Source organism: Salmo trutta, chromosome 32 (genome assembly GCF_901001165.1).
Source record: "Salmo trutta chromosome 32, fSalTru1.1, whole genome shotgun sequence".
Classification (NCBI taxonomy): domain Eukaryota; kingdom Metazoa; phylum Chordata; class Actinopteri; order Salmoniformes; family Salmonidae; genus Salmo; species Salmo trutta.
The window spans coordinates 38,071,237-38,215,415 of record NC_042988.1 but is presented as its reverse complement, the minus strand read 5'-3'; the positions used below and the strand labels follow the sequence as shown (position 1 = coordinate 38,215,415).

The window sequence follows — 144,179 nt, the reverse complement described above, 5'->3', positions numbered from 1 at the left end:
CCACCTCGTTCTCGTAACAGAAGGAGTTGGAGCACTCGACCAGAGACTTCTTCTCGGCCAGGTCCCTGGCACTACACTGGGGCGTGCTGCTCACCTCGTAGGTTTTCTCGAAGCGTGAGTAGTCCACCTTGTAGTAGTTATTTTCCTCGAACAGGACTGGCTCGAAGCGGTGGCCCCAGAGAACCTCGCTGGCCACGTAGGAGCTGCGGCACTGGGTGGTCATGGCCGTGGCTTCCACCATACCTTCCAGGATCACCACCATCTCAAACTGGGACGTTTCCAGCTCCTGTTTGCTCATCTCGTACAAGGGGCTGTCCTCGTCGATCTCATGGACGATGGTGATCGGCGACACCAGGAAGACGCGGTCGACGCCGCTGTCGAAGCCCACGTCGATGTCCATCTGGTCCAGGGGGATATACTCGCCTTCGGCCGTGGTTCGCGACCTGAGGAGGTGGGCGCGCACATGGGCCTCCACCAGGTGGCTCTTGCGCAGGTTCCCCACGCGCCACATCAGGCACAGCTTGCTGTCCCGCATGGCCACCGTGGCGTAGTGGCTGAAGAGCAGCGTCTCGTTCCTCTTCTTGGGCTTGGCCATCTTAGCCATGACGGCGCCAATGATGAAGGCGTCGATGATGCAGCCGAAGATGCTCTGGAAGACCACCATGAAGACGGCCACGGGACACTCCTCGGTCACGTAGCGGTAGCCATAGCCAATGGTGGTCTGCGTCTCCACGGAGAAGAGGAAGGCGGCGGTGAAGCTGTTGACGTTGGACACGCACATCTGCGTCTCATTCTCCAGGTCGCCGTAGGAGAGCGCTACCAGCCAGAAGACGAAGCCGAAGAAGAGCCAGGAGAGGAGAAAGGACAGGCAGAAGATGATCAACATCCAGCGCCAGCGGATGTCCACACAGGTGGTGAACAGGTCGGCAAGGTAACGCTGGCCCTTCTCGCTCATGTTGATGAACTGCACGTTGCAGTGGCCGTCCTTCTGGACGAAGCGGCTCACAGCCTGCTGCTGCGCCGCATGAACCTTGGCCACCGTGCCGTTGGCGTAGCCATTGGGCACGGCGGCGATGGCGGCCAGCTTCATGCCGTCTTCCTCGGAGGAGACAATGCTGTAGCGGTGGCTACGCACGCTCCCCATGGCTTCCCCCTGGGAGGAGGAGCAGCTGGGCCCAACCGCTGCTTCTGCTCTGGAAAACAGTCTGAGTTTTTGGTAGAAGCGTTGGAGAAACAGTTTTGAACGCTCGCGGGGACCCACTAAGACAGGAAATGTGGAGGGCAGGACTACAGGGTCCTAGTGAGTTGGATGGGGAAAAGCTGCTGTTGTACCGAGGCTTCTCCAGAGGAGAGCCGTGCTGGCGAGGGGCCTGCTCAGTCCTCCTCTCTTATGGGTGTCGTGGACCTCATCAGTGAAGTGGGCTGCGGAAAGGACAAGCAAAAAGGAAAGTCTGTGTTATTAAGACTAATTGGTGGAACCACGAGGAAAGATCAGCGGCGTTCAACCTATTGTCTAAATGATGCATTCAACACTCAAAGGTTCCAGCACCACAACTTGACAATTCACACGGAAGTAAATACATTCTACTGTACATTTTAGAATATTTAAGTAAACGTTGGGCTCAGGGATTGTAGACATCACAGACATTTTTTATTCCAGTTCTGTGGCAGCTGACAAGATAACAGATCCTCTCTGCTCTGCTTAGTGCTGGTATTAATTAGGCTAGGTCAGCCAATTGAAAGTCACATTACAGATCAGGTTCATGTTAATCAAACAAGTCATTGGAGCACAAAGGAACCTCTATGTGTGTCCATCACAGGAGGTTGGTGGCACCTGAATTGGGGAGGACGGGCTCATGGTAATGACTGGAGTGGAATAGGTGGAATGGTATCAAATACATCAAACACATTGATTCCAGGTGTTTGATGCCATTCCATTTGCTCCGTTCCGTCCATTATTATAAGCTGTTCTCCTGTGGTGTCCATGTATGTGGGTTTCTGCAAAAAAAGATCAGTGATCATACCTTTTCCCAATATCTTTTTACTTGATATTTTCCCCCCAATTCTTTATTTACATAGTGCTAATGTCAAGTGCTTGTCCCCCACTGTAAGAGTTAAATAGACATATTTTAGTCAATATTTTCTGTGGGATCTTCAATGATCTACTAGCGGAATAGAATAACACCTCTTCAGTTTCTTCTTCTACTCTTAACTCAACAACTTCTATAACGTAATTATGTAATCAGGTTTAAAGGGCCAGTCTGTAAACAAGCTCTATACAGGATGGTCTCTTTTAAAGCAACAATAACCTTGCAGTGCATGCAACAGAGCAACAAGGACAACTGAACTAGAAAAGCAAGTAACTATCGACTGCATTTGTGTGGCCTGAGAGAGCCATTAGAACACACCACAGGGTATGAATTATTATCTGCCGGCATACTTCCACCCTAATGCCAAAACAACTACCAGTGATTTGAACCACTGTCACAGAGAGAAGGTCAAGATGTTATTTGGATGAAGTCCCGTGTGAGAGGCAGTCGGTTGCACTCTGTGGTTATTTTGGTTGGCCCTTGCGGGTTGAAAAGACACATTTGTCTCTCGTTACGAGGTGTGATCTGTCTTGTCCATTGAAATATATTGGATAGTGAATACGTGTCCGCACTCTCAAATTCCCTTGGCATAAACGCTTGGTATTTAGAGTAGGCTATTACCAATTGATTTACACTAAGTAGGCCTTTTGATTGTAAAAGATAAAAGCTCTAAAGTAGAAGAAATCAGTGTGTATAATTTAACTCTTTTAATTATCCCTTGAAAATATTGCACTCTTTACTGAATGTGACTTTGAAAACGCACAGAGGTGCGTTCAAGACAACAGGGAACTCTGGGGGAAAAAAACAAGCATCCAACTTGGAATTCCAAGTCGGGAAACTCAGGCATCTTTCCGACATGAAGATCACTGACATCATGATTTTTTTCCCAGAGTTCCCAGTTGTCTTGAAAGCTCCATCTCATCCAAGTCCCTCATCTCTGTTTTGCTCATCCAGTGATGTCACCGTCTGGTTGACTAGGAATAGAAACTAGTGTTGATCTGCATGATGTACTATTGGGAGTTTGGGGCTTCATTTGTTAGAACTCCTGGGGCGCTATGCATATATACTGTTCCCGCCGGAGACTGGGGTTTAGTCCCCAACTCCACCTTCCAAACTATCCCTCCCACCTTTCTGCATCCCCTTTTATTTTCATATACAATACTCTCCTTCAACAAAAAAAGTAATTAAACAAGAATTTAGTTTACATGGACGAAGTCCTACTTAAAATGTAATTTATCATGATCAATCCATCATGTTTGTGTTGAACACATAAAACAGCTAAACTCTTGAGATACCACTAGATCAGTGAAACACCTGGAATAAAACAACAAAATAAAAATTACTCGTATCTATTTTTTACATCTGCAGTTCATAAGGTTTTCGGTGAATATTTCATGTAGCAACCTATGACCCATAGGCCAGGCCTACTATCCTGAGAGAGATGGAAGCTCATTCACAGTGAACCAGCCTCTTATGGGACGTCCTAATCTTCTCCAGCTAACTAACTACACCACCACACACCACACCCTATTACAATTAACAGGCCAAATCAGACCGCAACCACCTCATAATCACTATGCTTCCTTGCTATCTAACAAGTCATTTGGCCCCACTGACCATCTACCAATACCTGCGCTGTACCACAACCCCAACACAACTAAATGCATTGACTCAAGGCTAAAACAAACGGAATGAGGAAAGGATAAACCAATGGAAAGATATCCTGTATACATACACACTGACATAATACGACAGACCAAGAACATGAACATCAGACACCGGCAAAGACGCTGGTTACAGTATCAAACTGATACTGCCTACTGAGTTCAAAAGGTCAGGGACAACAAATAAGACTGGGGTGGAAATCAACAAACAGCACGCCTCAGTTACACCCAATCACTTTCCTCAAATGAAATGTGTCATTGTGAAGTCCGTTCATTAGATTCCACATCAACCCTTATCTAACCAGGTCATCAGTGTGACTGTATACACTGGGCTTAGCTGCAACACACAGACTGTCATTATGAAGTTCGTTCATTAGATTCCACATCAACCCTTATCTAACCAGGTCATCAGTGTGACTGTATACACTGGGCTTAGCTGCACCACACAGACTGTCATTATGAAGTCCGTTCATTAGATTCCACATCAACCCTTATCTAACCAGGTCATCAGTGTGACTGTATACACTGGGCTTAGCTGCACCACACAGACTGTCATTATGAAGTTCGTTCATTAGATTCCACATCAACCCTTATCTAACCAGGTCATCAGTGTGACTGTATACACTGGGCTTAGCTGCACCACACAGACTGTCATTATGAAGTCCGTTCATTAGATTCCACATCAACCCTTATCTAACCAGGTCATCAGTGTGACTGTATACACTGGGCTTAGCTGCACCACACAGACTGTCATTATGAAGTCCGTTCATTAGATTCCACATCAACCCTTATCTAACCAGGTCATCAGTGTGACTGTATACACTGGGCTTAGCTGCAACACACAGACTGTCATTATGAAGTTCGTTCATTAGATTCCACATCAACCCTTATCTAACCAAGTCATCAGTGTGACTGTATACACTGGGCTTAGCTGCACCACACAGACTGTCATTATGAAGTCCGTTCATTAGATTCCACATCAACCCTTATCTAACCAAGTCATCAGTGTGACTGTATACACTGGGCTTAGCTGCACCACACAGACTGCAACTGTTTATTTAGCCTGCGTGCAATTAGGACAGCACCAGCTGAGACAGATGGAAACTGGTTACATAAACCTGCTCCTTTAAAAAAAGATATTATTGCAAAGAATAGATCAATCATTTCTATCCAATATTCAGCAGCACTGCAGCACCATTCATTATGGAATGACCTGCTACTATGGGATGTCAGGGTTGACAGTTGGCTTTAATTAGTTGTTTTGAATCATGTTGTTCAGAATTAACAATATGATTGAGATAAATATTTTTCCTAGTCTAACTTTAAATTCGGATCATAATCAAATACGTGTAGCCTAATTTATTTAGGTAGGCTAGGCCGACTGTCATAATTTATGCATAGGTCTATAACGGCCAATGGAATAATCAAATACAGAAACACACTATAAGAAACAGCGATTAATAAACACTGATCAATTGATTATATATATATATATATATAATATATTTATTTATTTTCTGAAGCAATGGGCATAGGCTACTGGGCATAATCATATCAACCTGGGCTGGCCTACAGGCTGCTTTTTTCTCTGCGTGACAGGTGCACTAAAGGGAGAAAGTAACGGTTTATGTTTCGTTGTCAAGTCAATACACTTTCCAATTGATAAGGGAGCACTACCTCGGCTATTCATTGGATATGAGTTGCGTAAATTAAACATACTTGAATCTCGCTGACGCATCGATACCCACACAATTAGTAGCCTATAACCCACAGAAGATTAAATTAACTCCCTAACTCTCTGAAGTATATCGAAAAAAGTGCTTGTTGAACACTACAAATATGAGACAGCCTCATCAAAGACAGTAAAACTGAAATAAATAACAATATTTTTGCATGAACACTGTCTGGGCCTCTGGTTATATTTTAGATCATCACTCTTTGTAGAAATAAAGTAGGCTATGCCCGGTTCAATTTGTAGGCTAACATTATACAGAAGACTCGTTATTCACGGTTGCACCGTTAGAACAAAGTAACCGGACATTGTTTACCTGTTGATCTTTCGAGAGTAAATCAGCGGTAATTTATTCTAATACATCCCATGCATTCAGGTAGGTTTTTGCGTTAATATCCATATTTGGGTTCCACCATTCATATTTGATATCCGGATAGACATCGTAATTACTGCCATCAACCTCTTCAGCAATCACTGAAGATACTTTGCTTTGCACGGGCGGACTTTGAAAACACATGTGCCTATCCCCCGCCCTGTCGTTGTAGTCGACCAATAGAAAGCTACAGCGCTTGTTTGGACTCCAGCATCAAATAGTTCATCATGTTCAAAGCCCATGCGCGCACACAATTATAATAATAGACTGATTAAAGGGCAATTAAAAATAATACTACAATTTTGTTATAATAATATACATTATTTAAAAAATATATGCTTTATTTTAATCAACCTTACACTAAGTAATAGTTTATTAAGTCATCTTATATACTTTTTTGGGTATACCAGTCTACAGTACAGCACGCACGCACACACACACACACACGCACACACACACACACACACACACACACACACACACACACACACACACACACACACACACACACACACACACACACACACACACACACACACACACACACACACACACACACTGAACACACACACACACACTGAACACACACACTGAACACACGGTGGTGATATAGAGGTACTGGCGCAGTAGTCAGTGATAACCAACAGCTATGTGATTTAACCCCAGTGTAGAATGTGATGTAGGTTGAATTAAACACATGGTTTAGAATGGAACTGTAAATATATTGCATATGACTATTCACTACAATGCACAATAATCTTCATCTTTTTGACTTTCCACTAAAGAAACATGGAGGTATTTTTGTATTTGAATAAAACTTTATGACCATCACATCAGAAAAAAAGTATATTTATTTTAAATTTGGTGCAGTCTGTCCATCACAACAAAGACGTTCAAATGAGGCCAGACCTCGTACATCAGATGTGACTTCAACAATGAACGCTTTGTTTATTTAACTGATAGAAAATAACATTTAGTTCAATTATTACATTCATAAAGGAAATTACAAAGGAGTATAAAATATGATATAAAATAGTTATTTACAATGAAACTACCCTATTACACTTACTCAAGTCCTTTACTGAAGTCCTGTGCGATAATGTACTACATAACGATAATGTAATAATACCATAATGTAGTTATCTGTCTCTGCTGTTTTGGGATTATCACAGCGTCATCAGAGCCACGCCTCCTGAACCACCTCTTTACTGACATCAGCCAAGGACCTCCGGAATTTCCTGCTCGATCTTACAAACGGCTGCTGCGATTGGACGACAGACTCCGTGGTCGGCGGTCTCCCCCTGTCACTCTCCTGGGCACTGACCACGGGTGTCTGCACACAGGTGGTCTGATGAAACAGGGCATAGTCTACTTTGTAGTGCCTCCTCCCCACCTGCACCATGTCCTGGAAGCGCTGGCCCCAGCGGATGTCCGCCGGGGTGTAAGACGTGCGTGTCTGGTGCAGGATGCCTGTGGAGTCACCGGTGTAGGTGAAGGAGACTATCAGGTCAAAGTCCTCCTCCGTCAAGCTGTCTGGTCCCAGGCTGTAGAGGGGGCTCCCAGGCTCCAGCTTGTGAACGATGCTGGCCGGGGTGGCCAGGATGAGGTGTCTACTCTGGATGTCTAGGTCCTGGTAAGTCACAGAGATCATCCCAGAGGGGTGCTTCATGGGGCGGACCAGCTGCGCCCGGGCGGTGCCTTCCAGGATGTGGTTCCTGCGGAAGTCGGCGATGCGCCACACAAGGCACAGGGCGCCGTCGCGCGCGTTGACCACGGCGCAGCTGCTGAAGCCCACTGTCTGCGCCCTCTTGCTCGCGCACGCCATTTTGGCCACGGTGATGCCGATGACGACTGTGTCGATGAAGCAACTCATCAGGGCCTGGATAGTCACCACCACGATGGCCACCATGCAGTTCTCCGTCATCACCCGGAAACCGTAGCCGATAGTCGCCTGGGTCGACATGGAGTACAGGAAGGCGGAGGTGAAACTGCGGACGTTCGCCACACATGGAGCCGTGTCATGGTCCTCCAGGTCTTTGTGGACGTAGGCGATCAGGAAGTAGAGGAGGCTGAAGAAGAGCCAGGAGAGGATGTAGGAGAGGCAGAAGATGAGGAGCATGACCCTCCAGCGGAGCTCCACAAGCGTGGTGAAGATGTCGGCCAGGAAGAAGCTCCACTGGCCCGGGGACTGGTGGAACACCACGGGGCAGCTACCGTCCTTTAGCATGTAGCGGAGTCTCTTCTCCCCCTCCCCCCGGCCAAGATGTCCTCTGCCCATGGTGTGTGTCGTGATGTGGTGGGTATCGATGATACACTGCTGCTGGTCCATGCCTGGACTTATTTTGACAAGGGCTCTTGTGCCGTGCCTCCCCCTGCAAAATATATATATTTGTGAGGTTAGTGGGATTAGTAAAACAAAAAATGATATATACTGTACACAGTCCTATAGGTAGAAGTACACGTAAAGTTAACTGTTTTTATTAGGTCTAGTTTAGTCTCTTTTTACAAGGGTTTAGGTTAGGAAAGGATGTTATTGGTGAGAGACCATCTCTATTACAAGCCAGCTTAATGTCATCAGGTTCCTCTGTGTTTGTTGAAGAGAACCCTCCATGTTTGAGTAAACAGGCTAGGTCACACCTTGCCTGAGGCTATCAGCACCTGAATGACCGTGACAATGTCATGCCCATGCTGTGAAAACACATTATTATCTTGTTGGCTGATTATTGACGAGAACTGTGATTTGCTAGGGGGAACACAGTAAAAAGCTGTGCGATTACATTCAATGATAGTCCAAATTATATCCACATTCATTCATTTCAATAAATATTTTCCATAATTTTACGGTAATGAAGACAGGATGAGTCAAAATGAAAGGCAAAATCAGATGTTGACAAATGAACATGCCTTTGTGAAACCTCATGTGCAGTGTGATTACTGTAACCAAGACAGCCAAAAGGAGAGAAACTTCTGGGTTTTCCCTTCCTTTGTGTTGGCTTCACTAGTCATCCAGAAAGTTCCATTCATTTGTCCTAACATGCTATACAACCACAGCACATGCATTGCCTATTCCCATTGGCAACAAAAGTTTAACGTCATTTGAAAGGTTGTACTTTCCTTCATTGCAGGTTTTTCTAGACGGGATACTTTGAAAAACTGGAGCCTTCTTCATTGTGCCCTCAAACTTGATCTAGCGACTCTCAATGTAAACATTGAAGAGTTTTCTGGTAAAAACCAGTCTTTCCTGGTATAGTTTCACCATGCCATCTTACTGAGCTACGGATTGTATTATACCTCACAGATCAACAGTAACCATGGGAATAGACCTTAAATCCCTCACCTAGTCCAAGTATTGATCCTTTCACCCTTTGATCTGGGCATTATCAGAACACGTCTAGAAAGATTCAACTAGGATTTAGGCTGGGGGGGGAAAGAGATCATCCTTGTTTCTTACCAGGAAAGGACCTCATTTTAATCAGACAGACTTGGCCTGTCTGATTAAAATGTTTTACCCTGCTCTGCCCCAGAACAACGGAAAACAGAGGACAATGTGCATGTCTATTTAAAACACTGCTACAATTAAGATTACTTGAGGTGGATGACACACTGAACTGAGAAGTTCACAAAACCTGTGTTTCTGTGTCAAGCATCATTATAATATTTACAATGTAGCTTTTTTTGTTTTTACTTGCTACTTTTTTTTACTTACAAGCTGCAACTTTAAAACAGCTAACTATGCCTTTCGTTAAATACTCAGCACGTATTACTTTCTTCACACCTACAGTGTGTTCATCATACTTTAAATGACTGAGCTAACCTGGTGACTATATTAATGATGAGTCAGCTAACAGGTGCCATTATATCGCAATAAAGGTGCCAATTCATAAGCAACTGAATTCTTAAACACTGTCAGTCTAGAGTCCGTTCCAACTTCTCTTTCCCTGTATTGAGAATAATTGTATTGGGTCATTAACTATAACCCTGAGCTCTGTGTAGTTACTAAGCTCTTTTGACTTTGAGGATAAATTATTATCCTGCATTTACCACGAATAGCGTTCTCCTCTAAATGTTTCCATAAAAGTCCATCTTTACAGGGATACAGCTAGATTCTGGCAAGTAGGCTGTTTTTCTACGTACCCAGGGTCAGATGAACTCGTGGATACCATATTAAAGTCTCTGCGTGCAGTATGATGTCTCTAGCGCTAGTGTAGGCTACCGTGCCTGCAGACTTCTAGCCATTGCGCTAACGCTAGTTAGCATTGGCTCACAAAAATACCTCTAACTTTCTTAATACTGCACGCAGAGACAGAAAAATGGTATCCACCAGTTCATCTGACACTGGGTACGTAGAAATATGGCTTACTCGAAGGCCAAACGTTCTCCAATAACAGTATACCCGTTTATTGCAGCATTTTTGTTTTTCTTTACAGCACAAACAATCTCACCAAACAAACTCCCACGAATGCGTACAATGACATGATAAAAGGGATATTTACCCAAATTACTAATTTACATACTGTTTTCCTTACCCAGTAAAAAATGCTAATATCAAGACTATTGACTTGCATTGGATTTGTGTCACAAAAGCTAAGAAGTTAGCATTTGTAAATAGTGGCCAGGTAAACAAAACCAACACATTGATTGCTGTCATACCTTGTCCATAGACTGCTTACAGCAAGTGAAAAGCCCAATCCACGATTGTCTGTGGGTTTTCCCCTGTACTTGATTGATGAAGTAAGGTCACTGATGAGTAAGGATCTCCCCTCACCAGGTTGCTTAGGTCTTAATTGAAAGAAAAAACAAAAAATAGCAGACACTAGGCCCTCCATGGAATGAGTTTAACACCCCTGGTTTACAGGGTAAGGAAACCAATATGTAATTTTGTAATTTGGCTAAACTATATCTTTTTAATTGGTTTCATTTATCCAGGTTGGCTAGTTGAGAACAAGTTCTCATTTACAACTGCGACCTGGCCAAGATAAAGCAAAGCAGTGCGACACAAACAACAACACAGAGTTCCACATGGAATAAACAAACATACAGTCAATAACACAATAGACAAAAAAGTCTAAATACAGTGTGTGCAAATGAGGTAAGATAAGGGAGGTAAGACAATAAATAGGCCATAGTGGTGAAATAATTTCAATTTAGCAATTAAACACTGGAGTGATAGATGTGCAGAAGATGAGTGTGCAAGTAGAGATACTGGGGTGCAAAGGAGCAAAACAATAAATAACAGTATGGGGATGAGGTAGTTGGATGGGCTATGTACATGTGCAGTGATCTGTGAGCTGCTCTGACAGCTGGTGCTTAAAGTTAGTGAAGGAGGTATGGGTCTCCAGCTTCAGTGATTTTTTCAGTTCATTCCAGTCATTGGCAGCAGAGAAACGGAAGTAAAGGCGGCCAAAGGAGGAATTGGCTTTGGGGGTGACCAGTGAAATATACCTGCTGGAGCGCGTGCTACGGGTGGGTGCTGCGATGGTGACCAGTGAGCTGAGATAAGACATTAAGTTCTGATTATTGCATATGTACAGCACGCAAAATTATGACTTCTAAATATTTCAGATAATTGTTGATAATCTAATTGTAGATGAATGACCATGCTTCCATGTCCTTTAAGGACAGCATTATAGTTACAATGCTGTCCTTTATAGGTAGACTCATCGATTTGACGGAGATGCAGAAAGTAAACAGCTTATTGGGTACATTTCCACAACAACTAACAGCGTGACGCGTGAGGCTCAACTTCTCTGCTGTTTTGGTCCCGTGGCTACCACCCAGTGAACAGCATGAAGAAAAGCCCTGCACATACTGCACATACTGATACTGTATTTGACTGTGTGAGAGCAAAGTCTACCTTTAAACATATGTAATAAAATATATTTTAAAAAGTGTTTCATCTAGTGGATTTATGACTTTATTGAGTCTGAATACTTATGCTTATCTCTGGTTTATAATCATTAATGGCAGTGATGTAAAATACTTACGGTGCCTTCGGAAATTATTCAGACCTCTTGTATTTTTCCACATTTTGTCACTTTACGTAAAATTGTCCCCCCCCCCCATCTACACACAATACCCCATAATGACAAAGCAAAAACAGTTTTTAGATTTTTTTTGCACATTTTTTACAGATAAAAAATGAAATATCACATTTACATAAGTATTCAGACCCTTTACTCAGTACTTTCTGAAGCCCCTTTGGCAGAAAATACAGCCTTGAGTATTCTTGGTTATGACGTTACAAGCTTGGCACACCTGTATTTGGGGAGTTTCTCTCATTCTTCTCTGCAGATTCTCTCAAGCTCTGTCAGGTTGGATGGGGAGCGTCGCTGCACAGCTATTTTCAGGTCTCTACAGAGATGTTCGATCGGGTTCAAGTCTGGGCTCTGGCTGGGCCACTCGAGGACATTCAGAGACTTGTCCCGAAGCCACTCCTGCGTTGTCTTGGCTGTGTGCTTAGGGTCATTGTCCTCTTGGAAGGTAAACCTTCACCCCAGTCTGAGGTCCTGAGCGCTCTGGAGCAGGTTTTCATTAAGGATCTCTCCGTACTTTGCTCCATTCATCTTTGCCTCGATCCTGACTAGTCTCCCAGTCCCTGGTGCTGAAAAACATCCCCACAGCATGAAGCTGCCACCACCATGCCTCACTGTAGGGATGGTGCCAGGTTTCCTCCAGACGTGACGCTTGGCATTCAGGCCAAAGAGTTCAATCTTGGTTTCATCAGACCAGAGAATTTTGTTTCTCATGGTCTGAGAGTCCTTAAGGTGCCTTTTGGCACCTAAGTGGGCTATAATTTGCCTTTTACTGAGGAGTGGCTTCCGTCTGGCCACTACCATAAAAGCCTGATTGGTGGAGTGCTGCAGAGATGGTTGTCCTTCTGGAAGGTTGTCCCGTCTCCACAGAGGAACTCTGGAGCTCTGTCAGTGACTATCAGGATCTTGGTCACCTCCCCGACCAAGGCCCTTCTCCCCCGATTGCTCAGTTTGGCCAGGCGTCCAGCTCTAGGAAGAGTCTTGGTGGTTCCAAACTTCTTCCATTTAAGAATGATGGAGGCCACTGTGTTCTTGGGGACCTTCAATGCTGCAGACATTTTTTGGTACACTTCCTCAGATCTGTGCCTCGACCCAATCCTGTCTCAGAGCTCTACGAACAATTCCTTCAACCTCATGTCTTGGTTTTTGCTATGACATGCACTGTCAACTGTGGGACTTTATATAGACAGGTGTGTGTCTTTCCAACTCATGTCCAATCAATTGAATTTACCACAGGTGGACTCCAATCAAGTTATAGAAACATCTCAAGGATGATCAATGGAAACAGGATGCACCTGAGCTCAATTTCAAGTCTCATAACAAAGGGTCTGAATACTTACTGTATGTAAATAAGGTATTTCTGTTTTTCATTTGTATTTCTAAAAACCTGTTTTTGCTTTGTTATTATGGGGTATTGTTTGTCGATTGATGAGAAAAAAATAGATTTAATACATTTTAGAATAAGGCTGTAACGTAACAAAATGTGGAAAAAGTCAAGGGGTCTGAATACTTTCTGAATGCACTGTAAGTAAAAATAGTTTAAGGTACTACTCTGTACTTTACTATTTATATTCTTGACAACTTTTAATTTTACGTCATTACATTCCTAAATAAAATGTATGTATTTTTTACTCCATACATTTTCCCTGACACCCAAAAGTACTTGTTACATTTTAATGCTTAGCTGGTCATGAAAATGGTCCAATTCACGCACTTATCAAGAGAACATCCCTGGTCATCCCTACTGCCTCTGTTCTGGTGGACTCACTAAATACACATGCTTCGTTTGTAAATGATGTCTGAGTGTTGGAGTGTACCCCTGGCTCTCCATAAATACAAATAAATAAAAAACAGTGCCGTCTAGTTTGCTGCTAGGGGGCAGTATTGAGAATTTTGAAAAAAATATGTGCCCATTTTTAACTGCCACCTACACCAACTCAGAAGCTAGGATATGCATATTATTACCAGATTTGGATAGAAAACACTCTGAATTTTCTAAAACTGTTTGAATGGTGTCTGTAAGTATAACAAAACTCATATGGCAGGCAAAAACCTGAGAAAACCTGAGAGAAAAAAATAATTTTGTGGCTGTACTATTTTTTGAGTCATTGTTTAATAGATACCACAGTGAGAACGGATTCATTTCGCAACTCCTACGGCTTCCACTTGATGTCAGCGATCTTTATAAAGTTGTTTGAAGCGTCTATGATGAACAGAGATCGAATTAGAATGCAGGGAAGTTGACGTCCCTGGGATGTCGTCACTTCCATTATTGCCTGCACCTGCGCAATCATGTGACGCGAGACATTTTTCAAAAACGTTTTTCTAGACACAGGAGAGGTCGGGTTCAAACATTACTGATGTTTCAGGTTAAAAATGGCTCTAAAGATTGATGCTAAACAACGTTTGACATGTTTGAACGAACGTAAATAGATTATTTTTTTTACTTTTTTTACTTTTCGCCGTGACTTCCCACCCCCCCCGCGCTACTTTTTAGTAGCCACCGAAGCGCTAACAACATGGAACAACTTGGAGTTATTTGGACATCAATTATGAACTTTGTCAAAAGAAACCACATTTGTTGTGGTCCTGGGATTCCTGGAAGTGCCAATGGATGAAGATAATCAAAGGTAAGGGATTATTGACAATAGCATTATTGATATTACATGGTTACAAGATGATGCTAACCTATATAGCCTAGCCTATTGTTCTTAGCACAGCACCCGGTTTATTGCAACTTGTGATTTCCCAGTAAAGTTATTTTGAAATCTGGCAATACAGTAGCATTTACGAAATGTTAAACTATAATTATTTGAATGACAATATTATAATTTACCAATGTTTTCGAATAGTAATTTTGTAAATTGTAACGTTGTTCACCGGAAGCATTTCAGAGAAGAAAAAAATCTGAATTTCACCGCTACTGTAAAATGCTGTTTTTGGATATAAATATGAACTTGATGGAACAAAAAATGCATGTATTGTATAACATAATGTCCTAGGAGTGTCATCTGATGAAGATCATCAAAGGTTAGTGCTGCATTTAGCTGTGGTTTTGGTTTTTGTGACATTATATGCTAGCTTGAAAAATGGGTGTGTGATTATTTCTGGCTGGCTACTCTCCTGACATAATCTAATGTTTTGCTTTCGTTGTAAAGCCTTTTTTTTGTAACAGTATTTTTTATTGGAGTTTCACAATTTTCACCCATATCAAGAGATACAACAACAAAGACAAGGCAAAAAAAAACAGCACTCGCTTACACATATCCGTATGTATGCACGCACGTACACACACACCCACCGTTTCCCTCTCCCCGCTTCTCTCACCCCATCCCCCCCATTGCATCCCTCAATACATACATTTTAAACAAACATAAACAGAAAAAAATAACAATAAAGACATAATAAATAAATAAAATAAAATGCTCAGTTTAAACCAAGAAGTTGAGTTCCTCACACGGACCGTACAGTGTAATTCTGGAATACATAGATCACCATTCTAAGAGAATCCTTGCAGCATAATAGCTGATACTTCAGGTTCTAGGTAATTTAGGTAAGGTTCCCATACTTTGTAGAACTGATCTGTCTTAGAGTGCAATGTACATGTCAGATATTCCAGCGGGACCCATTCAAATAGTATCTTATGCCAATCTTTAATAGAGGGAACCTTATCACTAATCCACTGTAAAAGTATGTTTTTTCTCGCTGCGAAGGTGAGGATGTTGTAAAGCCTCCTCTTACCCACAGAAGTTACATGCCTACTAGGGAGACCTAACAGTAGAGAAACTGGGTCCAATTCTAGATCGACCCCTAGGATCTTTTCAATCTCTTGCAGAACACCAGACCAATATCTTTGTATTTTGGGACATGACCATAAACAATGTGTTAGGGTGCCTGTATCAGTTTTACATTTGAGACACTGAGGAGAGGAGGAAGCGGGGCTAAATGCATGTCTGCGATTTGGGGATATATGCAATCTGTGTATTATTCTTAATTGAATTGCTCTAGTACGATTACATATAGATATTGTTTTTGCATATTTCCAAATGTCCTCCCACATCTCTTCGTCAATGGTAACAGACAGTTCTTTCTCCCACACTTGTTTCACTCTCTGTGTGTCGACAGCGGAAAAGGACCTTAAAGCATCATAAAACAGACTTACAGACATTTTCCTTTGTGGGGAAAAAAGCATTCTTTCAATGACAGACATATCAGGGTTACCAATTAAGGTGGTGCTCTTCAGAATATAGTGTCTTACTTGTAGGAAACGGAAAAAGTCCTGCTTTGGGAGTTGATATTTCTCGACCATCTGCTCAAATGACAATAAAATCTTATCCGCAAATAAGTCATTTAGTCTGCGTATGCCCTTATTAAGCCAAACGTTAAAGCCAGCATCCAGCAATCCTGGGACAAAATCTGGGTTGTTAAGAATTGGGGTAAGAGCAGAGGTTAGTTTGGACCTTCCCAGGAAACGTTGAACTGACCTCCATACTTTGAGTGTGTTAAGTGTAATGGGGTTGTTACAGCGATCTTTTACAGACTTGAAACTTGTGAGAAACAAAAGGTCCTGTAAAGGGTAGTTTGAAAGAGAAGTCTCAATGTCTAACCAAATAGAGGAGTCATCGTTTGTGATCCAGTCTGAGATATAACATAGGTGGGCACACCACTGATAGAGCCTGATATTGGGTAGATCCAAGCCACCCATAGAATTTGGCAGCTGCAATATTGCCATCTTAAGTCTTGGCTTGCGTTTACTCCATATAAAGGAACTTAGCCATCCATTTACATCCTTTATTACCTTATTGGAGAGTAATACTGGGATCATTTGGATTGGGTAAAGTAGCCTAGGTAAAATGTTCATTTTCAAGAGGGATATTCTACCCAACCATGAAATCGGAAGAGAGTTCCAGCGCTCCAGATCCTGTCTTATTGTGTCAAACAAGGGAACAAAATTGGCTTTGTACATTTGTTGGAATTTAGGAGTTACAAATATACCCAGATACGTAAAACCTGAGGGAGACCATTTAAAAGGGAAGGGGGGAGAAGTGTTAGGTACAGAGTGAAGGTTACCAAGTGGCATAGCCTCTGATTTAGTTAGGTTAATCTTGTAGCCTGAGAATTCGCTGAATAACTCAATAGTGTTAATCAGAGATGTGATTGAAGTCTCGGGATTAGAAATGAATATCAGGACATCATCAGCATACAAGCTTATTTTATGGTGAACATCACCAATGAGCAGCCCCTGTATAGCAGGCGTTACCCTGATGGCCTCGGCCAGTGGTTCCATAACAAGTGCAAATAGGAGGGGGGACAGAGGACAGCCCTGTCTGGTACCTCTGTGTATAGAGAAGCTATTTGACCGTAGTCCATTAGTAAGGACAGCAGCCTGAGGATCATCATATAAAACTTTCACCCATTTTATAAAGTTGTCCCCCAGACCAAATTTATTTAGAGCAAAGAATAGGTAAGACCACTCCACACGATCAAATGCTTTCTCAGCATCTAGGGAGAGCACAAGACCATCCATAGCACTTTGTTGGTAGACTTCAATTACATTAAGGAGCCGTCTGACATTGTTACATGACCTACGTCCCTTAATGAAGCCAGTTTGGTCTCCTTTCACAATTAGTGGCAGTGAGTCCTCTAATCTTGTGGCTAGGATTTTAGAAAGCAATTTTCTATCCACATTCAGAAGGGAAATTGGTCTGTACGAGGAACAAGACTCCGGACATTTTCCCTTTTTGAGAATAAGTGATATGTTGGCTTCTCGCAGCGTTTGGGGGAGCTGGTCATTTGAAAATGAGTGGTTAAACATATCACGCAATGGCTCAAGGATCAGGCCATGGAACTCTTTATAGAACTCACTACAAAACCCGTCCGGTCCTGGGGCCTTACCATTTTGCAGATTCTTAATTGCGGACATTATCTCTTCCTCAGTAATAGGGGCATTAAGGAGAGACTTCTGTTCTTCGGAGATAGTAGGGAGCTCAATCTTAGAAAAGAAGTTCTCCATTAACTTGGGTGCGTCATTTGGCAGTTCTGAGGCGTAAAGATTTGCATAAAATGTCTTAAATGAGTCATTTATCAATTTATTTTCATATAAATGATTGCCATCAGAATCAGTAATAGCCGCAATTGACTGTGAGTCAGCTCTCTTATTAGCTAGGTACGCCAAGTACTTTCCTGGCTTATCGCCATGTTCATATAGCTTTTGCTTGACAAATCTCATTTTCTTTTCAGCGTCCTGTGTTAGGAGGGAGTCCAGCGTTGATCTAATGACTGCTATTTCCTTTAATAGGGCAGGAGTGGGAGTTTTAATGTAGTCCTTCTCTTTAGTTCCCAATTCACCCTCTAGTGTTTTTTGCTTTTCACGCTTTTTCCGCCTCTTAGTGGCTGTGTATGACATAATCAGACCCCTGGCGTACGCCTTACAGGTTTCCCAAAGGAGTGAGGGGTTATCTGTTGATTGAGAGTTAATAGAGAAAAATGCTTTAAACTCTGTAATAAAATATGATGTGAATGTATGGTCTTTAAGAATGGTTGTATTCAACCTCCAATGTCTTGACTGATTGAATGCCCCGTTGAGTTTTATGTCCAGGATCACCTCCGCATGATCAGATATGACTATGCTTCCTATCCTAGCGGATAAAACAGACTGCAGCGACGTCCTGGGCATAAAAAAGTAATCTATTCTAGTCTGACATCCATGAGGTGCAGAGAAAAAAGTGAACTCTCTGTTGGAGGGATGAAAAGCTCTCCAAACATCAGCATACCCCAGATCATCACAAATGGCTGTAAGTGACTTAGCTTGAGGAGAGAGCGAGGCTATACCACTGGGAAGCTTATCAATAAGGGGGTTCAACAAACAATTAAAATCCCCTCCGACCACTGCAGTGTCTGAGTTTAATTCTGAAAAGTCTAGAAATACCTTAGTGAGGAAGTCAGGGGGGTGGGCAGGGGGGAAGTAAATATTCATTATGGAAATGCTCTGCCCTTGTAAAGTACCATTAATTATAACAAAGCGACCCAATTTATCTTTCACACACTTCAAGACCTTAAGTGGCAGGTTCTTTTTCACAAGAATTGCTACACCTCTACTTCTGGATGTAAATGATGAAAAATACACTTGACCAAACCCCCCTTGTTGTAATTTCAGATGCTCCTTATCATTCAAATGGGTTTCTTGTAACAGGGCAATATCAATATTTTCTTTTTTCAAAAAGGATAGTATCTTCTTCCTTTTAATGGGGTTATGGCTCCCTCTAATGTTCCATGTACATACACGTAGTCTGTTACCTGCCATTGCGCTTTGACCATTCAATATCCAGACTGAATCTTACTGTAAAAATGGGGTGGTACCTTTTTCCATGTGTTGAACTCTCCTCTATCTCACTGAGCGTAAACAAACGATATGAACCCTGAAATTGAACTATACAAAACCCAAAAAATAAACATGTAAAAATCCAAAAGGGGGTTTTCCCACTAGCTAACATGCAGGGGATTTCAACTTTCCAATGTAGACTCTTAAGTCCGTATTGCCACTCAATAGCCTCATCCTTTATATATGTGGAAATTAAAATCAATAGAAGAAGATTGAGGCTCTTCCACCTAAAACCAAGCCTGGGCACCAATATAGGTTCACACATATCTCAGTCTGAGCTACGGCGGCAGTTACTTTAGCAAGAAAAATAATACCGATACGAATATTACTGAACAGGAGCACATGAGAACTTACACCACTGTTTCATGATCAGATTCAAAATAAAATAAGACGTTATCCTATGCTGCGGAGGTGCAGCTTAAGGTTATTTACCCGAGAGAGTCAATAAACGCAGCAGCCTCTTCAGATGTGTAGAGTTTTTTAGGCGATCCGTTGACCATAATCTTCAATGTGGCCGGGTACAGCAGTGCGTAGTCGATCTTCATTCTCTTGAGTCGAGCCTTCACCTCATCAAACGCTTTGCGCCTTCGTACAACCGCTGTGGAATAATCATTGAAGAATGAGACCTTTGGACCTTTACGTTGACTACCGTCAGAACCGATGTTTCTAGCCGCATCCATGACGCGCTGCTTGTCGGTAAAGTTGTGGAACTTTATAACCACTGGTCGTGGGCGCTGATTGGGACCGGGTATCGGTGCTTGAGAGCGATGTGCTCTGTCTAGCTTCACACAACCAGCCTTAGTGTCCATTTGTAGGTAGCCAGGGATCCATTCCTCAAAAAATATTACTGAACGTGTCCCTTCAGAATTTTCCGGGAGTCCCACAACACGGATATTGCATCTGCGTCCTCGATTATCCAAGTCGTCAATGTGCTCCGCCATTTCGCGCACCTGCTTCTCAAGTGCTTTTATCTTAGTGTCCATGGATGTAGTTGAAGTTTCCACAGTAGCAATTCTTCCTTCCGCCTCATCAACACGTTTGACAACCCTCTGTAGTTCAGCTGAATGGCCTGCTATTGCTTCCAGGACCGTTCTTATCTTAATATCGATCACTTTAGTAATGTTATCTGTCATCCTTTGAATCACCAGGTCCATTGTGCCTGGATCCGCAATGTTGTTAGATTCGCTAACGTTAGCTAGCTCCTCCTGCACCTCTACAGGGATGACGGTTTTGGTCGACTTCTTAGTAGCTCTGTTGGGCATGTTGTCGGAGATTTTTTGAGAAATAGTCGCCAAGACTCATTGTAGGGTAACTTATTAAGCCAATTCTACCACTTTTTCAAGCTAGGAGATTAATGTAAGGATATAAATTTACGAATACCGCGTGAGCTCGCTGAAACACCGTGTTCTCTCTACGGCGCCATTTTGTTCCCCCGTAAAGCCTTTTTGAAATCAGACAATGTGGTTAGATAAAGGAGAGTCTTGTCTTTAAAATGGTGTAAAATAGTCATATGTTTGAAAAATTGAAGTTTTTGGATTTTTGAGGTGTTGGTAATTCGCGCCACGCTCTATCATTGGATATTGGTGAGGCGTTCCGCTAGCGGAACATCTGTCCTTAACAGGTTTTAAGGTATCTTTCCTTTTACTCAGGTATGTCAATGGGATACTTTTCCACCACTGGTTAATGACATCACAAAAAACTATTTTACACCTCCTGTTTTGCAACTGTGTATTAATTTACAAGAACTAACACATTTGGAAAGGTCTTCAGGTTCCAGTAGCCTATTTCAAAACAAAACTTACAGTCACACTATTTGGAATGTCTGGATTATCCATCTGTAGATGCTCGACAGATGGTCACACTATCAACAAACTCTGTTGTTTAGCAATTGCTTGCAAAGGTTACGGTTAGGGTTAGAATAAGGGTTAAGGTAAAGGTTAAGTTTAGGGTTAGAATAAGGGTTAAGGTTAGGGTTAGAATAAGGGTTAAGGTAAAGGTTAAGTTTAGGGTTAGAATAAGGGTTAGGGTTAGGGTTAGGGTTAAGGTAGGGTAAAGGGTAAAGGTTAAGTTTAGGGTTAGAATAAGGGTTAAGGTTAGGGTTAGAATAAGGGTTAGGGTAAAGGTTAAGTTTAGGGTTAGAATAAGGGTTAAGGTTAGGGTTAGAATAAGGGTTAAGGTTAGGGTTAGAATAAGGGTTAAGGTTAGGGTTAGAATAAGGGTTAAGGTAAAGGTTAAGTTTAGGGTTAGAATAAGGGTTAAGGTTAGGGTTAGAATAAGGGTTAAGGTTAGGGTTAGAATAAGGGTTAAGGTTAGGGTTAGAATAAGGGTTAAGGTTAGGGTTAGAGCTAGGGTTAAAGTAAAGGTTAAGTTTAGGGTTAGAATAAGGGTTAAGGTTAGGGTTAGAGCTAGGGTTATGGTTGTAGATAGTTAGTTGAAATATTACTGATAGTCTACAGATCATCTACAGATGGAGTATCCAAATAAAGTGTAACCACATTTATTTGCTCAGTTTGGGTCCCCCTATCAAAAGTACTGATTCAGAAATGTTAACTTAAATTGAAACATTAGACTTTTGTTGTATAATTAGCTGAGTATAAAGATGGTATGTTTAGATTAACCTGTAACAAACGCTCCACTGACACATTTTTACAGAAACTGAATGTGTGGGTGAAAGACAAGAAAATATCCTCTTTACACAAACACAACCGTGCCTGCCACACACACACCATTCCAAAATGTTTCCACATAAAAACTCACCACAATTAGCCCAGAAAGAAGAAACCAAAAATCACTTGGATACAACACTGCCTGTATAAAAAAGTCAAACCTTATCTAATTTCTGTTACTTAATGATAAGACACTTACTTCAGTCGTAGGTGTGTGTTTGAGACGTGAGGTTGTTTTCACAGACGCAACACAGACAAACAGGTAAATCCGGGCTGCTAAGAGTTGTTACGGTCAGTCTCTCATTTATAACCTATTTACAGGTGAGTGTGACCCTCTGAGGGCAGGACTGGCCCAGAGGCAAAGTCCTATGTCATTGAGTCTGATGATATGGGACCAATCACACCACCCCAGAGAAAAACCCTATTGTGTCGATCCATAAGATTTTATGACCGGTGTAATATATTTACAGACAAATTAAAGTTTCCTTGCTAGATGTCTATGCTATTTCGATTTTCAATATGGAAGAAGGCTTTGTTGAAACACGTTTTATTGCAGTTGGCATAGGGCCAGGAAGTTTTCCTCACCATGAGTGACCTGAGCAGGAAAAGGTCATTTGGTGAATGAAAACTCCTGCGTGGGGACATCCCATGCTTCTGTTTTTACTTCTTGGGATGTTTTAGAGAATTTATCCTGTTATGATGTGGGGGTTAGTTTAGTGTTAGCACACCGTTAGGCAACACACTACCAGGATACACTTCCACACCCCATCCCCATGGCAGCACCAACCTGGTCAAAGGCTCTGCCAGGAAGCCTTGATAAGCACAACAGGTGGTAGCGATCAAGATTGATTGGCAATCTGTGACCAGCTGTCTCTCGGCCTGCCAGTATTTGGAGTTATTTTGTGTTAGTTAACCTCTTTAGTTCAGGCATGCCTCTGTATATTTTATTTTTGGGGCGGTATATATTTATTTTTGGGTTATCACTTTGAATGAATACTAATCTGCTTGGACGACCATGGGAGTCATGACTGAGCTGGGCCTGGACCTAAGGTAGTAAAGCGGATTCAACACACAGTCACATTATCAGGTTTCAGGTATGACCCAGATGCAGTGTCAAAGAAACAAAAGTTGATTTCTCGTACAGGGGCAGGCAAACGACAGGTCAAGGGAGGCAGAGGTCAGTAATCCAGAGAGGGTGCAAAGGTCCAGAACGGCAGACAGTCTCAGGGTAGGGGTAAGCAGGGGTCAATAATCCACAGAGGTGGGGCAAGGTATAGAACGACAGTCAGGGTCAGGGCAGGCAGAACGGTCAAAACCGGGAAGGACTAGAATACAGGAGCAAGAACAGACAGAAGCAGGGGAACAAATGCTGGTAGGTTTCACGAAACAAAACGAACTGGCAACAAACAAACAGAACGCAGGTATAAATACACAGGGATAGGGGATAATGGGGAAGATGGGCGACACCTGGAGGGGGGTGGAGACAAGCACACAGACAGGCGAAACATTTTTTATTTAAAATGTATTTGGGTACATCTTCCCATATTAAATCAACTCATATGATGACTTTTTATAATTATTTTACCATTATGATAACTTTGTGCCAACAGTAGGAGTATGTTATTTCCCTTCATTTAAACGGACTAACATCATGTGAAACTTTGTGTTTAGACCCAACACATTTATGACCAACTAAAATGGTATGATTAACTAATAATGATATTTAATATAGAGCCCTCCCCACTGGTGAGAATGATCAAGGTCCTTGTACACTGTATCTTTGTAATCAGTGATTTTCAAGGCAGTAGCACCAATGACATAAAACTGAGGGATACACATTATACTAGTAAAAATAATGTTTTTTAATAGCCTTCTTTGATTTTTATTGATCTATACAATATATGAAATACTTTAGTTCACTGTCTAGCATAAAAAAAAATAGATATCTCTAAATCCCCAGAACATCACTACAATCCACATCAATCCATTTACAATATTTGTTTATAAAATTGGTCAGAGAGGATATACCAAGTTAGTTGAGTTTCTCTGCCCAAACCCTGACACATCTACTACTGTAAGTGTAACAGTTGTATTTCAGTAGCAATAGCTTCAGAGGAACTGGGCTGGAGAGGGGATGGTTCAGGCCCAATCAATTTGTACAATATTTGGCAGTGTGCTGGACACCTCTGACTGATTCAGGTCAGGTCAGGGTTACGACTCATTTGTGGCACAAAAACGAGAAGCTAGTTTTGAAGTGGGACCTGTTTGTCGAGTTGAAGCGAGCATATTGGAGTAAGGGAACTGTGCTCACATCTACTGTATGCGTTGCTCATTTCACCCCGGAGGACTTCGATGGCTTAATATAACCAGTGGAAGGCAGCACACAGAATGATACTGTCACATCTGCTCCTGCTACACCCCCTAGTGGACATCCGGTGTCTCCTTGACCTGCAGCCATTCCCCCAGTTCTCTCCCTCTCCTTCTCTCCCTCTGTGTGTGATTGTGTGGTTGGAGACAGGTGTGCTGGAGTCAGAGCAGTTTTCCACCAGCTGCAACCCGTTCCATAATCAAGACCTCTACAAATACTCTGTCCTGCCACTTCTACTACTCTGCCAGATCGTAGTCTCTGTTCAGTCAGTCATGCTTCTAGCTATTTGTTGTTATTTAAGATCCTGTATCCTGCTGTGCCTATTTCCTTGCCTGACACTGTTTCACCTCTCACTGCAGTTTTGCCGCTCTGACTCTGGTTCCTGTCTCCTGTTCCACATCTCACCACCCTGCTACCCTGTTATGGATTCAACTCATCACTTCCTTGGATTCCCCTCCAGACCTGTTTACCCTGTCCCAACCCAGCTCACTCCAACCTCAAGCCTCCACATCTGGTTTTCTACAACTCATCCAAGCTTCCCTGGATCTGCACTTCATCTCTCCCTGTGTTACAATAAATATCTTGGTTCATTCATCCCTGTTTCCTGCTCTGAGTCTGCTCTTGGGTTCCCCTGTGCTGCTCCGCTTAACAGATACTCTGACTGAAACCAGGTGCTGTGCATGAATGTGAAACCGGCAACCTCTATTTCATACCGACCTACCGGTACATCGCAAGTGATACACCTACTCATTCAAGGGTTTTTATTTTTACTATTTTCTACATTGTAGAAAAATGACATTAAAACTATGAAATAACACATGGAATCATGTAGTAACCAAAAAAGTGTTAAACAAATCAAAATATATTTTAGATTCTTATAAGAAGCCACCCTTTGCCTTGGCATTCTCTCAACCAGCTTAATGAGGAATGCTATTCCAACAGTCTTGAAGGAGTTTCCACATATGCTGAGCACCCTTTGGCTGCTTTTCCTTCCCTCTGCGGTCAAACTCATTACAAACTATTTTAATAGGGTTGAGGTCGGCTGATTGTGGAGGCCAGGTCATCTGATGCAGCACTCCATCACTCTCCTTTGTCAAATAGCGCTTACACAGCCTGGAGGTGTGTTTAGGGTTATTGTCCTGTTGAAAAACAAATGATAGTCCCACTAAGAGCAAACCAGATGGGATGGTGTATCGCTGCAGAATGCTGTGGTAGCCATGCTGGTTAAGTGTGCCTTGAATTCTAAATAAATCAGTGTCACCAGCAAAGCACCATCACAACATCACACCTCCTCCATGCTTCATGGAGGGAACAACACATCTGTTCACCGACTCTGAGTCTCACAAAGGTCGCAATTGTAAATGAGAACTTGTTCTCAACTTGCCTACCTGGTTAAATAAAGGTGAAATAAATCAAAATAAATAAAAAAGACAAGGTGGTTGGAAATAAAAATCTAATTTGGACTTCAGATAATAGGACAGATTTCCACCGGTCTAATGTCCATTGCTCATGTGTCTTGGCCCAAGCAAGTTTCTTCTTATTACTGGTGTCCTTTAGTAGTGGTTTATTTGCAGCAATTCGACCATGAATGACTGATTCACACAGTCTCTGAACAGTTGATGTTGAGATGTGTCTTTTACTTGAACTCTGTGAAGCATTTCATGTCTTTGGGGCGGCAGCGTAGCCTAGTGGTTAGAGCATTTGACTATTACTACTATGTAACTGAAAAGTTGCAAGTTCTAAATCCCTGAGCTGACAAGGTACACATCTGTTGTTCTGCCCCTGAACAAGGTAGTTAACCCACTGTTCTTAGGCTGTCATTGAAAATAAGAATTTGTTCTTAACTGACTTGATTAGTTAAAGAACAAAAAATATTTATTTTTATTTGGCCAACAATCTGAGGTCCAGTTAACTCTAATGAACTTATCCTCTGCAGCAGAGGTAACTCTGGGTCTTCCTTTCCTGTGGCGGTCCTCATGAGAGCCAGTTTCATCATAGCGCTTGATGGTTTTTGCGACTGCACTTGGAAGAAACTTTAGAAGTTCTTAATTTTCCGGATTGACTGACCTTCATGTCTTAAAGTAATGATGAACTGTGGTTTCTCTTTGCTTATTTGAGCTGTTCTTGCCATAATATGGACTTGGTATTTTACCAAATAGGGCTATCTTCTGTATACCACCCCTACCTTGTCACAACACAACTGATTGGCTCAAACGCATTAAGAAGGAAAGAAATTCCACAGATTAACTTTTAACAAGGCACACCTGTTAATTGAAATTCCAGGTGCTACCTCATGAAGCTGGTTGGGAGAATGCCAAGAGCGTGCAAAGCTGTCATCAAGGCAAAGGGTGGCTACTTTGAAGAATTGCAAATATAAAACATATTTTGATTTGTTTAAATAGTTTGTTTACTACATGATTCCATATGTTGTATTTCATAGTTTTGATGTCTTCACTGTTATTCTACAAATCAAATCAAAGTTTATTTGTCACGTGCACCAAATACTTACAGTGAAATGTTTACTTACAGGCTCTAACCAATAGTGCGAAAAAAAGGTATGGGTGTATGTGTGTGTGTAGGTAAGTAAAGAAATAAAACAACAGTAAAAAAGACATTTGAAAATAACAGTAGCAAGGCTATATACAGACACTGGTTAGTCGGGCTGATTGAGGTAGTATGTGCATGGTTAAAGTGACTATGCATATATGATAAACAGAGAGCAGCAGCAGCGTAAAAGAGGGGTTGGCGGGTGGTGGGACACAATGCAGATAGCCTGGTTAGCCAATGTGTGGGAGCACTGGTTGGTCGGGCCAATTGAGGTAGTATGTACATGAATGTATAGTTAAAGTGACTATGCATATATGATAAACAGAGAGTAGCAGCAGCGTAAAAGAGGGGTTGGGGGGGCACACAATGCAAATAGTCCGGGTAGACATTTGATTACCTGTTCAGGAGTCTTATGGCTTGGGGGTAAAAACTGTTGAGAAGCCTTTTTGTCCTAGACTTGGCACTCCAGTACCACTTGCCATGTGGTAGTAGAGAGAACAGTCTATGACTGGGGTGGCTGGGGTCTTTGACAATTTTTAGGGCCTTCCTCTGACAATGTAGAAAATAGTCAAAATTAAGAAAAACCCTTGAATGAATGTGTCCAAACTTTTAACTGGTACTGTATAGAGGTCGCCCGATTATGATTTTTCAGCGCCGATACCGATTATTGGAGGGCCAAAAAAGCCGATACCAATTAATCGGCAATTTTTTACATTTTTTTAAACATTTTTTGTAATAATGACAATTACAACAATACTGAATGAACACTTATTTTAACTTATTATAATACATCAATAAAATCAATTTAGCCTCAAATAAATAATGAAACACGTTCAATTTTGTTTAAATAATGCAAAAGCAAAGTGTTGGAGAAGAAAGTAAAAGTGCAATATGTGCCATGTAAGAAAGCTAATGTTTAAGTGCCTTGCTCAGAACATGAGAACATATGAAAGCTGGTGGTTCCTTTTAACTTGAGTTTTCAATATTCGCAGGTAAGAAGTTTTAGGTTGTAGTTATTATAGGAATTATAGGACTATTTCTCTCTATACGATTTGTATTTCATATACCTTTGACTATTGGATGTTCTTGTATGCACTATAGTATTGCCAGTGTAACAGTATAGCTTCCTTCCCCCTCCTCGCCCCTACCTGGGCTCGAACCAGGAACACATCGACAACAGCCACCCTCGAAGCAGCGTTACCCATGCAGAGCAAGGGGAACAACTACTCCAAGTCTCAGAGCAAGTGACGTTTGAAACACTATTAGCACGCACCCAATAACGAGCTAGCCATTTCACATCGGTTACACCAGCCTAATCTCGGGGCTTGAAGTTATAAACAGCGCAATGCTTGAAGAATTGCGAAGAGCTGCTGGCAAAACGCACGAAGGTGCTGTTTGAATGAATGCTTACGAGCCTGCTGCTGCCTACCATCACTCAGTCAGACTGCTCTAACAAATATCAAATCATAGACTTAATTATAACATAATAACACACATTTTATCTAACGGGTGGCATCCCTAAGTCTAAATATTCCTGTAACATTGCACAACCTTCAATGTTATGTCATAATTATGTACAATTCTGGCAAATTAATTACGGCCTTTGTTAGGAATAAATGGACTTCACACAGTCCGCAATGAGCCAGGCGGCCCAAACTGCTGTATATACCCTGACTGCTTGCACGGAACGCTAGAGAAGTGACACAAATTCATGTTAGCGGGCAATATTAACTAAATATGCAGGATTAAAAATATATACTTGTGTATTGATTTTAAAGAAAGGCATTGATGTTTATGGTTAGGTACATTGTTGCAACGACAGTGCTATTTTCGCAAATGCGCTTGTTAAATCATCACCCTTTTGTCAAAGTAGGCTGTGATTCGATGAGAAATTAACAGGCACCGCATCGATTATATGCAACGCAGGACACGTTAGATAAACTAGTAATATCATCAACCATGTGTAGTTAACTAGTGATTATGTTAAGATTGATCGTTTTTTATAAGATAAGTTTAATGCTAGCTAGCAACTTACCTTGGCTTCTTGCTGCCCTCGCGTAACAGGTAGTCAGCCTGCCATGCAGGCTCCTCGTGGAGTGCAATGTAAGGCAGGTGGTTAGAGCATTGGACTAGTAACCGGAAGGTTGCAAAAATGAATCACCGAATCCCCCCTGAACAAGGCAGTTAACCCCCGTTCCTAGGCCATCATTGAAAATAAGAATGTGTTCTTAATCTGACTTGCCTAGTTAAATAAAGGTGTAAAAAAAATGTAAATATATAAAAAATAAACAAAATAAAAATCGGCGGCCAAAAATACAGATTACCGATTGTTATGAAAACTTGAAATCGGCCCTAATTAATCGGCCGTTCCAATTAATCGGTTGAACTCTAGTACTGTACATACATATCCACAAGTCCTAATTGTCTCAGACTACGGTTTTGGTCAAAAAATATTTTGCGAAACACTCAACCTTAAATCATTTGCTGATTCTGAATGGATCCTGCAGTAAATGTTCACACTAAACGGTTAAGCTACAGGTTACTGTTAGTCCACAACCAGCTGTCAAAACAAGTTGCTTTATGAACCACTAGTGAGGAGATAGCAACCTTTCTCCATTACCCAGAGAGAAAACAGCACCACTGAAACCTCAATGCTGTCTGGTGCCCATGCATGATGACATTTCAAATAAACCAACTCAATCCCTTTTGTATTATTGTCTGTATGAAGTCTGTATGCTCAACAATATGATAACAGCCTACGGTCCTATTGAGGTCCAGTGAAACATATAGCTAACTATAGGGTTTAGAGGCAGGTGGAGGTGCAGTATATGCGCTTCTGACCAGTCACAGTAATTAGTAATTACCAGTCTGTTGTGGTTGTTGTTTACACAAGATGGTGAAACTAATCCTGGGAGGTTCATTTAAAAACTCATTATTTGGGGATTATAGCCAAGCACATCCTGTACAATATCGAGGATAATATTCACATGCATACAGTTTGTGGGTGTGTGTGTGTGGCTGTGGAAGACTGGGGCGGCCAAATGTTCCAGAGCAGCCTTTATAAGGGTCATCCCAGGTGCGGCATTGGCTAGAGAGGACAGGAGAAGGCAAGTGGTGATCACTAAGCAGCTAAAGGTAGGTTTTCAGTCCTTCTAACAGTTTCATTAGAGGAAACTCGTCTTCATTTCTGCTAAGACTGTGTGTGCTGACTCTACAGTATGTGCTTTGTGACAGGAGGACGTGCAGGGATGAGACCCATGGACCACAGCGTGCTGAAATGTCTCTTCTCCCTATTCTTGCTAACAGGTAAAATTATTAGCATATATGAAGTAAACCGTGTAAAACATTTTTATTATATGCGATTGCAAATTGCAATATTCATTTTTATTTCTTGTCACAAACAGATGATATTATTAAAGTCATGAAAAAAGAAATGTACAATGAAAAATAAAATAAATATAACCCAGCTAGCACATTTGGTTCCTTGGAAGTTGTGGGAATGTATGTTTTTGGTTTTACATTGGTTGTGGGAACGCAGCCATACGTTTCCTGACTGGTAAAACTGAACGTTTTTTAAACGTTCTGAGAGCAGAAGTGAAAATGTTGTCGGTTCTGAGAACATTTATTTTTAGGTTGCAGGAAGGTTCTGATAACGTTTTACTCTGGTTCCTTGATCGTTTTCCTGGGAGTTATTTTTTATTATAATATCGAATATATTTTATTAAATATGCAGACAGATAGATTAAAAGTAAGTTTACATTGTAATGCTTCTGACAGCCAACTTTCTAGCTCCTTCCATAACTTTTGGACTTTATAGCATTCCCAGAAAGCATGGATTATTGAGTCCTTGTTAGTTTTACCCTTAAGACATGACTGAATTTGTCAATTTTTTTCTCTTGTATAATAAATTCTATACTTTAGTTTATACTGTATTAAGCATACATTTTCATTAACTGTAACTGTGTTAGTTATGCTCCAACATTCCCTCCATCTTGTGCCAACATCAGTTCTTTTTAAGCCTTGGTTCCAATAATTGATATATATATTTTAAGAGATTGCCAGTTGGATATGCTCTCTCCAAGGTTTTGTATATCTTATATCATAGGAACATCATTTTCTGACTCATATAGATTCCCTCGGGGTTGCTCTGAGGTCCAAAAGATTTCAAATCTAAATTTCGTGATATGTAAACTTTTAAGTTGCATGTATTTGAAAATATCTACATTGGTCAGTCCAAAACTGCGTTTCAATTCTGTCATGGAAATAAATATATTTCCTGTTACCAAGTCATTTTATCAAATAAAATCATTTTATTGTTTGCATTCCTATAGATTTCCACATGGACCAATTTATCGGTGAATTCTGAAAAGCTATCCAAGGATTGTTCCATAGGGTTGTATTTTTAGGGAGTAATATTGCTTCTTGTAAAATACGTTAAATTTCTTCTATATTGTTATATTGTTCTGAACTATGAAGTCATTAATGTTCTTAGCTTTATCCTTTGAAAATAGACCAAAACAAAAATAAATTATTCTTGGGATGAGGATGCGCATCATTTTTAATCATTTAAGAGACCCCGTTTCAAAGGTAACAAGCACTCATTAAGATCAGGTGTGGCCAATTAGTGGGCGCGACCAACCCACTTTACAAGATAGAGGATCGTTTTGTTGATGCTGAGAACGAAATCTATATGTTTTTTTGATAACAATCTTCAAACATTCTCTGAACGTTACAACAATATTCTTGTGGTTTTTATAGGAAGTTTTCTTAACTTTCTGAGAAAGGATTGTATTTTTTTTAATTTATTACTTTTTCAGAAAAGTTGTGGGAAGGTTGTATGCAAAATAACCATAGGACAATCGCGTACTTACCAAGCTCTAAAAAACATATTGTTCTCAGAATGTAACTGATAATGGACTAGTGATAAGAGTATCAGGTTTAGATACAGTGCACTATATAGAGAGCATGATCACTTTTCACAGTGAGTCCCTACTTTAAAGACATGCAACAACCTTATCCCATTTCATTTTGACTGTGTAAGTAATTTATTGTACTGTGTTGAACTATTGGAAAGCCTATTTGGTTCCTAGAAAAGCGCTATATAAATCCAATATTATATTCTGAAATTAAATACCCATCTCTGGTTCCACAGTATCTGCATCAGGCACTCTATCCAACGCAGCAATTACTACTATCCAAACACTATCTAATACAGCCAGTGCATCCCAACCATTCAACACAGCCACTTCATCCTGTACGACCCGTCGATGTCTGGCCAGCATGCTGATTGCGAAAGAAGCTCTGAGTCAGCCACAGTCTCCACGGTGCATCTCAATTATCCGTGTGCCGTTAATAGTGTATGAAACTCTGTCTGTCGTAAGTCATGTTCTGTTCCTTTTAATTGAGTTTTGTAAAATGTGATGAGTTTCAGAGATAACATATTGACATTTCAATCATTATGTGATGAATTATTCTCTTCCTAATAGGACACAAAAAACCTCCGCTTCGAGAGTAGTCTGGAAGTCCCGCTGGTAAGTACACTTTTAGGAAAAAAAGAAAAAGGTGCTATAACCTAAAATAACCTAAAATGGTTCTCCGGCTGTCTTCATAGGAGAACCTTTTGAAGAACCCTATTTGATTCCAGGTAGAACCCTTTTGGGTTCAATGTAGAACCCTTTCGGGTTCAATGTAGAACCCTTTCCACAGAGGGTTTGACCTGGAACCAAAAAGTATTTTCCTATGGGGACAGCTGAAGAACCCTTTGGAACCCCTTTTTGAAGAGTGTAGGCACAGAACATCCTGGGAGACATTCAAGTAAATGTGACATTTTGTAATAATACTCAGTATGATTGTTTCTAAACTACAGTCTTGGGAAGACCCTGACTTATCATGGGACACATCAGTCTATCATCATGATATGGTGGTCCTGCCTGTCAGCAAAATCTGGACTCCTGAACTCCATGTGACTAATGGGTGAGTCCACTTACAACAGAATACAATAACTTATGTTTTGTTTAATTATGTTTCATTTAGATTTTAACATTAGTCAATTTATGTGTAATCTTCTAAATAGCGAGTGAAACATGGACAGAATTAGAGACAGTACTAATATGTTTTAAGTGGCCAAATGTTTAGTTGTGACATTTTTAGTAGATCAATCCTCAGTTGTCTGTCCTCAACCTCTCATGTCTAAAGAGTGCAAACAAAGATGAAGCACGGCAACAAGGATTTGCTGGTGCACAGCAACGGGACTATAGAGCACATGGTCATCATGAACACTGTGGTGGGCTGTGAGGTCAATCTGTACAATTACCCCTTCGCTTCAGATTTCTGCCCCATCGCCATCAATGTGTGGGCAATTAGTGGTAAGTGCATCATTTCAAACCTCATTCTGTCTGCTAAATGGCTCTTGCACACAATTATTTACCAAAGCCCTTACTAACCAAAAACAACAAACCCAAAAATGTGTTTTGTCTGTATAGCCTAATGCAATTTAGTATATAATGCATTTCACTTTATTTGTCGTCTTTGGAATTTTCTATACATCCTGACTGTCTAGCATTTCTTTTGGTGCTTGTTAGTGGGCTGGACACAGTGGGGCCATACTTAAGAACATTAGATTTAAAAAAAACACTTTTTAAGTTTAAGCATCAGACGATTCAAATTGTTGATGTAGTTGCATGTGATCAAAGGCTGCATGTTAACTGTTCCCATTCCATAACCTGGCAGATTTAGCCATATGCTAACCTCATCAGATGGCCATGGTTATTTCCTGTAACAAATTCCGCATCCGCCTATCAAAGACCTTACACTTTTTTGTTGTCCCCTACTAAAGATTCCATCTTTAACTAAAGTTATCTCCCAAATTAAATAATGTTAATTCATAAGTTAAGAACAAATAAGAATTATATTAACAACATAACAAATGCAAGCTCTAACTCGTTGTATAGTCTAGTTCAAGGCGATAGCGTGAAATAGACAAATGCGTGGGTAAATGGTAAGCTTTCGCCTAGCCTCAAAGCGGAAGTTCAGGATTTTACAACTTCATGTTAGATGGTTCCTTACCCTAAAAGTAGTATGGGCAAGGAGAAACTGTAATCCATGGTTCGGTTTTCTCTGAACAGCCACTACAAACTTCAGCTAACTTTAGCCACCGCTAACAAAACATCTATGCGAGTGAAAGGGGAAATCATGCAAATGTCAATTTTATAAAATCATTTTTTTATTTGTGGTAATTTTTCCATCCCCTCCTGAGAACTAAGCTAAAACCGAACAAAGAGCCTAAAATCAAGGAATGAACGAAAGCAAACATTTTGTGAATTACACCCACAATGCCTATTGATAGAAACAAATATTTTTTTGTTATGATCTTTGAGTGAGTGAACTAGTATCAAATATCTGCTTTTCCAGGATGTGGCATGTTCCTGAACTTTGGGGCTGTGAGCACAACTAGTGCAAACCGTGGGGACTGGCTAACCGAGGCAGTGGAACTCAACACTAAAGGAGGCAGAGGTGATCGCAACTATCTATGGGTTAGTGAGTGCTCCTGGTGATTTCAGTTGTATTTTTTTTATGTGGGACATGTAAAGATGCCTTATTCTTCCTATTTTTATGGGCAAAGCTTAAACATTTACACTCAAAGACAATACACTTACTCCAAAACAAATTATTTCTGCCTGGCTTTTTATTTTATTTTTATTTAACCTTTATTTAACTAGGCAAGTCAGTTTAGAACAAACTCTTATTTACAATGACGGCCTTCCAAAAGGCAAAAGGTCTCCTGCGTGGACGGGGGCTGGGGATAAAATAAATAAATGATATATATATATATATATTAGGTCAAAAACACAACACTACATATAGAGAGACCTAAGACAAAAACATAGTAAGGCAGCAACACATGACAACACAGCATGGTAGCAACACAACATGGTAGCAGCACAAAACATGGTACAAACATTATTGGGCACAGACAACAGCACAAAGGGCAAGAAGGTACAGACAACAATACATCACGCAAAGCAGCCACAACTGTCAGTGTCCATGATTGAGTCTTTGAATGAAGAGATTGAGAACTGTCCAGTTTGCGTGATTGTTGCAGCTCGTTCCAGTCACTAGCTGCAAGGAACTGAAAAGACGAGCGACCCAGGGATGTGTGTGCTTTGGGGACCTTTAACAGAATGTGACTGGCAGAACGGGTGTTGTATGTGGAGGATGAGGGCTGCAGTAGATATCTCAGATAGGGGGTGTGAGGCCTAAGAGTTTTATAAATAAGTATCAACCAGTAGGTGACGGCTATACAGAGATGACCAGCTTACAGAGTAGTATAGAGTGCAGTGATGTGTCCTATAAGGAGCATTGATGGCAAATCTGATGGCCGAATGGTAAAGAACATCTAGCCACTCAAGAGCACCCTTACCTGCCGATCTACGTCTCTGTAATCTAGCATGGGTAGGATGGTCATCTGGATCAGGGTTAGTTTGGCAGCTGGGGTGAAAGAGTGATTACGATAGAAGAGTCTAGATTTAACTTTAGCCTGCAGTTTTGATATGTGCTGAGAGAAGGACAGTGTACTGTCTAGCCATATTCCCAAGTGCTTGTATAAGGTGACTACCTCAAGCTCTAACCCCTCAGAAGTAGTAAACACACCTGTGGGGAGAGGGGCATTATTCTTACCAAACCACATGACCTTTGTTTTGGAGGTGTTCAGAGCAAGGTTAAGGGCAGAGAAAGCTTGCTGGACACTAAGAAAGCTTTGTTGTAGAGCATTTAACACAAACTCCGGGGAGTTGCCAGCTGAGTATAAGACTATCATCCGCATATAAATGGATGAGAGAGCTTCCTACTACCTGAGCTATGTTGTTGATGTAAATTGAGAAGCGCGTGGGGCCTAGGATTGAGACATGGGGTACTCCCTTGGTGACAGGCAGTCACCCCCCAGACCAATACTCCTTAGCCGGCTTACCTGTCTGTCTTCACAGGTGTTGCTGAAAATGCGGTCCGAAAACCCGTTTCTGTCCCTGGTCCTGCCCAGTATACTAATCATCTTGGCTGATGTGGGCAGCTTCGCCCTGCCGCTGGGAGAGAGCAAGCGCATCCCCTTCAAGGTTAAACTGGTTCTCAGCTTCATCATGTTCCTCAACATCCTCAAGGACCTTCTGCCCGGAGGAGGCCAGTGCAGCCCCATCATCCGTGAGTGTCCTGTGTGTAATGCACCAGAATGAAACAGCATTTTGTTATAAACGGTGTGTATGTATCGGAGTTATAGAGCGACTGCGCCAAAAAACAAATAATGCCTTTTGTAAACGGCCAGTCAAACATTTATTCTATTGTAAAAATTGACTACAAAGTGTAAAAAGGAAACATTTTGTCATAAAATCAGCCTCTTCCAAAACCGAGTTTGGTACCTAAGCATGTCAGAGTAAATTAAGGTTGGGTTTGGATTCCAATCATGTCATCAATTCATGCCTCCTTTTGCCCCGGTGGCACCGTGTTTGTGGAAGATTGGGCAAGTTTGTTTAGCATGGCCCGGTGCCCCTGGTGGGTGGAGATTTCTCCAATGTGGTCCTGTGTAGCTCAGTTGGTAGAGCATGGTGCTTGCAATGCCAGGGTTGTGAGTTCGATTCCCATCGGGGACCAATATGGAAGAAAAAAATATGAATGTATGAACTCATAAGTCGCTCTGGATAAGAGCATCTACTAAACATGTAAAATCCAATTGACTAGTAGGAAATGAACCAATGGAATGGTTGAAAATGAGCAAACCCTGGGGAACTAGGCCATGTCAAATTACTCATATTTCCTCATGCACTGAGAAACAGTCTTCTTCAGACAATACGCTGTAGATGGGAGGTCTGCCACATATTATGTTTAGCAGGAGCTTGATGTGCAATGCAAAATACTCTAGTGAAAATGGGCTTCCATAAAGTTGTTCAACAATCTTGGGCAGGATATGGATTATCTGTTACATCTCATGCTAACTACTACTTCTGTGGGCTGTCAACCCTCAAACCCGAGACAGCCTGGTGTTGGTGAGTTGGTTACACTAGCAAGCAAAGTTAGCTAGCTACATTATTTGATAATGCTAATGAGCCAGGCTAGCTATGACACTGATGTAACTAACAGTTAGCTAAATACAAAACTAACATTAGCAAGCTAGCTACCTTGCTAACATCTTTTTTAACTGCAAGATCAAGGGATCTTGATTGGCTATCAGGCCAGATCTTGCTAACTGTAGCCTATTCATTGCCATTTCAGGTTTGCCAGGATGTAGCCAGCTTGCTTTCGATAATCTTTCAATTCCAATTGGCAAGCCAAAAGATCCCTGCTAGTTAACATTAGTGAATGTTAGCTAGCTAGCTAACAAACTAAACCTAATTTCAAGTCAGATTTGCAAATTAAGCAGCTAGCAAGCTAGAAAAACAGGCAAAATTAATGAGATTTTACTCAGTTAGTTTAAATAAGGGAATCAGTCAATTGAAATAAATTCATTAGGCCCTAATCTATGGATTTTACATGACTGGGAATACAGATATGCATCTGTTGGTCAGATACTTTTTTTTTTTTTTTAAAGGTATGGGTGTGGATCAGAAAACCAGTCAGTATCTGGTGTGACCACTATTTGCCTCATGCAGTGCGACACTCCTTCACGTAGAGTTGACCAGGCTGTTGATTGTGGCCTGTGGAATGTTGTCCCACTCCTCTTCAATGGTTGTGCAAAGTTGCTGGATATTGTCAGGAACTGGAACATGCTGTTGGAACACACGTTGATCCAGAGCATCCCAAACATGCTCAATGGGTGACATGTCTGGTGAGTATGCAGGCCATGGAAGAACTGGGAAATGTTCAGCTTCAGGAATTGAGTACAGTACAGATTCTTGCGACATGGGGCAGTGCATTATCATTCTGAAACATGGTGATGGCGGAGGATGAATGGCACGACAATGGGCCTCAGCTTCTCGTGGCGGCAGCGTAGCCTAGTGGTTAGAGCGTTGGACTAGTAACCGAAAGGTTGCAAGATCAAATCCCGAGCTAACAAGGTACAAATCTGTCGTTCTGCCCCTGAACAAGGCAGTTAACGCACTGTTCCTAGGCCGTCATCGAAAATAAGAATTTGTTCTTAAGTGACTTGCCTAGTTAAATAAAGATAAAATAAAACGGTAACTCTGATTTCAAATTACCATCGATAAAATGCAATTGTGTTTGTTGTCCGTAGCTTATGACTGCCCATACCATAACCCCACCTCCATCATGGGGCACTCTGTTCACAACGTTGCAAACCACTCACCCACACAATGGCAAATACGCTGTCTGCCATCTGCCCGGTACAGCTGAAACCAGGATTAATCCATGAAGAGCACACTTCTCCAGCGTGCCAGTGGCCATCGAAGGTATAGGATTTGCCCTATGAAGTCGGTTACGACGCCAGTCAGGTTAAGACCCTGGTAAAGACAACGAGCATGCAGATGCGCTTCCCTGAGACGGTTTCTGACAGCTTGTGCAGAAATTCTTCGGTTGTGCAAACCCAGTTTCATCAGCTGTCCAGGTGGCTCGTCTCAGACATTATGGGATCAGCCATCTTGCTTCAGGGGGAGATGTGGCGATATGCTGATATCTACAGTATCTAATGACGTTATGTCAAGTTCATAAACACACTGCCAGACATGCACAGTACAACCTGTGATGTTCTATAGTGAACAAAAATATAAAACGCAACATGTAAAGTGTTGGTCCCATGTTTCATGAGCTGAAGTAAAAGATCCCAGAAATGTTCCATACGCACAAAAAGTTTATTTCCCTCAAATATTATGCACACATTTGTTTACATCCCTGTTAGTGAGCATTTCTCCTTTGCCATGATAATCCATCCACCTGACAGGTATGGCATATAAAGAAGCTGATTAAACATCATAATTCCACAGGTGCACCTTGTGCTGGGGACAGTAAAAGTCCACTCTAAAATGTGCAGTTTTGTCACAAAACACAATGTGTTGTAGGACCGCTGAGCTGACTGAAGACCACGGGCATTCAACTCGCAGTAGTTGATATCGTTTCCATGGTAACATGTATTTACATCACAGGAATAAACTTTGAAACTAAGTTCCAAGGTACTTTCGCAGCAAGGTTTTGTAGAACGAGTATCACATGAAGCATTCCAGACACTGGTTCTTGCCATCTTGGCATACTTTTGATTTGACAGAGAAATATATGCTAGCCTAAGGTTAGATATGCTAGCCAGCTCCCCCCAGTTTGGCTAAACATATGGTCAATAAGAGTTTCTATTCACCTCTTTTCTACTTTAGCCTACACACAGAACTGAATTAGATGACCATCTTGAGATGGCGAGTCACTCAGGTGGGGTGAAGTCCTCAACTTAAAAACTTCTCTCCATAGCAAAGCTAGCTTGCTGTCACTACACTAACGTTACTTCCCTGTTTTGTTATTGAATGGCAAAGACACACCCAAGAAACACCCACATTAAACAACAACCCAAAGACAACTTTTGTTTGGCTTCAGTCATGACCGCTAGCAAGTTCAGCCGCCCTTTAAGAATGTGCAGAAAGCTCACTCCACAGCTAGCTTGAAGTGTTGCCAAGGGAGCTATCAAATTTGATATTTTTCTGTAGCTCAATTGTTTGGTATGTGGTCAAGGACGATCACATGTGTTTGGGAGCAGTGATCCTGAACAGCAACAGTGATCCTAGTGATCCGTTGCGAGCAGAGGTTCACTATTTCCAGCCCGGTATGTTACAGGGACAGTAAAGGAAGCTATACTGTTAGCAGCACACTGATGGCGGTTTCATGTATACAGTACCTCTCTGCCACCATATAACACTCACACATTTCTCTCTCTCGTTGTTCTCCATAGGGAAGCACTTCTGTTTCTGTTTGGTCATCCTGGTGTTGAGCACGTTGCAGTCTATGGTGCTCACACGTCTGGCTAAGTGTGGCACTCTCCGGCCCTGCAGCCTCTCCAAGTCCAAAGAGTCACTGCTTAAAGACACAGACAATGAAGAGGGTAAACTTTTTCATTCTTCTGTCATCTCAGTTACCCACAGAGCAAAATATATTTTTTTATGGTTGCCAAAGAAGACGTTAACAAACCTCCTTATTAGGGCTGTCAGAGTTAATCAGTTAACTCAAGTTAACGTTTTTATCATTTTAGTGCACTATTTTATTTATTTACTATTAATCGCATTGTCTGAGCGTTGAATACACTGAAAACATCCCAAATACAATATCTATACCGCAAAAATCTACAATACCATGTAAAAACAAGTTGACCTTGAGATGAAATAAAATGTCCTTTCTCAATTGACATAATTTTTACTAACTGTTACATTAGACAGAATCAAGACGTCAATATTCTTGAAATGTTTCTTTGTATGAAAAATCATAAAATTACATCTCACTTTGGAATGTATTTTTCCCCCCCAGTTAATTGTTTGACAGCCCTAGTCTTTATGCAACCATTTATAACCTGACCATGATGTCATAATGACTTTATTGCAATATATGCTTATAGGGGAAATTTAAAACATTTACTTAAACCATTTACTGACAGTGTTACTGTTTGAGTTTTTTGTTGCCATTTCCAATTTGTGGTCAAATGACACCTGTTGGCACTTTTAGGGGGCGAAATAAATTGGCACTTTTAGGGTTAAAAAAATTAAATCGCCATAAACAAGTCTAGGTATTTTGTTAATGCACAACCATTCTTACTCTCTAGCTGCAGTTAAAGCATGCAGTTGACATCTTTCCCAGCATATTTCTTGCATGTCTGCAAAAATAATAATGTTATGTTAATCATGTTATCCCTTTTTTCTCTCATTTACTTTGTCTAGAATCCAAGTCTGGTATTACTGTCATCAAACTGAATGCCTCTGAGGAAGAGAATACACCCTTCCAGAAGGTGGTGAAGTTTCTCAACAAAATGGCTGCACAAGACCAGAAAAAAGTGAGACGCCATCGCTTTGCCAACAAAGTGGACTTGATCTGTTTCTGTATCTATCTCACCGTCCTCATTATTTACTCATTCATCATTTTATTTTTCTCCTTTGGTTCTCGATGTGAGATCGACCATTTACAATTCTGGCATTAAAATCTTTATTTGCTTTTAACAATATTTAAATGAATATAAAGTGTGTATTCTTCAGTAGAGATATAACTATATTTATTTCAATATGTTTGAAACTAGCCAGTCATATGTGGAATAATACATTTAGCAAATAGGACTAAATATACCTGCAAGCAGCAATGAACAGGTTTCAAAGGATGACACAGGAGGTACAGTGCGGCCATAATGAATACAGCAACAATCATTTTTCTCAAACATTCAAAACTGATGTAATGAGCCTAAGTGGGGTGTTCATTGGATAGACTAATGATGCGTTGAACATATGTCTGAAAACAAACTAGTTGTCAGTTATTGTTGCCTGTGGCAACGAGCTCCTGAGTCTAGCTACATTTTAGTCAGTAGCTATCCTTCTAAATGCGGTGGTTACTGGATAAACTACCTAGGAGTTGAACATATTTGGCTGAAAATGAACTAATAGCCAGTTGTTGTTGTTGTCCATGGTGGAACTATCTAACCTGCCAGCTCCTGAAGCCCCAATGAGCTCCTGAGTCTTGAAGCAGTCTGCTAGCGTTGTAAAATTAGCATTTAGCTAGCAAACTGAGCAGTTTTACAAAGGCTGAGATGACTCAAGCACTCTAGCAAACCCTGCTCTGGGATAATGTTAACGGGCTGCGGGAATGTTACATTTGTCTTTTAATTGTACAGGGATGCAAACTGGTGAGGGCCCAAAATGGTGACCATATTTTTTGGGGGGTGGAAACATATGTTTGAAGTACCAGAAAATGTGCTTATTTTCAGAGTAATATTGTCACGACACCAACATTTTATTAACAATGCGATACCTAGTAGTATCGTGATACCACGGGAAATTTAATTTGCATCCTATTCACCCACCCCCATGGAAATTTGTTACCGTTTTCTATACGATTTGCACATGCTACACAAAAACCTATCCCCGATATTCACACATCTACTCTATTTAACTTCACACTGTTTACGGTATAATAGAATAGGCTACTGCAGAAAATGGCTGATTTGCTCATATCCAAAGGCCTTCCTGTGATTGGGCAGGAGTAATGTAGTATGGAATATAAATGTTGTCTTTGTGGCAGTCAAGGGAAAACCCTATGCCTATATGCAACCATCTGAACTCTTCAGATAACTACACACACACCCTCCCATTCACTTACTCCCTCTCTCACACAGAGCACTAGGCCTCTATTACTCCTGTTTGTGCAGAAAAAAATATTTGTCAGCAGAGCGAGGAGAAAATCGTTACACATCTCACAGTACAAGAGCATTGTAGATTTTGTGCTGATCAAAATCAAACATTGGAACGTCTGGGACGGATCAAAAGACTGGATCGATAGCCCTCCGATTGTGTTTCTGACCCGCTCACATTAAACGAACGTCGGTGACGGATGCGTGCCCCTGAGTAGGCAATGACTTGGGGATTTTCTCTATGACCTCAATCTTGTCTGGGACAGCTAAATCGGGGCAAAATTTGTAGTGTACACCTGGCTTTAGGCACCAAACAGAATTTAACAAACCCCATAAAAATATAGATATTTGATTAAGGTAGAGCTTAGAATTAAATTGATTAGGAATATCCATCCTACCTTTGAAACACCTCTGCATATCTATCCCTTTCCCGTTCTTCCTGTGCCATCCACATTTCTGCATAGCCTACTGGTCAACTTACTGTAGTCAAAAATAATGTCAACGATGAAGGCCAGTGATGAAGATGCGTCTAGCAACTTGCTGGTGCTGAGGCCCAGCGTGATGACTCAATCACGATTTATGGTATTGTTTGAATGACAGACCATCTGGGGGCTATTACAGGAGTCAAACACCTTATCAGTGGCAATCTGGATGAAAACACATTCCCATGGAAGTCCTGGGGTCACTGATGCCAGGAGAGGTGTAAAGACTGATGAAACTTGAATCAACTAAATGAAGGTTACTGTATGAAAATTGTCATGTTTGGATTGTTTCAAGAGTTCATAAAGGGCTATGGATTTTGATATGTTTTATAACACTATGCTGTTAAGACTTAGGATATTTTGTATTCTCTTTATCGTGAAGATTACTGGTATGTACCATTTGCTAATTGTATTCTTATTGCGTAATACATTGGATTACTTTCAAATAGATACAAACCGTAGTCCTCACATTTCTGAGTAATATTCCTTGAATTATTATTTGGTGGAATGTCTAATGGTAAATGTTATTCACAATATACATTGCATATATGCTCTGTCTCTAACCTTAGCTCAGAGATGCACAGTTAACTCAATAATTGAATGCTAGGACATTAGCTCCTTGTTCCTTAGCCTCTTAATGATTGTATAATGGTAAACCTACACACGTGCATCTTATAGTATTCAGAGTGGTGACACAAGGCTTGCACCTTGGCAATTCCCACTGGTTATGATTATGGGCCCATAGTGTTCAGATGATAATGGAGTCAGATGGTATATCATAGTAGGGTCATAGACCCCTACACTCATTCTGTCATCCTCAGACAAAGTGAATTTTCACAATTCTACATTATCAGGTTGTTAGCTAGCTAGGTAACATGACTAAACAACCCACTGGGCAAAAACTGGTTGAATCAATGTTGTTTCCATATCATTTGAACCCCCCAAAAAATCTATGTAATGACATTGAATCGACATGGAAAACTGATTGGATTAGCAGAAAGTCAACATTAGGGCATTTCATCTTTTTTTTCACCCAACTCTTAATCCAAATCCAATGACGTGGTGACATTTGTTGTTGAATTCATGTTAGTTGACAACTCAACCAAATTTAAATCAAAACTAAATGTTGAACTGACATCTGTGCCCAGTGGGAATGTTGTTTATTATCAAACCCAAAAAATAGCAACCCACAACATAGTTATATACAATGAGCAAAACAAGAATAACAAGTAACCTCTTAGAGAAAAGGGTTCCAAAAGGGTTCTTCGGCTGTCCCCATAGGTGAACCCTTTTTGGTTCCAGGTAGAACCCCCTGTGGAAAGGGTTCTACATGGAACCCAAAAGGATTGTGCCTGGAGCCAAAAGGGGTTCTTCAAAGGGTTATCCTATGGGGACAGCCGCAGAACTCTTTTTGGTTCTAGATAGCACCTTGTTTTTTAAGAGCGTAATATGGGGCACAACTTTTGAATGAGTGTGCGACAGACACACGGTTTTCAGCAATGGAAAGGTGCAAGTATTATTGTGACAACTGTGCTCCGTTTGTCCTCTATGGCAGTCAGGGGTTGCGTAAACCCCTAATGAATACACGGAAAGGGGACTGTAGCTGTAGTATAGATGCCTGATATTATCTCCTAACTAAGCAGGTTCTCAACCTTCCTGTTTCAAATTTAAGAGTCTTATCTGGTGAGAACACTTTAATTAAATACACCGGTGCTGTTGAGTGGAACAAACTATGACAGCGAGTAAGAGCCATGCCAACCATAACTTAATTTAAAAAGAATGTCAAAAGCTGGAGAACTGCAGCACCCCAAACAATTCCTTCTCATTTGAGTTTTCTGAGCAGAGACTGTGTATGTTTTTGTGTCCATCATAACATTCAATAATACATTAATTGCATTTCATCTTGCACCATGCAATCAATTACCAGTTCTAAACATGTATTTTTCATCTCTACAGTATGCTGTTATTGCTGCCTGCAGCATAATCTATTTTACAGTTGTTGGTTGGAGCAGGTCTCCAGAGCCACTGAGCCGGAGGAGTTTGTATTAAAGGCTCTGCATGGCCAATCAGACAGCTGCAGTGGTCGTACAGCACTTACTGCGATACGGCCTCCGCAGAAGTCAGAGCAGACATACAGTGGCTTGAAAAAGTATTCACCCCCCCTTGGCATTTTTCCCTATTTTGTTGCCTTACAACCTGGAATTAAAATAGATTTTTGGGGGGTTTGTATCAATTGATTTACACAACATGCCTACCACTTTGAAGATGCAAAATAATTTTTATTGTTAAATAAACAAGAAAAAAAACAGAACTTGAATGTGCATAACTATTCACCCCCCTCCAAAGAAAATACTTTGTAGAGCCACCATTTGCAGCAATTACAGCTGCATGTCTCTTGGGGTATGTCTCTATAAGCTTGGCACATCTAGCCACTGGGATTTCTGCCCATTCTTTAAGGCAAAACTGCTCCAGCTCCTCAAGTTGGATGGGTTCCGCTGGTGTACAGCAATCTTTAAGTCATACCACAGATTCTCAATTGAATTGAGGTCTGGGCTTTGACTAGGCAATTCCAAAACATTTAAATGTTTCCCCTTAAATCACTTGTGTTGCTTTAGCAGTATGCTTAGGGTCATTGTTCTGCTGGAAGGTGAACCTCCGTCCCAGTCTCAAATCTCTGGAAGACTGAAACAGGTTTCCCTCAAGAATTTCCCTGTATTTAGCGCCATCCATCATTCCTTAAATTCTGACTTGTTTCCCAGTCCCTGCCGATGAAAAACAGCCCCACAGCATGATGCTGCCACCACCATAACTCACTGTGGGGATGGAGTTCTTTGGGTGATGAAAGGTGTGGGGTTTGCGCCAGACAGCATTTTCCTTGATGGCCAAAAAGCTACATTTTAGTCTCATCTGACCAGAGTACCATCTTCCATATGTTTGGGGTATCTCCCACATGCCTTTTGGCGAACACCAAGCATGTTTGCTTATTTGTTCTTTAAGCAATGGCTTTTTTCTGGCCACTCTTCAGTCATGCCCAGCTCTGTGGGGTGTACGGCTTAAAGTGGTCCTGTGGACAGATACTCCAATCTCCGCTGTGGAGCTTTGTAGCTCCTTCAGGGTTATCTTTGGTCTCTTTGTTGCCTCTCTGATTAATGCCCTCCTTGCCTGGTATGTGAGTTTTGGTTGGCGGCCCTCTCTTGGCAGGTTTGTTGTGGTGCCATATTCTTTCCATTTTTAAATAATTTAATGGTGCTCTATGGGATGTTCAAAGTTTGGATCTTTTTCTATAACCCAAACCTGATCTGTACTTCTCCACAACTTTGTCCCTGACCTGTTTGGAGAGCTCCTTGGTCTTCATGGTGCCACTTGCTTGGTGGTGCCCCCTTGCTTAGTGGTGTTGCAGACTCTGGGGTCTTTCAGAACAGGTGTATATATACTGAGATCATGTGACAGATCATGTGACACTTAAATAAAGTCCACCTGTGTGCAATCTAACTAATTATGTCACTTCTGAAGGTAACTGGTTGCACCAGATCTTATTTAGGGGCTTCATAGCAAAGGGGGTGAATACATATGCATGCACCACTTTTCCATAAAAAAATAAAATAATAATAATGTTATTTTGTTAATTTCACTTCACCAATTTGGACTATTTTGTGTATGTCCATTACATGAAATCCAAATAAAAAGAAATTTAAATTACAGGTTGTAATGCAACAAATTATGAAAAACGCCATTTGCTGATTCTGAATGGCTCATGCTGTATATGTTCACAATAAATAGCCAAGGAGACAAGCATGGGGACTAGTCTTGATAAATCAATCAGACAGATTTTTGTTGACACTGAATCTCCGTTTGGATATTGGTTAGACTACAATTAGGCTGGAGGAAATGTTAACTAAAGTGAGGTGAGTGCTGCTCATGATCATTTTGTGTAGTTGGCTCATTTATTAGAACATGTTGTTATTTAGTTTAACAAGTGGATTATTTTGCTCTTCACTCCCAGTCGTTTAGTATCCCAGGCCTACTCCTGACCAAAAGACTGTGACTTCACTGACTTGTCTGATAATCAATTAATGTGATTTTGTTTCACTGAATCTCCGTCTGTATAGGCTATTTGGTTAAATTATTTCTGGTTGGGCAAATAAGTGGAGGGGGTATAGCTCATCTATTCGTTTGGTCATCTGTCACCGATCAGAAACATTTAGCATGCAATGATGTAGTCTAAATCCAGAGTAGGCCTATTGTTTTGCTCGATCGCGTATACGCAACTCCAAAAACCCGCGGAGGTTGTGAAATATGAACACGAGACTCACACGCTTTTGAAAATAGGATTACAATTATTTTCTATCAGTATCATGATGAAGATAAGACCAGACACCAGCTCCCTAACAAAGTGGATATTGTTTAAAAATGGGCTCGGTTTAAAAATATCACTTTTGTTATATGATGGCGGTTCCACGTACTTTCCCGTGACACAAGTTGTGTGGGAAAAAGACAATTTGTATGTTATTCTGTTATATTCTTACTATAAAATATGTGTATGTTGACTGTGATCGGGTGGTGTGTCTTGTCTGTTTAATGAACAAAATAAACTGTTGATTTTATTTGGATGGCGCAGCCATGGCTGTACAGACCCGTAACATAGGTCTAATTAAACTCGAAATATGCTATTATGTTCTTTTTAAAATACTTTTTATTAGTCATGTTTCTTAGAACCTGCCTAAACAAATTAATAATATACATACAGTTGAAGTCGGAAGTTTACATACACCTTAGCCAAATACATTTAAAATTAGTTGTTCACAATTCCTGATATTTAATCCCAGTAAATATTCCCTGTTTTAGGTCAGTTAGGATCACCAATTTATTTTAAGAATGTGAAATGTCAGAATAATAATACAGAGAATGATTTATTTCAGCTTTTATTTCTTTCATCACATTTCCAGTGGGTCAGAAGTTTACATACACTCAACTAGTATTTGGTAGCATTGCCTTTAAATTGTTTAACTTGGGTCAAACGTTTCAGGTAGCCATCCACACGCTCCTACAATAAGTTGGGTGAATTTTGGCCCATTCCTCCTGACAGTATTGGTGTAACTGAGCCAGGTTTGTAGGCGTCCTTGCTCGCACACGGTTTTTCAGTTCTGCCCACAAATATAGGATTGAGGTCAGGGCTTTGTGATGGCCACTCCTATACCTTAACTTTGTCGTCCTTAAGCCATTTTTCCACAACTTTGGAAGTATGCTTGGGGTCATTGTCCATTTGGAAGACCCATTTGAAACCATGATTTAACTTCCTGACTGATGTCTTGAGATGTTGCTTCAATATATCCACATCATTTTCCTCCTTCATGATGCCATCTATTTTGTGAAGTGCACCAGTCTCTCCTGCAGCAAAGCACCCCCACAACATGATGCTGCCACCCCGTGCTTCACGGTTGGGATGGTGTTCTTCAGCTTGCAAGCCTCCCCCTTTTTCCTCCAAACATAACGATGGTCATTATATATTTTTGTTTCATCAGACCAGAGGACATTTCTCCAAAAAGTACAATCTTTGTCCCCATGTGCAGTTGCAAATTGTAGTCTGACTTTACTATGGCAGATTTGGAGCAGTGGCTTCTTCCATGTGAGGGCCTTTCAGGTTATGTCGATATAGGACTTGTTTTACTGTGGATAAAGATACTTTTGTACCCGTTTCCTCCAGCATCTTCACAAGGTCCTTTGCTGTTGTTCTGGGATTGATTTGCACTTTTCGCACCAAAGTACATTCATCTCTAGGAGACAGAACGCGTCTCCTTCCAGAGCGGTATGACGGCTGCGTGGTCCCATGGTGTTTATACTTGGGTACTATTGTTTGTACAGATGGACATGGTACCTTCAGGCATTTGGAAATTGCTCCCAAGGATGAACCAGACTTGTGGAGGTCTAAAAAAAAATTCGGAGGTCTTGGCTGATTTCTTTTGATTTTCCCATGATGTCAAGCAAAGAGACACTGAGTTTGAAGGTAGGCCTTGAAATACATCCACAGGTACACCTCCAATTGACTCAAATGATGTCAATTAGCCTATCAGAAGCTTCTAAAGCCATGACATAATTTTCTGGAATTTTCCAAGCTGTTTAAAGGCAACCTCTCTGGGCTAGGTGGGACGTGACCGTCCCACACCATTCAACAGCCAGTGATATAGCATGGCGCGAAATACAAAACAGCAAAAATATCATAATTTCAATTTCTCAAACATACGACTATTTTACACCATTTTAAAGATAAACTTCTCGTTAATTGAAATCGGACAATGTGGTTGGATTATGTTAGGAGAGTACATAGACAAAAATAACCACACAGCCATTTTCCATGCAAGGACATGTGTCACAAAAACCCAAAACAAAGCTAAATGAAGCACTAACCTTTGACGATCTTCATCAGATGACACTCCTAGGACATCATGTTACACAATACATGTATGTTTTGTTTGATAAAGTTCATATTTATATCCAAAAACAGCATTTTACATTGGCACGTGATGTTCAGAAAATGTATTGCCACCAAAACCTCTGGTGAATATGCACATCAATATTTACAAAAATGCTCATCATAAACATTGACAAAATACACAAGTATTAAAAAAATTATAGATACAGTACTCCTTTATGCAACCGCTGTGTCATATTTTAAAATAGCTTTACGGAGAAAGCACATTTTTCAATATTCTGAGTACATAGCTCGCCATCACAGCAAGCTATACAGACACCCGCCAAGTCCGGGGTCACCTAAACTCAGAATTAGTATTATAAATATTCTCTTACCTTTGTTGATCTTCATCAGAATGCACTCCCAGGACTGCTTCTTCCACAAGAAATGTTGTTTTTGTTCGAAATAATCCATATTTATGTCCAAATACCTCCGTTTTGTTCGTGCGTACAGGGCACTATCCAAAGGCATAACGCGTGAGCGCGGTACCAGAGACAAAGTCAAAATGTTCCATTACGGTACTTAGAAGCATGTCAAACGCTGTTTAAAATCAATCTTTATGGTATTTTTTACGTAAAATTGCGATAATATTCCAACCGGACAATAGCATATTCATGCAAGAAGAAAAAGAAGGAACGGCGGGCTCGCGGGATCGCGGATATCCAATCCCTTTGTCCCCAGGCAGTCCACTGATTGACTGAGCTCCTATACTCTGCCCAGTGACAGGAGAATGCTGAAAGAACTTTCTGAAGGCTGTGTACAGCCAATGGAAGCCTTAGGAAGTGCAACGCGACCCCACAGACACTGTAGTTTCGATAGCGATTCAAAAGAAGAACTACAATTCTCAAACTTTCCACTTCCTGGTTGGATTTCTCTCAGGTTTTTGCCTGCCATATGAGTTCTGTTATACTCACAGACACCATTCAAACAGTTTTAGAAACTTCAGAGTGTTTTCTATCCAAATCTACTAATAATATGCATATTCTAGTTTCTGGGCCAGAGTAGTAACCAGTTTAATTTGGGTACGTTTTTCATCCGGCCGTGAAAATACTGCCCCCTACACCTTGACAGGTAAAAGGCATAGTCAACTTAGTGTTTATAAACTTCTGACCCACTGGAATTGTGATACATTGAATTATAAGTGAAATAATCTGTCTGTACACAAATGTTGGTAAAATGACTTGTGTCATGCACAAAGTAGTTGTCCTAACCGACTTGCCAAAACTATAGTTTGTTAACGAGACATTTGTGGAGTGGTTGAAAAACGAGTTTTAATGACTCCTACCTAAGTGTATGTAAACTTTCCATTCACCCAGCTCAATGTAACATCAATAGGATTAGGCTACTACATGATACTCACATTTTCCTATACCCATGAGGTTGCTACAACCTAGCCTATAAATGAACGTTTACAAGGTAGGTGCACAGGTCGAGAAAATTTGAGAAATCATGGTGACAGACATTGACACATTCAATACCACCTTGCACAATCTTGCCTGCATATGTTTCATGATTAATGAGTCATGGTGTAATTGTAACAACATACAGGAACTCAAGTCCTTTTGTTCACCTGACCTAGAATTCCTCACTATCAAATGCCGACCGTATTATCTCCCAAGAGAATTTTCTTTGGTTATTGTCACAGCCGTGTATATCCCCCCTCAAGCCGATACCACGACGGCCCTCAAGGAACTTCACTGGACTTTATGCAAACTGGAAACCATATATCCTGAGGCTGCATTTATTCTAGCTGGGGTTTTTAACAAAGCAAATTTGAGGAAAAGGCTACCTAAATTCTATCAGCATATCGACTGTAGCACTCGCGCTGGAAAAACACTGGACCATTGTTACTCTAACTTCCGGGATGCATACAAGGCCCGCCCCCCGCCCTCCTTTCGGGCAAATCTGACCACGACTCCATTTTGCTCCTCCCTTCCTATAAGCAGAAACTCAAACAGGAAGTACACGTGCTAAGGACTATTCAACGCTGGTCTGACCAATTGGAATCCACTCTTCAAGATTGTTTTGATCGCGTGGACTGGGACATGTTCCAGGTAGCCTCAGAGAATAATATTGATGGATACACTGATTCAGTGAGTGAGTTTATAAGGAAGTGTATAGCAGATGTTGCACCCACTGTGACTATTAAAACCTACCCTAACCAGAAACCGTGGATAGATTACAGCATTCGCGCATAACTGAAAGCGCGACCCACCACATTTAACCATGGCAAGGTGACTGGGAATATGGCAGAATGCAAACAGAGTAGTCAATCAAACAAGCAAAATGTCAGTATAGAGACAAAGTGGAGTCGCAATTCAACGGCTCAGACACAAGACGTATGTAGCAGGGTCTACAGACAATCATGGACTACAAAAGGAAAACCAGCCAAGTCGCGGACACCGACGTCTTGCTTCCAGACAAACTAAGCACCTTTCCAGACAAATAAAGCACTTTGCCCGCTTTGAGGATAATACAGTGCCACCGATGCGGCCCGCTACCAAGGACTGTGGGCGCCTCTTCAACCTCAGGAGGCTGAAGAAATTTGGTTTGTCACCTAAAACCCACACACACTTTTACAGATGCACAATTGAGAGTATCCTGTCAGGCTGCATCACCGTCCGGTCCAGCAACTGCACCACCCACAACCGCAGAGCTCTCCAGAGGGTGGTGCGGTCTGCACAACACATTACCAAACTAGGACACCTACAGCGCCCAATGTCTCAGGAAGGCCAAAAAGATCAACCACCCGAGCCACTGCCTGTTCACCACGCTACCATCCAGAAGGCGAGGTCAGTACAGGTGCATCAAATCTGGGACCGAGAGACTGAAAAACAGCTTCTAGCTAAAGGCCATCAGACTGTTAACAGCCATCACTAGCATAGAGAGGCTGCTGCCTTCATACAGACGTGTAATAACTGGCCACTTTAATAAATGGAACACTAATCATTTTAATAATGGCATTTTAATAATGTTTACATATCTTGCATTACTCATCTCATATGTATACTATATTCTATAATATCTATTGCATCTTAGCATCTGCCGCTCTGACATTGCTCATCCATATATTTATATATTCCATTCCTTACTTAGATTTGTGTGCATTAGATATTTGTTGTGGAATTGTTTGATATTACATGTTAGATATTGTTGCACTGTCGGAACTAGAAGAACAAGCATTTTGCTACACTCAAAATAACATCTGCTAACCATGTGAATGTGACCAATAAAATTTGATTTGATCTAGCTGATCTAGGGTGTAATCATTAGTCCAACAGTTGCAAACGAGAGTTTCTGTTGGACAGATTCAGATATGTTTATCCCCATTTCATTCTGTTTGCTTCCATTTAAGAAATATTTTTCAACAGAATCGGCGGAATGGATGCAGTCCTGATCACATGCAAACACAGTTACCTTTCATAGCAGCCAGATCATATAATTCCTTCTCGCATCTACCTGCTCTCCTACTCAACTTTTTCCTTTGCTTGGTAACTAGGTAACATAGCATCCCTCTCTGTTTGAGCCAGGTGTTTGGATAGGCTAAACTAGCTAGCTGCATTCGCTAGCTAAGTGAATGTGAAAAAAAATCTAAATATAACTAGCTTTCTCTCTCTCTCTCTCTCACTTGCTTCTCCATTTTTTAAGAAATGTATTTGTTCAAAACTGTTCTACTGTTTTCTTTCTCTCTCTTTGAGTCGGCTACTCACCGCATTTTATGCACTGCAGTGCTAGCTAGCTGTAGCTTATGCTTTCAGTACTAGATTCATTCTCTGATCCTTTGATTGGGTGGACATGTCAGTTCATGTTGCAAGAGCTCTGATAGGTTGGAGGAAGTCCTCTGAAAGTTGTTACAATTATTGTGTTAGTCTATGGAATGGGGTGAGAACCACGAGCCTCCTAGGTTTTGTACTGAAGTCAATGTAGCCAGAGGAAGACAGAAGCTAGCTGTCCTCCGGCTACACCATGTTTTTTAATTTTATTTCACCTTTATTTAACCAGGTAGACTAATTAAGAACAAGTTCTCATTTGCAACTGCGACCTGGCCAAGATTAAGCAAAGCAGTTCGACACATACAACAACACAGAGTTACACATGGAATAAACAAACATACAATCAATAATAAAGTAGAAAAATCTATATACAGCATGGTGCTACCCTATAGAGTGCTGTTGAGTCTACTGTAGACCTCCATTGCAAAATAATGTATTTTAATGAATTATTTGGTGACGTGAATATATTTTGTATAGTTTTATCTAAAAATGTTAACTTTTTACGTTTCACTATTTACATTTTTATGAAATTCACTGAGGATGGTCCTCCCCTTTCTCCTCTGAGGAGCCTTCACTGATGTATAGCCAACTGCTATGGTAACATTGCATGCCATCTATCATACATTAGGAGTTAGCATGGCAGCTTACACAGATCTGGGCCCAGGCTAGCGCATTTCTACGACATGCACCACCAGCTTGGTATGTACAGCAGCCACCTCCAGCAGCATCATGAACCAGTTCAGCTGTTTCTCTGCCAGTCAATGTTCACCTGTCTGTCCTGTGTGTGTGTCTCATACTCTTCGTCCTCGTCTAAGTAGCTTCTTATCAAAAGCATCTTCCTCCAAGACGTCCATGACCTTTCGGTCCTTCTTATCCTGCAGGTCTTCCTCAGAGATTATCCTTTAGCACATAAGAAAGGGGATTATGAATGGAAGGGAATTGTGTAGCCACAAGTTATCAACCTGTTTGTAAGGTGACAAAGTTACATTTTATAATTCTAATGTTTTCTCTCTAACATTTGAGAAAACAGTTAACATAATTGTATATCTGAAACTCCATAACTGAAATAATATGATCATGTATGCCTGTAGTAAAGACAAACCAGCTTGACCTCCAGCCTGAGCTTTCCTAAGGCTTATCTATCATAAAGGTTATACATTCATTCTTACGTTTAACAGCCAGAAGGTTTACTATTTTGGAATCATATCACAGATAAACATACACCCAATGAGATATCTACCTAGCTAATAATATTAATATACCCTCTCTTTTTTTCTGGATGTCAGGCTAGTATCTACTAATGCAATCACGTGCCAGTTCGTTTTAGCTCTAATACTAATGAATACTCTTCAAATTGTAAATTTTTGCATTTTACTTTGTACAGTCATCAAAGAAAACATTAGCATCAAAACGACAAGACACAAGCTAAATCAAGTAGGCTACCTTGGTCTGTTTTGGGTGACTGACAGAAGTTTGAAGAACAGCCAACAGGCTAGCTAGCTACCGTTAGTTAGCTCACAGACTTTCGTACTGTAGCTAGCAATCTAGCTAACGCTATCTGAGGAGACTCTATAGTGGCCCGGGGAAAAAAATGACAAAGTAGACAAGTAATTAGTAAGAAAACAACTTTGCCATCATTATCATATCATCAAATGTACTTTAGAAAGATGGCAATTGCCATACAACAGGTAGAACCGTTCGTCAAAAATAGCTAGCAATACTAATGGTAGCTATCTAAAACTCATGAATAGCATGTCCTTTACTTATAATCGAAAAATAAGTATCTAAACACTTCATGAATGGTTGCTGCTGCTGCCGATTTCAAAATCCACGTGTGTACCTAGCCTGTTTTGCAATGCAGTCTGATGAGAAGTGTGCTGTGCATATGCAAATGTTCGGAACTTCGGACTGAACTTCTCTGATAATTATTATGAAAACCAAATCAAAGCCAAATCAGACGACGTGATAGCTTGGATGGAAGACAGTGCAAAGACACTGCACTATCTCTTGCTTATGAGCGGGACCAGCACCAGAACTAGGAAGATATGTGCAAATGAACCTTCTTGTTCATTGGTCTATTATCATCAGATCGCCTTGTGACCTTATGCGGTGGGCCCAAAAACTTCCCACCTGAGCCAGCTGAAATTCCAAGCATTTTTTTCAAACAGCTCTTACACAAAAAGGGCGTTATCATATTTTCTCAATTTTAGAGTGTTATTTCGACCTCATAGCACGAAAATAGCATGAAAAAACTGGAAAATAAAGTTAACTGCACTGGGTCTTTAAACCTAATAATCTATAGGGTTTAATGACAGGTATATCCGCTTCTGACCAGTCAAAGGTAGTAATTACCAGTCTGTTGTGGTTGTTGTTTACACAGGATGGTGAAATGAATCCTGGGAGGTTAATTTAAAAACTCATTATTTGGGGATTATGGCCAAGCACATCCTATCGAGGATCATAATAACATGTAGACAGTTTGTGGGGGTGTGCATGTTCTCATGGAAGACTTCTGTGACCAAATGTTCCAGAGCAGCCTTTATAAGGGTCAGCCCAGGTGTGGCATTGGCTTGAGAGGGCAGGAGAAGGCAAGTGGTGATCACTAAGCAGCTAAAAAGTAGGTTTTCAGTCCTTCTTCTAACAGTTTCATTGGAAGAAACTCATCTTAATTTCTAGTAAGACTGTGCACCAATGTCCAACTGACTATGTGCTTTGTGGCAGGAGGACGTGCAGGGATGAGACCCATGGACCACAGCATGCTGAAATGTTGTCGCTTCTCCCTACTCTTGGAAACAGGTAAGATATTGGGCTCCATTTTACTCTTCTTAAAACAACACAAATTGCACCAGAAGAATGTCATCTTTATTGTTCCTATTAGCATTCGGAAAGTTTGTTTTGTTACATTACAGCCTTATTCTAAAATTGATTAAATTGTGTTTTTCCCTCATCAATCTACACACAATACCCCACAATGACAAAGCCAAAACAGGTTTTAAGAAATGTTTTCCCCCCTCCCCAAAAAAACAAGAAATATCACATTTACATAAGTATTCAGACCCTTTACTCAGTACTTTGTTGAAGCACCTTTGTCAATGATTACAGCCTGAAGTCTTCTTGGGTATGAAGCTACAAGCTTGGCACACCTGTATTTGGGGAGTTTTTCACATTCTTCTCTGCAGATCCTCTCAAGCTCTGTCAGGTTGGATGGGGAGCATCGCTGCACAGCTATTTTCAGGTCTCTTCAAATATGTTCGATCGGGTTCAAGTCCGGGCTCTGGCTGGGCCACTCAAGGACATTCCGAGACTTGTCCCGAAGCCACCCCTGCGTTGTCTTGGCTGTGTGCTTAGAGTTGTTGTCCTGTTGGAAGGTGAACCTTCACCCCAGCAGTCTAAGGTCCTGAAAGCTCTGGAGCAAGTTTTCATCAAGGATCTATCTGTACTTTGATTCGTTCATCTTTCCCTCAATCCTGACTAGTTTCCCAGTCCATGCCACTGGAAAACATCCCCACAGCATGATGCTGCCACCACCATGCTTCACTGTAGGAATGGTGCTAGGTTTCCTCCAGACGCGACGCTTGGCATTCAGGCCAAAGAGTTCAATCTTGGTTTCATCAGACAGGGGAATCTTGTTTCTCATGGTCTGAGAGTCCTTTAGGTGCCTTTTGGCAAACTCCAAGCGGGCGTTTTACTGAGGAGTGGCTTCCATCTGCCACTCCACCTGCAGAGATGGTTGTCCTTCTGGAAGGTTCTCTCATCTCCACAGAGGAACTCTGTCAGAGTGACCATCGGGATCTTGGTCAACTCCCCGACCAAGGCCCTTCTCCCCTGATTGCTCAGTTTGGCCGGGCGGCCAGCTCTAGGAAGAGTCTTGATGATTCCAAACTTCTTCCATTTAAGAATGATGGAGGCCACTGTGTTATTGGGGACCTTCCATGCTGCAGAAATTCTTTGTTACCCTTCCCCAGATCTGTGCTTGACACAATCCTGTCTCTGAGCTCTACGGACAGTTCTTTCGACCTCATGGCTTGGTTTTTACTCTGACATGTTTTTGCTCTGACAACTGTGGGACCTTATATAGACAGGTATGTGCCTTTCCAAATCATGTCCAATCAATTGAATTTACCCCAGGTTGACTCCAATCAAGTTGTAGAAACATCTCAAGGATGATCAATGGAAAGAGGATGCACCTGAGCACAATTTCGAGTCTCATAGCGAAGAGCCTGAATACTTATGTAAATAAGGTATGTTTTATAAATTTGCAAACATTTCTAAAGACCTATTTTCACTTTGTCATTATGGTTCATTGTGTGTAGATTTGAGGAACAATTTTTATTTTATCCATTTGAGAACATAACAAAATGTGGAAAGAGGGAAAGGGTCTGAATACTTTCCGAATGCACTGTGTTACGAACCGGCTCAGAGTTCGCAACAAAAGGGAGACAACGTGGAGACAAGGAGTATCAAAAATATATATTTATTAGATACCATAACTAGCACAACCAAAAACAACAAGGTGTCTGCATGGAGAGAGTCTCCCCAATGACTGGGGAAGAGGTCTCTTTATCCTGGGACACACCCGGGCCCAGGTGCTTCCCATTTAGCTGACGACCCTTCCAACTCCACCCACCGGCATCCTAATAAGGAAACAAGAACAAAGAGAGAGAATACGGCAGACAGAGTGGGAGGGTCGTCACAACTGTATGTACAAAAGTATGTGGACACCCCTTCAAATTAGTGTATTCCGGCTATTTCAGCCACACCTGTAACAGGTGTATAAAATCAAGCACACAGCCATGCAATCTCCATAGACAGACATTGGCAGTAGAATGCCCTTACTGATGAGCTCAGTGCCTTTCAATGTGGCTCCAGTCAACTGTAAGTGCTGTTATTGTAAAGTGGAAACAGCTAGGAGCAACAACAGCTCAGCCGCGAAGTGTTAGGCCACACAAGCACACAGAACCAGACCACCTAGTGCTGAAGCGTGTAGCGTCTAAAAATTGTCTGTCCTCGGTTGCAACACCAATCTGCCTCTGGAAGCAACATCAGCACAATAACTGTTTGTCGGGAGCTTCATGAAATGTCCACATACTTTTGGTCATGTAGTGTATTGGGGCGAAAATGGACTAGCGATAGAGTATCAGGTCACTTTTGACAGATAATGAGTCACTACTATTAAGTGATGCAACAACCTTATCCCATTACATTTAGATTAAGTTGGTCATTTCTTGTACTGTGTTGTTGAACTATTGGAAGGCATCATTGGTTCCTAGAAAAGCGCTATATAAATCCAATGTATTATTCTGAAATGATATACCGGTCTCTGGTTCCACAGTGTCTGCAGCAGACCCTCCATCCAATGCAGCCATTTTAGCCAGTGAAATGACTCCAGGCAATGCATCCAATACAGTCAGTACAGACCAACCATTCGACACAGCCACTTCATCCAGTGTAACCACACCATCCTGTACGACCCGTCGATGTCTGGCCAGCATGCTGATTGCGAAAGAAGCTCTGAGTCAGCCACAGTCTCCATCGTGCATCTCAAATATCAGTGTGCCGTTAATAGTGTATGAAACTCTGTCTGTCGTAAGTCACTTTCTGTTCCTTTTAATTGAGTTTGTACAATGTGATGAGTTTCAGAGATCACATATTGACAGTTATATCATTATGTGATGATTAATTATACTACAGCATTGTGGAATACTCATTTCTAATTGGCTGAAAGGGCATTCTAAAATGGACATTAAAACCAGCTAACGGGACAGTTGAAAAATATATTGTGCCAGTTGGAAAATAAATTGGGACACCATGCAATCATGATGCATTATGTACCTACACACACAGACCGTACTTGCTACAAAGTTACAGAAAGCTAAATCAACAACCACACAAACCTGAAATTGGATACATTGTAAACGCAGGTACAACAAGGAAAAACTAACCTAGCCAGCCTTGATTTGTTTTTGCAGACTTATTTTTTTGAGCATCTGATGACCTAATGTGGTGAGTGATGAAAATACATTTTTGCAGTCATGACGGCGGCGCTATGCTGTCAAATCCTCCCACGTTTCTAGTTTGACCAGCTGTTTTCAGCAACTGGTGTTTTTGAATTAGGTTCCCATATCGGCAGATTTGCTCGCAACAAACTATTTAGCTAGCTTCTAGCCTAGTGTTTGATATGCAATGCGATCTCCTCGTAATGAACACTGTCGAGCGTCCTGACGGGAAGGCAAACTTTTTAGCTATGCCAGGCAAAATCAGGTATGATCAGCTCATTGTTATGGATGTACCAAATTAATGTCAATCGAAAAAAGATTGCGCAAATGCAGCTACTTTGCTGTTATTCTGACTGCAGAGATTGTGACGGTATTAGCCATAGCTTGTTGGCTAACTAGCAAGAAAGGGACAAAAACAGTAGTGTAAAGTAATTAAGTAAAAATACTTTAAAGTACTACTTAAGTAGTTTTTTGCGGTATCTGTACTTTACTATTTCTATTTTTGAAAACGTCACCACATTCCTACAGAAAATACAAATAATAATGAAATAAAAACGTTTTACTCCATACATTTTCCCTGACACCCAAAAGTACTCGTTATATGTTGAATGCTTATGTAGCGGGTTTCTTATGCACCACAGGAGAACCAAGAAATGAAGAGCGACACCACGGCTGTCTTTTAGGCTTTTATGTTGATCTGCAATAGTATTGTGAAAAGACAGGACAGGAACACATCAGTCTCCAATGCACCACCTGACAAGTTGTTCTTTCTCTCTCAGTGTTTTCTCTGACTGAGGAGAGCGGGAGCTATGGGTAGTACCAGGGTGTTAGTAGGTGACGTAAACACCCAGATAAAATAAAATACATTTAATGAAACAAAACCCGAAGATGTTAACCTGTTACATCTAGGGGGCAGTAATTTCACGGCTGGATAAAAAACGTACCCGATTTAATCTGATTATTAGTCCTGCCCAGAAACTGGAATATGCATATAATTATTAGCTTTGGAGAGAAAACACTCCAAAGTTTCTGAAACTGTTTGAATGGTGTCTGTGAGTATAACAGAACTCCTATGGCAGGCAAAAACCTGAGATGCTTCTGTTCAGGAAGTACCCTGTCTGAACATTTCTTGCCCTTCTTTATTATCTCTGTCGTTTACAAAGGATCTCTGCTCTTACGTGACACTTCTCACGTCAACAATGGAGTCTCACAGCCCGGGAAAAACAGGAATGATGTCATTCAAAGCCCTGGCTGAAGCACACGAGAGCAAATGCTGAGTGGTCAGTCAATGGACTAAGCCTTAGGCGCGTGACACGCCCCGCCCCCGGCTTTTGGTTTTTTCCTCAGTTTACAGACAGGCAGATTCCCGGTCGGAATATTATCGCTTCTCTACGAGATAAATTGCATAAATATTGGTTTTAAACAGCGGTTGACATGCTTCGAAGTACGGTAATGGAATATTTCGAAATTTTTTGTCATATTTTGCGTCATGCTCGTGGCCGAGATTTAGCGTTGGGATAGTGTCTAGAACGCACGAACAAAACGTCGCTGTTTGGATATAACGATGGATTATTTGGGACCAAACCTACATTTGTTATTGAAGTAGAAGTCCTGGCAGTGTATTCTGATGAAGAACAAGCAAGGTAAGAACATTTTTCTTATAGGAAATGTGATTTTGGTGAAGGCTACACTGGGTGGGTGTCTAAATAGCTAGCCCTGTAACGCCGGGCTATGTACTTACATTATTGCAAAATGTGCTTCATCCGAAAAGCTATTTTAAAATCGGACATATCGAGTGCATAGAGGAGTTCTGTATCTATAATTCTTAAAATAATTGTTATGCTTTTTGTGAACGTTTATCGTGAGTAATTTAGTAAAATCACCGGAAGTGTTCGGTGGGAATGCTAGTTCTGAACGTCACATGCTAATGTAAAAAGCTGGTTTTTGATATAAATATGAACTTGATTGAACAGACATGCATGTATTGTATAACACAATGTCCTAGGTGTGTCATCTGATGAAGATCATCAAAGGTTAGTGCTGCATTTAGATATGGTTTGGGTTTATGTGACATGATATGCTAGCTTGAAAAATGGCTGTGTGATTATTCCTGGCTGGGTACTCTGCTGACATAATCTAATGTTTTGCTTTCGCTGTAAAGCCTTTTTGAAATCGGACAGTTTGGTTAGATAAAGGAGAGTCTTGTCTTTAAATAGCTGTAACATAGTCATATGTTTGAAAAGTGTAAGTTTTCGGATTTAGAGGAGTTTGAATTTCGCGCCCCGCCCATCATTGGATATTGGAGCAGACGTTCCGCTAGCGGAACGTGTAGATGTTTAACATCATTCAGCTACTGTAGCTGCCTACCTAACATCAACAGGCATCACCAGTAGCGCAACAATTAAAATTAGAAACCAAAAGTAAAGTTCCTGGCGATCATAGCGATCTGACTCCCCCCTTCTGTCTGAACTTGGAATATTCCTGTTCGCGGGCTTTGGCCACTGACCCTCAACCTGATTGTTCTGTTCTGCGTTGTGTACTATTCTAATAACTTGAAGTTTGCTGGAATAACCATTTTAACTCTACTACACTCACCCCTTCTTGATTTCAGCAAACTTTAAGACACAAGGTAAGAGTTCTTCCTCCACAGGGGTAACCTCGACCAAGAGTCGTCCAGAAGGACAGCAAAGAGACTTTGCCAGGTAGAAATATGCCCATATACATACAACCTATGACCCCCTAATAAAGTATTTCTCATTTCCTTAATCTATCCTCTGGCTTCTGTGTCACTGGGGTACTGTCACTTCAACAAAAGTTGATAAGGCTTGAATCAGGGCGGCTAGATGCTCTCTTTTGTCTGGCTCAGCAATCACTTGACTCATTGACTCTAAAAATCTTCTGACAGGCTTCACAACTCTTCCAGTTCGAGTTCTCAAAGTGCCTTCACTTGGTCTCAGGACTGTATCAGTGAGCTCAGACGTCTGGCTGTTTCTGCGCTCTACCTCTCTCTGGTTACTCATTCTCTTCTTAGTAGATCTTATGCATACAGAGCCGCTGACTGATGAACTTCTACTGCTGATGCCATCTAGACTGCTCACTGACGTTGCTTTTCTACTTGTGTCATCTTCAGAAGGATCACTTGAATCATCACCAGGCATCATTGAGGAGCTTCCTGTGCTTGATTTAGCTGCTTGTCCTGAGATCATGTCCTTCGCTGGACTTTGAGGAGCAGCTTCTCTCATGTTCACGCCATCTTCCGGTCCCGAAGATTTTTGACCTTCAGCTTCCGTGGGCCCCTCAGGGTTCTGGCCCTCGAGAATCCAGACAGCAGTCCTTCGATCCTCTGAATCCTCATCCACATCGAATACCGGTCTTTCGTCACCGCTGTCTGCGTTTATGTCATCCTCTGAAGCAGTAGAGGCTACTGTGGACATCTCGTCTGTCTGTCCCACCGGCAGGAAGTTCACTGGCAGTATGAAGTTTCGATGAACTACTTTACTCTTCTTGGTAGTAGGATCTTCGACTCTGTAGATGTGCACAGACGGGTCTTTCCATGTGATCACATAGACCGTTGAATCCCACAATTCGGCAAGTTTACCTTTTCCTCTTTCCTTTCGGTTTGCCAAGAGAACTCGGTCCCCAATCTCCAGGGCAGTACCCTTCACTCTCTTGTTATACTGCCTTGCTTGCTTTTTCTGAGCTTCAGTGGTGTTGGCCTGAGCGATCCTGACAGCCTCTCGCAGGTCCTTTTGGAACGAGTCAACATACTCGTCATGAGTCAACACGTCTTCGTTTTTCAAGGTACTTCCAAACATGATGTCCACTGGCAGCCGTGGAATTCAGCCGAACATCAGGAAGAACGGTGCGAATCCTGTCGTTTCGTGTGTGGTACAGTTGTACGAGAAGGTGAGCGTCTGTATCATCTGGGGCCATCTTTCTTTTGCTCTCGCTGGCAACGATCGGACCATGTTTCCGAGCGTGCGGTTGAATCTTTCCGTCTGACCGTTGCCCATAGGATGATATGGAGTGGTATGGGACTTTTTGACTCCTGAGACTTGTAGCAATTCTGCGATTAAGTGACTCTCAAAGTTTGCTCCTTTGTCAGAGTGTATCCGCTGGGGAAACCCATAGACACAGAAGAACTGGTTCCATAACTTCTGGGCAACCACCTTTGCTGTCTGGTTCGGGCAAGGAAACGCATGTGCCAGCTTTGTAAAATGATCTGTGATGACGAGTACATCAACGCTCTCTCCATCCCTTCCTTCTGCTGACCAGAAGTCTATTCACACCAGTTCCAACGCTGTGCTGGTCTGAATAGATTCCAACGGTGCCCTAGCCTCTGGCTCCATTGTCTTGCTAACCACACAGCGCTTACAGTAGGAGACATACTTCTTCACTTCCCCTTCCATTCCAGTCCAGAAGAACCTTTGACGTACCAAATGGAGTGTTCTAGTCTGGCCTTGGTGGCCGGCTTCATCATGGGTTCCCCTCAGAACGATGGCTTTAAGGGAGTCTGGCACCACCAGCTGGTACCTCTTCTTGACAACTCTGTCCTTAGATCTTCGGTAGAGGATCTCATCCTTGATTTCGAGTTTATCCCAATGCTTCAGCATTCTCAACACTTGGGCAGTCTCATGAGCCCTCTCTCTCCGCAAAGGTCTCCTCCTCTCAACAAAGTACGCCACTCGGGCCAGCACCTGATCCGCCTTCTGTTTTCTCTGTATCACATCAGGAGAAAGGACTGGAAGAGTAGCCACTCCCCCTTCATGCTGAAGGATGCTGGCAGAATACTGGGCTAATTGGAATTTGCCAACTGGCACACTCGCCTCCCACTCCAGACAGGATTCCAAAACTGCTTTCACTCTTTCAGAAGAGACTTGAGCCAGGATCTCACCACCTTGGATATTGACTGACCGTTTGAATGCGTCCTGGATGGACTCTGAAGTCACATACTCTGGGAACTCACTTGCCTTCCTAGCTCCAACGAACGGCTGTCGACTAAGCAGGTCTGCTGGGACATTCTGGGGCCCGGGGATGTACTTCAAGTCAAAGTCGAAGGGGGCCAGTTTAGAGACCCACCGCTGCTCACAGGCATCTAGCTTTGGTTTCGTCATTATATATGTCAGGGGGTTGTTATCTGTTAGGACTGTGAATCTATTCCCCTTCAGCCAATGGGTGAACTTATCACACACAGCCCACTTAAGAGCGAAGAACTCTAATCTGTGTGCTGGGTAACGGGACTGGGATCTCGACAGAGTCTTGCTTGCAAAAGCTACTGGTCTGGGCCTACTCTCACCCTCAAATGTCTGGCTAAGTACTGCACCTAAGCCATCCATTGATGCATCTGTTGATAGGAGAAATGGTCTGTTAAAGTCTGAGTGAGCCAGCACGGCTGTTTGGGAGACAGCAGCTTTTAGCTTCTCCAGCGCCTCCCCACATTCAGAAGTCCAGTCTTCAGGTTTCAGACGTTTATAGGCCATGCCATGAGGTTTTCCTTTTCTCCTTTCCGCTTACTTTTCTGTCCTGCAATCAGATGAAACAGTGGTTTGGCTAAACCTGAGAAACTCGCAATGAAGTGGGAATAATAGTTTGCCATACCAAGAAATGATCTGACCTCGGTGGGTGAAGGTGTTTTCCCATCATTTTCCATCAGGCCAGCTGCTGTGATGTCGTTGATTGCAGACACTTTTCCTGGGTTGGTTGCAATGCCCTCTGCCGTGACGATATGGCCTAAAAACTTGACAGATTTTCTGAGAAGGTAACATTTTTTTTGCGCTAGCTTCAGGTTGTGTTCCTTAAGCCCAACTCTTCCAACTTTTGTAGATACTCCTTCTTTGCCCTTTTTCCACTAACTGAACATTCTTCCCCAGCTTGGGTGACATTCTGAAGGGCAGACTGGACCTTACTGGGGTTCTCAGCATGGCTGGCATAGAGCTCTAGGTCTTCTAGGGCTAGGCATGGGTGCACATCAGCCAACTTGGTGTTACAGCGGAGAATAATAGGGTGGTCCAACATGTTGATCACTTTCATGGGGACCCACTTGTCACCCCTCAAAGGACATACAGTGCGTCCTACTAGGACATTTCTTGGTGCAGATCGTGCTGTAGTGGCCTCTATGACTACAGTACTACCGACTGATAGCGGCACCTTTTCTTTCAGTTTTCCCCAGACCAAATGTTCATGTTGAGGCATGAGAGTCACACTCTGCTTGAGCATTACAGTTCCCACTTTGTCTGGTATTTTGTCACCATGCCAACGGTTCACGTTGGCTAGCATGCTGAGTAAAAGTCCATGTGAATCTCCTTTGGCAGGTTTGGAGAGGTTGTCCCAATACCACTTTGTTTTCTTAACCTGTTGCATTATGTGTTTTATGGCATTCGATCCAACTATCATGTCATCTGTCTGTCCAGGTACAACTAAAACAGACACTGCCATCTTGCAATCTAAAAGATCAATGTTCAAGTCATATTCATACTTAGGCTGTGCCTGGTTGCCCCCACAGCCTAAAAGAACTACTTGAGTTGGCTTTCTAGACTCTATCTATCAGAGCTTGACATTCTACAATTTCTTGCACCATTACTGGAACATAGAAAAGACTGTCATTACTCTCTATTTTCGGATAAATCACCTCGGTTTTCATTGTGTTTCCAGTCCTTATATCTGTAGTGTTCTGTGGAGGTGTAACATGTTCGCCCACACCGCCCTCCTCTTGGCGTGAGCATGTTAGTTTAAAGCGGGGCCAGGGGGAGCCTCGGCAGTTGCCTCTCCAACTTGTTTTCTTGCTGGACATTCAAAGCCTCTGTGGCACTTGAAGCATAACCCCTCCTTAAAGCAGTGCGACTGAGTTGAATGGTCTGAGGCCTTACAAATTCTACAGGGACCAGCAGCAGTATTAGTTTGTGGCGTTCTGGCTGAAGTTCTCCTTTGATTTTGTTCCTGGGTTGACAGGAGCTTTTCCAGGAGAGAAATCACTTTCTTCAATGGAGCCTGATCACTGTTAGTGGGTGTGGCTGAATTATTTTGACCGACTGCTTGTTGTTGAGTCATACACCAAGCGTCGGGGGTCATCACAACTTCTACCTTGGCAGTACTTTGCGCCCTGTGTCTGGCTGATTGTTTGTCTCGGTGATGGCTGTCAATCATTGCCTGCAAATCTCCAACGGTCCAATTTTCAATAGGCCTACACCTAAGAGCGGCATATAGTGCCGGATCAGGGCAGTGCTTAATAAACATCATGGTCACCTTGTGACCTGGATCATCCACTCTTTTTCCCTGTCTTTGCAAGCACTCATTGGCAAGGTCAATTGCTTTGTTCAGTCTAACCCAATAAGCCAAGCAGCTCTCTGACTGTCTTGGTAAGGTTTCATAGAAGTATCCTAATGGGATTGTGGATGAGATTGCCTCTCCAAAGTGCTGCCTCAAGATATTGTATATGGCTTCAGGATCTCTGCTTATGTTAACAAGAGGGTTTCCACGGAGCCCAATTCTGACTATGTCTTTAGCCCGCCCCATCAGTCTGTCCTGTATTTCTTGCCCCTGTTCTGATATACTGCATCCCTTCTTTTTCAAGTAAGCTTGCATAAGTTCTTGCCATTCAGTCACTGTGCACCGGTCTGTGCTATCACCCCGGAAGTGGGGTGGTTCTCTGACGTCTGACTTCAGAATTAGGTTGACCTTTGACCAATCAGGTATTTCTACTATTGGTTGGGGAGGGGAAGTGCTTGGACCAGCCCCTGCTAGACTAGCGGCAACTTGATTACCTATTTCACTGCCCAGTTGTTTGACTAACTCTGCTAGGGCTTGCAATTGGGTTCGGTTTTCATTTTCACCCCCTATGGCCTTCTGGGACTTTTCACTGTCATCGTTGCCTGGTTGGCTACTGCTAACATGCTCTGGTTGGCTACTACTAACACTTGGCACTCTAGTGTCGACTGCTGGGTATCTAAGAGGACTGGCTCTAGCACTATGTTCCACCATACTGGCCAACTGAGCCCCCCGCCCCACCCCAGTGGCCATACCTTGTGAACCTCTCACAGTAACACCAACCGGAGTAACATGTACATTGTTATCACCAACACCTGATATGTCTTCTCTCTCCTGTTCTGTAATCTCATACAACTGAGGTGTACGCAACATATTGTCCAAAGTTCACCTTGCCCTCAAATGTTTTAAACGTGTGATGTCGATCCAGTTCTGTGTAGGGGTCCCCCGGCGATCTGCTGCAGCTGATCTGTTGATCCGGGTCACGGCACCAATCTGTAGCGGGTTTCTTATGCACCACAGGAGAACCTAGAAATGAAGAGCGACACCACGGCTGTCTTTTAGGCTTTTATGTTGATCTGCAATAGTATTGTGAAAAGACAGGACAGGAACACATCAGTCTCCAATGTACCACCTGACAAGTTGTTCTTTCTCTCTCAGTGTTTTCTCTGACTGAGGAGAGCGGGAGCTATGGGTAGTACCAGGGTGTTAGTAGGTGACGTAAGCACCCACATAAAATAAAATACATTTAATGAAACAAAACCCGAAGATGTTAACATCATTCAGCTACTGTAGCTGCCTACCTAACATCAACAGGCATCACCAGTAGCGCAACAATTAAAATTAGAAACCAAAAGTAAAGTTCCTGGCGATCATAGCGATCTGACTCCCCCCTTCTGTCTGACCTTGGAATATTCCTGTTCGCGGGCTTTGGCCACTGACCCTCAACCTGATTGTTCTGTTCTGCGTTGTGTACTATTGTAATAATTTGAAGTTTGCTGGAATAACCATTTTAACTCTACTACACTTAGCAGGACAGAAAAATGTTCCAAGTCACTCACTTATCAAGCAAACATCCCTGCTGATCCCTACTGCCTCTGATCTGGCAGACTCACTAAACACAAATGCTTCGTTTGTAAATTATGTCTTAGTGTTGGAGTGTACCGCTGGCTGTCCATACATTTTAAAAACAAAATGGTGCCATCTGCTTTGCTTAATATAAGGAATGTATTTATACTTTCACTTTTGATACATAAGTATATTTGAGCAATTACATTGACTTTTGATACTTAAATATATTTAGAACCAAATACTTTTAGACTTTTACTCAAGTAGTATTTTACTGGGTGACTTACTTGAGTAAAAGAATAGTATAAAAGTAAAGCTTTCCCTGTAGCTCAGTTGGTAGAGCATGGTGTTTGCAACACCAGGGTTGTGGGTTCGATTCCCACGGGGGGCCAGCACAGGAAAAAAAAAAATATGTATGAAATTGTATGAAATGTATGCATTCACTACTGTAAGTCGCTCTGGATAAGAGCGTCTGCTAAATGACTAAAATGTAAATGTAAAGTATACATTAATAGAAAGTTATTCAAGTATGACAATTGAGTACTTTTTCCACCACTGCAAACTTGGTCGCGTCCATAAATATCTAACTAATCGAACAACTGGGTCTCTAGCAATCAAAAGATGAGAATGTATGAATTATCTTATAAAAAGAAAAGCATTAACGAAAAAATAGTATTTCTAGCAGTAAATGCGTGCTTTAGTATTTTCTTTGGCAACTGTGGGATAAACTCCTCAGTTCTGTACATTACCTTGGAAAAATAAACTGCAAAGGGACTTGACTCCGCGTCGTCCATTATTTCCAAGGTAATCATCTTCTTCTCTGATATAATGGCGGTCCGCAAACCAACATTAAAGGTGCATGCCGCCACCTACTGTGCTGGAGTGTGAGGTCAATCACGGTTTACAACATTTCTAAATCATCCTACCTAACTTAGTACTTCTGTGGAAAAAAAGAGCTCTACTAACTAATAATAGACCCTCCCCATCCCCAAAATCCCTTCCAAACCCCCCCAACCCCAATGACCCTACACTTCCATCTTTCCCTCTCTTCAACATACTTACAACAATATAACACATGCTCCCCCGTTTCTTTCCAAGGTAATGTACAGAACGTTGGCATTTATCCCTTATTATCTTCTAAATAGGACACAAAAGATCTCCGCTTCGAGAGTCAGCTGCAAGTTATGCTGGTAAGTACACATACATAAATTCAGCGAGACATTCAAGTAAATGTGACATTTTGTAATAATACTCAGTATGATTGTTTCTAAACTACAGTCTTGGGAAGACCCTGACTTATCATGGGACACATCAGTCTATCATCATGATATGGTGGTCCTGCCTGTCAGCAAAATCTGGACTCCTGAACTCCATGTGACTAATGGGTGAGTCCACTTACAACAGAATACAATAACTTATGTCATATTTAATTTATTATTGATTCCTTTTATAACATGATCTTCTAAATAGTGAGTGAAACATCTACAGAAATTAATTAGAGATACAGTATTTATTTTGTGGCCAAATGTTTAGTTGTGACAGTTTTAGTAGATCAATCCTCAGTTGTCTGTCCTCAACCTCTCATGTCTAAAGAGTGCAAACAAAGATGAAGCACGGCAACAAGGATTTGCTGGTGCACAGCAACGGGACTATAGAGCACATGGTCATCATGAACACTGTGGTGGGCTGTGAGGTCAATCTGTACAATTACCCCTTCGCTTCAGATTTCTGTGCCATCGCCATCAATGTGTGGGCAATTAGTGGTAAGTGCATCATTTCAATCCTCATTCTGTCTGCTAAACAGCTATTGCGCACTATTACTTACCAAAGATCTTATTAAAAACAAGATGTTACCAAAAACAACTAAAATGTAGTTGTTTTAATCTGTATAGCCTACTGCAATTCCGTATATGATGCAATTCAGTTTATTTGTCATCTTTGGAGTTTTATATGCTCCCTGACTGTCCTCCCTACCAATGATGTACAGTGCCTTCAGAAAGTATTCATACACCTTGACTTATTCCACATTTTGTTGTTACAGCCTGAATTCAAAATGAATTAAACATATTGTTTATCTCACCCATCTACACACAATACCCCATAATGACAAAGTGAGAAAGTCTTTAGAAATGTTTGCATATTAATAAAAAATGAAATACAGAAATCGAATTTACATAATTATTCACACCCCTTTCCTATGACACTACAAATTGAGCTCAGGTGCATCCAATTTCCTTTGATCATCCTTGAGATGTCACTATCCACCTGTCTATGTAAGGTCCCATAGTTGACAGTGCATGTCAGAGCAGAAATTATACCATAAAGTCCTAGGAACTGTCCGTAGATCTCCGGGAATTGTGATGAGGCATATATCTGGGGAAGGGTATAAAATAATTTCTAGAGTGTTGAAAGTTTCCAAGAGCACAGTGGTCAACATCATTGGGAAATAAAAAATATATGGAACTACCCAGACTCTGCCTAGAGCTGGCTGTCAAATCAGGGAGGTAACCAAGAACTCAATGACCACTCAGACAGAACTACAGAGTTTCTTGGCTGAGATGGGAGAACCTGCCAGAAGGACAACAGTCTCTACAGCACTTCACCAATCTGGGCTTTATAGGAGTGGCCAGACGGAAGCCACTCCTGAGAAAAATGCGTATGACAGCACGTCTGGAGTTTGCAAAAAGGCACATGAAAGACTCAAGAGAATAAGGCAAAAATATTCTGTGGTCTGATGAGACAAAAATATAACTCTTTGGCCTGAATGCAAACCACTATGTCTGGAGAAAACCAGGCACAGCTCATCACCCTCTATCGCCATCCCTACCCTGTTGAGCAGCAGGGATTGAGAGACTGGTAAGTATAGAGAGAACATTAAATGGAGCCAAATACATCCTTGATGAGCACCTGCTTCAGAGTGCAAACGACCTTAGACTGGGGGTGAATACTTACAGCCAAAACAACGATGGAATGGCTTCAGAACAAGAATATGAAAGTCCTTGAGTGGCCCAGTCAAAGCCCAGACTTGAATCTCATTGAAAAAAACTTAAATTGCTGTTCATCGCCGCTCCCCATCTAACTTGAGAAAATCTGCAGGGAAAAATGGGAGAAAATCCCCAAAATTCAGATGTGTAACACATTTATTTTTTTGAATAAATCAAGGGGTATATCAACCCTGGATTGCTGATGCTATGTATTGGCCATTGAGAGGCTTTAAAGCCACTCCCCAGTAGGAGCAGTGCTCCATAGGAATGAATGTAATTATACAGTATTTCAATTAAATGTTTCAAGTACAAAATTACATGTATTTAAGTATTATTTTGTTGTTATGGTGACAGTAACATTAGTAATCTCAAAAAAGTATACTTTAAAACTCCCCTAAAGTCGATGTCCACGACCCCGTGGAAATCGAATTAGCATAATAATCCCCATAAAAATCAGTACATTTAAAATAGATATGTTTTTCGTATGAAATGCGTTTCAATCCACTGCGCCTGCCGATATCGCCCTTCCGCATCTGCGATGAAAGGTGCCAGAGCTAGGGCGGTGTTTATCAGACCACGAGACATCCCGAAAATCGGTCTTCTCACAAAAATGTCTGTAGCGTCCATACCGTTTGGCCTACATTTAAGATGAGACTCTCAGGAACATGACAGTTCTCTCCGTTTTGCTGTATGACCCCCACAACAGTCACTAGACTGGTCTGAAGTCAGTACAGCCGATATGCCAACTTCTGTCTGTAGCATCCGAACAGTTTGGGCTACACACTTTGACCCCTCTATGGAAAGGTGAGTCTCTCACGAACACGGAACACGAACACCCACATGCCTCACTAGACTGGTTTAAAGGTTTAAAAAAAAATGTATGCAAGAATATATGGAGATAGTATTTAACCCCTTATTTTAGGCACTAAACTATCTGTCTATCCATGTATGAAGCTGTTATTCAATGTTTCTATGGAGTCTGTAAAATAATTAATGTGGCAAAGACGAATGTAGACATTAATAAATGCTTCCAAACAAAAATACAATGGTGGGGGGAGTGCCACGATGGAGGCACGGTGGTTCAACACAGCGCCCCCCCCATCAGTCATCTACTGTACAGTATATATATACACATCATTGTACCTGATAGTCCGTCCCTTCCAGGTTTGTGGTAACAGAGGTGTGTTTGGGCCGGTGCAGCATGCTGCAGACCCAATTGGCCTTTTGGGCTGGACACAGTGAATATTAGGGATGTAATGGTTCACAAACATTTTGATTTGGTTCAGTCCTTGATTTTTGGCTCAGTTTTCAGGAGGGAAAAAACAACCATTATACCATCATTTGTAAATGATAATAACGATGGACAATCTTTAATATAGGCCTAAGTTATCTCCCAAATTAAATAAGGTAAATTAATACGTTAAGCACGAACAAGAATTATATAAACAACATAACAAATGCAAGCTTTTATGTTTTGTATAGTTCAAGTCAGTAGAGCGAAATAGATACTGTGGTAAATGGTTTTAGCAGTATTGCATGACGATAGACATGAGAACTGGGGGTTATAAAAGTGCACCCGGTGGAAGACATGTGTTCTGAGCGGTATGAAACAGCAGGAGAGGAGTCAGTGTTTTATTAGTGTGTATGTTGAAAGCGGGACACTCTAAAAATCTTCCAGATTCTTATTATTTGATTACTCCTGTAAGCTTTTTTTTTTTACAACTTTATGTTAGATGGTTCCTCACCCTGAAAGTAGTCTATGGGCCAGGAGAAAGTGTATTCCATGGTTCAGTGTTCTCTGAACAACAACTACAAACTATAGCCACCACTAACAAACAAAATAAATCTATGGGAGTGATCGGGGCAATCGTGCAATCGTCAGCATTTCATGGCCAAATCAACTCCCTATTTAGTTTGATGTTACTTAATAATGGTGATTTGGACACTTATTATTTTTTATTGCATTTTGCAAATAATGTGGCACTTCTGAGACCCCATGCTAACAAACAAAGGATATGGCTGCCAGAATGAATCAAACAGCTTCTTATGAATCTAAAAGTGAGGTTGTTTCACCAGTGGCTCTGGGATATGTGTTACAGTAGACTACCACCACTGAAGTATTATAGATTTTTTTTAATCATTTCAAAAAAGAAAATTGTTTTTTTTATTTGTGATAATTTTTCCAACCTCTTCTGAGAACCAAGATAAAACAAAAACAAGAGTCAAATATCAAGAAATTAACCAAACAAAAAATTTAAATCTTTACACCCCTGAATCAACTGATTTTTAGGGGTATGAAGCTAAGGTATGATCTTTGAATGACTGAACTAGTATAAAATATCTGCCTTTCCAGGATGTGGCATGTTCCTGAACTTTGGGGCTGTGAGCACAACTAGCGCAAACCGCGGGGACTGGCTAACCGAGGCAGTGGAACTCGATGCTGAAGGAGGCAGAGATGATCGCAACTATCTATGGGTTAGTGGGTGCTCCTGGTGATTTCAGTTGTATTTTTTATGAAACATGTAAAGATACTTTACTCTTTCTATTTTTTAAGGGCAGAGCTTAAACATTTACACAGAAAAAATACAATACACTTAAATAAAAATGTATCTGATGTTTTCATAAGTAGTGTTCCGTTGAGATAAATACACATCCCAGGCTATCTACTGTGTAGATCCAGCTACATGCCACAATTCCAAATTAATGAAAAAGATTTGCAGTCCAAATTTGCAGTGCGTTTCTTTTCCCATTAATTTGGGGTTAAGGCATAGTTGGATCTGCAAACCGATGGTGAAGGATGTGGACTCATTGACACAAGGCTTCTTTTGAGTTCTGAAAACATCTGACAAAGTCTGATTTTGGAATGTAATGCGCTTTCAATTTTAAACAAATGCTATACGTTTAGATGCAAGAACTCGAAAAACAAATGATTTCAGTCTGGCCTACCCATCTGTCTTCACAGGTGTCGCTGAAAATGCGGTCCGAAAACCCATTTATGTCCCTAGTCCTGCCCAGTATACTGATCATTGTGGCAGATGTTGTGAGCTTCTCCCTGCCTCTGGGAGGGGGCGAGCGTATCTCATTCAAGGTTACACTGGTTCTCAGCTTCATCATGTTCCTCATCATCCTCAACGACCTACTGCCTGGAGGAGGCCAGTGCAGCCCCATCATCCGTGAGTGTCCTGTGTGTAATGCACCAGAATGAAACAGCATTTTGTTACAACGGGTGTGTATGTAACAGAGTTAAGAACGCTCCATAAGCTTATTTCACAGCTAGCTTGAAATATCGCCAAGGGAGCTATCAAATTTGCTATTTTTATATAGCTCAATTGTTTGGTACGTTGTCAAGGAGGACGTCTGATGTGTGTTTGCGAGCAGACTTTCACTATTTCCAGCCCAGTATGTTACAAGGACAGTAAAGGAAGCTATACTGTTAGCAGCACACTGATGTCGGTTTCATGTACACAGTACCATATAACATACACACATTTCTCTCTCTCGTTGTTCTCCATAGGAAAGCACTTCTGTTTCTGTTTGGTCATCCTGGTGTTGAGCACGTTGCAGTCTATGGTGCTCACACGTCTGGCTAAGTGTGGCACTCTCCGGCCCTGCAGCCTCTCCAAGTCCAAAGACTTGCTGCTTAAAGACACAGACAATGAAGAGGGTAAACTTTTTCATTCTTCTGTCATCTCAGTTACCCACAGAGCAAAATATATTTTTATGGTTGCCAAAGAAGACATTAACAAAACGTCCTTATACAATCAGTTATAACCTGACCATGATGTCATAATGATGTTATTGCAAGCAGTTTTACTTGGTACCCCATAAATTACTTTCATCACCATAAACTAGTCAAGTTGTATTTTATTGATGCACAACCTTTTCATTCTTACCCTTTAGCTGCAGTTAAAGCATGCAGTTGATGTCTTTCCCAGCATATTTTCTTGTTACGATTTGTCTTGCGTGTACGCTGGTCTGGCCAGCTACTACATTTGATCTTTAATCTGTCACTGAAAACTGTCATTTTACAAAAAGGTCAATAATTTTTCCATTTTTATTTAATCATGTTATATTAATAATAGGTTATCCTTTTTTCTCTCATTTACTGTTGTCTAGAATCCAAGTCTGATATTAAAGCCTCTGAGGAAGAGAATACAGCCTTCCAGAAGGTGGTGAAGTTTCTCAACAAAATGGCTGCACAAGACCAGACAAAAGCTATACACCTTTGCTTTGCCAACAAAGTGGACTTGATCTGTTTCTGTATCTATCTCACTGTCCTCATTGTTTACGCAGTCGTCATTTTATATTTCTCCTTTGGTTCTCGATGTGAGATCAACCAATTAGATTTCTGGTCATAAATTCTTTATTTGCTTTTAACAACCATATTTCAATAAATATTGGTGTATTTGGGTCTTCAGAAATTTTGCAAGCACTAACAAAAAGCTAGTTTTTTTGAGTTTCTGGGTGTAATAAATGTGTTTATTCTTAAGTAGAGCTTTAACAATATTTATTTAAACATGTTTAGAACTAGCCAGTCATGTGGAATAATACATTTAGCAATTAGGGCTCTAATGAATACATGTAATGGGGACTGAAGCGCTATAATCCCCCAGAATAGAACTCTAATGAATACATGTAAAGTGGACTGTAGCGCTATAATCCCCCAGAATAGAACTCTAATGAATACATGTAAAGTGGACTGTAGCGCTATAATCCCCCAGAATAGAACTCTAATGAATACATGTAATGGGGACTGAAGTGCTATAATCCCCCAGAATAGAACCTTAGACCTCTAATGAATACATGTAATGGGGACTGAATCACTATAATCCCCCAGAATAGAGCCCTAGACCTCTAATGAATACATGTAATGGGGACTGAAGCACTATAATCCCCCAGAATAGAGCCCTAGACCTCTAATGAATACATGTAAAGTGGACTGTAGCTGTAGTATTAGTAGTGTGGAAACAAATTAACAGTGTGTTATTTCCTATAGAGGCAGTGTGAAGGCCTTATATTATCTCCTAACTAAGCAGGTTCTCAACCTCAGGCTGAGATATCAAATAGTCTCACGATCATCTCCTCCACCTGCGCTGGGCTGTATTTGTGGTATCTCTCAGGGTGTTTGGAGAAATCAGCATGGTCACATCTGTGTAAAGTACAGGTAAAGGACCATAATAAAGGAATATCAGGGTACCAGTGTTCTGTATGAAATTCTTACTCCATATCACTATTGAACAGTGCTGAATAAAAAAACATGTCTTGTACATAGAGACCAAACATACATGGTACATCCCAGTTTCACCTACACTATTTGAAAAGCATCACTTATTCAACCACCTTATGTGTGCTGAATTCCAAATGGACCCCCTGTTCCCTTGCCACCCTTGCAGATCTAAGAGGATTGGATAGGTAGAAGCAATACGACAACACGTTCACTAGGCCAATCAGAAGGCATTACCATAATGCTTGTATCCATCCAATCCGCTCAGATCTACAGGAGTGGTTGGGGAGTAGGGGCTAGGGAATAGGGGCTGGTGAATAGGGTCTAGTGAATATGGAGTAAGGGCTAGGGAGTAGGGGCTTGAGAATAGGGGCTAGAGAGTAAGAGCTAGGGAATAGTGAGTAAGGGCTAGGGAGTAGGGGCTAGAGAATAGGGGCTAGAGAGTAAGAGCTAGGGAATAGTGAGTAAGGGCTAGGGAGTAGGGGCTAGAGAGTAAGAGCTAGGACATAGTAAGGGCTAGGGAGTAGGGGCTAGAGAGTAAGAGCTAGGGAATAGTGAGTAAGGGCTAGGGAGTAGGGGCTAGAGAGTAAGAGCTAGGGAATAGTGAGTAAGGGCTAGGGAGTAGGGGCTAGAGAGTAAGAGCTAGGACATAGTAAGGGCTAGGGAGTAGGGGCTAGAGAGTAAGAGCTAGGGAATAGTGAGTAAGGGCTAGGGAGTAGGGGCTAGAGAGTAAGAGCTAGGGAATAGTGAGTAAGGGCTAGGGAGTAGGGGCTAGAGAGTAAGAGCTAGGGAATAGTGAGTAAGGGCTAGGGAGTAGGGGCTAGAGAGTAAGAGCTAGGAAATAGTAAGGGCTAGGGGATAGGGAATAAGGGCTAGGGAATAGGGAGTAAGAGCGAGGGAATAGGGGCTATGAAGTAAGAGCTAATTCTGAATTCAGCAGCAGTCTCCAGTAATAAGCTCTGTGATATGCCATGACTCCCCTCAGCAGAAAGGCTGTGTAGGCCTTGGACACCATCTCTCTCTGGGCCTGACAGATGGACTGGCGCTGCTCTCTGTCTGGGATGGCCCACGCCTTCTGAGCCTTATACAGTTCCTCCAGGCCCTCGTTGAAGCTCTGGACGACACGAGGTCAAAGGTCATAGCATTTATTTTTTGGACAGCCATGGACCGTCATGTTATCACATGTGGGGGCACTGTTTTGTAAAAGAAAATGCAAAAATTACAATCTTTGGTGTCCATAAATATAGAATATAGCATGTTACAAACGGTGCCTACAAGCCCTAAGCTGACATTCAGATTCAGAAAACTTTAATGTCCTCAGAGGCAATTCATCTTGCAGCAGTCATAAAATATATAACATCTAAAAATATAAAATAAGCTGATATGTTGGGTTTAGATGTTTGTGATCATTCTGTTTGTGAGTATTTAATTTTTTATTTATTTAACCTTTATTTAACCAGGTAGGCAAGTTGAGAACAACTTCTCATTTACAACTGCGACCTGGCCAAGATAAAGCAAAGCAGTTCAACACATATAGCAACACAGAGTTACACATGGAGTAAAACAAACATACAGTCAATAATACAGTAGAAAAATAAGTCTATATACAATGTGAGCAAATGAGGTGAGATAAAGGAGGTAAAGGCAATGAATAGGCCATGGTGGCAAAGTAAATACAATATAGCAATTAAAATACTGGAATGGTAGATTTGAGTATGAATAAGGGTTGTTGTGTAGAGATGTCACATGGTACTGATTTGGGCTGGGAATTGCCAGGGACCTCACGATACCATATTATCACGATACTTAGGTGCCAATATGTTATGTATTACGATTCTCATGATTCTATATGTATTGTGATTCTCATGATTCTATATGTATTGTGATTCTCATGATTCTATATGTATTGTGATTCTCATGATTCTATATGTATTGTGATTCTCATGATTCTATATGTATTGTGATTCTCATGATTCTATATGTATTGTGATTCTCATGATTCTATATGAATTGTGATTCTCATGATTCTATATGTATTGTGATTCTCATGATTCTATTTGTATTGTGATTCTCATGATTCTATATGCATTGTGATTCTCATGATTCTATATGTATTGCTATTCGATACTGTGATTTTATTGCGATTCGATGTTCCAAACATATTGCTCACCATATGTCTGCTGCAGAGAGACGAGAGAGATACATGAGAAAACTAGTTTTGATCAGTCATGGAAATAAAAAAGTGCTGAAAACAAATTGTTTCCCTAATAAATTGCCGCCTTATTTAAAATGAAGATGGAGAACAAGCTATGAAGGAAAAATACTGGAGTTTTGGTGCAAGTACAGCCAACTAGCACAAATATAATATTGCGATATTGTCACGGTCGTCGTATGATGAAGGAGCGGACCAAAGCGCAGCGTGTGTATCGTTCCACATTTTCTTTATTAAACTGTGAAACTATGCAATACATACAAAATAAACTAAAGAACAAAAACAACAAACGTGACGAAGAGGTTAAACATACACTAACTCAAAAACAATCTCCCACAAACCAAGGTGGGAAAAACACCTTCTTAAGTATGATCTCCAATTAGAGACAACGATGACCAGCTGCCTCTAATTGGAGATCATCCCAAACAAAAACCCAACATAGAAATACAAAACTAGAACATCACAACATAGAAAATCTAAACTAGAAAGAAAAAAACTTGTCACGCCCTGACCTACTCTACCATAGAAAATAACAGCTTTCTATGGTCAGGACGTGACAGATATTGTCAAAACGATACGATATATCGTCAAAGATAATATCTCGATATGTATCTGTATCGACCCCCCCCCCCCCCCCCATCACTAGTACTGAAACAGATCCTTTAGGTACATGGAGGAATCTGGCCTCCTTGTCTTACCTTGAACTTGTCTTTAATCACCTGACAGTCTTTTTCTTTCAACTGAAGCCCGATGGTGATGACATTTGAAGAATAGAAAAGGTGTGATTAGGTTTGAATAAAACAACAAGCAAATCACCTTAAACGTTGATAGTGTAATATGAGAAATATCCTTTTTAATTTAATATACAGTATCAAAACATCTACCCTCACCTTGTCACCTGGCTTAAAGGTGGGCAGATTCTTTTCAGTCAGGCACTCGATCACCTTCAACCAACTGCAACACACAAGCAGCACACATTCACTGCACAGGTCAGTAATGTTCAGTAGCATAATCATTCATTGGACTGCCCACAAGTCTGGAACCAACAAGCCTGAACAGCTTATACCCCCCAAGCCATACGACTGCTAAATAGTTAACCAATAGGTACAAGGACTATCTGCATTGGCCCTTTTTGCATGAACTCTTTTGACTTATCGGATACACTGCTGTTACTGTTTATTCTCTACCTCAATTACATCGTACCCCTGCACATCGACTGGGTACTGGTACCCCGTATATACAGCCAAGTTATCATGGACTTGGTACTGGTACCCCGTATATACAGCCAAGTTATCATGGACTTGGTACTGGTACCCTGTATATACAGCCAAGTTATCATGGACTTGGTACTGGTACCCCGTATATACAGCCAAGTTATCATGGACTTGGTACTGGTACCCCGTATATACAGCCAAGTTATCGTTACTCATTGTGGATTTATTCTGTGTGTTATTATTTTCGTATTATTTCTCTCAGCAGTGTTGGAAAGGGTCCGCAAGTAAACATTTCACTGTTCGTCTACACCTGTTGTTTACGAAACATGTAACAAATAACATTGTATTTGAGTTGTAGCGTAAGATACTTGATTTAATGTAGCATTGTCCCCGTGTGAAGTAATGGTAACACTTCACTTAAAGCCTGCAGGTATCATGTATTATGATGCAGTTATAATGCCGGTATCATGCATTGTGGTGCAGTTATAATGCAGGTATCATCAAATCAAATCCATATCAAATGTTATTTGTCACATACACATGGTTAGCAGATGTTAATGCGAGTGTAGCGAAATGCTTGTGCTTCTAGTTCCGACAATGCAGTAATATCCAACGAGTAATCTAACCTAACAATTTCACAACAATTACCTTATACACACAAGTGTAAAGGAATGAATAAGAATATGCACATAAAAATATATGAATGAGTGATGGTATAGAACGGCATAGGCAAGATGCAGTAGATGGTATAGAGTACAGTGTATACATATGAGATGAGTAATTGTCACGTTCTGACCAGCAAAGGGAGTAGTTGTTTAGGATTTTGGTCAGGACGTGGCAGAGGGATGTTTGTTTTGTATGGTGGGGGTTTTGTGTGTGTTAGAGAGGGGTGTTTGATTTATGTGTTCCTGGGTTTATGTTCTATGTTAGTTGTTCTAGGTTGTATTTCTGCATGTTGTCTAGTTTAGGTTTTCTATGTTTAGGTTTGGGTGCTGGACTCTCAATTGGAAGCAGGTGTTTCTCGTTGCCTCTGATTGAGAGTCCTATATATGGGTAATTGTTTGGTTTAGTGTTTGTGGGAGACTGTTTCTTGTTTTGCGTATGTAAGCATGACAAGACTGTTGTGTTGAGTGTTAGTTCTTCGTTTGTTATTTTGGTGTTCACTTTATTTTAAAATAAATCAAGATGAGCATCCACATTCCTGCTGCGTTTTGGTCCTCCATTCCAGACGACAACCGTGACAGTAATGTAGGGTATGTAAACATTATATGAAGTGGCATTATTTAAAGTGGCTAGTGATACATTTATTACATCAATTTAGTTAGGTAGTTTGGTAGTTTGCCCCCGGTGATGCGTTGTGCAGACCTCACTACCCTCTGGAGAGCCTTACAGTTGTTGGTGGAGCAGTTGCCGTACCATGCGGTGATACAGCCCGACAGGATGCTCTCGATTGTGCATCTGTAAAAGTTAGTGAGTGTTTTTGGTGACAAGCTGAATTTCTTCAGCCTCCTAAAGTTGAAGAGGCGCTGCTGCGCCTTCTTCACCACACTGTCTGTGGTTGGACCATTTCAGTTTGTCCGTGATGTGTACGCCGATGAACTTAACATTCTACCCTCTCCACTACTGTCCCGTCGATGTGGATAGGGGGGTGCTCCCTCTGCTGTTTCCTGAAGTCTGCGATCATCTCCTTTGTTTTGTTGACGTTGAGTGTGAGGTTATTTTCCTGACACCACACTCCGAGGGCCCTCACCTCCTCCCTGTAGGCCGTCTCGTCGTTGTTGGTGATCAAGCCTACCACTGTAGTGTCGTCTGCTAACTTGATGATTGAGTTGGAGGCGTGCATGGCCACGCAGTCGTGGGTGAACAGGGAGTACAGGAGAGGGCTGAGAACGCACCCTTGTGGGGCCCCAGTGTTGAGGATCAGTGGGGTGGAGATGTTACCTACCCTCACCACCTGGGGGCAGCCCGTCAAGAAGTCCAGGACCCAGTTGCACAGGGTGGGGTCGAGACCCAAGGTCTCGAGCTTAATGACGAGTTTGGAGGGTACTATGGTGTTAAATGCTGAGCTGTAGTCGATGAACAGCATTCTCACATAGGTATTCCTCTTGTCCAGATGGGTTAGGGCAGTGTGCAGTGTGATGGCGATTGCGTCGTCTGTGGACCTATTTAGGCGGTAAGCAAATTGGAGTGGGTCTAGGGTGTCAGGTAGGGTGGAGGTGATATGGTCCTTAACTAGTCTCTCAAAGCACTTCATGATGACGGAAGTGAGTGCTACGGGGCGGTATAATGATGCAGTTATAATTCATTATGATGCCGTTATAATGCATTATGATGCAGTTACAATCTATTATAACACTTGTCATGAGCATGTATGACCACCGTATAATCTATATTATAATATTGTAAACGTAGGCAACAAACATGAGCTGGTAGATTAGTCAACCCACACTGGAGGGGGGAATTTGACTCAAAACATTACATTTCGAAGGGAAAGCAAGTGCCAGGATCTCACAGGAAACATGGGTGTTTTTAAAATATTACAGAGTTGACAATATTAGCAGCATATCCAGAGACCGAAAGCTGAACAGATTAATATAATTTTGAGGAGGAAGTTGCATTTGATGATTTACAATGATTTACCGGCTGTAAGGGCAGTATGTTAACCTGGTTACCAATCTGTTCCTGTCATCATTCTACTCCTTGTCATGCAAAACATGTTTTAGCAATGACAGTGAGTACGAAGAGTGGAATGTTAGCAGAAAAGGCTGTGGATTTCAGGCTAGCAGGAGGCAGTCTCTTCTAATAATACATAATGATCAGGACTAATGTTAGATTCCATCACTCCCTTCTTCCACCTCTGGATTCCTGGTCCCTCACCTGTGCTGGTACGCCCGCTTCTGTTGCTCAATCAGTTCCCCGTACTCAACCTCTGGATCCCTGCCGCTGGTTTTAACCACTTCAAACAGAGATGACCTGCAGGTAGATGTCCCTGTCATAACTAGTCTGCCACCCCTGTGAGCTGTGACAAATTCACTTACAACCCTGAACTAAAGTACATGGAAAGTCAAAATGTAGGTCACTTTGAGTGATCATTATGTTGTGTAGGCCTAGTTAATATCTCAACCTTAGGGATCTCTAATGTCTCAAATAAAGATTTATTATAATAAACAAGGACTGTTCTGGAACACGTTCTGGTAAACTTCATGACTGGAGTCGTATTTAAATGTTTTGTAACTGAAAAATAACATTTGCGTTTCTCATTTCTTAAGTCCAGGTGGTCCCTTCCCTCCCTGTTTGACTGTTTTCTTCCATTTATTGCCTAATGAACATGACCCTGTTCATGAATGTGCCAGGCCCTAATGCCAGACTCAAGCTAACACACACTTTGGAAATGTACAAAGAGAGGGCCTATATCTTCATTGACTTGAGGATGTAGTTGTTGAGGAGAAAGATGGCCCCGAGAGCGTGGTCCTCGTCAAGCACTTTACCTGGAGAAGGGAAATCATAAACCTCATGTAAAACCACATGGGGGCAGTCAAGACACTTGAACTAAACACCAAGTGCATTTTTTGCCAATATGGGACCTCTAGTATCGAATTCACTTTCTTTGGAGCCAAAAGCCAGAAGCCAGCATATTGCCTAAGCCTAAAGGCGTCTGCATGCTTCCCAGCCGAAACAGTTCGGAAGAGTTTGTGCATATATTACGACAACATTTTGTGATGTTTTCCTTCATTTTGTACTTCAGTTGTTCGGGCACACATTTTTTTCTTGAGGCAAGCCGAAGTTGGTAGCCGAAGTCTATGCCCCTTCGTCGGTGATTGGTAAACAGTAGCGATTCTTCAGTAAAGTCTTTGTTGGCGTTCAATGAGAGACGACTCGTTTTTATGCACATTTTTTCATTGAGAAACACTGCACCAAACATATTAGTTAGATGTAAAGTTGCCCGACTAAGATCTCTGCAAAAACTTCTAAATTAATGACAGAATTCTTTAGTTATTTTAGATTTAATTCTGACTATTTGAGGAAGTTTAAACTGGCTACAGTGTCTCAAAATGGACAAACAGTACTATTGACGCTTTTTTCTCGTTTTTCAAGCGAAGGTCTTTTAAGGGAGTATGCGAGCACACTCGACTTCGGCTAGCCGCCAGCTGAACTGAAGCATGCGGACGCATTAAGACCCAACGGTTCAGCGTCTTGCCCTTGTCAAAGGTATCATTCTGGATATTAGACACAGCCATGTTGAACACTCACAGACATAAGGACTCAGTGCTCTCTGATTGTCATTCCCCTTGGACTCCTGACTGTCTGATGGCTGTTCTTCTGATTCATCTGCATCTGGTGAACAAAACAGTTCTATATCTACACTGCACATCTCATCTCAATGAGGAAAAACCAACCATCTAATAACCATCTAGTTTTGTAAACGAAAACTCAATCTAATAAACAAAGAGAAAGACTCCGTACCAGTGTCGTGTTGAATGTCCACCTGAACACTACTGGACACCTCCATAGTTACTGTGTCACTGTCTACATCATGAGGATAAAGGATGGACCGAACAGCATCTGCAAAGGACAGCAACTGCTGCAGGAATAGAATTGTCTGGAGACAGTAAGAGAACAATTAACATATTACACATCTTTAGTTAGGTCAGTTAAAATTGGATAAAAAATAAAAATAAAACTTTATTCTACATTTAGTGAGAAACTGACATGTGTCTTCTGTCTAGTATCCCATGATACAACAATATAAGGAAATAAACACCCTCTGGAACAAAACACCCTTGTCCTTACTCAGTAAGCACATCAGCAATTACTGATTCACTTAATTGAATGGAAACTGATGGACATGAAACATCAGAAAAGAGAGTTGTTACATTGCTGTTGAATTCATGAACCGTTCCATCCTTGGACATACTCTCCCTATCAGGGTTGCTCTGTGAGAGAAAGGGGAAATGACAGTTTGGGGTTGAGTTTCTCAAAGCTTCCAGATCACTTTACATCATACATCGTATGCAATCATGGCCCAAAAAATTATGTCAGTGCTATGAAGCTTTTGGGAAACTCACCCGGTTGTCTGTCTGATTAAATAATATTATTACAACGATCCAGTCAGAGGTTCCCTTGCTGGATGATGAAATGTTTTATGTTTCAAAGTCCTTCCAACTAAAACAATCTTTGAATGGTTAGAATGTCGTACCTTGACTTGAGCAGAAATATCCTTCAGTGCTCTGACTGCCAGGGTCTTCATAGATGTAATGAGTTTGGAAAGCTTGGCCAAGGTGCTGCTTGTTGTGCACTGACAGGCAATATGAAACATGACATCACACAGTCAGCCATAATAATACATTTCCCTCAGTATACTGACCCCAATTCCAGACAATTCAGGAACACTGAAATTCCAATTCTCTTCAATGCTTATCAAGGGGTTAACTTTCTGAATTGACTGGAATTGAAATAGAATTTACCCCAACCCTGACCCCCCCCTGACCATTACAACCCCTGACCCCCTGACCATGACCCCCCCCCCCCCCTGACCCCACCTCTGAGCATGACCCCAACCCTGACACCCCCTGACCCCAACCAAGACCCCAACCCTTACACCCCCTGACCCCAACCAAGACACCCCTGACCATTACAACCCCTGACCCCCTGACCATGACCCCACCTCTGACCATGACCCCAACCCTGACCATGACACCCCCTGACCCCAACCAAGACCCCCCCTGACCATGACCCTCTCCAAGACCCCCGCCGACCATGACACCCCCCTGAGCACACAATAGAGAGAAAGCTCAACTTTAAACTGTCCTCTCAGGATTATATGGCACCTTTAGTAATGTGTTAAACTCTTTGTCCTCCTCCAGGAGACGGCCCAGGACAGGTAACATGGCGACGAGGGCTGTGTAATCGTGATGTGAACAGGCTCGTCTGACAGAGGACACAATGTTCTCCCCATTCTGGATCAGCTGGTTCAGAGCCACCTGAAGGAAATAATATTACAATTACAAATTAGAACAGCTTTATTGTCCATGCAATGTGGACATTTGTCTTCGGCTTCACCACATAAAAACAGACATTAAACACCCTCATGAGCACATCATTCTCAAGACCATTAAATAAACTCATCAACAAAGTACAAAAGTGCTGCAGTGCAAGATTATGTACATAACATGTACATAATGACATCATTGGTCTAAAACTATAATCATCATCAAGACGTCAACTAGAATCATCAAGATACCTTACAGCCAGGGAGTCCAAATAGATCCACATCACCCCGGTAGTGTAAGATGTAGAACCATGTGTATATATAACCATGATGGTTATACACCTGTAATGATCTCCATTATGAAGAGCTCCTCATATTAAATGTTTGTCGTAGAGAGGGGACCAAAGCGCAACGTGTTGAGTGCTCATAATGACTTTTTATTTTAACACAGAACACTAAAGAAAATAGCAAAAGTGAAAACGATCAGCTCACAGTTCTGTCAGGTACATAGACTAAACAGAATACAACTACCCACAAACACGTGGAAAAAAACCCTACTTAAGTATGATCTCCAATTAGAAACAATGAGGACCAGCTGCCTTTAATTGGAGATCATCCCAAAAAACAGAAATAGAAAACTAGAACTAAACAGATATAGAAAACATAGAAAAACACAACACCCCCTGACCTACTCTACCATAGAAAATAACAGCTTACTATGGTCAGGACGTGACATCAAGAATTTCCCTGTATTTAGAGCCATCCATCATTCCTTAAATTCTGACCAGTTTCCCAGTCCCTACCGATGAAAAACGGTGGTGTTCTCGGGGTGATGAGAGGTGTTGGGTTTGTGCCAGACATAGCGTTTTCCTTGATGGCCAAAAAGCTACATTTTGGTCTCATCTGACCAGAGTACCTCCTTCCATGTTTGGGGAGTCTCCCACATGCCTTTTGGCGAACACCAAACATGTTTGCTTATTTTTTTTCTTTAAGCAATGAATTTTTTTCTGGCCACTCTTCCGTAAAGCCCAGCTCTGTGATCCTATGGACAGATACTCCAATCTCCGCTGTGGAGCTTTGCAGCTCCTTCAGGGTTATCTTTGGTCTCTTTGTTGCCTCTCTGATTAATGCCCTCCTTGCCTGGTCTGTGAGTTTTGGTGGGTGGCCCTCTCTTGGCAGGTTTGTTGTGGTGCCATATTCTTTCAATTTTTTAATAATGGATTTAATGGTGCTCTGTGGGATGTTCAAAGTTTCGGATATTTTTTTATAACTCAACCCTGATCTGTACTTCTCCACAACTTTGTCACTGACCTGTTTGGAGAGCTCCTTGGTCTTCATGGTGCCGCTTGCTTGGTGGTGCCCCTTGCTTAGTGGTGTTGCAGACTCTGGGGCCTTTCAGAACCGGTGTATATATACACTGAGATCATGTGACACCTAGATTGCACACAGGTGGACTTTATTTAACTAATTATGTGACTTTTGAAGGTAATTGATTGCACCAGATCTTATTTAGGGGCTTTATAGCAAAGGGGGTGAATACATATGCACGCACCACTTTTCAGTTTTAAATTTTTTTGAAACAATACATTTTTTTCATTTCACTTCACCAATTTGGAATATTTTGTGTAGGTCCACTACATTAAATCTAAATAAAAATCAACTTCAATTACAGGTTGTTGTCACGTTCTCAATCCTCAAATTCCCTGTCATAAAGGAGCCAAGGCGCAGAGTGCCGAAAATTCCACATCTTTATTGAGGGAAACCGAAACAATAAAACAGGTACGCAGCAAGAACGTAACGCACTGTGCCGTACACATACAGAAATAACAATAACCCACAAACACAGGTGGGGAACAGGCTGCCTAAGTATGATTCCTAATCAGAGACAACGATAGACAGCTGCCTCTGATTAGGAACCATACTCGGCCCAACAATGAAATACAAAAACAACATAGACATACAACACATAGAATGCCCACCCCATGTCACACCCTGACCTAACCAAACAGAGAAAAACGACTCTCTCAGGTCAGGGCGTGACAGTTGTAATGCAAAAAAAATTGAAAAACACCAAGGGGGATAAATACTTTTGCAAGGCACTGTATAACCATCATGAAGGTGGACTTTCATTACCTGTTTTTTTGTTCTTCTTGACGGCAGAATCCACACGCTTGCTCTGCAGCACCGGGCAGAGGAGGTTCCTACTCTTGTGGTCCTTCAAACCCTTCATGGAGCAGTCCAACTGATTGGAGCGCACCTTGGCGTAGTGGGCCTTGGGGTCTGTGGAACAATAACAGCAAGACTGATCACCATGAGCACTGATCAATGGAGCAAAGGGTGTTTATGTTGTGCTGTTGGGACGCAGGTTCAAATCCTAGGTCCACTGTGGCAGAGATAAACCGTGTTACAGATACACGAGCCCTAGAACATAAAGAAACAGATACATCAAACATATAATACAATGAAGTGAAGGATAATTGTGCAGGGAGAGGTCAGGGAAACACCCCAGAGAGGACATGTGGGAGGGTCTTGGCCCTCACCAAAACGTCAGTTCAGTTACGTATATTTAAGAAAGCTAATTGACGCAGATACGCCTCCACCCTCTCAATAGAAGAGATGCCACCTAGGCTGCGTTTAATTTACCAAAAGCTGAGCTGGGCTTGGGTCTGAAGTATGGCAGGATGTAGGAGGTGGAAGCTGGGGGCTTGGGTTTGCAGGATGGGAAGGTATGGGAGGTGGAGTCTCTAGACAGAAATGGGATGGACTCCAAAGATGGTTGCCTAATATCGGGAATATTCAGTCTGCTGCACGGCTTCAAGGTGGATACCTTGGTGAAAGAGCTACTGGATTCCAGTTTTCCGAGGGAGTCTAGTGATGGATTCTTGTCTAGTGATGGCTTTCTGTCCAGGGACTGCGTTTTTAATTTACCAAATGACTTCAGGCCGAGCATCTTGGTGAACAAGCTGTTTGCTTTCAGTTTTCCAAGAGAGTCCATTGATGGCTTGTTTTCTATTGATGGCTTTCTGCCTAGAGACTGTGTTTTGAGTTTGGAGCAGTAGGACTTCTTGGTGAAAAAGGGCTCCAGTTTTCCCAGAGAGTGGTGGGATGGGTTTCTTTCCAGTGACCGTGTTTTGCTGGCAGAGACTCTCCTCTTAGCTGTCAGAGCTGCATCCTCACCTGGATTAACACTGACATCATTATCATCCTCACCTGGATTAACACTGACATCATTATCATCTTCACCTGGATTAACACTGACATCATTATCATCCTCACCTGGATTAACACTGACATCATTATCATCCTCACCTGGATTAACACTGACATCATTATCATCTTCACCTGGATTAACACTGACATCATTATCATCTTCACCTGGATTAACACTGACATCATCCTCACCTGGATTAACACTGACATCATTATCATCCTCACCTGGATTAACACTGACATCATTATCATCTTCACCTGGATTAACACTGACATCATTATCATCCTCACCTGGATTAACACTGACATCATTATCATCCTCACCTGGATTAACACTGACATCATTATCATCTTCACCTGGATTAACACTGACATCATTATCATCTTCACCTGGATTAACACTGACATCATCCTCACCTGGATTAACACTGACATCATTATCATCCTCACCTGGATTAACACTGACATCATTAGCATCCTCACCTGGATTAAAACTGACATCATTAGCATCCTCACCTGGATTAACACTGACATCATTATCATCTTCACCTGGATTAACACTGACATCATTATCATCTTCACCTGGATTAACACTGACATCATTAGCATCCTCACCTGGATTAACACTGACATCATTAGCATCCTCACCTGGATTAACACTGACATCATTAGCATCCTCACCTGGATTAAAACTGACATCATTAGCATCCTCACCTGGATTAACACTGACATCATTATCATCTTCACCTGGATTAACACTGACATCATTATCATCTTCACCTGGATTAACACTGACATCATTAGCATCCTCACCTGGATTAACACTGACATCATTAGCATCCTCACCTGGATTAACACTGACATCATTAGCATTTGCTGCACTCTGCCTTTAACATCAGGGTTTGGTTCAGTAGGGGCCAGCAATGTAGAACACATATTTGCAACGTCTTATTAGACATGTTTCAAAAATGTTTTTTTCCCTAAAGAAAAAAAATGTTTCCCTAAAGAACACGACCCAAGAATCCACTGAATTATGTGGTTTAACTTTACACCAGGGTTGGGATCAATTCCATTTAGAAAGTAAAAAAACAAATTCCAATGGCAAATTTTCCTCACCGAATAGCATTGAAGTGAATTGGGATTTCAGTGTACTACTGGAATTGACCCCAACCCTGGTTTACAACATGGACAACAATGTTGAGAGTTATAGTGGTTTAAAGTCTAACAGTTATTGGATAGGCACCTCCTCCTGTTAGTGACAGAGACATACTACAGGTGAACAGGCAGTACCACTACCTTACCTACAGTATCAGCCAGGTGGAGATGGGCAGTACCACTACCTTACCTATCAGCCAGGTGGAGATGGAGATGATGTCCTGAAGCCTAGTTTGGGGTATGAGTTGTACCTCCTCCACTCCGTCTGTAGACCCATTCAGTGACTTTTTGGCCAGGACATCCAGGATTTTGACTGTCTGCACTGGCTTGCTGTAGCGCCCCAACAGGACTTGGAACTCGGACTCCAGCTGTGACTTGGCACTCTCTAAACGGCCTCTCTGCAAAAACGTTTAGAGCAGTGTTGGGGTCAAGTCCATTTCAAACCCAGTCAATTTAGAAAGTAAACCAAATGTCAGTTCCTATTCCAAATGTTCCTCATTGAAAAGCATTGAAGAGAATTGGAATTAGAATTTTAGGGGACTTCCTGAAATGACTGGAATTGAAGCCAACCGTGGTTTAGAGATCTTAGTTTACTACCATACCCCGTTCAAAGGCACTTAAATATTTTTTCCTGACGTTTACCCTCTGAATGGCACACATACACAATCCATGTCTTGATTGTCTCAAGGCTTAAAAATCCTTCTTTAACCTGTCACCTCCCCCCTTCATCTACACTGATTGAAGTGGATTTAACAAGTGACATCAATAAGGGATGGTAGCTTTCACTTGGATTCACCTGGTCAGTCTATGTCATGGACAGAGCAGGTGTTCATGTTTTGTACACTCAGTGTGTGCTGTACGTTCAAATCGGAGGATCTAACAGTTATTGGATAGTGACTATATAGTGATTTAAATCTAACAGTTATTGGATAGTGACTATAGTGATTTAAATCTAACAGTTATTGGATAGTGACTATATAGTGATTTAAATCTAACAGTTATTGGATAGTGACTATATAGTGATTTAAATCTAACAGTTATTGGATAGTGACTATATAGTGATTTAAATCTAACAGTTATTGGATAGTGACTATATAGTGATTTAAATCTAACAGTTATTGGATAGTGACTATATAGTGATTTAAATCTAACAGTTATTGGATAGTGACTATATAGTGATTTAAATCTAACAGTTATTGGATAGTGACTATATAGTGATTTAAATCTAACAGTTATTGGATAGTGACTATATAGTGATTTAAATCTAACAGTTATTGGATAGTGACTATAGTGATTTAAATCTAACAGTTATTGGATAGTGACTATATAGTGATTTAAATCTAACAGTTATTGGATAGTGACTATATAGTGATTTAAATCTAACAGTTATTGGATAGTGACTGTAGTGATTAATAGGGACCATCTCTTCTAGTAAAATAAGGCATCTTGTGACTAATGAGCACCCTTTCACTGAAGCGAAGCATACGCTATTCTCTTGTCCAACTGTTTGATAGTATTCAAACTTCTACAAAGAAAACCTGGTTTGATTGAATTAGAGATGGCAACAGAAATACATGAAGACAGTGTTACCAGCATATTCAGCTCAGGCCCATCCGGGTCTTCCTGTTGAAAGTACTCCTCTGCTTTCTTGAGTCGGTGAACACAGGCTAGATAGTCAGAAAGTCTTCCTGTAGGCCTTTGCAAAGAAACACATGTACATACAGAAAAAAAGTATGTATTTAATTCTAAAATTATCAGTTGATCAGTCATGTATTTGACACACATAGTTGACACAAGTATGACTATTCACCCTCTCCTCCATAGACCCATACTGAACCTCTATTAACAGAACATCATACTGAACCTCTATTAACAGAACATCATACTGAACCTCTATTAACAGAACATCATACTGAACCTCTATTAACAGAACATCATACCGAACCTCTATTAAAAACCTCTTAGGGATAGGGGGCAGTATTTTCACGGCCGGATGAAAAACGTACCCAAATTAAACTGCCTGCTACTCGGGCCCAGGAGGTAGGATATGCATATTATTAGTAGATTTGGATAGAAAACACTCTGAAGTTTCTAAACTGCTTGAATGATGTCTGTGAGTATAACATAACTCATATGGCAGGCAAAAACCTGAGAAAAATCCAACCACGAAGTGGGAAATCTGAGGTTGTAGTTTTTCAAGTGATTGCCTTTACAGTATACAGTGACTTAGGGTTCATTTTGCACTTCCTAAAGCTTCCACTAGATGTCAACAGTCTATAGAACCTTGTTTGAGGCTTCTATGGTGAATTTGAAGGGAATAAGAGCCCAAGGAAATAGGTGTCCCATTATAAGGCATGGGTTCAGTCACGCTCAGAGACTTGGGAGCGAGCTGAGTTCATATTCATTCCTAAAGAGAACGGATAGGTCCGGTTGGAATTTTATTGAAGATATATGTTAAAAACAACCTAAAGATTGATTCTATACATCGTTTGACATGTTTCTACAAACTGTAATATAACTTTTTTGACTTTTCGTCTGGACTAAGTAAGCACGCGCGTTGTGGATTTGGATAGTGAACCTAATGCGCGAACAAAATGGATGTATTTGGACATAAAGATAAACTTTATCGAACATTTATTGTGGAGCTGGGATTCCTGGGAGTGCATTCTGATGAAGATAATCAAAGGTAAGTGAATGTTTATAATGTAATTTCTTAGTTTTATTGACTCCAAGATGGCGGGTTTCGGTTTGCTTGTTGTTGGTGTCTTCTGGGCTGTACTCAGATTATTGCAAATTGTGCTTTCGCCGTGAACCTTTTTTGAAATCTGACAAAGCGGTTGCATTTAGGAGAAGTGTATCTATAATTCTGTGCATAACACTTGTATATTGATCAAAGTTTATGATGAGTATTTCTGTAATATGTGTGCTCATTGTGCTCATTCACCGGAAGGTTCGGAGGGAAAACATTTCTGAACATTACCCGCCAATGTAAAATGGGGTTTTTGAATATAAATATGAACTTTACCGAGCAAAACATACATGCATTGTGTAACATGAAGTCCTATGAGTGCCATCTGATGAAGATCATCAAAGGTTAGTGCTTAATTTTAGCTGTATTTCTGGTTTTTGTGACGTCTCTCCTTGCCAGGAAAATGGCTGTGTGGCTTTTCTTGTTTAGGTGGTGTCCTAACATAATCTAATGTTTTGCTTTCGCCGTAAAGCCTTTTTGAAATCGGACAATGTGGTTAGATTAAGGAGAATCTTATCTTTAAAATGGTGTATAATACTTGTATGTGTGAGAAATTTTAATTAGGAGATTTTTGCTGTTTTGAATTTGGCGCTCTGCTAGTTCACTGGCTGTTGTCAAATTGATCCTGGGATCCGCCTGGCGCCTGTTAAGGGGTCACTAAGAGATTAACAGAACATCATACTGAACCTCTATTAACAGAACGTCAATTAACAGAACATCATACTGAACGTCTATTAACAGAACATCATACTGAACGTCTATTAACAGAACATCATACTGAACATCTATTAACAGAACATCATACTGAATGTCTATTAACAGAACATCATACTGAACGTCTATTAACAGAACATCATACTGAACCTCTATTAACAGAACATCATACCGAATCTCTATTAACAGAACATCATACTGAACGTCTATTAACAGAACATCATACTGAACGTCTATTAACAGAACGTCTATTAACAGAACATCATACTGAACGTCTATTAACAGAACATCATACTGAACCTCTATTAACAGACGTCTATTAACAGAACATCATGCTGAACGTCTATTAACAGAACATCATACTGAACCTCTAACAGAATGTCTATTAACAGAACATCATACTGAACCTCTATTAACAGAACATCATACTGAACCTCTAACAGAATGTCTATTAACAGAACATCATACTGAACCTCTATTAACAGAACATCATACTGAACCTCTATTAACAGAACATCATACTGAACCTCTATTAACAGAACGTCTATTAACAGAACATCATACTGAACCTCTTAACAGAACATCATACTGAACCTCTATTAACAGAACATCATACTGAACGTCTATTAACAGAACATCATACTGAACGTCTATTAACAGAACATCATACTGAACCTCTATTAACAGAACATCATACTGAACCTCTTAACAGAACATCATACTGAACCTCTATTAACAGAACGTCTTAACAGAACATCATACTGAACCTCTAACAGAATGTCTATTAACAGAACATCATACTGAACCTCTATTAACAGAACATCATACTGAACCTCTAACAGAATGTCTATTAACAGAACATCATACTGAACCTCTATTAACAGAACATCATACTGAACCTCTATTAACAGAACATCATACTGAACCTCTATTAACAGAACATCATACTGAACCTCTATTAACAGAACATCATACTGAACCTCTATTAACAGAACATCATACTGAACCTCTTAACAGAACATCATACTGAACGTCTATTAACAGAACATCATACTGAACGTCTATTAACAGAACATCATACTGAACCTCTATTAACAGAACATCATACTGAACCTCTATTAACAGAACATCATACTGAACCTCTATTAACAGAACATCATACTGAACCTCTATTAACAGAACATCATACTGAACCTCTATTAATAACAGAACATCATACTGAACCTCTATTAACAGAACATCATACTGAACCTCTATTAACAGAACATCATACTGAACCTCTATTAACAGAACATCAGTAGTACTCTTTTCACTCTCTCGTTTCTTCCCAAAACAAACTGTGCTGGCTTTGATCATTGTCCTTTTCCAGTAAAATTCCAGCAACTAAATGTAACCTAACCAGGCCAGTGCAGGCCAACTCCACACAGTATTGTGAATAGGGTATACAACTTCAAATATGGGGCTTGTGTGAGTGTGTGTCATCGTTCTCCCTACTCTCACCCTTGTATGATGACCTTGTCTGTGTCTCGGACGGCTTGGTAATGGCCGATGACATCGTCCAGGTAGAATAATGTCTTCTGCATTGTCCTCTTCAGCTGCAGTAGGTTCTGTGTGCTGTCGTGCATGGGGATGACCGAGTTCTCCAGGTGCTCCAAACGGCCCTCCAACGGTGAGAGAATGGACACCTAGGACACCAAACCTTGAGCTCCACTGTCTCACGTTAAAGCTTGCATAGAACTGAAGCTATCTTAATAAGACATGGCATTTGAACTCTACTTCGTTTGCAATTCAATACATTAACTCACCAATACGTTTTAGCTAATAATATTCTGTAAGTGCAGGAACTCAAGTAGTAGCACATTTGAGGTGTGGTACTCAGTTCCAGTGAGTTCCTGCCTAAGTCAAACACTGATTTAATTCATATCTGTGACACAGTAACGTTAGTTGGACACAAGTCAGGTAGCTAACAGTTAGCCAGCTAGCTTATGTAGAGGATTCAAGTTTTCTTTGCTTTCAGATGTAGCTTACCATGCCTTTAGTCAGCTGATCACTTCTTTTGAGGCTGTCGCTAACGAATGTCAGCAGATCTTGATCCTTGAGAAGAAAACGGATTGGTAACTAGCTAGTTTAATCGAATTGGGCTAACGTTAGCTCTTCCTACAGCGAATACTATTGTCCCATTTAATGAGACTACAGTGAGTTCTCATACAAATAGTCAAAACGTTAATAGTAAGTCTACTACTCTAGCAAGCAATGTCATATAATATCAGGACAGACATGTGAAGGGTTCGCTAGCCATTGTGTGGTCTGAATGACACCCTAACCCAGGCGTGTTACTAGCAAGCTACAGCTGCTAACGTTAGTCCTAGTTCATGGATAACTTGATTTGATAATGCTAGCTACTGTAACGTTAACTAGCCAGCGAGCCTAACGTTGACCGTTTGAGCTTCTCCTCGATCTTCTCTCTCCACAAAAATGTTTCATCTGTCGCAGTCATTCTGTTAACAATTCCCTTCTTAGGTATAACTTTACTATTTTATTGTCAAGCATTTGTAAAACAGTTCACCCCCTGCCAGGTGAATTAGTTAGCCAACTGAACTACAGATAAAAGGGTTGTTGACGGTTGGTCAAGTGGCTTCTGCTTCTTTGGGCCAAACTTCCAAGGACAAATTCCATTGGCTTGGCTTGGCTTGGCTGCATTTAGTGTGGACATTTTTTTCCATTATACTATTACAACTCACTTGACACACACTTTTTTTATTCATTTACCCAGACATTTTATGTAAATATAATATTTACAAATGTCTTATTTCAATCAGCAGTTATCAATCATTAACAAGGTTGTCTTTGAATATTTAGCAGGAAAACAAATGAAACAAACATACAAAGAAACCTAGTAGTATCTTAGTTTTATACTACACAGTTTGTAGGACTCTGTAGGAAACAACCCTGTGCCCTCAGAATAGAGATGCCTTCCACCTGTTCAACAGGAATTAAGAAAAATAACAGTAGCCTATGCCTCAGTTAAAGCAAGGCAAGACCCTCTTGATAACATAAAATATTACATTAGCAGAAATGCTAATGTTTCTTCTCTCTGCACATCCACCTCTAGGGTCCCTGTTTGGCCATTGCCTATATAAAGAAAACAAACATGAATGTTTAGATGGCAGAAATATCAAATAACTATATCATTACAGACAAAAGTAGTCCATGTTGCAACTGAACCCGATCTCAAATGGGAAATACAATTGTAGTCTAAATGAAAAATGAGTTGGTGTTTATTATCCTCCGAATTGCTACCTATGAGCTGAAATGTCTAATATCTGTTTTTAAATAAGAACTATATACCCGTTTGAAGAACTGGCTGCCAAGGTAGTTGGTTGCCATGCTCCTCAAGTTGGTCTTCCCGCCTACTTTGCATCGCACATATCCATACAGGTTGGCCCACTGCAAGGCCGCACCCATGATCACCACTGCCTGCAAGGGGACGTGACATAAAAATGCAATGCGTTGTGATTATTTATGTTTCTTTGAGAACCCAAAACAATGCATGTATCTGTTTAAGTTCAAATCATATAGCTAGCGTCATACTAGGTTTGACATATTAATTATCCAGTGAGAAAATAGAGATGTCTAAATTCAAATGGAGAAAGGAAAGGTACTGAACCCACCAGCCACTTAAACTTGAAGGAGAAGAGAGTACTGAACACAAAGATGACCCAGAGGACTGGACACACAACCAGACCCAGCCAGAAGATCTGTGATTCAGAGTTGGTTGGAACTTTTCTACTGGTTGCCTACAGAGAGAGTTGGGAAGATTAAGCACATGATGTTCTACAGAAGTCTTAGTTGTTGCAATTCTTTCAGTCGTAGACTCTGTGCTTTGTTTACTTGATTGAACAGTCTGATTTTCTATAAGAGGGCTAATTTTCATATTAGCCCTCTTGGATTTCCAAACTCACCTTGTTGTATATCTGCACTGTTTGTCTTTCACTTGTATTTTGTGGGTGCGAATAAATAAATGAATGTACCGATCTTTCTGTTTTAACTACTAGCACACAGCTCAGACACCCATGCATACCCCACAAGACATGCCACCAGAGGTCTCTTCACAATCCCCAAGTCCAGACTATGGGAGGCGCACAGTACTAGATAGAGCCATGACGACATGGAACTCTATTCCACATCAGGTAACTGATGCAAGCAGTAGAATTAGACTTCTTTTTTTTTTAAATAGATAAAAATACACCTTATGGAACATTGGGGATTGTGAAGAGAGACACACATGTACAGACACACACATACAAGTACTAGCACACACGTATATTGTAATATGGTATTATACATTTTGTATTGTAGATATGTAGTGGTTATATGATGTACTGTTTTATATGTAAGTGCCTTAATGTGTTTGGACCCCAGGAGAGTAGCAGCTGCATTGGCAGCAGCTAATGGGGAGCCGTAATAAATACAAATACAGTCATGGACTATACTGCAACCGTACTGGTCTGGACTCAAACACCCAGTGGCTCTGTCCATCCTCATCCACCTGGTTCCACCACCTGAGGCCCACCATCAACCTGCCAGACACATTCTGAGAAAGAAACACAATGGGATCACTCACCAACTAGACCTATAAAACACAAACTTTTACCCTTTTCACACTACTCTGTCAAGCTGTGCTGTACTAGCCTGGCCTGGTTACACATCCAACATAGTTGCTGGAAACATGTGGGAAAGGGCAATGTGAAAATAAATTATCCAGGCCAACACGAGTGGTGAAAAGGGTATCACCAAATTTAAGTTGTACCACATCAAACTGTGACAACACACCCACCTTGACTGTCCAGAAGTCACATGAAAGGAGGAGGATGATGGTGACCATACAGACGATGAAGCTACTGCTCAGGATTTCACACAGTAGGTAGACTAAGATGGCACTGGTGCGGAAGAAGAGATGGAAGAACGTGGCCAGGGGATGCCTAAAACAAGAGCAGGTTTTGATCACACACGAGAGAGAGTTCACATTTACAGCAAAACAACATCTCTTGATCTGGTAGATCAGAATAGCTGATATGGGTTGAAATGAACATATCAGTTTGTTCTGTTACTCCTCATCAATACTGAATCAACTTCCAAAACGCACTTGATTTCTGATTTCTTCTGTCTGGTGGGGGCATCATCCTCGTCGTCACCAAAGAGTGGAGCATCTGCCTCCTGTGAATCCTTTCAAGAAAGAAATGAGCTGTCAAACAAGGCTCATTTTGAGGTGGCTAACTTTACTTAGATAGCTACTACTGTACAGCTAACTGACATGACAGTGAGTGACACACTAATTAGATGGCTCTGGGGTAATTTGTGCATTCTAGCTAAATAGTTCGGTTTAAAACCTTACAAAGGTTTATCTATTCAAATAATTGCATAAAAACGTAGCTAGCTAGCTAAAAGAACAAGTGAAGTTAAGTGAGCAAGCTAGCTAACAGTTAGCTAGTAAGGCAACACAAAGTTAGCCATCGTTAGCTAAGAAAAACGCCATTAGAGCAACTTGAACATTACAGCGTTACCAGGCATAGTGTCATCAATAATTAAAGATATAAAACAACTTATTTGTTTGAAAATTGTAAGAGGTCTCACCAGTCTCATCATCTTTGACACTCACTTCCGGGTGACGTGTAGGTAAACAACAAACATGCTTGCATGAAGGACTCCACGCATGGGTGCAGAATAAGTTGCCTGATTGCAACTTTGTAAAGATCTAAACCAGAGATTTGAAAATCTTATGTTATGTGAAATGTGATATCACTAATTGTATAAATGTATTGATTTATTTATAAAATTATATTCATGGCGATATCTTTACCTCAACTTGAACATAACTTACTGCTTGTGATTAGACTGATAATTTTCAGGTCTTTCATTTTTAATGGTTTCATTTCATACCCAGCTTGATCATCTGCAAAGCGTCTCACCCCCAAGAAAAGGAATCCACCACCAATATGTATAGCGCCCACATTACCCTATATCGGAGGTGCGTTCAATTGTTGCAGAACGGTTAGTTCTGAACAATACGTTTCCCCAAAACGTTCTTGAACAGACTGAGGTATGTTTGCGCCAATGACCGTAAATATGAAGGTTTGCTTCCATTTGGTGGGTGTGGCTTGAAGCAATGAGTGACGTATTTAAAGGGCAGTGGCCATGCGGACAGCGTTTCCCTACACACAACCCCTTCCTGTTTTTCAACTGGTCGTTCAGTACAGAAATGTTTCAGTTCAACTGAACGTTCGAGAACGTAAAAACATACTGAACGCAGCCCAGGGTTTCCCAAACTCGGTCCTGGGGCCCCTCCTGTGTGCACATTTAGTTTTTTGCACTAGCACTACAAAGCTGATTAAATTAATCAACGTTTGATGATGAGTTGGTTATTTTAATCAGATGTGTAGTGCTAGTGCAAAAACCAAAATGTGCACACAGGAGGGGCCCCAGGACCGAGTTTGGGAAACCCTGCCTTAAATGACTGGTTGCAATCAAGGGAGTATATGGGAACAGAGTTTGACTTTTTTTTTTTTTTTTTTACATAGAATGTTTAGATTTAACATTGAGTTCCCAATAACTTTTCTTTATTTCAATTCCACTGCTGGTCACAAGAAACATCACTATAGCAGCTTTTACTTTTACTAATGATGCAATTTTTTTTTACACTATACAGTTTTCACCATACAGTTTTTAGGCATAAAGGCTATGAAAGGGTGTAGGCCTAAATCAAATCACTTTTCTTTCATAGAGACATCTACACTGTTATTTTGGGGCATTATTGCTGCGGCTGCAGCAGCAGTTAATCTTTGACCAAGCTGGTGACCAGCCGGTAAAGATGAGTGTCTACCAGAGCTCATCAACTTCATAATCTGGGAACCTGTGCACTCACTCCCTCATGTGACAGTCACACTGTCAGAGACAAAGGTCACCCCGTAGTCCATCCACTTCTGTCACAAGCATTCAGGATGCCAAAAACACCAGACGTGTTTCTTCTCCTCGGTCTCTGTCTGTTTGGGGCAGCTGACGCCCTGTACAAGCAGTGGATACCCGACACTAACTATGAAAACAAGACCAACTGGGACAAAGGGTCCGTGCCCTGCGGTAGCGACATAGTGCAGTTCTCGGCTCAGAGGAAAGTGTCTGTGTACGTGGAGACGGTCCACTCCGTCCAGGAGATGCGGCTACCGGTGGACGGAGAGTTCATCCTTCCCTCGGGGGGCGGCTTCACGGTCAGTAATGGAGGGGACCCCGGTTGCGGGGCGGGCGTCACCGCCCAGTTCAAAGACGCAGAGTCTCTGCAGTGGTTCGACCCGGCGCTGTGGCAGGCGGCAGAGTCTTTAGACGACCTGGAGAAAGGTCGCTTCCTGTTCTCGGTACACGAGGAGAGCGTTCCCTGCCAGTATGACAACGTGTTGTTCCGCGCTGGCACCTCGTTCCGCGTGGACACCACCTCCAACCAGCCCAGCGTCCCTGTCCAGAGTGTGTCCATTCTGGGGAAGAAGTTCAGCAGCAGCCCCGAGTTCACCCATTATCTGGGGTCACACTCTGGCCGGCTGCAGTTCCACGGAACCTCATCCCCCAGCGTCGGGGCTTCTGGCTGCAGTGATGCCTCTGGCTGCGACTGTGGGAACTCTGCGAATCACAACAGGATCTGCGGCACTGTGACATGCGCTCCTATGAGCTGTAAGAAGCCACTGTACCCCACGGGACACTGCTGTGACGTGTGCGGCGCCATCGTCACCATCCAGTATTCCTCAGGCTTCAACCTTGAGTCTTATCGGAATCGACTGCAGCACCTCTTCCTTAGTCTGCCCTCGTACCAATCCATTCAGCTAGGCATGTCTAAGGTGCTCAAATCTCAGTATTTCCTCGGGGTGATCCCACGTGCGGCTGCAGCCGAGATCCAGATGGTGCTCCTGGATGGGGAGTCTGGTCCGGTGGCAGAGGCCCTGGCTCGGGACATATTGAAGGACGTCCAAGCCCAAGGCTCAAACTTGGGCATAACCGGGGCTGAGTTCCAGGCCTCTTCTGGGGCCACCAGTGGTGACGGGGCAGGGGACAACGCAGGAGTTGTGGTTGGAGCCGTGTTCGGGATCCTGATAGTAGTCGTTGGTCTTCCCCTCCTGGCTGTTCTCTTCTGCAGAGGCATCATTAAAATGCCAACCATGCCCACCATCTCCATCCCTTCTCTGAGCAGCTTAAGGAGAAGCCAGGAGGAGATAGGGGACTTCACGGACCACGGCTTTGAAAACCCCATCTTCGACAAGCCCACCATGATGCCCGAAGTACCCGGTATCTATGGGACTGAAGCCGCCAACTCCATCTCCCTGACGCCGTCAGGTGTGCATTTTGTTAATCCCGTGTATGATGAAAACGAGACCTCAATCGATTTCACTGCCTGAGACTTTGTGTCATGGTATCTGTAAATATTTTGTGCACATTCTTCTGAGAATAATTTCTTACGTGTTGTAATGTATCTGAAATGTAAAAATAATGTTTCATGCTTAAATTCATATTAAGTATTAGGTATATTAAAAAGTCAAGCAATTCATATTTGTAAATGAATTCTGAAAAGATTTTACAAAAGCTTTGTCACATTGTTAATATGATTTACATTGGATTGACCATTGACACAACAATGAAAGACAGCCCTTGAACTCATCTTTGTAGTTAGTACTCAGCACAATGTCAAATAAACATAGTATGTTTTTGCCAATGAAAGACCAATCACAGCAGTTAGCAAGTCAGTCACTGGCTAACCTGTTGCAATAAAACGAGCAGTTAAAAAGTTATTACTCAATCCCTCAGTGTCATGTTTTGTTCTTTATCAAATCAAATTATATTTGTCACATGCGCCGAATACAACAGGTCCAGACCTTAACGTGAAATGCTTACTTACAAGCCCTTAACCAACAATGCAGTTCAAGAAATAGAGTTAAGAAAATATGAACTAAATAAGCTAAAGTGAAAAGTAAAATAAAAAGTAACACAATAAAATGACATAACAATAACGAGGCTATATGCAGGGGGTACCGAGTCAATGTGCGGAGGCTACAGGTTAGTAGAGGTCATTTTGTACATAGATAATAAACAGCCAGTAGCAGCAGTTTAAAAACAAAGTCCGGGTGGCTATTTGATTAATTGTTCAGCTGTCTTCTAGCTTAGGGGTAGAAGCTGTTAAGGAGCCTTTTGGACCTAGACTTGGCGCTCCGGTACCGCTTGCCGTGCGGTAGTAGAGAGAACAGTCTATGAGCTGGGTGACTGGAGTCTGGAGAATTCTTTGGGCCTTCCTCTGACACCGCCTAGTATATAGGTCCTGGATGAGTGCAGACACCCCCTGTAAAGTCCCTGTCTGTTGTCTTGTGATACTTGATGCTGTGTCCTGTTAAATAAGTACAGTATCAGTCACTTGTGAATAGAATAGATACTTTATTGTATTTGTGAGAAACAGAAATGTGTACTGGTCCACCTCTCTAACCTAACTACACTACTGCAGTCAAAGTATTATGATTCCAGAGTGACAGGAGCTGATGTTGCCATGGGAGTGATGGGGGTGGCAGGCAGAGTTGAGCTCTTCATTAGTGGGGGGTCCTTAGGACCGACCAATAACACCACATTGTCCTTCTTTGAGAGCCAGACAGTAGGATACAAGGGCTCCATGAACTCAGCCTTGTACCTGTAGAGGAGTGTCATAGCGACGTCAGTCACACCATAGAAAGATAATGAGCCTGAGTCAAAGTCGATGTAGACGCGATCCTCGTGAACACACTTGTGGCTTCCACGACCGCCTCCATATCAGCATGCCAAGTGGAAAAGCTCTGCCCCTCCCTTCCGAGGCTCCACGAGAAGTAATTTCCTGTGATGCAGCTGCCTCTCTGCACGCCTTTCCGGTCTATGCTCTTGTAGGTGAGTCCCACATGCACGCCCTCCCCACTCAGCTCTGCCTCAAAGTAGTGTCGGCCCAGGTAGAGGCTCTCTGAGGTCATCACCTGGCGCCAGTACTCGAAGCGTTCGGGTGTGTCTGGGTAGCTGTGCTGCCAGGGCGTGGTGTTGGTCACCTTCCTGTCGTCTTCGGTTAGTCTCAGGAACTTGTGGACAGTGTCTGGGTCAAAGGTCAGACTGCTGGCATCTGCCAAGTAAACACATTTAACTGAATAAACTTTATTAATCCTCAGAGGGGAAATTGGATTTGTCGCCAGCACAGGACACATGCAGGGACAATACAAACACATACATACTTATTCAAAGGCTACCTATGTCGCTATAATACACGTGAAAGGTTACACCAAGTCAGGCTATTTCTCAAAAGGGTTAGCTCATTGTGAAGAGCACTAGCTATGCAAATAAAATGAATGCAATAAAAAAATACATCTTACACTTGAAGAAGTCGTCTCGCCTGAAGTCGTCTCGCGTCTCAGGCTCAGGCAGTGAAAAAGACTTTGACATCTTGGGATGGACCATGGTTGTAATGCCCAGTTTCTCTGTAGGTCAGTGTAGGAGAAAGGGAAGTTACCCTTCAGGTAATACATAGAGTACTCTCTATAATACAATGCATTGGGAAGACTATGGATATTTATCCAACCATCATTTAACTTTTATTTAGCTAAGTCACTGGGAGCATATTCTCTTTTGCAATAATAACTTAGGTTGTTTTCATTATGTCATGAAACAGCATATGTCAACAAAAAAACAAACAAAGGAAAATGAGCAGTTTTTCCAGGCTTCTATTGTTTTGTTCTGTTTGGTGCCTAATGAACACAGCCCTGGTTAAAATGTGTACACTCATCACCAGTCCTGCAGATGTCCTTCAGTTTGTCCCTGTAGGTAGCCTTGAGCTGGTCACACAGTTCCTGGGTGGACTCAGTGAGCAGGCAGCTGAAGGAGGCCAGGCGATCTGTGAGGCCGACGTTGAGCCCAGGCAGACAGACATCCACCGCCCCCGTCTTCCACTCTGAGTATTCACCAGCAGGAGGAGCCACTCACAATACTGTCACACTACTAAGATAGCTATATCTGCTTCCCAAATGACACCCTATGCCCTTTATAGTGCACTACTGGTGCTCCATCACAGCATGCAAAGTAGTGTACTATAAAGTAGTGCCCTATATGGGAACTAGGGTGCCATTTGGGATGTACAATAGGGCCCTGTCCAGAAATAACCCCAACCTCTACCCCCTAGACATTTCAGATATGTAAAAGTTATTTGGGAGTATTGCTTTCCCTTGAATAGGTTTGGTGGGTTCTTGGCTATACTGTTAATACCTATCAAATCCTTTCAAAATCTAAATGAAGTGTCTATGGTAAGCAGTGGAGGCTGGTGGGAGGAGCTATAGGAGGACGGGCTAATTCTAATGGCTGGAATGGGATCAATGGAAGGTATATCAAACACATCAAACATATGGAAACCATTAACTTCCATTCCAGTCATTACAATGAGCCCTTCCTCCTATAGCTCCTCCCACCTGTCACTTCCCTAACACTGTGGACACTGTCAACACACTGACTGCCACAATAAACATTGTGGTGACTTAACTGTACATTACAAAATTGTTGACCGAGACGAGTCAAAATTACTGACCGAGACAATATTTAACAGATCATAGGGGAAACTGATGCAAAGGGTAAGAGGGACATGGTTCCTATATTAGTTCTCTCAGGATAGGGCTCAGAATGAGTCAAACGAGCAGTCAGGCACTTCCAAACACCGCAGTATGATGCAGGATGTACCATCAACCTATAAAATACATGTAAATCTACAGTGCCTTCAGAAAGTATTCTCACCCCTTGACTTTTTCCACATTGTGTTGTGTTACAGCCTGAATTTAAAATGGATTACATTGAGATATTTTTTGTCACTGGCCTACACACAATACCCCATAATATCAAAGTGGAATTATGTTTTTCAAACTTTTTACAAATTAATGAAACATTTTAAGCTGAAATGTCTTGTCAATAAATATTCAATGCAGTATATACCATCAACCAATAGAATGTAAAAATAAATCAAATACCTCTCACAGTATCATGACACAGGAGACTTGAAGGCAGCAGGTTGATATTGTGCTTTTCAGCAACATCACTAGCTGCATGCGCTCTGTTTCATTTCATGTGTGACACTCACCACGGATTGGGCTCAATTCAATTTAAATTCAGTCAGCTCATTTTCCTCAATGCTTTCCTACACATTTCAGTTTAATTCCTGAATTGACTGAATTGAATTAAACCTAACCCTCTCTGGTGCACTCTAAAGTTGCCCCGGCCTAGACACTGATCTTGGGTCAGTTTAGCATTTTTCCCACTAATGGTTAAGATTGGAGGAAATCCAAGGTCTGTACATAGGATACGTTTCACCCCGGAGCCCCAGTCTCTCACCTGCAGGAAGTCCACGTCCCTCTTGTTCCTGAAGAGTCTCTCCACTCTGGCCAGGGTCTTCTTCAGCTCTTGGCTCTTCTGCTCCAGGTGGGCCTGGATGCCCTCGGCCTGACTAAGTGCCTGCCTCTGCTCCCCCTCCAGAACCTCCGTGGCCCTCCTCCGGGCCTCTTCTACGGCCCCTTGCAGCAGGTAGAACTGCTGCTCCATCACAGCACGTACCCCTGCCACCGAGCTCTGGGGAGAGAAAGATGGAGAGAATATGTGCTAAAGAGAAAGAATGGAGAAGTAATTTGTAAATGTGTATCAGCAGTGTTGAGGTTCATTAAGATCAGAGATGATGTTATAAGTGATAAATGAGCAATAGGCGAACGTGGGGAAAGAATGTATGGAGAGAATGTGTGACATACTTTTTTTTAAAAGGAGAGGAGGTGGTGCTTAGTTGTATCAGCTGTGTGTTTAAGGTTCATTAAGGTCAGAGACAATGGTAAAAGTAATGCGGGTGTAGTGACAAATTACAGTGGCCTACCTCTATGGATGCAGTGTTGCTCTGTAGCTTGCCAATGGCATTCTCTGCCACTAAGACGGTCTTCATAATCTCACCTTGTTTCTTCTGCAGCTCTGTCTATAGGCGACCATACGCACGCATGCGCACACACACACATATTCAGGGCTCTGTTTCTTAAAGAGTACCATGTGTTGGGACCAATGCCAGAAGGTTACCAGCATAGCCCATGGGAAATGCATTTGCTTTATTTACAACAGTAGCTTTGAGAGAGGGCAACCTATTGGAACAGACCAATGGGCAGGCTGTACGTATCACGTCACACAGAAGGTCTCTTATCACAGAGAAACGTACTGAAGTCTTGTGATAAACAAATGATGTCATAAAAAACTCATTTGCCTGGAGACTCCCTATCCTACATCGTGTCCTGGATCACTAGACAGTACTGACACTAAAAAGAGGAGTTTTGGACTTCAAAACAACAACATGTGGGTCGTTCCACCAACCCGGTACCTTTTGAGAAGTGTAACTTGGTATAAAAAAAAGTTTGGTTTTACCTAATTTTAACATTCTGTCAGAAAGAGCACATGTTCAACTTACTAAAAAACGAGTTTTCCCATCTCAAGAGGTAAAAAAAGACAATAGGAAGTACCTATTAAAGGGTCAATCTGCAGGTGTGAAGCCATTTATTGTCTTATAAATGAATTGTGTACCCATTGATTCTTTCTGTACAGCACTTTGAGATATCAGCTGATGTAAGAAGGGCTATATAAATACATTTGATTTGATGATTCTTGAAGAATAAAACTTATGTTTCATTAGCTTAGTTCAACTGTCATACCCCATCAGAACCCAAAATATAAGCTTGTTTTACTGCAATGTTTGTAAACAAAGTAAATGTAAACACACTATTTAGCCTCAAAACATGTTTAAAGCTATAATTTTCATATCATTGATGGTCAGTCCTTTCATCCATAGCTCTGTCTATGAATTTGAGAGTGGTTTTATTTCTCCAGGCCCATCCTTCAGCTTTGTACCGAAACAGGGGCGGGGAAAACACTTTATTATTGTTTCAACTGCTGAGTGCCAAATAAGGCAACAGAGTTGAACGTAACCGGGTAGACGATTTCCTCTTGAATAGTTTCACCATATTAAATCGAGAGTTCAGTTCACGTAACAGGGTTGACCTTAAAACGAGGGGCCGACGTAAATTAATCACTAATCAGATGAAATAAATGATCATCTCCAGACATGACTTTGTTAACAACATAACCAGGGCTTTACAATGATGCTGAATTTTGGGGTTAAGTGGGTTCAAATCTTCCCAGAAGTCACAGCGGGTGCAAGGAGTGACATGTCACAATTGTGAATTTTGGCACTTTAACAAATCGTTTTTCATATTCAACTCCCGTGGACAGATTCATATGATTCAACTTTTGTGAGAACTTCCCTTCTGGGTAATCAAGATTATATTCATATTAAAGATTTATTGAACTCTCCATGTGGTCTATATTAAAGGACACTTCAATATTGGTGCACAATATCAAAGGGATGCAAAAGGCAGTGTTTTCGTGTAACAACCCAAAACAACATGTCCATGCCAGAAAAAAGGAAACACTAATACAGTTATCACTCACTGTCTGTGAAATGTGTGTTGTGTGTCTGTATGTATGAGTGGAGGCTGGTGGAGGGAGAAAGGGGAGGACGGGCTCAGCCATTATAAAGAATCCAGTCCTCCCTATTTCTCGCTCCACCAGCCTCCACTGGTAAATATAAATGTTACCAATACCTGGATCTGTCTTCGAGCCTCCTCTACAGGTACAGTACTGTGCCCCAGATGCCCCTGTCCCTCACACTCGCAGCACACACACACACACACCGCAGCCGTCCGTCAGGCAGTATAGTTCAAGCGGTAGCCGGTGCTCCTCACAGGTGCGACACTCGATGTCCTGTAAGGGCTCCACCAGTCGGTGATTGTGGAACCTCTGGTTCTCCAGATGGGGTCTGAGGTGGGCCTCGCAGTACGACACCAGGCAGGTTAGGCAGGACTTCTGGGCCCGGCACGGGATCTCGATGCAGGAGTCACACAGCACATCTTCTGGGGTGACAGTAAACCCGCTAGAGATTGTCTGGAGCTGGCTGTTCTGCCCTGGTTTATCGTGCGTTGTTGTTGTGTCCCCTTGTTCCTGGTTCTGAGGCTGGGTGGTGTCCTCTGGTTTATCGTGCGTTCTTATTGGGTCCTCTTGTTCCTGGTTTAGGTTCAGGTCCCACATGTTCATCATGGATGTGGTGACATCTTTGCTTCCAGTTGTGGGATGACTCTCTTCTGTATTCTCTTCATTCTTGATGATGAGGGTCTCCATGTTCTCTTTCTCTGGTTTGTGGATGTCCTGTGTGATGCTGGTGGGCCAAGACACAGTACCTCCCTCACTCTCTCCTCTCTACTTCAGGCTGCAGGGTGTGACCGCTGGGCCTCTGTCTGGGCCTCTGTCTGGGCCTCTGTCTGGGCCTCTGTCTGGGCCTCTGTCTGGGTCTCTGTCTGGGCCTCTGTCTGGGTCTCTGTCTGGGTCTCTGTCTGGGTCTGAACAGGCAGACAGTGCAGATCTTTCCTCACGTCTTAGTCTATCATGACATCCTATACAGGCCTCACTACTCTTATAATTCCTATTCTCTCGCTCAGTAAGTCGCTTTTTCTCTCAAACACACTTTCTCGCTCTCTGTCGGTTTCTCTCCCTCACTCTCACCGTCTCTCGCCCTAACTCTCACACCCTAAGACTGTCGGTCTGTCTCTCTGTAAGTCTCTCCTTTCTAACTCTCTGTCTAGCTCCCTAACTCAAGATAAATCAGTGAGAAGACAAGAGCAGAACTGAGGACCGCGCCTTAATAACTTTATCCGTGTGAGTCAGCGGCAGAGGCAGGAGCCTCCTCTTGTTACACTCCTCCCTTCTCTCTCTCTCTCTCCTTTTCTCACCCTCTCCTCCCTCATTCAGTTGGGTTCAGGGAAGGCTGAGTTGGTTTGAGTGGAGAGAAGGGGGAAGTGGGTATTGAGGGCAAGGAATGTGGAGATCTGTTTTAACAGGACAAATACAATATAAGCACCCCCAAAATGATTATTATTATGAATCATGAAATCATTAATGTACAGCCACACTCCCTCATAGGACATCCCAGACGTGGCAATTCCAAAGCTGTTATCTAATAATAGCGTTTCATAGAAAAAAAGAATGTTGTATCAACAAAGATGATCTGGGTCAGCTGAGATGACTGTCTTCTGCAATATAATCTGTGAAAACTGGAATGTCAACATCCTGGAGAAACCTGTATCTCTGAAAAGTTAGGAGTCATCACAATGTCAGGAGTCATCACAATGTGTTTGGAATGACTGGTCCTACAGTAAAGTTATTATATATTCACAGTAGATGAAGGAAAATAACTAACAAACTGACATACATTGAGATAAAAGGTTTTTCAGATGCTGTTATGGTTGACATGATCACAGAATTAGAGACAACGATGACCAGCTGCCTCTAATTGGAGATCATCCCCCCCAAAAAAACATAGAAATACAAAAACTAGAACATAACATAGAAAATCTAAACTAGAAAAAAAAACGGCACGCCCTGACCTACTCTACCATAGAAAATAACAGGAGGCTCCGGACTGTGGGCCCTCTCAGGAGGCTCCGGACTGTGGGCCGTCTCAGGAGGTTCCGGACTGGGAATGCGCACTGGAGGCCTGATGCGTGGAGCTGGCACAGGTGGCGCCAGACTGGTAACACGCACCTCAGGGCGAGTGCGGGGAGCAGGAACAGCACACCCCAGACTGGGCAGGCGCACTGGAGGCCAGATGCGTGGGGCTGGCACAGGTGGCGCCAGAAATACAAAAACTAGAACATAACATAGAAAATCTAAACTAGAAAAAAAACCTGTCACGACCTACTCTACCATAGAAAATAACAGCTGTCTATGGTCAGGACGTGACACAATGACCGGTTATGACAAAAAAATCCAAGCTCATGTTGTGATCCAGTTAGTTCTAATTTAATGCATACTTGGAAAATGACTCAATAATATCCTTGATTGACAAAACAGTCCTTAGCTACTGTGCACATATTAATCAGTGGGAACGATCTTGGGCCTCTGAGTATCAGTTTACTTAAATGACCCATAACCTCTGACTCCCCCATTGTTTCCCCTATCCCTCTTCCTACTTCCCAATTTTCATTTTTCTGGAAGTGTGCTCTAGTTTATTTCCCTTCAAGGATTTAAAACTGAGGGTTGGCATCATTCATTTTGTGAAAATGCATTTACAAGCATGAGGAGTGCACAATTGCACACTTCGGGGGAAAGGACAGAGAATCGGGATGACTAAGTTAATGAGAATTACTCCCAGGCCTGTCGGGTGCAGGGTGAAGTTGCTCCTAGTTGCTCCCCCACTAATGGTTAAGGTTAGGATTGTAGTGGGGGAAGCTGATCCTAGACTCTGGAGTGGCCTGCCTCAGTCAGAGTCCTGTCTGTTGCAGCTTCACATACACAATGCAGAGAAGGACATATTAGTATATTTGTTTATTTAAAAACACTGAGTCTTTAAAAAAAATGAGGCATTCAATGTGGACATTGATTTTATCATATGCACTTGAAACCTAAACAAACACCAAAACCAATGACACATACAATATTATTGGGAAGACTTCGTCACGTGATCAGAACAGAGACATACAGAACATACCATAGACATACAGTGCAGACTGAAGACTACAATGATGGTTAAAGAGGCAATAGACAACTTTTAGCCTCTATGGGTGCTCTTCAGACAAAATGGGTCCTTTAATCTAAATGGACAGAAATAGTTTCCAGAAATGACATCAATGTACAGAAAGAGGCACATGTCCCCATAACCATGAGAAAAAGCAGAACATATTACACTCCTAAAACTCAAGACTTGTGTAGTTTCATGAAATGGATTAAAGTAATATCCAGTGTTCCAGGTTTCTACGAAATAGGACCTATAATGAATTACAACATAATGAGTGAATATACTTTTCCTTCCCAAATGTTTTAATTAAATATGTTAAAACGCAGCTTTTCTGTGTTGGAATGGTGCAGCCGTACCCCAACAACAAAACGGTGTGGCCTTATACCGATCATTCAAAATAGGAATGCTAGTAGACCGCTGATTGGCCAGCTCATCCTATCATCCTCTATGAGGAAATAGCAAGCATTTAAACGGTCTGTTTGAGGTGGGGTTTTAAGTGTTTTTTTCTTCACAAATGTATGCTTTGGCCACAAATACGAGTATAGGATGAGTCAAAAACATTATTTGGGTATGAGTTAACAGAATATGAACTTTTAAAAGTGAGATTTTCACTGGACAGTTACTTTAGCATCATACCAAACAAACATGTGTAACCATACAGCTAACCTTCAAGCCAACATTTGATGTAAACAATAAGTAACTAAACTTCCATAGTGTAGTGTAACATGGTTAATTATGTGATCAACATGACAACATTGTAAATCAAAACCTCATGGGGGTAGACCTATATGCTGGACATCTACATACTGTATCAGAAAATCATCACAAAAATAACTATGACAATGGATTTAACTGTGTGTGAGTTTTACCTATCGAAACATTAAATAATCCACTCAGTACGCGTTTAGTTGACCATTCTCACATAGCGTCAACTTTCAATGAAAAAAAGCAATTGGCCTCCTTTATCAGTGAACCAAACTGAAAGTGGTTGACCTGGCATACTGTGTGTAAACAAATGTACTGGTACAAAATGGAACAATGCATAGCAAGCTGAATGACCCGAGCCAAACCAGTCAACGGGTACAAAAAATGCCTTGATAGCAGAGAACTGGTAATGTACAGATAATGGTAATATTGTAGCGAATTGGAGAGGCAGCCTGACTGACTCGTAACCACCCTACAAATTTGATACATTATCACCATCAACGTCAACAATGGAAGTATGTATACAAAACTATGGATTTGAGACATTGGCTGGGATTCTACGCAAGGTGCGTTATAGCACTCACTATACAGCCGACAATGTGCTTTTTAAAGGCATTTTCCCAGAAGTTCGTGGAGATCGCATTCATTGTAAAAGCTGCACAGTCTCAGGGAGCACAGTCTCAGAGGATGGTAGTACGGTACTTAACATGCCCCATGTACTGACACCAGGAGCAGTCTCAGGGGATGGTAGTACGGTACTTAACATGCCCCATGTACTGACACCAGGAGCACAGTCTCAGGGGATGGTAGTACGGTACTTAACATGCCCCATGTACTGACACCAGGAACACAGTCTCAGAGGATGGTAGTACGGTACTTAACATGCCCCATGTACTGACACCAGGAGCACAGTCTCAGAGGATGGTAGTACGGTACTTAACATGCCCCATGTACTGACACCAGGAGCACAGTCTCAGGGGATGGTAGTACGGTACTTAACATGCCCCATGTACTGACACCAGGAACACAGTCTCAGGGGATGGTAGTACGGTACTTAACATGCCCCATGTACTGACACCAGGAGCAGTCTCAGGGGATGGTAGTACGGTACTTAACATGCCCCATGTACTGACACCAGGAGCACAGTCTCAGGGGATGGTAGTATGGTACTTAACATGCCCCATGTACTGACACCAGGAGCAGTCTCAGGGGATGGTAGTACGGTACTTAACATGCCCCATGTACTGACACCAGGAGCACAGTCTCAGGGGATGGTAGTACGGTACTTAACATGCCCCATGTACTGACACCAGGAACACAGTCTCAGGGGATGGTAGTACGGTACTTAACATGCCCCATGTACTGACACCAGGAGCACAGTCTCAGGGGATGGTAGTATGGTACTTAACATGCCCCATGTACTGACACCAGGAGCACAGTCTCAGGGGATGGTAGTACGGTACTTAACATGCCCCACAGGGGCCAACGTATTGGGGTCAGACAGAGGTGCTGGAGGGGGGCAGGCCACACCTCCTTGTTCTTCATTCTGTACACTGTGCCACATGGCATACAAGAACACTGCTGCACATCAACACTGTGTTCTGTGGTTACAGATCCAGGCAGTCTTTGGCTGACTGCGTATGGTGGCGCAATGCTCCAAAAGATGGCATGCCATAGGTCTCTGTCCTTCACGGAAGCAGCAAGGTCCTCTGTAGTTAATTAAAACAGTCAACAGTGTCCATTAGATCATTAAAACAGTCAACAGTGTCCTTTAGATCATTAAAACAGTCAACAGTGTCCTTTAGATCATTAAAACAGTCAACAGTGTCCATTAGATCATTAAAACGGTCAACAGTGTCCTTTAGATCATTAAAACAGTCAACAGTGTCCATTAGATCATTAAAACAGTCAACATTGTCATTCAGTTAATTAAAAAGGTCAACAGTGTTGTTTAGTTAATTCAAATTGGTCAACAGTGCAGTGGACTTCTAGAACTCACTCTAATGAAGCTGCAATGATCCAAAACACCTTTCAGATCTCTTCAGCTCTTCTCCTTTATTTATAAAGTCCATAGAAAGCTCAGGTTTCTGTATTTTACTTGTCTTCTTTTGTTCACTGAGATGTTTATCTTGACAATGTCCTCCTTTCTGCCTAACAAGTCACAGGGTGTTCCAGGGAATGAAATGACAACATTTCTCTGAATGTCCTTACATAATCGCACAGTCAGACAAGCGTGTCTCTGAATATTGCATACACTACAACAAACCGCTATTTATGTTGTAGCTGTAAAGTCTCTGAATGTTGCATATACTACAACAAACCCCTATGAGACATTAGCCTGACAAGACTGAGCCTCAATGCTCCACTGACCTACCTTTAAGCTAGGAAGAGCATTCTGCTTGACCTATACAGTGTGTCCACCTAGTGGTCTCCAGAAGAATGGCAATGCCATATTTGCAGACAGACAGGAATGAATTCTATGCCAGATTGTTACTATTATGATCAACCAAAGAAAAAACAAGATGCCTACCTTCATAACTATGTGTAGGGGAGAGCAGCGACAATACCAACATGTCCCAGTGAAAAATCCCCACACTACACACTCAGATATAATCTGTAGGTTAGGTTTACTCTGTAGTGTAGGTTTACTCTGTAGGGTAGGTTTACTCTGTAGGGTAGGTTTACTCTGTAGGGTAGGTTTACTCTGTAGGGTAGGTTTACTCTGTAGGTGAACATCACAGTAGTAGAGGTATACAGTACCTACAGATCATCTTCAGATCCAAAAGCGTCAGTCACCATTCACAGCAGGGTGTCCTCGATGTAGTCAGGGTCCTCAAGGGTCTCCAGACGTCTCTTGCAGGCATCCAGAATTTTCTTCCTGGGCCCCAGGGGGATGTGGATGCTCTTGAGGTCCTGGTCTGAGCACAGCAGCAGCGCCTCCAGGTCAATCTTCTCCCGCCTGAAGACGGTGAGGAACTCGCCCATGGTCTGCGCAGCCAAGAACACCTCCAACGGGCTGGTCACGGCCTCGCAGTCATCATCCAGCCCCAGCTCCACCTCGTCCCAGGGAAGCTCCTGGCGGTTCCTTTCCTGGAGGCTGCGGGCACTGCCGATGCTGTCCCCCCCATCGTCCAGGCTGGGCGAACGCCGCAGCCGGCTGCGCAGCCGCACGTTGGCGCTGCCAGCCCGTTCAGTTCCTCCGCTGAGGCTCCCCTCGTCACGCCCACCGATGCCGAACAGGCCGCCACTGATATAGTTGCGTCGGAACACCATGGTTCCCAGACCGGGCCGGTTGAAGAGAGAGTCGTGGCCCGAGTCGGTGCTGACCTCAGAGTATTCCATGTCGGGCCGGTAAGACAAGTCCGGCTCGCTGATGGCACGAGAGATGGCGTCGTCGTTGGCGTCTCCGTGGAATATGTCTCGGAGGTTGCCGCGGCGCCCTGCGCGGTCCCGAGGGCCGACATAGGTTCCCTGTTTAAGGAACATGACATCGTTGCCCAGCTGGAGGCCCGAGAGGGAGCGAACGCTCTTCCTGCCGTCCTCGTAGATCTTGAAGGTCCCGTCCCCTTGCTTCCTCTTCTCCAACCTCTTCTGGATCTTGGTCTTGCCTCGGGTTGTGGCGTGAAGAGTAGCCTGCAGGGACAAAGAGCAACACAGGCTTCAACAACTAATTATACAGGAGCACACATCTCAAATTTAACAGATGACAAATGTTTAATGTTGGAGTGTAATGTTCCTTTTATTTTCAACATGGTGTATAAAATTATAGACTGCAAATAACTGTCATTGTATCCTCTCCTTTCTCCACTAATGGGAAATGTTGATGTTTCAACTGTTGTGCATGTGAAATGATACAGCAGCAGACATAACAGATAGGGAGTTTCACATGCACAACAGTTGAAACACCAACATTTCCCATTAGTGGAGAAAGGAGAGGATACAATGACAGTTATTTGCTGTCTATAATTTTCTACACCATGTTGAAAATGAAAGGGGCATTAAACTCCAACATGAAACATTTGTCATCTATTAAACTTGAGAGAATGACCTGGGATGTGGACTTCATTTTATAGATGCAGCTTTGTACTACAATCCTAAATGAAGGAAAAGAGAAGCACCATATTATTTCCTGATGTGCTGTGTTCATCTTCCCCATGTATTCATTTAGCTTGAGGCATCATATAGCTGGAGCTACACAACCAATGGCGTGGAATGTGCACTCATCTTGACATTGGACTATTTTTATGTTCTGAAAACATCTGACAAACGTTGGTTTTGGAGTGGAATGCCCCTTTAAATAAATATTCAAAAGGCATAAATGGCTGGATGAGGCTGTACTGTACTGACCTAAGAGTATGGCACACTGTCACACCCTGATCTGTTTCACCTGTCTTGTGCTTGTCTCCACCCCCCTCCAGGTGTCTCCCATTTTCCCCTGTGCATTTATACCTGTGTTTTCTGTTTGTCTGTTGCCAGTTTGTCTTGTCCCGTTAAGTCCTACCAGAGTGTTCCTGTGGTCTAGTTTTTCTTAGCCTTCCCAGTTCTGACCTTTCTGCCTGTCCTGATCCTGCCTGACTCTGATTTGGGAGAAAATGGGAGACACCTGGAGGGGGGTGGAAACAAGCACAAGACAGGTGAAACAGATGTGGATGTAACACACAGACAGTGGTGGTGTCTAGGTGGTGCAGCTTGTACTGACCTGAGAGTATGGCACACTGACAGTGGTGGTGTCTAGGTGGTGCAGCTTGTACTGACCTGAGAGTATGGCACACTGACAGTGGTGGTGTCTAGGCGGTGCAGCTTGTCCTGACCTGAGAGTATGGCACACTGACAGTGGTGGTGTCTAGGTGGTACAGCTTGTACTGACCTGAGAGTATGGCACACTGACAGTGGTAGTGTCTAGGTGGTGCAGCTTGTCCTGACCTGAGAGTATGGCACACTGACAGTGGTAGTGTCTAGGTGGTGCAGCTTGTACTGACCTGAGAGTATGGCACACTGACAGTGGTAGTGTCTAGGTGGTGCAGCTTGTCCTGACCTGAGAGTATGGCACACTGACAGTGGTGGTGTCTAGGTGGTGCAGCTTGTACTGACCTGAGAGTATGGCACACTGACAGTGGTGGTGTTTAGGTGGTGCAGCTTGCGGCTCACTGAGCTGCTTGTGTAGCTGGAGAAGCTCATGGCGTCTGACATGGACTGCTCCGACGCCGCCTCTTTGTGGAACTTGCGCTCCATGCGCTTGTGGTGCTTCCGCTGCAGCTTCACGCACTCCTTAATCCTCCTCTCAGCCTCACGGAAAGCCCGCTCCTTCAGCTTCCCCACCAGCTTGGGGTTGAGGGCCGACTGCTTGGCAGCGATGGAGTCCAGGTAGCGGACACAGTCCATGTGGCTCTTGGTGGCGGCCATGTCCAGGGGCGTGTGGTAGTCGTTGTCCAGGCACCACACGTTGGCACCGAAGGACACCAGGAAGGACAGGCAGTTGTGGTGGCCGTTGGCGGCCGCCAGGTGGAGAGGTGTGTTCCCCCATATGTCACACTTATCAGGGTTGCCTCTGCAGAACAAGAGGAAGTACAGACATCAGCTGAAAGAAGCAACGGGCATATAGCACACATATGGCATCTATATTAGGAAGTCTTCAGTCTAATATGGACGTTGTACACATAGTCCTATGTATTCATCCCAGGTCTATGTAAAACTATTTCAAATACTTAACAGTGCTGGTTTTCGTTTTCCCCCAGAACCAATGGAGTAGTCCCAAAGGTGCAAATATCAAGATAAATCTAATGCACCACAGATACTTTTTTTTACTCTACTCTTACCTGTACTTGAAACATCAATTTTGCTACGATTTCAAGACTGAAAAATCCCTAACTCTTTACAGTGCCAAGACAGAGGTGATGATGCTGTTACAACAAGTCATGCTGTTCTGTTCCAAAGGCATTCAGTAAGTGCTATCTGTGAGTAATGTGGACCAGGAGAAGGACAACCCACTCTCAGATACTCCTAAACATAGCAGGTACCTTGTGAGAAAGCTTGATTTTCTTTATCATGATTTCAGCACTGAGATCTCATCCATGGGCTGTTCATCGAATCTTCATAAATCATGTTTAACCTTACATCCCAGTACCCTTTAGCACTGGTAAATCTCAACAGCAGCAACAACAGCACAGTAAACCAAATCTTAATGACACCAAACAGATGGCAGATACACAAGTTATGAGATGAACAATACCACTGTTTGGCCCTGCTGTCATTACGTTTAGAGGATTTCTCTGGCTTCTCCATGCTTTCCATTTCCCTACCATCAGCCTACCATGACCCCATGGGCACCTCAGCCTGAACTAGGACCTACACCTCTACACTACAGTCGGCCTGTAACACAACCACCACTACACTAACCAGTGTCATGTTTCAGGGGAGGCCCGGGCCGGTCGGGCTGCACCTGACTCCAGAGCGTACTACCGGGGCGTGCATACCTGGTGATGTCATGCTCAATTCCTTCAGTCGCGTAGCATTGGAGCTGAGTTTTCCCAATGTAAGGACAGTACAGGTGACTTAACTTTAATATTTGTTCAGGGCGGAGGGGCAGATTTGAGTTCCAATTGATTCCATAAAACATTGACAATATATCACAACGTGATTCGTATTTCAGTTCTATTCCCTGGAAAAGGGATTTTTTTTTTTTTACAGGAATTACATGAAAGGTGAAATCCTGTTTACCGCCAGATTGTACTTCAATTTATCCTTTCAGAGGTTTAAATATTAACAGGAAGTTCCTCTTTATTTAAAGGCAGTGTATAAACAGCTGTCAGATTTGGAATGGTTCCTGATGGTGGTACACTAACCCTATTGCTGATCTTAAAGGGGAAGTTCAGGATTTTACAACTTGATGTTAGATGGTTCCTCACCCTGAAAGTAGTCTATGGGCCAGGAGAAACTTTAATCCATGGTTATTTTTTATTTATCCAGGTGAGTCAGTTAAAACTCCTTACACTGGTGGGCATTGGCCTATAGGGCTAGGGCTAAATGAAATGTTTTCCTCAGAGGAAATATGGAAAGCATATGCATAATCATGGTAGCAATTAAAAGGGAAGAGTTTGGAGATTATGGGACAATTATTAGACTGTCACGCCCTGACCTGAGAGAGCCTTTTTTATGTCTCTATTTAGGTTTGGTCAGGGTGTGATTTGGGTGGGCATTCTATGTCCTTTTTTCTATGCTTTGTATTTCTTTGTTTTTGGCCTGGTATGGCTCTCAATCAGGGACAGCTGTACATCGTTGTCGCTAATTGGGAGTCATACTTAGGCAGCCTGTTTTCCTTTGGGGTTGGTGGGTAGTTAATTTCTGTTTAGTACATGACAGAACTGTTTGGCTGTCGGTTTCCTTTTTTTTGGATCTATCTTTAATAAATTCATGATGAGCACTAACCACGCTATGCCTTGGTCTACTCTCTTCAACGACGGCCGTCACATAGACTAAAGGTGAGGACAACAGTTCACCTGACAAGACTGAATCCACTGTTGATTTTAATGTGATTTTTCTTTTTACATTTACAGCACTTTTTACTGCATTTGTTTAACTAAATCAGAAAATACTCTGGATACATTCAGTAACATAAGAATATTCTTTGAAAATTTGGGGTAGGTGCAACATAAGACAAAAGAATGACAAGGGTTTGAGTGAGGTCTAACTGGTGTTTCCAAGTGGCCACAACTCTCCAAAGTGTGAACAGTTCCTAAGTCATTTCAATGCACTTTTATGACTCAGTCTTCAACTATAAGGTGTTTTGTGTGTTCTATAGCCAACATGAGAAGCTCAATTCTAAAATATGTTTCACTTTTTGACCAGTAAAGGGATTATTTGTTATTGTAGTTTGGTCAGGGGGTGTTTGTTTTGTGGTTCGGGGTTTATTGTGCTGTGTGTTTATGTAGAGGGGTGTTCTGGGGTTTTGGTTAATGTTCTATGTTAGTATATTTTTATGTTCTAGTTTAGTTGATGGGGTTGACCTTCAATTGGAAGCAGCTGCTCCTCATTGCTTCTAATTGGTCTTATTTAAGAGGTGTTTTTGTCATGGGATTTGTGGGTAGTTGCTTCCTTGTTTAGTGTCTGAGCACATGACAGGACTGTTAGTGTCGTTCGTTGTGTTTGTATACTTTTTTTTTCTCCTTTTTACCGATTTAAAGAAGAGTATACACGTTCCCGCTGCACCTTGGTCCAATCATTACGACACCCGTTACCATATGACATTACAGTGTTAAGGCTTTCACAAGGCAATTCAGAGCAGCAGATCGTAATTATTTTGCACATAGAATGGAGTCATGAGTGCATTCAAATGCATGGTCCACGGCAAATTTTTGTCCCAATACAACAAACATTATCTCTTTCTGTTCAGAACAACCCAAGGTATAACGCCATGTCATCTTGTAACTGTACATCAGTGTTCATAAATGTTGACACTGTATATTACATTAGTTTTATGATATGGAAATGTGACGTGCACGTGTGTATATAGCCACTGCCTTACAATATAGGCCCTTATCAGAGTTAACCGAAATCGTCCCACCCTATTCAACAGCCAGTGAAAAATCTGAGCGCCAGATTTAAAACCAAAAAATGTCGTAATTCAAAGTTCTCAAACAGGACCATTTTATAGATACCACGTTGTCCGATTTCTAAAAGGCTTTACAGCGAAAACAAAACATTAGATTATGTTAGAGTACATCGACACAATAACCACAGACATTTTCTAAGCAACTAGCATGCATCACAAAACACAGCTAAATGAAGCACTAACTTTTGACGCTCTTCATCAGATGACACTCCTAGGACATTGTTATACAATACATGCATTGTTTTGTTCGATAAAGTTCATATTTATATATATAAAAACAGCATTTTACATTGCCGCGTGACGTTCACAAAATATTTTGTCTCCAATACTGCCGGTGAATCAGCACCACAATCTACAAAAATACTCGGCAAAAACATTGATTAAAATATTAAACTGTCATTCAAAGAATTATAGCTTAACATCTCCTGAATGCAACCGCATTGCCAGATTTCAAAATAACTTTACTGGGAAATCACACTTTGCAGTAATCTGAGTACTGAGCTCAGAAGAAAACACTAGGCGATACAGATACCCGCCATGTTGGAGTCATCTAAATTAATAAATAGTATTAGAAATATTCACTTACCTTTGATCATCAGAAGGCACTTCCAGGAATCCCAGGTACTCAAATGTTATGTTTGATAAAATCCATAATTTATGTCCAAATAACTCCATGTTTGCGCGTTCAGTAAGGTACTCCAAATGTAGGGTGCGCGAGGGAAATGTCACGACGAAAAGTTTAAAAAAAAATGGTATTTACGTTCGTTCAAACGTTGTAAAACATCAATCTTTAGGGCCTATAGAACGTGAAGATTCAGTAATATTTCAACCGGATGGTTCCTGTCTTGAAAAAGGTTTTGGAACAGAGCTAACACTCATGAACGCGCACCAATGAAGTGATGTCATTCCTTGGGTTACCAACTTCCCAGCCTTCCAGTCGGGTCTCTGTTCATCGTAGACGCCTCAAACAAGGTTCTAAAGACTGACATCTAGTGGAAGCCGTAGGAAGTGCAAAATGAATCCTTAGTCACTGTTCGATTGGCAAGACTTGAAAGGACTACAAGCACCAGAATTCTCACTTCCTGCTTAGATTTTTCTCAGTTTTTTGCCTTCCATATGAGTTCTGTTATACTCACAGACGTCATTCAAACAGTTTTAGAAACTTCAGAGTTTTCTATCCAAATCTACTAATAATATGCATATTCCAGTTCCTGGGCCCGAGTAGTAGGCCGTTTAATTTGGGTACGTTTTTCATCCGGCCGTGAAAATACTGGCCCCTACCCTAGTGAAGTTAATCTCCCTGTAAAGAACTACAAACAAATTATTATTTACAATGATGGCCTGGCCAGTGATGAATAGGAAGTGCGGCGCAATAAATCAAATAACAAAACATTGAAATCACAGAAGGACGGGGACATGTGACAAGCACAGAAGGACGGGGACATGTGACAAGCACAGAAGGACGGGGACTGAGGGGCAACAGTCTAAATCTTCTAGGAACTGAGGGGTCACAGATGTACACAGAATAATAGAGAACAATGAAACAAATATACTTTATATTGGTTAGGGTCTGGTAGGGTTAGGGTCTGGTAGGGTCTGGTAGGGTTAGGGTCTAGTAGGGTCTGTTAGGGTCAGGTAGGGTTTTATTTATTATTGAATCTTAATTTAACTAGGCAAATCAGTTAAGAACAAATTCTTATTTTATAATGACGGCCTTACCCCGGCCAAGCGCCGCCCTATGGGACTCCTGATCATGGCCGGTTGTGATACAGCCCGGGATCGAACCAGGGTCTGTAGTGACGCCTCTAGCACTGAGATGCAGTGCCTTAGACCACTGCGCCACTTGGTAGCCCATAAAGGGGTCGGGGTAGGGTTAGGTAGTGTATTCTACTTGTACAGAGGTTAGGTATTATTCAGCACTTTTCTATTGCTCGAGGATGTGTTGACAGGCCGATTGCTCGAAATGCGAATGCGTGCTGTTTATCATAATCAGTGAGCGATAGGTACAGTACACATTTAGTGTTGTAAATGTTTTATAAGCTGTATACTGTGGGAATTCCTAGGTTTGTTATCAGTTACTTTATCACCACACTGTCTAAGTGGACCCGCCATTATGTTACCTTGTGTACATTTACCCTGAACAAAATGGTGAAATAATAAAGCCCATCTTGCTTCTCTGGGGATCCCTTGCATGTTGAACTGTAGATGACATCCCCATAGTCAAGCATGGGGAAGATCATCTGTAGTAGTGTCAACCGAGCAGAGGGGTGAAAGAGGTCCTGTTACGACAGGGTCAATCCATTTGAAATCAATCACTTTTTGACAACACCCCTTCTGATTTTGAACAAAACCTTCCATACATATTAGCCCATTGTAGAAGTGATCAGAAAGTGACTCTTGACTTGAATACCAAAACATTAAAGAGATAAAGGTGCTCAAAGTTGACCCATGTTGCATACCCCACCATACCATGAGACATCATGTCTTCATCACTGGAAAAGATCAACGGTTGAGATTGATATCTTTTAAAAGATTACAAACAGGGTTGTCAAACTATTTGATCATTTCTTGAAAATAATGTTTTTTATAAAGTATGCCATTTTTAAACCTTAATACATGTGTCTCAACCGATGGCGGGCACAACACAAACCTCAGATGATGTAAAGTAAGGTCTAAAGCTGCAATATATGCAAATATAAAAAGTAAAACGGAGTTTACGAGTGTTTTAGATAATTAACATTAAATGTGTAAAAAAAAATATTAAAAAAACTGACAACTGCATTTCTCCATCCACTTACTTCATAATTTCAGCCAATCACTTTTCCTGGCATGTTTTCCATCTGATCCTTTAGATTGCTGCTGCCTATTACTATGATAAATCACATGGTGAGGATGTTTGTTATCAAGCTATTAATGTGCATAATATCTAACAACTGGAGCAAGGCTAGTAGGGCTGACCCCAATTAGTCGATTGTTTGGTTGATAGGCTGTTGGTCGACCAAGATTTTTTTTTTTTTAGTCGAGCAGTAGCAAATATCTATCTACACTACCGTTCAAAAGTTTTGGTCACTTAGAAAGGTCCTTGTTTTTGAAAGAAAAGCACATTTTGTCCATTAAAATAACATCAAATTGATCAGAAATACAGTGTAGACATTGTTAATGTTGTAAATGACTATTGTGGCTGGAAACTAGAGGTCGACCGATTATGATTTTTTTTTTTTTTCAACACCGATACCGATTATTGGCCCCCAAAAAATCCGATGCCGAATTTTCTTTTTTTTTTCTTTTTTCTTTTAAATTTGTAATAATGACAATTACAACAATACTGAATGAACACTTATTTTAACTGAATATAATACATCAATAAAATCAATTTAGCCTCAAATAAATAATAAAACGTGTTCAATTTGGTTTAAACAATGCAAAAACAAAGTGTTGGAGAAGTAAAAGCGCAATTTGTGCCATGTAAGAAAGCTAACGTTTAAGTGCCTTGCTCAGAACATGGGAACATATGAAAGCTGGTGGTTCCTTTTAACATGAGTCTTCAATATTCCCAGGTAAGAAGTTTTAGGTTGTAGTTATTATAGGACTATTTCTCTCTATACGATTTGTATTTCATATACCTTTGACTATTGGATGTTCTTATAGGCACTTTAGTATTGCCAGTGTAACAGTATAGCTTCCGTCCCTCTCCTCGCTCCTACCTGGGCTCGAACCAGGAACACAGACAACAGCCACCCTCGAAGCAGCGTTACCCATGTAGAGCAAGGGGAACAACTACTCCAAGTCTCAGAGCGAGTGACGTTTGAAACGCTATTAGCGCGCACCCGCTAACTAGCTAGCCATTTCACATCGGTAACACCAGCCTAATCTTGGGAGTTGACAGGCTTGAAGTCATAAACAGCGCAATGCATTGCGAAGAGCTGCTGGCAAAACACACGAAAGTGCTGTTTGAATGAATGCTTACGAGCCTGCTGCTGCCTACCACCGCTCAGTCAGACTGCTCTATGAAATCAGACTTAATTATAATATAATAAACACACAGAAATACGAGCCTTAGGTCATTTAATATGGTCGAATCCAGAAACTATCATCTCGAAAACAAAGCGTTTTTTTTTCAGTGAAATACGGAACCGGTTCGTATTTTATCTAACGGGTGGCTTCCCTAAGTCTAAATGTTCCTGTTACATTGCACAACCTTCAATGGTATGTCATAATTACGTAAAATTCTGGCAAATTAGTTCACAATGAGCCAGGCAATGAACGCAAGAGCAGTGACACAATTTCATGTTAGCAGGCAATATTAACTAAATATGCAGGTTTAAAAATACATACTTGTGTATTGATTTTAAAGAAAGGCATTGATGTTTATGGTTAGGTACATTGGTGCAACGACAGTGCTTTTTTTCGCAAATGCACTTGTTAAATCATCACCCGTTTGTCGAAGTAGGCTGTGATTCGATGAGAAATTAACAGGCACCGCATCGATTATATGCAACGCAGGTCACATTAGATAAACTAGTAATACCATCAACCATGTGTAGTTAACTAGTGATTATGTTAAGATTGATAGTTTTTTTTTTTATAAAATAAGTTTAATGCTAGCTAGCAACTTACCTTGGCTTCTTGCTGCCCTCGCGTAACAGGTAGTCAGCCTGCCATGCAGGCTCCTCGTGGAGTGCAATGTAAGGCAGGTGGTTAGAGCGTTGGACTAGTAACCAGAAGGTTGCAAAAACGAATCCCCCCTGAACAAGGCAGTTAACCCCCGTTCCTAGGCCGTCATTGAAAATAAGAATGTGTTTTTAATCTGACTTGCCTAGTTAAATAATGGTGTAAAAAAATAAAATCGGCAAATCGGTGTCCAAAAAAACCGATTACTATGAACGTGAAATCGGGCTTAATTAATCGGTCATTCCGATTAATCGGTCGACCTCTACTGGAAACGGCAGATTTTTATGGAATATCTACATAGTGGGCCTCTAAGCCTATCAGCAACCATCACTCCTATGTTCCAATGGCACGTTGTGTTAGCTAATCCAAGTTTATCATTTTAAAAGGCTAATTGACCATTAGAAAACCCTCTTGCAATTATGTTAGCACAGATAATTGTTAGCTAGCTAACCCTCTGTCCACAGCTAGCGAAATATTTCTTGCTCATATGATTTGAAAAACGAATCATCAGGAGTAGACAGCGCTATAAGTGAGTAAACTGAGATATGACTAAGGAGTTAATCAGGGCAATTTGTCCATAAATAGACAGGTATTTACCTCCATGGTTGCAGGTCTTGTCCATTTTTACAAGTTTTCTATTGAAATTCATTGTGGAGAGCTTATTTATATATTTTGTGATATGAATACCAAGTATGTCTACTTCACCGTAAGCCCATTTTAAAGGTAAACTGCAGGGTAATGTATTTTTTTTTTTTTAAAGATCCAATGCATAATATTGTACACTTATCCTAATTAGGTTTTAGTCCAGAAGTGTTATCTCGATCTTCAATGAGACATTGCAGGGATCTAGCTTGCGGACTGAATATAAAACTTGAGTCATCGGCATAAATGGACACCTTTTGTTTTTAAGCCTTGGATTTCTAATGTATGGAAAGTGTTGTATAAATCTAAAGGGATGCTGTCAAAGTGGTTGAATTCAAATGTATTTACCTGAAGTCTGTCATTTTCCAGTTTTCTTTGAAAAGCCATTAGGACCTTCACTAACATTAGCCACAGCTAGCTAGCTAACAATCAGTGGAAGTGATAGGGGCAACCGTGAACTGTTTAAAAAAAAAAAAAGTTCCAGATGACCTTTAAGCAATTGAGTTGATTTGTTGACTTTCCAACATAAATGCTTTAACAGACAGGATTTGACCTCAGTCATAGTATCCCTATATACTGTAGCATTAGTCCTCAAACAGGCTTGATCAATATTTGATGAGTTGCAGCAAGCATTGCACTGGTCGCAGAGGCTAGGGATACATTATTGATGGACAAAGCTGCAAGGTTTTCACAGACAGCGGAGAAGCTGTGTGCCTGCCACGCTACACCAACCAGAGCCAGGATTGGCACCTTCTCACCAGCCTGACCTTGATTTCTTGTGTGACCGACCCGGGTCTCACGCGCAACACAACAGTTTTAGCCCAATGAGTTAAAGGCATTAGCTAGGAACGCCAGCAGTTTAACACCTCACCTGCCTGATCCTGATTCAAATTCAACCCCAGGTCTGCTACGCTCCATATGGCAGTCTTAGCCCACTGAGCTAAAACCTAGGTTCTAACTAGGAGAGCCATAGGATTAACCAACTCCTAACTCGCCTGACTTTAATTTCTTCCTGCCCTGACAATCCACACTCTTAGAAAAAAAGGTTCCAAAAGGGTTCTTCGACTGTCCCTATAGGATAAACCTTTTTGGTTCCAGGTAGAACCCTTTTGAGTTCCATGTAGAACCCTCTGTAGAAAGTGTTTTACATGGAACCCAAAAGGGTTATAACTGGAACCAAAAGGGGTTCTTCAGAGGGTTCCCCTATGGAAACAGCTGAAGAACCCTTTTTGGTCCCAGATAGCACCTTTTTTTTCTCTGAGTGCAGGGATCAAACACATTACTGTGTTACTTAGCCTTCTGAGCTAAAGCCTCTGCATTAGCTCGGGGAGCCAAATTATTAAAATATCACCTGCCCAACCCTGGTTTCTCACTGTCTAGTGTTACCTACAAGGGTTCAAACTGGGTCTCCGGAATTTATTTGCTGTCTCCTCTCTAGTCTGCCAATTTTAGTGTCTTGTTTTGCATGTGTCGTCTTGTCTGGGACATAAGACAAAGGTGGTCTGGGAAGTCTAAATCTTCTAGGAACTGAGGGGTCACCGTCTAAATCTGCGAGGAACTGAGGGGTCACCGTCTAAATCTGCGAGGAACTGAGGGGTCACCGTCTAAATCTGCGAGGAACTGAGGGGTCACCGTCTAAATCTGCGAGGAACTGAGGGGTCACCGTCTAAATCTGCGAGGAACTGAGGGGTCACCGTCTAAATCTGCTAGGAACTGACGGGTCACCGTCTAAATCTTCTAGGAACTGAGGGGTCACAGACGTATACAAAATAACAGAACAATTAAAAAAATATACTTTATATTGGTCTCTACTATTCTGTATACATGAAACATACTTGAATTCATCTGACCTGCTTATTCTACTGTACAGGTATGGTCAGGGTTAGGTAGGGCGTATTGTACTTGTATACGGTAGGGTTAAAGCCACTTAGGGTCAGGTTTAGGATCGGTTAGGGTCAGTTGGGGTCAGGTAGGGCTAGGTTTAGGGTCAGGTAGGGCTAGGTTTAGGGTCAGGTAGGGCTAGGTTTAGGATCAGGTAGGGTTAGGTTTAGGATCAGGTAGGGTTAGGATCAGGTAGGGTTAGGTTTAGGGTCGGGTCTGGTTAGGGTCTGGTTAGGGTCTTGGTAAGGTAGCGCTAAGTGCTCTACCAACTGATCTACAGAGGACCAGCTATTTGATGATACATAATGGCTATTATGCAATTACAGCTACAGTTGTTAGACATTACATGATTTTACACATCCCTCACTCTTCTCTGGGCACCTTTTACTGCAGGTCATAACCCAATAATAACACATGATAACCCCTGTTCACTTAAAATATGATAAGAATGGAATGGAATTGAAAAGGACTCAACTGTCCTCCGTATCCTGACTATGCTTGTTGTTATATCATAGAATGACAGATTGTTGCTCCCTACTGCTACTGTTTCACTATCCACTATAAATCCACTGTAAATCTGCCAGGCCTGTATTTCAGCTGCAAACCCAATAAAGTTGTCAGACATTGAAATGACCTCCCTGGATCTCAAGGGTGCTGCTGTCTAGTAGTCACTGATGTTGTGAGAAACTATGGTGACTATGAAAGTATTTTTAGTACCAAATGTCACGCACACTTTTTCATGGTGTTAGAATTGCTGTTTATCATAATCAGTGAGCGATAGGTACAGTACACATTTAGTGTAGTAAATGTTTTATAAGCTGTATACTGTGGGAATTCCTAGAACTAGGTTTGTTATCAGTTACTTTATCACCACACTGTCTAAGTGGACCCGCCATTATGTTACCTTGTGTTCATTTTCCCTGAACAAAATGGTGGAATGCACAGAGGACTAATGAACCACATCAAACCTAATTGGGCATTTGCTTACAGGATATTTGTGTTCCTGAAATGCACACAAGGCCCACAGTCTGTGAGAGAACGAGAGATCAGACTATGCCTGGCAAAAGCAGACACACTGACAGAGAAAGAGGGAGAAGGAGAGAGACGGGGGAGAGACAAAGAGGGAGGACACAGAGAGAACGAGGGAGAGAAATTAAACCAAACACATTTGGCCCTTTCACTGCTTGAATACCTCGGTCCCATGGCATTACCCTGGCACACACAGAAAAAACATGATGAACAGCCTCAGTGATTGAACAAAAAGGACACCTGACCTTTTCGGCAATGGGAGCTTATAGAGCAGCCTCCAGCTATAATCTGCCATGCTCTCAACCCCCACAACCCCCTGCCACTGATGCCCCTTCACTCCCGCTAAGCTCCTGATCTGCCTAACTTCCTTGACACTGAGGGTGTATAGTGCATTGCCCCCCACCTCCGCAACTTCCCCAGGATCGGAGTGTTAAAAGTCAGTACGTCCTCCGGACCTTCCTGCCAGTCCCTAGTGTCTGCTGTCACTTGCAGTGGTGGAAACAGTGGCTTAGGCAGCACCACCTGGACCTCCGCATGACTCTCTCCAGCAGCCTCAGAGGCATGAGTCCTGCCTGCTGTTCCAAATCCTCCAGCAGCAGTAGGTCAGCTAGTTTCTTGAGGCCATTAAACATCCCTGCAGGGTGGCTGAACGACCTTAAATGGATCTGTGGGTGGTGGAAGATGGCCTCCCATGGCCCATGCACCACACCCCCTTCTCGTGTGGGCCTTGGCAGTTGCCAGGCCCTCAGTACTAGAGTGTAAAAGTCTAAGACCCCTGCTGTCTTGGGCCTCTCCGGCCTCATGAGGAGAAGCTGCCGGTCCAGCCCTAAATTGCCAGCCCTCCTCAACAGAGCACATGCTAGTTCCCTCCAGCCATCATCAGTGTGGTATAGTCTCTGTGCCACTGAGCCGGAAGGCTGCCACCCTGCTCTCCAGGTCCATGAGACCTTGTCCCCCCTCCTGGACAGGCAGCAGACCCCCGGGGCCGTTGAGAACGGTCAATTTATGTCATAGGGACGATGCCACCAAGTTGTTGATGATCAGCACCCTCCCTCTGTATGACACTTGGTAGAGGAGCCACCTCCACTTGTGAAACTCCCTCCCAGTTCTTCCTGACCCACCCCTCCAAGCCCAGATACACCCCAATAATACTGAGCCCTTCACAGACCCACTGCAACCCCCCCCCCCCCCCGGAAGCTGCCCTGTCCCTCCATGCCCCACATAACAGAGCCTCACTCTTGCCCCAGTTTACCTTAACCGAAGACGCCCCCTCGTACACTCTCAAACTAGACCCCGTAGGTCCTGCTCATCCCTAATCATCTCTGAGACGTCAGCAGCGTATGCTGATACTGCTACACCTGTCCCCAACCCTGTCTGGCACACACACTGCCCACAGCCTCCTGTGTAGCAGGCCCAGAAGTTCCTCAATAGCAAGCGTGCATAGCTGCCCCAATAGAGGACATCCCTGGCAAATGTCCCGGCCTACCCAGACTGGCCTACCCAGACTGGCCTACTCAGACCCCCCGCCCACCTTCACCATACATGAAGCCCCAGCATACATTTTAACACAGGCCACAAAATACTCCCCATAACTAAAAGCAGACAACAAATTGAACAGATATTCATGGTCCATCCTATCAAAGGCTTTTTAAGGAAGAAGGTCCAAAGATCACATTCTAAAGCCTTGACAGGCCCAGCATGTCCCTGATTCTGAACAGATTGTCTGTGATTGAGCATCGTGGTACACAATACATTTGGTCCTTGTTTACAATAGAGTCCCAGTTGGACTTCAGTCTGTTAGTGAGGACCTTGGCAAAGACATTATAGTCCCCAAAGAACAACGCTACAGGCCTCCAGTTCTTTAGGTCACTCAAGCCACCCACCAACAGCTTAGTTGCAACTCCCCTGACGCACTCACGCAAAACAAGTCCTGTCCAATTCACTTTTTATAAAAGTCCACAGGCAGACCATCGACCAGCGGGGCGTGACCAGAGGCCATCTTAGAGATGGCAGCCGAGAGTTTGTGAAACGTCCGAGGAAAATCAATTGAATTTCTGAGTTTGTGAATGTCCGTGAGCAGAACCTGAGAACACACAGGAGTTACACACCTGTCAGGCTGCCTCATCTCCCCACAATAGAAGTTACATCATTTTTCAACCCAAAGAAGAAAGAGCTGGAAGCATCCATCCCTCTCAACATGGAACATCTAGCTCATACAAGTGCTCCTTTTGCTATCATCTGAAATAAAACACCCAGCGTAGTTCAGATAGATTATCTAACAGCACGGCCCCTACCTTGCCCCACCAGCTCAGTCTCCACCTCACTTATGAACCTCTCAAGCTCCCTAGTACTCTCCTGGACTGAAAGCTGAATACTGCTGACCGAACAGCTGAATCTGGGCTGTCCCTATGTCCCACCACTGACTGAGAGACTCCCTTTTCCACTGTCCCCACCTACCAAAAGCCTTGGAAGCTTGAGCAAAAGGTGGCATCTTGTAAGAACTTTACGTGTAATTTCCAATAGGACGCCTGACAGGGCCCTGGTGAAACAGATAACTGAGCCATGGAAAGATAAGGGTCTGAAACCCCAGCTGGGAGTACAGAGGCCCTCACCAGTCTATTGCTCTGATGCTTGATGGTATAAGTATGATCCTCACCCTACCCCCAACCACCTTCAGCCACGGATACTACTTTGCGGTGGGACACTTAGTTCTCTGTGTCCACTGTCATTACAATCTCCCCCCAACACAAGGTATGTGTGAAAACCCCTGTCTTAAACACATTAAACAGGACCCCCCTTTCCCAACACATATTAGGTGCATACACTTATGGAGAGAGAGAAAGAAATGGAGATTAGAGCGAGAGAGAGAATCCCCAAAACTTTTGCCAATTAATCACTTTGCTAATGGGCTTCTTTCTCTGGACAGGAAGGGAAACCAGGTCAGCCAGAAACACATTGAAGAGAGCTTTGTGTACTCCAGAGTACACAATTATTTGCAACCCGTGATAAAGATGAGCAAAAAAGACTGTATAAAATAAATAATACAACTACTGAGTTATATTGTATGCTCAATAAAATTGGGTAATGTTCACACATCTATTTTTAGCACATGTTAAACAATCTCTCTCTGATCAATTGTATTGGTAAATAATATAATTTTCCCTTTTTTTTGCATACAATATCTCAGTATTTGTATTATTTCATACAGTCTTTAAAAAAAATCTTTATCAAGGAAGCCATAAGTTTTGAACCTGACGTTATCTAAACAGGCTCATTGGCCACTGGTCATTTGCACTGATTGTCCCAAATTAGATTAATTTTCTATCCTGAATAGAATGTATGATCTGAATGAATGTTATAGCTACTGACATATTACATACATGGAAACTAAGTGACATTGTCTGTCTATAAAAATGCATTACACTTTACATGTTTTTACTGAAAGAAGAAATAGCATGATGATGACATGTGTGATGAGTTGTCCATTGTTGCATCACATAACTCTGACCTGCACAATAACCAGTAAAGGAACATTCTAAATCTAGAATTCTAATCTCCCCGTCTGATGTTCTGATGTTTTTTCAAGAAGCAATGTTAAGCTGAGGAGAGGATACAACAAGCCTTAACTGATCATGGTAGGCTTCCTTTTTCGGCAAACATTTATGTTGCTAGGATATGATTAGAGTATTATGACACTTTTCTGCTTAATTGAAAAACAGTGACATAATAACTAAGCAGTAGCTTGCTCATTGGTTAGTCTATAGTTGGAGCCAGTAGTCCCTCCACAAAGAAAGTAGGGCGAGGCCAAATCAATCAATGCACATAATCACGTCAACAAAACATTTATCAGATCCAATGTGATATTTTTGGGGGGTATTTGGAAGTTTTATTGACATATAGAATATGAGATGAGTGATACAGTAGTGTACAGAGTGACTGGTAGAATGGGGGATTGAACCGCTGCCTTAGCGCACTGCTAGGGGCCCTATGTGACTTTAAATGGCACAATGTCTGGAACAATCAACCTACTCAGTTAATAGTCTATCAATGGAAAGGTTCATGATTAAACTGGTCTACACAGCTAGGCTATATCCTCATGGCTGACCCTAGCTGTGCCAGTCAATATATGTCTGGGGGTATTTGGGGAAAAGAAGGCCATTTTTGTTCTAACCAAATGAACAATAGATTATTTTCTATTCCATGATATTCTATTCTGTTCTATTATATATGATATTCTATTAAATGATATTGTATTATATGATCTGATATTCTATGATATTCTATGGTATTCCAAAACACAAAGACATACTGTCCAATAAAACTAGAGAATGTTCACAGTAGGTAGGCCTCTCTACAGTATACACTATTAGTCTGGTCAGTGTGGTGGTGGGATTGGTGACCTTTTACTTGTTTACCCCAAGCCAAAACAGTTCATTCCTATGGAACAAACATACATGACTTCAATAAATCCTAACTGACCACCACCTAGGCATTATGGGTGTGGCTAACCTGCCACAGACAAAGAACAAACTAAAGACCAGTAGGCTACTGTTACTTTATTTATCCTGCATCCTGAATCAGTCAGTAGGCTACTGTTACTTTATTTATCCTGCATCCTGAATCAGTAGGCTACTGTTACTTTATTTATCCTGCATCCTGAATCAGTCGGTAGGCTACTGTTACTTTATTTATCCTGCATCAGTCGGTAGGCTACTGTTACTTTATTTATCCTGCATCCTGAATCAGTCAGTAGGCTACTGTTACTTTATTTATCCTGCATCCTGAATCAGTCGGTAGGCTACTGTTACTTTATTTATCCTGCATCCTGAATCAGTCGGTAGGCTACTGTTACTTTATTTATCCTGCATCCTGAATCAGTCGGTAGGCTACTGTTACTTTATTTATCCTGCATCCTGAATCAGTCGGTAGGCTACTGTTACTTTATTTATCCTGCATCCTGAATCAGTCGGTAGGCTACTGTTACTTTATTTATCCTGAATCAGTCAGTAGGCTACTGTTACTTTATTTATCCTGCATCCTGAATCAGTCGGTAGGCTACTGTTACTTTATTTATCCTGCATCCTGAATCAGTCAGTAGGCTACTGTTACTTTATTTATCCTGCATCCTGAATCAGTCAGTAGGCTACTGTTACTTTATTTATCCTGCATCCTGAATCAGTCGGTAGGCTACTGTTACTTTATTTATCCTGCATCCTGAATCAGTCGGTAGGCTACTGTTACTTTATTTATCCTGCATCCTGAATCAGTCGGTAGGCTACTGTTACTTTATTTATCCTGCATCCTGAATCAGTCGGTAGGCTACTGTTACTTTATTTATCCTGCATCCTGAATCAGTCGGTAGGCTACTGTTACTTTATTTATCCTGCATCCTGAGTCAGTAGGCTACTGTTACTTTATTTATCCTGCATCCTGAATCAGTCAGTAGGCTACTGTTACTTTATTTATCCTGCATCCTGAATCAGTCAGTAGGCTACTGTTACTTTATTTATCCTGCATCCTGAATCAGTCAGTAGGCTACTGTTACTTTATTTATCCTGCATCCTGAATCAGTCAGTAGGCTACTGTTACTTTATTTATCCTGCATCCTGAATCAGTCAGTAGGCTACTGTTACTTTATTTATCCTGCATCCTGAATCAGTCAGTAGGCTACTGTTACTTTATTTATCCTGCATCCTGAATCAGTCAGTAGGCTACTGTTACTTTATTTATCCTGCATCCTGAATCAGTCAGTAGGCTACTGTTACTTTATTTATCCTGCATCCTGAATCAGTCAGTAGGCTACTGTTACTTTATTTATCCTGCATCCTGAATCAGTCAGTAGGCTACTGTTACTTTATTTATCCTGCATCCTGAATCAGTCGGTAGGCTATGCTCTCCTCTCATGCGTTATTATGTCACACCCCTCTAGCACTACTGGTGCTGCACCTTGCTACTGACCTTACTAGCCCTACCTAATGTTACAGACCTTTAATACTAGCTCTACCTAATGTTAGACCTTTAATACTAGCCCTACCTAATGTTACAGACCTTTAATACTAGCCCTACCTAATGTTAGACCTGACCTAATTATACAGACCTTTAATACTAGCCCTACCTAATGTTAGACCTTTAATACTAGCCCTACCTAATGTTACAGACCTTTAATACTAGCCCTACCTAATGTTACAGACCTGACCTAATTATACAGACCTGACCTAACGCTACAGATCTTACTAGACCGGACCTAATTCCTACAGAAGTGTTGCGTTCCCTAGGAGAATATACAAAAACTACACAGAGCACTGCATGAGGGGGTAGGCTAGCTAGTATAGGTTGGCTATAGAATAACTATTTAACACAAGGGGAACTTTACCTATCGTATCTATCCATGATAAGAGTGCGCATCAATACTTCAATGTCTACCAAACACAATATTAACCACACGAGATATGGACACTATCTATCCTTAACTACTGCACGAGTTGAGCAAAAACAATACAACATTCCACACGTGACGAATAGTACATTTTCAGTTCTTAAAAGCCTACTTACCCTCTGCCCACGATAAGTCGCAGAGCCTCCAAGTTGCCATGATAAGCGGCCCATAACGTCGGTGTCATGCCATCTTCATCCGGCGCGTTCAAGTCCTTCCGCGTTGCCTCTTTCAGCAGGTCCAGGTAGCCATCCCGGGCCGCCTTGTGATACCTGTCATTCATGGTATCAACGGGCCCTCGACTCCATTGCTCTCGGTCGTCATCTACCCATCTCTCGGTCTAAATGGCAGGCACCACAGGCTACAGTTCCACTGCCAGCCTCCGCCTGTGTTTCATTGTAAGCAAGCGCCGTGCCTCTGTTCCAGAATGTTATTGTGGCGTATGCCGTGACGGCAATGCTGACGGCCGCGCGAGCCGAGAGGGAACGCGCATTTGGTATCCAGGGGCTGTCGCGGCAGGGCTGTTATTAGGTTGTCTGGTCCACAGTAATATCATTGTTCTGGTCTACATGATGTGCACAAAATGCACGGAGCCTAATATAAATGTGAATGACTATAGAAAAATAAAGAAAAAAAGTTTAGAATATATAGGCCTTCTTTAAAAATAACTTCAAGTTCAATATTCATATTCTACACATGCAGCCTATACACTCTTAGAAAAAGGCTTCCAAAAGGGTTCTTTGGCTGTCGCCATGGCAGAGCCCTTTTTGTGTCCCGGTAGAACAATTTTTGGTTCCAGGTAGAACCCTTTTGTGTTCCATGTAGAACCCTTTCCACAGAGGGTTCTAAATGGAACCCAAAAGGGTTCAACCTGGAACCAAAAAGGGTTCTTCGAAGGGTTTTCCTATTGGGACAGCCAAAGTACCATTTGGTGTTCTAGATAGTGCTTAGGAGTGTAGGTATTCATTTCCAATAGCCATTTAGAGTCTGTTGAAATGTTGATTCATGCATAGAACGACATAACATTTGATATGCTTTTAAACATTTCATGCGCCATTATAAAGGCTCATACACGTTATACCTCATTATAACAGCAGTCTGCCAGTGTTACTGAACAGACCATCATATCCACTGACTCATCATTAAAGGTGTGATGGTATGATTTAAGTTTTGATGAGCACATCACAATATGATGAGCCATGTTGTGACAGTGAAATACTAAAATGTTAAAAGGTGTCTTTCTAAGCAGAAGCTTGTTATACGTCCACACATGACTGTTCTTTTGATAAATAATTAAAAACACTCCCTATGTGTGGACATATAACAAAGCATGTTGTTTCTCATAGATGTTTGACATTTATGACTGTCTGTACATTGGTGTTGTTGTCTGTAAATCAGGCTGTGGTTGGGGACGGCTATAAAAGCCATGAGGGACACTGCTCTCCCAGGCACTCTGAACCTGATCACACACACCTCCCACAAGGTAAGCAGCTGCTCAGGCATCCTCATATTGATCATCAATGTATTGATTTATAGGTATAAGATTGACTGAGTGAACTTAATCCTGAGTCTAATTAACTCAGATTTTTATGTTGTTCATAGAACTCAAAAACATGCTTTATCAAATTGTATTTGATATGAAAGGTTTACTTACAAGACCTTAACCAACAATGCAGTTTTGAGAATACCTAAAAAAAATAATAATAATAAAAGTAACAAATAATTAAAGAGCAGCAGTAAAATAACAATAGCAAGGCTATATACAGGGGGTACCGGTACAGAGTCCATGTGCGGGGGCACCGGTTAGTCGAGGTAATTGAGGTAATATGTACATGTAGGTATAGTTATTAAAGTGACTATGCATAGTTAATAACAGAGAGCAGCAACAGATTAAAAGGGGGGGGGGGGTGGCAATGCAAATAGTCTGAGTAGCCATTTGATTAGATGTTCAGGAGTCTTACGGCTTATGGCTTAGGACCTTCCTCTGACATCGCCTGGTATAGAGGTCCTGGATGGCAGGAAGCTTGGCCCCAGTGATGTACTGGGCCGTACGCACTACCCTCTGTGCCTTGTGGTCGGAGGCCGAGCAGTTGCCGTACCAGGCAGTGATGCAACCCGTCAGGATGCTCTTGATGGTGCAGCTGTAGAACCTTTTGAGGATCTGAAGACCCATGCCAAATCTTTTCAGTCTCCTGAGGGGGAATAGGTTTTGTTGTGCCCTCTTCATGACTGTCTTGGTGTGCTTGGAACATGTTAGTTTGTTGGTGATGTGGACACCAAGGAACTTGAAGCTCTCGACCTGCTCTACTACAGCCCCGTCGATGAGAATGGGGGTGTGCTCTGTCCTCCTTTTCCTGTAGTTCACAATCAACTCCTTTGTCTTGGTTATTTGTTTTTCATTTGTGTGTACTTAAATGAAGTAACTCAGTAACTCATTATGTCTGACTCTCTTATTGACCTGTTAGATAAATAATTCAGTCAAGTTCAGGAAACCAATTGCTTTTGATAAACTGCAGCCTTTTCTCACCATTAGTGTGTTTATCAGACTGCCACTCTAATGCGTTTGTATTGAGATGGTGTGGATGGCCGTAATCAATTCATAGAATGTCAAACTGACCAATTGGAACCCCATTCATAAGCATCCAATTAAATTGATACTATCACAAGTAACCTAGTAGTCTGAGTCCCACTCTCTTTAGCTAACATGCTACTCCTTGCCACTCATTGTCACGGCTGTTTAAAGGATCGGACCAAAGCGCAGAATGGTTGTAGTTACACATATTTATTATTACCGTGGAACGTTTGCAATACACCAATAACTTGAAACAACAAACCGTGACGCAGAGAGAAATGACACTACTCAAAAATTAACAACCCACAAACACAAGTGGAAAAACACCCTACTTAAATATGATCTACAATTAGAGACAACGAGGACCGGCTGCCTCTAATTGGAGATCATCCAACAACCCCAACATAGAAATAGAAACCTAGAAAAACCACAGAAACAGATGACAAGAAAACCAACCAAAAACACCCCCACGCCCTGACCTACTCTACTATAGAAAATGACATCTCACAAGGGTCGGGACGTTACACCCATTGTCATTGTGTAAAGGCCAGTATCTTTGGCAATCTCAATGTTTGCTGGATTTATGGTGGAGTTGCTCATTGGTTGTTGGAAATAACATTAATATTTTCCATGACAACATGTGGTGCCTTGGAAATAGAATTTATAAAAAAGTCAAAAGCAACATTTAGCTGTTAGCTAGGCAAGTTGTTGTATTTTGACATTTTGTGGTTGGAAGTGCAGTATGTATTTAGTGTGAGAATTTAGACTTCAGCTAGCAACTTGGAACATACTGTTTTAGTCTGGACAAATAAAAAACGGTTGCTATACCAACGTGTTCTGTGGAGTTCCAATATTTGCATAACCGTTGTGATTGGAGGATAGCTGTGAGGTTGATCGACTCGGGTTCAAATCCTCTCATTAATGATATAAAGTTCATATTTGAAGTTGGAAGAAAGGCCAGTCTCTTTTGCACATGACATGGAGTACAAGGAGTGGATTAGCTAAAGAGACTGGTACCCACAAAATCCATAAAATGTTACATTTTCCACAACAATGTATATGCTAATACATCCATCAATGCATTATAATAAGTACACCCAACTAATTACAGTTTCATCTTAAAAGTACAGAGAACTAGGCTATATCAAGACCTGTCAACACATTGTAAAAAAAAGTATAGTGATAAATAAATACAAATACTATTTCAACTGGACTTTTATCAGCATTTACAGCTGGACTGATTAAAAATGCATGTTCATGTACTGCAAAGTGGATATAATAACTACACCGTCATGTGAATATTTCAGAAATGTCACCGACATATTTCATTACATTGGCTAGGTTATTGTTAGATTGCAAAAAAACTTGCCGCTGCGAGACAGTTTGTCAGTGCTGCAACACAGGCATTTTGAAAAATCACTTTTGAACCAGCACACCTGTATGGTGTGTAATGGTTAATATATTATGAGGAAATTCGGGGATCCAGTAGGGTATTTCCAGTGTACATTATGTTAGCCTATGATTCACTGTTTTCAGACCTCAGTTTTGGTATTGGGGAGTAGCCTACTGTTGTTCTAAGGAACAGTCAGTGCTGCTGTAGAAACAGTCTTATTAGACAGAAACTGAAAATCTACTTTTTTTTAATAAAAAATAATAAGTTGGTTTCCAGGAAACAAAACATACCTGACCTCATGTAGATAAAATACCAATGTGTCTTAGTAAATATGAACTGTGAGGATTTCTTTGTTAATTTCAATTTAATCAAACACTGGCATTGACCCAAATCAAGCAAGATAAACTCATATTCGTTGAAGCATGGTGGACTGGCACTGCTTCTGATGATAAACAGGGAAATGATAAGAAACCATTATATTGTCATATCACTGACAGGGTTGACATTGCTGATGAAATGAGGTTAGGAGCTGGGTTACGGGTAGGAGGGACCTCCTTATACAGGCAGAGCCTTTGAGTGGACGGTTAGGTGTTCACACAACTCTGATCAGAACAGACATACTGTCTGAACTCATTAGATCTTCTAATAGGATATGAACGACAAACAAACTGTGGACTAGACCTTTACAGAATGAGAAACACCATTCACTTGACCTTTGGCTTCTTTTCATGCGAATCCAGCAAGATGACGGCTAAAGCTGAGATGGCAGCTGAGGAGGGCTACATATCCCCCCCGCCCACCCTCCCTTCCACCCCATGTTCCGTCCAGGTGGGGAGTATGAGGACGGGGAGCGACGTCCTCTCAACCAGCAGGGGCACGGTGAGGGAGAGGGGTCGTAACCGCAGCTGGCTACTCTCTAGCATCATCACGGCCAACGTCCTGATCCTAGGTATTGCTCTGGTCAGTGGCAGTGTCTTCAACAATGTTAAGATCAACGCCATCAACCTGCAGATCTTCCTCATCGTCCTCGTCATCCTCACCACTGCCTGGATGATGTACTACACCATCTACACATCCAGGGAAGATCACGCTGTGCTCTACAAGGATAGCCATGCCGGGCCTGTGTGGCTCAGGGGTAAGATAAGACACATGCTTTTCTGATCTTCTGGGTCTACAGCTGCTAAATTCCAGAAACTTTTCCAATGTTCCCAGTTGTTTGTTTTTTTTATCCCTGGAAATCTGTGAAGTTTGTAATTTTTCAACCTTACCCTGTAGGATTCACTGTCTGGTAATACCATTGGACATGAATAATCTCTTTGCATTGGGGAAGAGTTCTATTCTAATAGGATATAATTTACTATACCTAGATATAGTTTTACATTCACCCATTGTCTTGAATGAGTGTGATTATTGAATAAGTGTGAGTGATTGAATGAGTGTGATTATTTCTAATTGGATTTCATTGTGTTTTTTTCTCTAGGTGGACTGGTGCTGTTTGGCATATGCAGTCTGATTATGGACGTGTTTAAGATTGCTAACTACGTAGGCTACCTGCACTGTGACTCTGCTGTGAAGATAGTGTTCCCTGTCGTACAAGCTTTATTCATACTTGTCCAGGTAAGAACACAAGTTCTGACATCTCAAATGGAGCTTCCATTAGGTGCTATGACATTAGGGAAACCACTGAGGGATTTGGCTGGTGGGAAAAATGCAAGTATAGGTGATCATTGTATCTTTTTCAGACATACTTCCTCTGGCTCCACGCTAAAGACTGTGTACAACTACAACGGAACATAACTCGGTGAGGGTAACTAACTGCTACTGTATAACTGATTTATTTATTTTTTAATATTGTAAATTGATTTTTGATTGATGGTTGGACATTTAAACATTGCCGGTTGACCTTAATTTAGCTTGGGAAACATGAAGTCTACCCTATTCAATTCTGTTCTGTTCTATTCTATTATACTCTTACAGAATGAAATAGTATTTAAAAATAGAAAGTATTCTATTCTGAACTCCTGTGTTTCCCTCTTGAAGCTGTGGGCTGATGTTGACTCTGTCTACCAATCTGATGTTGTGGATGGCAGCAGTAACAGAGGAGTCCCTACACCAGACTGTTGTTCCCCCAGAGGACGGCAACAGCACACATTCCTATGACATCAGAGGTGGAGAATATTGTGTTGTTGAATCTTCTCTCTAGCAAATCTAAATAAAATACTACAGGGTTGGGGTCAATTCCATTTCAATTCAGTATGTAAACTGAAATGGGAATTCCTTGTTTAAATGAAGGATCAATAAAATAAAATACATTTTCAGTTTACTTTCTGAATTTACTGAATTGAAATAGAATTGCCCCCGACTATGAAACCAAACCAACCAACATAACAGAAAATCACCTCACAAGTCAAACAATAAAGCAAATATTTTCTCCCTCTTATTTCAGCCTCTGGCGGATACAGCAGCTGTAACTGCAGCCACTCTGCCTGTGCTGTCTTAGAGAAGGCCTATTACTACCTGTACCCCTTCAACATCGAGTACAGCCTGTTTGCCTCGGCCATGGCCTACGTCATGTGGAAGAACGTGGGCCGCCTGGTAGATGAGCACAACCACCACTCGCTCCATTTCCGCTTGAAGGACGTGCTGGTGGGGCCTGCGGTCGGGCTGGTCATGCTGGTGGCGGGCCTGGGAACCTTTGTCATCTACAAGGTGGACGTGGAGAAGGGGGACCCAGGGAAACGTGACACGGTGCTGATGATACACTACGTGATGAACACGGTGGCTGTGACGCTCATGTCCGTCTCGACCGTGGCTGGTTGCGCCATCTACTGGCTGGACCAGAGGGACCACGTGTCGGGGAAGAATCCCACACGGAGCCTGGATGTAGGCTTGCTGATCGGCGCCTCATTCGGACAGTTCACCATCTGTTATTTCACCATCGTGGCTGTGGTGGCAACGGGGTCCGAGGGCCACCTCAACGCTCTCAACCTGGCTGTCTCCCTGCTCACTGTGATCCAGCTCTGCCTGCAGAACATCTTCATCATCGAGGGCCTGCATCGCGAGCCCTTCCACGAAGACATGCACCAGGCCTCCGTATTCACAAACCCATACGTCCTTCAAGCCCATAGAGACATACACAACCTCCCAGGGACATTCATGGAGACCAAGTCGTCCCCGGCCCTCACAGTTCACAGTATGCATGTTGCTCCTTCTGCTCCTTCTGGCTCCCCCCTGCCTCAACGCCATAGGCTGACCTGGAAGAGGAGGGCTCTGAAGGAGATCTGTGCATTTCTGCTGCTCTGCAACATCCTTGTGAGTAGCCTACTGCGTACCCACCACTGTCCTTTTCAAAATGGCTATTTTAAAGGGCTTGTTAACCTAGGATGTTGTCCTTTCATCCAAAACAGTTTTTATTAAGTTTGGATGAAACACCCTACCCACAGGGCACTCACTGGTTGAATCAACGGTGTTTCAATTAAATGACATTGAACCAACATGGAATAGACGTTGAATTGACATCTGTGCCCAGTGGGTAGGTACAGTACGTCGAAAATAAACAAACTACTGAACCATCCCTTTAAATTCACTTTTTTCCCTGTTTGCCTAACTTGCTCATGAGCCAAAGGGCTCCCTAGGATTTGTGCAGTACAATACATCATAGTAGAGTATGTTTAAGTTGAAAGTTTGGACTGAACATCTTGACTCTGTTTCCATTGACAGCTCTGGATCATGCCGGCGTTTGGCGCCCGCCCTCAGTTTGACAACACGATTGGAGCAGAGTTCTACGAGTTCACCATGTGGGCGGCTGTTGTGAATATCGGACTCCCCTTCGGAATCTTTTACCGTATGCATTCAGTCGCCAGCCTCTTTGAGGTCTTCCTAACCTCCTAAGCAGACAAATTACAGAAACAAACAATTCTGAAAATGTATAAAGATATTTTTTTTTACAATCTATGTTTTATTGTTATACATTGTTCTGTCCTGAGCATGCACTGAAACATATATAAAGAATAACATTATATAATACAATTTCATTTTGAATGAAATATGTCAATATCAGTGAGCTATTAAACTGTATCTAGTAAACTGTATAAATAGTTGTATATTAAATTATAATTGATGATGACTTTTAATAAATTGCACATACATTTACGTAAAACCTTTCTGGGATATGAGTCATTCTTCTTTGTGGCACACTGTAATACAACACAGACCACTCACTGGCACTGCTTATTTTTACTATCTCATGAGTTTACAACAACTGTCTTACCTATAACACAACATATAACGTTTTAGTACCCCATTGATTACAAACATGGTTAAAGCTATCATTTTAATCTGATGGATGGCAAGTTTTTGCATATTTCTCCACCCCCGTCCCTCAAGTGTTTAGCAAAGCAAGTGGGGGAATGAGCGCGTTGTTGTTTGAATCCCAGGTTGCCAGTTTGTAACAATCCCAGGTTGTAAATACCCTAGTAAAACTGACTATCCTACCGAGCCTCGACTTCGGCGATGTCATCTACAAAATAGCTTCCAATACTCAGACTGCATCCAATTTGCTGAGTAATCACAGTGCCATCCGTTTTGTTACCAAAGCGCCTTATACCACCCACCACTGTGACCTGTATGCTCTAGTCGGCTGGCCCTCGCTACATATTTGTCGCCAGACCCACTGGCTCCAGGTCATCTATAAGTCTATGCTAGGTAAAGCTCCGCCTTATCTCAGCTCACTGGTCACGATAACAACACCCACCCATAGCATGCGCTCCAGCAGGTATCTCAGTGATCATCCCCAAAGCCAACACCTCCTTTGGCCGCCTTTCCTTCCAGTTCTCTGCTGCCAGTGACTGGAAAGAATTGCAAAAATCGCTGAAGATGGAGACTTACATTTCCCTCACTAACTTTAAACATCAGCTATCTGAGCAGCTAACTGATCGCTGCAGCTGTACATAGTCCATCTATAAATAGCCCACCCAATCTACCTACCTCCTCCCCAAATTGTTTTTATTTACTTTGCTGCTCTTTTGCACACCAGTATCACTACTTACACGCCATCATCTGCTCATCATCATCTGCTCATCTATCCCTCCAGTGTTAATCTGCTAAATTGTAGTTACTTTGCTACTATGGCCTCTTTATTGCCATACCACCTCATGCCATTTGCACACACTGTATATAGACTTTCTTTTTTTTCTATTGTGTTATTGACTGTACGCTTGTTTATTCCATGTGTAACTCTGTGTTGTTTCTGTCGCACTGCTTTGCTTCATCTTGGCCAGGTCGCAGTTTTAAATGAGAACTTGTTCTCAACTAGCTTACCTGGTTAAATAAAGGTTAAATAAAAAATGTATTAAATGTAATGTCACGTGCACATGTATAGTGAAAAGACTTTCTTGCAAGCTCCAAACCAAACAATGCAGTAATCAATACCA

General features: G+C 41.9%; 9 protein-coding genes, 1 long non-coding RNA gene and 1 pseudogene across 15 annotated transcripts in view; 5 read left to right on the top strand and 6 right to left on the bottom strand.

Annotated features, from left to right (window-relative positions):
* The window catches only part of LOC115171843 (inward rectifier potassium channel 2), a 6,840-nt gene extending 873 nt beyond the window's left edge, over positions 1-5,967 (bottom strand). Inside the window, exons 1-2 of the mRNA XM_029729023.1 lie at positions 5,803-5,967; positions 1-1,422 (exon numbers count right to left, since the gene is read on the bottom strand). The exon at positions 1-1,422 is cut by the window's left edge and continues 873 nt beyond it. Of these exons, the coding sequence (XP_029584883.1) occupies positions 1-1,144 (1,144 nt within the window). The 5' untranslated portion in view covers positions 1,145-1,422; positions 5,803-5,967. The remainder of the gene's footprint in view (positions 1,423-5,802) is intronic.
* Positions 5,968-6,713: 746 nt separating this feature from the next.
* Positions 6,714-22,306, bottom strand: LOC115171841 (inward rectifier potassium channel 16-like). Its single transcript, XM_029729022.1, has 2 exons — positions 22,138-22,306; positions 6,714-8,231 (listed from the first exon to the last, which is right to left on the bottom strand). The coding sequence occupies exon 2, from the start codon at positions 8,186-8,188 to the stop codon at positions 7,037-7,039; it is 1,152 nt and encodes a 383-aa protein (XP_029584882.1). The 5' UTR covers positions 8,189-8,231; positions 22,138-22,306; the 3' UTR covers positions 6,714-7,036.
* A 270-nt stretch (positions 22,307-22,576) lies between these two features.
* LOC115171842 (uncharacterized) lies at positions 22,577-24,900 on the top strand. The gene is made up of 2 exons (XR_003871261.1): positions 22,577-22,988; positions 24,666-24,900. It is a non-coding gene; the product is annotated as an uncharacterized LOC115171842 (long non-coding RNA).
* Positions 24,901-30,045: 5,145 nt separating this feature from the next.
* Positions 30,046-40,978, top strand: LOC115171839 (5-hydroxytryptamine receptor 3A). Of its 2 annotated transcripts, none has more exons than XM_029729020.1 (9): positions 30,046-30,159; positions 32,006-32,229; positions 32,340-32,384; positions 32,720-32,826; positions 33,049-33,218; positions 34,264-34,385; positions 35,835-36,045; positions 39,722-39,871; positions 40,698-40,978. In XM_029729020.1, exons 1-9 carry the CDS (start codon positions 30,072-30,074, stop codon positions 40,952-40,954), a joined length of 1,374 nt encoding a protein of 457 aa, XP_029584880.1. In that variant the 5' UTR covers positions 30,046-30,071; the 3' UTR covers positions 40,955-40,978. The 2 variants fall into 2 exon arrangements, with proteins under 2 accessions (XP_029584880.1, XP_029584881.1); XM_029729021.1 differs by lacking the exon at positions 30,046-30,159 and adding an exon at positions 31,354-31,889.
* A 28,005-nt stretch (positions 40,979-68,983) lies between these two features.
* Positions 68,984-75,166, top strand: LOC115171837 (5-hydroxytryptamine receptor 3A-like). The gene is made up of 6 exons (XM_029729018.1): positions 68,984-69,085; positions 69,294-69,463; positions 73,038-73,159; positions 73,647-73,857; positions 74,199-74,348; positions 74,801-75,166. Exons 1-6 carry the CDS (start codon positions 69,030-69,032, stop codon positions 75,040-75,042), a joined length of 951 nt encoding a protein of 316 aa, XP_029584878.1. The 5' UTR covers positions 68,984-69,029; the 3' UTR covers positions 75,043-75,166.
* Positions 75,167-75,174: 8 nt separating this feature from the next.
* Positions 75,175-95,916, bottom strand: LOC115170511 (exocyst complex component 7-like). The gene is made up of 16 exons (XM_029726725.1): positions 95,893-95,916; positions 95,180-95,269; positions 94,652-94,836; positions 91,279-91,384; positions 89,879-90,086; positions 87,967-88,500; positions 87,457-87,603; positions 85,179-85,315; positions 84,532-84,630; positions 84,209-84,268; positions 83,851-83,934; positions 82,212-82,381; positions 79,011-79,074; positions 78,819-78,860; positions 76,889-77,022; positions 75,175-75,833 (listed from the first exon to the last, which is right to left on the bottom strand). The coding sequence occupies exons 1-16, from the start codon at positions 95,914-95,916 to the stop codon at positions 75,731-75,733; spliced, it is 2,187 nt and encodes a 728-aa protein (XP_029582585.1). The 3' UTR covers positions 75,175-75,730.
* LOC115171838 (Golgi apparatus membrane protein TVP23 homolog B) lies at positions 95,893-98,906 on the bottom strand. The gene is made up of 7 exons (XM_029729019.1): positions 98,786-98,906; positions 98,298-98,377; positions 97,989-98,133; positions 97,656-97,745; positions 96,823-96,948; positions 96,500-96,628; positions 95,893-96,283 (listed from the first exon to the last, which is right to left on the bottom strand). Exons 1-7 carry the CDS (start codon positions 98,795-98,797, stop codon positions 96,260-96,262), a joined length of 606 nt encoding a protein of 201 aa, XP_029584879.1. The 5' UTR covers positions 98,798-98,906; the 3' UTR covers positions 95,893-96,259.
* Positions 98,907-99,975: 1,069 nt separating this feature from the next.
* LOC115171836 (protein amnionless-like) lies at positions 99,976-101,984 on the top strand. The gene has a single exon (XM_029729017.1). It carries the CDS (start codon positions 100,150-100,152, stop codon positions 101,584-101,586), a length of 1,437 nt encoding a protein of 478 aa, XP_029584877.1. The 5' UTR covers positions 99,976-100,149; the 3' UTR covers positions 101,587-101,984.
* Positions 101,985-102,255: 271 nt separating this feature from the next.
* Positions 102,256-108,935, bottom strand: LOC115171835 (tripartite motif-containing protein 16-like protein; annotated as a pseudogene).
* A 1,673-nt stretch (positions 108,936-110,608) lies between these two features.
* LOC115171834 (Usher syndrome type-1G protein homolog) lies at positions 110,609-135,216 on the bottom strand. Of its 5 annotated transcripts, none has more exons than XR_003871259.1 (4): positions 134,902-135,216; positions 116,610-117,066; positions 113,518-115,151; positions 110,609-113,227 (listed from the first exon to the last, which is right to left on the bottom strand). XR_003871259.1 is itself a non-coding variant. In XM_029729015.1 (4 exons), exons 1-3 carry the CDS (start codon positions 135,063-135,065, stop codon positions 114,318-114,320), a joined length of 1,455 nt encoding a protein of 484 aa, XP_029584875.1. In that variant the 5' UTR covers positions 135,066-135,216; the 3' UTR covers positions 110,609-113,669; positions 114,279-114,317. The 5 variants fall into 5 exon arrangements, 3 of the variants coding, with proteins under 3 accessions (XP_029584875.1, XP_029584876.1, XP_029584873.1); XR_003871260.1 differs by having other exon boundaries at positions 110,609-113,669; positions 114,049-115,151; XM_029729015.1 differs by having other exon boundaries at positions 110,609-113,669; positions 114,279-115,151.
* LOC115171833 (proton channel OTOP2) lies at positions 118,968-143,003 on the top strand. The gene is made up of 8 exons (XM_029729012.1): positions 118,968-118,996; positions 136,181-136,265; positions 139,488-139,882; positions 140,228-140,364; positions 140,490-140,548; positions 140,788-140,915; positions 141,194-142,059; positions 142,468-143,003. The coding sequence occupies exons 3-8, from the start codon at positions 139,492-139,494 to the stop codon at positions 142,636-142,638; spliced, it is 1,752 nt and encodes a 583-aa protein (XP_029584872.1). The 5' UTR covers positions 118,968-118,996; positions 136,181-136,265; positions 139,488-139,491; the 3' UTR covers positions 142,639-143,003.
* Positions 143,004-144,179: the final 1,176 nt, after the last annotated feature.

Bases quoted from the DNA above. Each gene is read 5' to 3' on its own strand.
- LOC115171841 (XM_029729022.1), bottom strand. From the start codon at position 8,188: ATGGACCAGCAGCAGTGTATCATCGATACCCACCACATCACGACACAC.
- LOC115171839 (XM_029729020.1), top strand. From the start codon at position 30,072: ATGTGCTTTGTGACAGGAGGACGTGCAGGGATGAGACCCATGGACCAC. The intron at 36,046-39,721 runs GTGAGTGTCCTG...TGTTCTCCATAG, and splicing joins CCAGTGCAGCCCCATCATCC to GGAAGCACTTCTGTTTCTGT. The intron at 39,872-40,697 runs GTAAACTTTTTC...TACTTTGTCTAG, and splicing joins AGACACAGACAATGAAGAGG to AATCCAAGTCTGGTATTACT.
- LOC115171837 (XM_029729018.1), top strand. From the start codon at position 69,030: ATGGTGGTCCTGCCTGTCAGCAAAATCTGGACTCCTGAACTCCATGTG. The intron at 73,160-73,646 runs GTTAGTGGGTGC...CTGTCTTCACAG, and splicing joins ATGATCGCAACTATCTATGG to GTGTCGCTGAAAATGCGGTC. The intron at 74,349-74,800 runs GTAAACTTTTTC...ACTGTTGTCTAG, and splicing joins AGACACAGACAATGAAGAGG to AATCCAAGTCTGATATTAAA.
- LOC115170511 (XM_029726725.1), bottom strand. From the start codon at position 95,916: ATGAATAAAAAAAGTGTGTGTCAA. The intron at 90,087-91,278 runs GTAACACTGTCT...ACGTTTTTGCAG, and splicing joins GGCCTGAGCTGAATATGCTG to AGAGGCCGTTTAGAGAGTGC. The intron at 78,861-79,010 runs GTGAGGGTAGAT...ATCGGGCTTCAG, and splicing joins CCTTTAAGCCAGGTGACAAG to TTGAAAGAAAAAGACTGTCA.
- LOC115171838 (XM_029729019.1), bottom strand. The intron at 96,949-97,655 runs GTACGGTTGCAG...CTCTCTCTGTAG, and splicing joins GGGTGTTTGAGTCCAGACCA to GCAACCAGTAGAAAAGTTCC. The intron at 96,629-96,822 runs GTGGGTTCAGTA...GTCCCCTTGCAG, and splicing joins CCTTCAAGTTTAAGTGGCTG to GCAGTGGTGATCATGGGTGC.
- LOC115171836 (XM_029729017.1), top strand. From the start codon at position 100,150: ATGCCAAAAACACCAGACGTGTTTCTTCTCCTCGGTCTCTGTCTGTTT.
- LOC115171834 (XM_029729013.1), bottom strand. From the start codon at position 135,065: ATGAATGACAGGTATCACAAGGCGGCCCGGGATGGCTACCTGGACCTG. The intron at 117,067-134,901 runs GTAAGTAGGCTT...CTTGTTCTGCAG, and splicing joins CGACTTATCGTGGGCAGAGG to AGGCAACCCTGATAAGTGTG. The intron at 115,152-116,609 runs GTCAGTACAAGC...TTGTCCCTGCAG, and splicing joins TCAGTGTGCCATACTCTCAG to GCTACTCTTCACGCCACAAC.
- LOC115171833 (XM_029729012.1), top strand. From the start codon at position 139,492: ATGACGGCTAAAGCTGAGATGGCAGCTGAGGAGGGCTACATATCCCCC. The intron at 140,549-140,787 runs GTGAGGGTAACT...TCCCTCTTGAAG, and splicing joins CTACAACGGAACATAACTCG to CTGTGGGCTGATGTTGACTC. The intron at 142,060-142,467 runs GTGAGTAGCCTA...TTCCATTGACAG, and splicing joins TGCTGCTCTGCAACATCCTT to CTCTGGATCATGCCGGCGTT.